The sequence below is a fragment of the Sciurus carolinensis genome, chromosome 6, assembly GCF_902686445.1.
Source record: "Sciurus carolinensis chromosome 6, mSciCar1.2, whole genome shotgun sequence".
Taxonomy (NCBI): Eukaryota; Metazoa; Chordata; class Mammalia; order Rodentia; family Sciuridae; genus Sciurus; species Sciurus carolinensis.
The window spans coordinates 116,968,392-117,112,570 of NC_062218.1; the positions used below are offsets into that span (position 1 = coordinate 116,968,392).

The window sequence follows — 144,179 nt, forward strand, 5'->3', positions numbered from 1 at the left end:
AAAAAGAGTTTTTAAGTCAGACATCATACTCAGGAAGCAGAAGCAAAAGCCTCTATTGCCACCTGCATGTTAACTGGCTGCATGAGTCAGTGATAAGACCTCCTCACCTCTCTTCCACATAAACCTTGCCTACAGCAGTACTCAAGGGAGGTCCAGAAAGCTGCCTTTAATCCTGCACCACTCTTTGCCCCACAGTCTAGAAAGGAAGCCAGTGAGCACGAAGTGCCCTGAACTCCAGGGCGGCTTTATATGCTCCAGGTTGGGCCTCAGCACTCCTGATCCAGAGAATGAGTGCTCACAGAACACTGCCTCTCTCCAGGCTTCCCTTCTCCCAGCGCCTCCTCATTATCCTTGAAGGAAGCTCTAATTAAGACTGATGAATCACTGCTCCCAAAAAGACCACCAGTACTAATCTCACTGAGAATTATAACTCTGTTCTTTAAACACAACCAGAAATTCAGGTTTCCCAGAGGATCATGGTCACTCTTATCCATAGACAGTTTTCTATTACCCAAACTTCTGTACATCCCTGCCCTCCAGCCATGTCATCACAGAGTTTAGTGCAAAAGGCAAATGTGAAGCCCCTTGTTCAAAAAGTAAGAATTTTGTGATGGGAACTTTCTAAGTGACTTCACAGTTATATGCTCTTGAAGACGGCTCCCCACCTCCAAACCATCTCCTTAGAGTGCCTCACCCTATCATCTGCAAAATCCCCTTATTATCAATTCTTTCTTTAAATTTTCCAGAGAATTCATCTTAATCTGACTAAAACTTAGCTGTTTCTTGAGGAACCCTGTAAGAACCCACCTAGCACAGTGCCAGGAGGAAGTAGGCATCCTCTTTATTCCTCCTTCCTTTCCCTTTTTAGAAAGTTCTCTTTCTTGTTCAAAAACACAGTTTCAAAGACACAGTCCTCCATAGGTCAGCACCACCCAGAATCCCGCTTTTTCACAATCATCTACATGTCTCTCCAATGCACCACTTAGGTGCTCAAAAATATGTGTTGGGAAAATTCATAACTGACTTGTACAATTACTTTTTAAAAAAACTGAGTAGAATACTAATTCTCCTTGCCTAACTGCATTGCATAGTTTAAGTGTTTTGCCTGAATCACTATATACTTTCTGCTTGCAGTATCTAGATATTTGCATTCTATGTGCTGAATACATTTGTTAGAAAATGGGCCAAACATGGCCTATTGTTAGCACCAAGTTGAAATATATATCCTAAATATTTATGATTATTCTTTTATAAAGTTGGCAGGGAAGGGAGAGATGAATAAGTCACCTCGGGAACAGATGCCTCTTTCATAGTTTTCTATCACAGTAAAAGAAAAACGGAAAGGAAAAACATTTTAGAAGAAAGAGCCCAGTGAATCTCAGCCTGGTAATGCTTGTGCCAGTGCCAGGAGGATTTCTGTGTTCATTGCTTCCAAATACTGCCCTCTGCTGGTTGGCTGGAGCTAGAGTGCTTATTAACAGAAAACCTGCTTATGAAAAGAAAAGGCATTGATGAAGATAGAGACGATGATAAGTGAGAGAATGGAAATCAGGAAAAGAAAAATATGGGAACAATAACAGGAAGGCAGATTTATACCCTTCCCAGCTTTTATGGCTGTGCACGTTTTTTTCCTTAGAGGTCATCTTGTCTGATACCCTCCCCAGCAGAAACAGTTAAATCATACGCCCTGTCCAATTTACATTAGTAGTTCCTGAAAGCCGGGCACTTTGAAGGAATGACGCTGATCTTTTCATTGTCAACACCTCCTTCCTTGCTTGCACATGAATCTTGCCCCCACCTTTCATCCTTGTCCCAGCTGTTCCTCTGATTTGCTGTCCCTCGCTGTTCTCCCAGATGGCCTCCACACACACACATGGCACACCTGCTCTTAGATAGTCAGAGCCTTCCCTGATTACACGAGCCTGGTAAGGGCTTCCTTTGCTCATTGCTGAAAGGTAGATGGAATTCGCTTGCCACCCGAGTCCAGGTTCGCCACATTGGTGATAGACGTTGGGAAGTAATAGTGTTTGGGGGGAGAAAAAAAGAAACAGTAACTTGAGCCAGAACAAGTAATTAAAACATTACCTTTGATAACTGCTTTTGAGTTGACCCCACAGACTAGAATGCTCAGGCCTCTGCACTTGTCCTCATCATGCTAAATGACACTGACCACCAGGTAGATTTCAGAGCTTCCCACCATGTTTCCCTGAACAGCACATCTAGAAAGTGTAATATTGACCCAGCATGTTGGTGTGAATCAGTGGGGTTGCTTATAGCCAGAGGTGACCACCCCAAGCCCTAGAAGACAGTCTGGAGGGCCAAAGGAATTAATGTGTTAGTGCACTAATCACAGGCACATTGGTTAGGAAATTGTGTTCTAGCAATTACAACAGAGGAAGGCAAAGTAACACGCCTTATCGAATTATCAGGAAATCCTGTGGACAAACCCCAGGGAGTAACAAAGAAAAACAGGCCAATTAGAGTGGAAACAAAACATACCCAACTCCACAGTCCTTGGAGTAGCCCACAGTCCCTGTGGGTTTCTTCCTGGGCTGTCCTCTAATGCCCCTGCTGCCTTTACCATTTTACCCCTTCAGAGCCAGCTGCAACTTCCCTCTTGTGAGTTTCCTGGCGATTTCAGCGCTCCTGTCTGTGTTGGCTGCATGGTTTAGAGCCTATGCGGCACTACTGTGCACAGTAGCACCCAGTCTTGGGTTATTCACTGATATTTATTTGAACAGAGTGACCTTACAGAGTTACCTACACCTTTGCTAGTTAAAAAAGTCAAGATCCTAATCCTTGTTAGAGGTGGTCAGGAATTCCAGTCCTCTGAAGACTCTGAAGATCACTGTGTATATTTAGGTAGTAGCTGTTGTTTGCCACCTGTTGCTTCTAGTGGCCACTCGGCAGTTTTCGTGAAGTTTCACCTCCTTTCTTGGTCTATTTGTCTTTTTGTAGACCTTAGCTCCCTTCTCATTTCTTACCTCATCTCCAGACCCCGCACAGTTAATAGGTCAGAATGAATAATAAAGCTTTATTGAAGGCTTGAAAGTAAAAATATACAGAAGTAGAAATATGTTGGAAAGGAACTTTTATGACTTGGTAATGGTGATCATTGCTTTTAAGTCCACCAGTCTTATCCCAGTATAAGGAATGCCTATTGGTTCTCACCTCAAACTGTCTTGCTGACATATTTTTATAATTCCCAGACCCATCTCACGTAGGTGGGAGCTCACCTTGACCTAGTGCTGAGTCCAAAATTTGTTTCTTTTTTTTTTTTTTCAAGCTCTAGCCAGAGGATGAAAAGTAGTTTAATCCATAATAATTACCCAGATTCAGAGGTCTGCCCCTGTAAAGTTGACTAGCCATAATCCTTCTGCAAAATATTCTCTCAACTTTTTGCCCCAATTACCCTTGTGAGACTAAATGCAAGACTAAACATTTCATATCAAAAATATCCTAATATTCTTTGATTAAAATCTTTAAATTTTTTTTTTTATTTTTACAGACTGCATTTTGATTCAATGTACACAAATGGGGTACATCATTTTGTTTCTATGGTTGTGCATGATGTAGATCCATACCATTCATGTAATCATACATGTACATAGGGTAATGATGTTCATCTCATTCCACCATTTTTCATATGCCCCCCCCATTTTCCTCTACATAGTCTAAAGTTTCTCCATTCTCCTTCATTCTCTCACCCCCATTATATATCATCATTCATTTATCAGGGAAAATATTCGGCCTTTGGTTGGAATTGGCTTATTTCACTTAGCATGATATTCTCTAATTCCATCCATTTATCTGCAAATGCCATATACTATTCTTTATGGTTGAATAATATTCCATTGTGTATATATACCACAGTTTTTTTATCCATTCATCTATTGAAGGGCATCTAGGTTGGTTCCACAATCCAGCTATCGTGAATTGAGTTGCTATAAACATTGAGGTGACTTCGTTACTGTAGTATGCTAATTTTAAGTCCTTTGGGTATAAAGTGAGGAGTGGTATAACTAGGTCAAAAGGTGGGTTCATTCCAAGATTTCTGAGGATTCTCCACACTGCTTTCCAGAGTGGCTGCACCAATTTGCAACTCTACCAGCAATGTAAAAGTGTGCCTTTTCCCCCACATCCACGCAAACAACCATTATTGTTTGTGTTCTTGATAACAGCCATTCTAATTGGAGTAAGATGGAATCTTAGAGTTGTTTTTATTTGCATTTATCTAATTACTAAAGATGTTGAACACTTTTTCATACATTTATTAATCACCTGTATATCTTCTTCTGTAAAGTGTCTAAAAGTCTTTCCTCTAAAAAAATGAATAATGCTGGTATTATGAATAATGCTGTGAAAATAGTCGTGAATTTTAAAAGTTTCACCTTTTTTCATCCTGATTTACCAATATCTTGCCCTCCTGGATTTGTGTCCTAATATTGTTGAATTTCTGCAAGAAGGAAAGCAGTCCCTCAACAAAAGCCAGGAGTAGATTTATGTTTGATTTACATGGCAGACACTATTTTTCCCTAAATCCCTATTCACCTCTTCTTCCTGCTGCCACTGTAAGAACCCAATTCCCAGGTTCTCTTGCACTTAGATATATCCATCTGGCTTAGATGTTGCCAACAAATGTTGAATGTAATGATGAGCATTTCTTGCAGGTCTGGGCAGTACAAACCTGACAAATGGGTAACAACTCATTTGTAATTCGGATTGGGCTGTAAGAGGATCCCCTGCCTTCCCAGGGTAACTTATGAGATCTGCATGTTGAGTGCTAAAAATGGTAGAGCTTCACTAGCTTAGGGCCCTGTATAATTCCATGAGGGAGATAACTCACTAAAACGATTACTTGCCCACAGCTCATTTTAGAACAAGAAATAAACTTCTATTTAAGTCATTATTCTGTTTGGGGTCTGTATGTCATAGCAACTAGCTTACCTAACACATGCTATAAATGGATACCCTATCAGTCAGAAATGCCCCTACTCAGATGTGAAGTTAGCAGATGCCTGGGTCTTGGGAAGAGGGACACTAACAGTTAAGAAGGTGCTCACTTCCCATGCTCTTTTGACTTCCATTCCAAAATTTATCTAAAATTCTACCACATGGATTTCATTAGTCTGAACAAAGACATAACTTTGAGAAATCTTCTTTAAAATAACTATATCACACCTGAAAAAGTTCATTCAGCCATTGTCTCCTGTGAACTGCTTAGCAAAGCTGAGTTTCTCAGATTTCTTTCCAAGGAAATTACTTGTGAAAAGTTAAGGGACACAGGCGGTAAAATGTAAAAGGGCAGATTGGAGAAGAAGAAGAAATATCTGGAGGATGGACCTTTTGAGATTTTGCTCCAACAGAAAAGAGTCTGGGCAGATGTGGGTAGGTGATGACAGCAGGGATAAAATTGAAGGTGGGGACAGAGGGCAGAAGTTTCAAAGAGAGGAGATGAAAGTACTAAAGACAAATTTACCAGTTGATAAGTTATCTAGCAACAACTCAGGGGCTTTTGTCCACCCTTTTCCTACACTTTAAGCAAGCTATTTTGATGGCACACCTTACTTTTTAGATCTGCACAGTTTCTCAGAAAAGACCTGAAAAAAATCACAACAGAACTTTGGAATGTTTAAAAACAAATATGCACCTTCAGGTGTTTTGGTTATTTTTTTTCGTTAGAAACACAGCCAGCACAGCTATTTTCTTTCTGTAGCACATGAAAAGAAGTGTGCTTTTCAGAAGTGACAGGTGGGCAGGGCAAGACCATGGGGCTATTGATGGTAAAATTCAGTTACCAAATAACTCAACTGCATTTGTCCTTTTATTAATTTTATAACAAGTACACACATAAAGCAGAATCAGTTTTATGGTTAAGAATATCAAAGGCAGTGTTTTCCTTAGCAAAACATTAAACATTGACATCCAGAATTTACATGTATTGCAAAATGATGATATATTCAATGGTATGACATATCCTGGATTCCGTTTTCATAGGGTATCTGCCCTCATAAGTGTTATCTAGTTGTCCTCTCACTAAAACAGTGGAGTGGGCCAGTGTCCCTTATGGATTTGAGAGCTCTACTTCTCAGATCAACAGATTTTATTGGTTCTACCCTGTGTCACATAACTGTGTTCTGTATTAGTTTCAGTTGTTGCCATTGCTGATTACTACAAACTTTGTTACTCAAACAGCAGAGATTTTCTTATACTTCTGTATGGTTAGAAGTTTGACCCTGGACTTACCTGATAAGAACATGATGTTGGCAAGACTGAGTTCATTTCTGGAGATTTGGGTCGGGGGTTCCATTTCCTTGCTTATTCATGTCGTTGGGAGAATTTAATTCTGTATGCTTGTGGGACTGAGACTCCAGTTTCTTTACTGGTGATCAGCTTAGCCCCACCAGGCATCTCTTGGTCCTTGTACATGGTTCCCTACATCTCAGAATCAGCAATGGGTTGTTAAATTCTTATGCTGCTATGTCTTTTACCCACCTTACTGCCTTCTTTCTCTTCTACTTTTAAGAACTCAAGTGATTACAGTGGTCCTACCAGGATAATCCAGGATTTTCTTTCAATTTCAAGGTCTATAATCTTAATCACATCTGCGAAGAACCTCTTGCCATAAAAGGGAATGTATTCATAAAAGTTTTGGAGTTTAGGTGTTTTAGTCAGCTTTTTTGCCACTGTGACCCAAAGACTTGACAGGAACAATTTTAGGGGAGGAAAAGTCTATTGGGTCTCATGGTTTCAGAGGTCTCAGTCCATAGATGGTTACCTTCATTGCTCTGGGCCCAATATGAGGTGGAAGGGCATAGAAGAGAAAAGCAGCTCAGGACATGTCATCAAGGAATTAGAGCTCTTGCTCAGAAGGACAAAATATATACCCCAAAGCCATGTCCCCAATGACCCACCTCCTTCAGTCATACCCTACTTGCCTACAGTTACCACCTGTTAATCCCTATATTAGTGGATTAATACATTGATGAGGTTAAGGCTCTCATAACCCAATCATTTCACCTTTGAACTTTCTTGCATTGTCTCACACCTGAGATTTTGGGGGATACCTCCATATCTAAACTATAACATTGGGCATCAACATATTTAGGGACCTTTTATTGCCTGACATTCTCAGCTAAGAGACATCCTAAACAGCTTGACCTATAAGACAATCAGTGGGAATCAATGATAATACCTAGCTCCACAATGCCCAGCCGGTTCTCACTTAATTACACATGCATTTAAGTTGATATTAAAGTTTATTTTCCATAAGTATAATTGAAAGGCATTGTCAGAGATTCTGTGGAATCTTGGGTTTCCAACTCCTCTCCCTGATATCCCTATTTCTTTTAACCCCAAAGAATAATAGTTCAAATTTAAACCATTCAAATTCAACCTTAGTGGGATGTCAAGAACTAAGTTTACCTGGATGTGGAGAGCATGAGACTTCATTATACTTTTCTCTTGGAGGGTATCTGTTTGAATATTTTTGTAATACAATTTTAAAGGAACTAAGGATAAAGGTGCACCATCATCCTACAATAACTTAATGCTTTTTCCTCATATGTATTCTCTCTACACAACCAAATTTGTCCTCTCCTGGAAACTTGACTGCTTTTCATTTGTGCTGTTCCTTCCAAGTGCAGAAAAACCTCGTTTTTCATCTCTCACCACAGAGAGCAGGCAGGGCCAGCAGGAACAAGCTTAGCCGTTTGTATGGGCCAGACAGTGAATCAGTATGAAAGCCACAAGTGATAAGGGAAGGTGGACCACTGCCAGAGGAGGGAAAGGACCTCTCAGGATTGGGGAAGGAAAGGGCTGAACTTCCTGCCCTGATGTGATATGGGAGTCAAGCCATGTGAATTGGTTTCAGTCAGGAGTGTAAAAAGAAACCCTGCAGATGTCCATAGGAGACAAGTTCAGAAAGACCAAGGCCAGTTTTCAGGTTTTCAGGGGATAGTCATCTTTGGATGCCTGCTTTCTACCTATTTCTTGCTCACAAATGGCTCTGATTGTCAATAGCAATCAGAGGAACTCAGACCAATATTCAATAAAGGAACTCAGACCAATATTCCCTAAACCAAATCAATTCAACAGGGAGCCATCCTTGAGAACCCATTTGTAAATACTTGTTAGAAAAAATACTATGATGGGCCTGATGAGCCCCCATCATGGTTCTGAAGGAGTTGTGCTTATACACAGTAGAAAATACCCACCCTTAGCCCTCTTACAAGGTTGTGCTTATTTAGTCCCCCTCTGGTAGGACATGCCCTGAAATTTTGATGTGAATTCAACATGCAAATGAGCATCAAGGAATTCTGGAATTCTTTCTGTGATCTCAACTAGAGAATAATTCAATTAAAATTTGTCCAGTGCTAGGTAACAGAGGGGGAATTGTATCATCGTTGATGCCTGTGATAACTACATCCCACACCAATAGTTGCCTGGGTTAGTGCAGAGTTCCAAGTACCTGCGTCTTATATCTGCTATTCATCATCTAGGAGAATATCTAAAGGAACTCTTTCAAGGTTCAAATTAATGGCTCATGGAGGTGCCAACCATTGTTAAACTATTTTCTTTTGAGAATTACAAAGACCTTCACAGATGTGAACTCACTGGGAGAGGGCATTTGTTAGAGAGCAGGTGAGCTCTTTCCTATTAATGGCAAGACTTTGATGACTTGTCTTGAAAGTGGACCAGAACTCTTGAATTGAGGTCACTGTAACTACACTTGCTCCAGATTAAATTCCATGGAACATTTGTAGCTTAGATGAGGTGGAGCCATTTGTGAAACCCCCAGTCAGCTGGCTCACTGTTCTTTGAGAATGTGTCGATTCCTGGAGTCTGTCCTTTTCAGTCACTTCACAAACTCAGACTTCAATCATATAAAGACACCGTTGTTTGAGTCATACCCATGAATCTCTTTAGGCTCTGAGTGGCAATTCAGTTCAAAGTTGAGGGCAGAACTTTTGCTTTATCTCCTCTGATATTTTATTTCTGAAATACCAGCAAAATGCAGAAGTATTTTTGAAACCCCTAACACAAATGCAATTCTAACTGATTTCATCTCAGTCTAAGATGAGCACAGATAAGCAGCAGAACTTTAAGCATCCTAAGATTTCCATTTGCCTTAGTTACTAGACAGTGGGCAAGAATTTTCACATTTGTCAGATCTTTTACTTTATTATGGCTAATCATATTAATGATGCTACCTGGCATAAACAGAGACAGATATGATTCTAGGTTCAGAAGTCGGACAGTCCAAAGTTTGTTCCCTATTCTATCCTATAACTTGAGAGCTCAGTGTGACCTTAAGTCTTTAGTCTCAGTGTCAGTTTTCTGATCTGTAAAAGAATGACGATAGCTACTTATAGGGCTGAAGTAAGGTATATGTAAGCTGATATATACAAAATGCTTAACACACTGCCCAACTTGTAAAATCCTAGATATATGTTAGATTCTGTCATCATTTTGGTTAAAAGAAACAAGTCATCAACTATGAGTAATTGCGTACCCTATCTTTTGCAAGATTCTTAATCGAGGGTATCTACAGAGTTTTTAAAGAGTTTGTCTCTTGCTTCCCTTGGAACAGGCAGGAAAAACAGAATAATTAGCACAATTATCCTAACCCAACCCTGTATAATAAGTAGATGTATGACCAAAACATTAGGTTGAATGAATTTGCCTGTATAATTTGGAGCTGACTGTGCTGTGTAAGGTCATGGATGCAAGGCTTGCAGGAACCCAGGGATCCAGAATGGCCCTGAAATTCAGCCATAAAATGAACAAAGATCTCAAGCAAGACGACTAGGAGTCCAGGCCATGCCTTGCTGCCTGGGGGAGCAGCATTTCCTGGACAGAGCACCTCCCCTGGCCCTGGCCCTCTCCCAGGACAGCCCTGCCTGGATGAATACACATTCAAGAGCTGTAAAATACAGAGAACTTTCACAACCCACTTACTGTGCATGGGCCTCGGGTGGGGAGGCACAAAATTTCCTGGCAGACTTTTAGACCTCAACAATGAAACACCTATAAACTCCTATGAGGGCATAAAGAACTCTTGCTAAACATCTTCTGTAGGAGGCAAGGGTTAGCTTCCACCCATTGTGATGAATTGTACTGCACCTTCTCCTGGCAATGAGGCTGGCACTTGCTAGGAAATCTCTGCAGCATTCCTTTGCCATTACAAGGAAATATGAGTTAGGTATGGTCCCTGTACTTTAAGTCCTCGGCACTTTTTAAAAAATATCGGTCCTGTTGAAGGATCTTATGGAAAAAAGAAACATCCCAACCAAAAACTCCATGTCAAAATGTCCCTGGATCAAAAAGCGCAGGGATAGGAAGAAATCCAGTTCTTGCTGGGAGTGAAGGCATTGCCTTGGGTTACCCTCAAAGCCTCTGTTGACTTAACAATAGTCCTAATTGTGAGGTTCAAAATCTTGTTCAGGAAAGTAGAATGCAGGAAAAATGGCAACAATCGGCTCAGAAATTTCCTTTAGATAAAAATTGCAGCTTGCAATTTAGATAAGGAGCAGCTTGCTTGTAATTCTGCCTGACAGAAGTGTGAAATGGTCCCCAGTGTCCCTAAGCACATGCAGCTGCTTGTTAAAACCAAAGCACTTGCCCCATCCCATAATGGTGGTCAAATATTCTCATACCAGCACTAAGCTGGTTCTTCCCGGCTTGACCAGCACTCAGTCATCTCCAGTTTCCCAGGTTCCCTCTTTTCACCTGCTTTCTCTCCTTCCCACTCTCTCCCAGTCTGGTTCAAAGGGATTAATTCCTGTAACACTCCATCGGAGAGAAAAGGGCTTTACTTGGCGGCTTTGGGTTTACAAGATCGCTGGTGAACAATCAGTCTGTCTGGCAGGAAGGTACGCCCACAAATATTGCAGGGAACCAACTGGCTCTGGGCACTTGTCCAAGCAGCTTCATTTAAAGCATCAAGATCATAGAAACCTTTGGCTGGAAAGTTAAAGAAAAAGAGAAAGAAAAAGAGAGAGAGAGAAAATAATAATAATAAAAAAGAAAGAAAAGGGAGGGAAACGGTAAAATGGATTAGTTTTCATTCTGGAGAAACATATTCTACTTTTTATGGAAAATATGTTCAGGAAATACCTGTTGACTGAGGTTTTTAAATAAGTCATATGACTTTTGCCAAAAATAAATAAATAAATAAAAAGTGCTGCTTGCTCTTTTCAAGGGTTGAGTGGAGTTAGCTATGAACCAGAGGCTTTTTACTCTTTGGATGTAAAAAGGGGAAGACAATGTTTTATGTGTTATGATATGCATTCTTCACTAATTATTAACATCTTTGCTTACATATTATTATCTTGCAAATATAACTTTTGGCTTTCTTTCAGCTGACTCTAAATATAAGCTTACAGCAGTAAAAGGACATGTATTTGTATTTTCCTCTTCTATAATCCTTTAGTGGAATGTTTTTGAAGGCCAAAACTGACAATTGAGAGTGAATTTAAGATGAATTATATCCTAAAAATTTATCATCTTTTCATGGCTGTAAACTTAGATTCTTTAAGTAATTAAAGTGAAGAATGCAAATAGAATACTTAATCTAATGAAATGAAGTGTTCTTAAGAAAACAAAATAGACAGTTGGAGAAATATAGAATCTTCATTGGCAGAGCACAGAGGAAAAAGGCATATGGCTTTATTTTGAGAAACAATGTGGGATTTAGCTTTAATAAGCCTTATTTAAATAGAGTGACTTTGGTACATTAAATTGACTATGTCTTAGAATTGCCCAGAATAGGCCCCCAAAATGTAGCCAGGCAGTCAAAAATGTATTACTTAGTTTTTATCACTGGCAAGGCACATATTACTTCATTAAAGCTAGGCAATTCTCATATGATTTCTATCTAGTGGTTCACACAAGCATAACAAACCTTAGATTCTTAACATGCCTGCTCCTAAAGTTCTTTTTTTTTTTTTTTGTTCCATGGGAATTTAAACCCCAGCACAACCTAGTATTTCTCCTTTGAATAAAGCAAATATCACTTTCTATGTGGAACATAAACGTGTATTTTGAGTGCTATGAAAACTCTATTGAGAAAAGAACAGCACTGACTTTCTCATTACTCATATGAGTTTTAATACAGACTAAAAAATTCCAGAGTAGTCATTCACTCTAACTTGAAGGTGATTCATCACATTTCTAAATGTTTTTGCATGGGACTTTGACTCTGGATCTGGAGCAAGGGTTATTTGAACTCTACGAAAAAGTCCATAGGAGGAGAATGGTAATGCACATTCTGTTTACCTAGGGATGAAGAGCACCTTCAGAGGTAAATAGTAGCATAAGACCAAGAGGAAAACTACAGGGAAGTAAAATTACAGTATCAATTTTTCTGTCATAATCAATAACAAGCTAGTATCCCACCAGGGCTTTCGAATCGTCATTCTTCTGACTTCCTTTTGGCCTTTGATAATTATGGTCAAGAGTAGAAAGTGGTAAAGATCAGAAGGGAGGGAAATAGATTTTTGACACTGAATGAGAATTGCCTCAAAGAGATTTTCAAGAAGGTAAACAATCTTGCTGTGGGCAAGTGTTCTAATTTTCATAGGTGGGTGTTTTCACCTTGAGCTCTTTTTCCCACCTGTCTGCAAGGACTGTGAATAGTTAAGTTCTAGCATCAGCTAGAACTTTATTATGACAATCTAGATTTCACTCTGTGGATTGTTATAAACTCTCCTTGATTCACATCATTAACAAGAGTGCTGTACTAACTGGCACTAAGATGACCTCCAAGGTACCTTTCAGCACTGCATATCTATAGTTACATGGGAGAATAAATGAACTGAAAGAAACTCCTCTTTAAACCAAAAATTTCCTTTAAAGAGAACAAAGAGTTCAACTGAGAAAATGACAATGGTAGAAATATGGTGAATCTGAGCTCACATGGCAAAAATATTCTCTGAACTATTCTAACACCCTAAATGTATGAGGCTCTGTGACAAAGTCACATGACAGTTTCAATTGGTTCCCACAGTGCTTCACAGAATCTTAATTGTATATATTTTAAAAATCTGGATATTTTGTATGAATGTCTACATTTCCAGTTTCTTTTGTATTACTGATAGATATGGCCACACTGGGCTAAATTTCTTAATGATAGCTCCAGCTGTGACTGGGCAGCTGCTATTTCCTTTAGAGAGAACTGATGCTCTCCAGCTCACCACAGTCCCCACCTTCCCTTTTCTCTCTTTCTTTTTTTGTTTCCCTACACATGGACCCATTAATTCAATTTGTAACCTGACTAGCAGACCCTGTAAGCACCCTAGCTCTGTAAATATAGAGACACATTGATATGTAAAAGCAAAACTCTGGATTCACCAAAGGTTTCTAAGCTTCGTGATTTTTAAGTGTCATGCTTGATAATATATTAAACTAACTCTTGGAAAAAATACAGTAAATTCCAGTGAGTCCCTCTCATGCAGTCTTGCCAGGACATAGTGTCTTTATGTCTCAGCATCTGAAGACAACCGTTTGCATGGGCATTCCAGAGCTGTTTTTCCTATTTGGCTGAAACCAAGGCAGTAAATGTTGCTGATTTTAGGTGTTTGAATGAGTAAGAAAAGAATACCTCTACTTATAAGTTTAGAGAGAGAAGCCTCCCTTCATTTACTCAAGTCATTCTAGGGACTTACCGGTAATGGTCCTGACTTCCGGTTTCTTTGGTTCTGGTCTCCTTAGTTCTTTAGGCAACAAGTTGTTCTCATTATGCCATTTTTTCAGGCATTGTGGCTCATGGATGCTAATAGATTTTGTTCCATATTCGCGGCCACAAATGTAACAAACAACTGTTCGTGGACACTTTATCATTGTTGGCTGCAAGTAATATAAAATATCTGTTAGATGAAGTTTATAGTTGAAAATTACATTTTAAAATACAGTATATTCAAATTAGCTGGAAAATCAATATGATTTTTGAAAATTTCTAGCAAGTGTGGTGAATTTAACTTTTTTGGTAATTAAGAAACCAAACTCTGTTCTGAGCAGATGTGGATTTGGAAGGAAATAAAGAAGAGACAACCAGAATTCTCCATACTGGAATTATATAAAATGTACTTCTTCATTTAGTGAATATTAGTTACCTTCTAACCATGACATCTGAGCCACAATCCTGGGAGAATACAAAGCCAAGCAAGAATTCTTCTTTCAGTAACATCAGGTTCTCGTATGCCCAGAGGCCTAAAAAATATAGTGCCATTACAGAGTTTAAAATGACACTGTTAGGTCTACCCCAATATCTCACCTTGACAATTTTCTAAGTGCCTGCGGTTCTCTGTCCTTTTCGATCTGGAACAAACTCCCACTGGCAAGACTATTAATCAATTATAGATGATAGTTTGTGGATAAATACCCATGTTCTTCACTAAGGTGAGTTCATACAGCTTTCCAGAAAGGAGTCCCAAGTGAGACTGTACCAGAGTTTCTCATTACATACTATATGGTTCCTTCTCTTTCATCTCTCTCCTCCTGTTCCTTTACTGGGGTATCCTGGATCATTTTCCAAGTGAACTTAAATCCTTTTCTTAGTTTTCTTGGTTTCGGGGGAACCAAGTCTAAGTGAGAGTTATAAAATGCAGTAAAGAATTTCTTGCTTCTGTTTTGTATATAAAAAGGCACAATAAACAATGATCCTACCTAAAATAATGAGAACAATTCATATAGCATACAGAATCATAAGTTTTAAGCCCACTGGAGACTCAAAGTTGTGATGTCAGGAAAAGAAATATAACATCAAGGTGGCAGACTTAAGTTCAAACATATCAGCAATTCAAATAAACATAAATGACCTAAAGAACACAATTAAAATACACAGATTGGCAGATTGGATAAATGAGCAAGACCCAACTCGATGCTGTTTACAAGAAATACATTTTATGAATATAAACATGCAAATAGAAAAAAAGAGATGTAAATAGGATACAAATACAAGAATGGAGAAAATATTCCATGTAAATACTAAGTGAAAGAAAGTTGGAGTGACTATGTTAGTAAGATATAGTTGAAGTTTAGAGGACAGAAAAATTTCCTCCAGTTGTGAATATCAGAGAAAGGTTCAAGAAGGTAACATTTGAAAAATGGATAGAATTTAAACCAAAAAAAAACTGAGAGGGATAAAGAAGGATATTAAAGACTGAGCAAACAGCATGCAGAGCCTCAGAGCCAGTAATCAGAAAGTGAGTATAAAGAATAACAAATAATTTGCTAGCCTGGTGATCAGTGCAGCGTTTGGAACTAGAAATAGACAGGTATAGAATAACTGTGCTGTGAACAACCATAAATGCCATACACAAGTCTGTATTTTATTTTGTAAATGATAGGAAGGTATTGAGCAGGAAATAAACTATAATTGTGTCTCAAGAAAGTTAGTTTGTCAACTCAGGGCTAGTAGGACAGCATAGTGTTGAGAGCCTGGGCATTCATGGCTCAAGGAGTAAGGAAATAACATGTCTAAGAAAATGTCAATGTTTTATCCTGATGATGAGGAAGATGCTGATGTCATTTTACAGAAAAGGAGACATCAGAAAAGGCAGGTTGGTAAAAGAGAAAAACATCGATTCTGTTCTGGACTGTGGAGTTTGATATCCTAGAAGAATTTAATGTGACTAAGTCCAGCCAAAACAGGAAATGTAGGCCTTCAATACAGGATTAATGGATTTTGGAACAATTCACACAGAAAAAGATGTTTAAAACAGGAAAATTCCAGAAAAAGATAGTATATAGACTGTATACAGAGAAAAATTCCTGGTAGAATATCTGTAAAAAGGATATTGAACAAAGTTTCAGGTAGAAAACAGACAGGTTCAAGTTTGCAGTTAAAGAAACAGGGCATGGAGAGAAAATATTGCTCAGAATTCTGGAAATACTTTCTGGTTTCCGGAAAGATGTTGTCATCCACTCTGTCAAATAGTACAAATAGTAATGGGTAGCTGAAAAAAGGATATTAGATTGTATGCCAGCATCCTTTGAGTTTGGATTCAACAGAGTGGTAAGGGTAAAAACTAAATTGTTAAGAGTTAAAAACTAAGTCAAGGAGAAAAGGAAGCACATTATGAGCAAGGATAAAAATGTCACAATTAAATCCATAATTTTGTACAATTAATATGCACTAATCATTATAATAATAGTTATTAAAAGCTTGCAGAAAGGAAACTTGAGTAGAATTGAAGAAATGTATTTTGTCGGTTATAGAATAAGGTGTCTTAGGCAGAGGGTGAGAGATTGCAAGTCCAAGATAAAATTGGATAATCTACAGAGAAAGATTCCAGAGAAGTCAGAGGGGGAGATGGAATCAAAGCATAACTGGAGAAGCTAACCTTCCAGGCAAAGGGAAGAGGAAATGGATAAGGTTACAGAAAGGTAGTTGAGGAAGAGAGTAACAGATGGAGATCACATAGATGAACATAATTTTCTGAAGTATGAGGCAAATCATCATCAAATAATGAAGAAATTCTGATTCTGGGTATAGTGAGAAATGAAGGGATTAGATATCTTTGGAATGCAATAGTGATTCAATTAGGGAAAAATACTTACCAATTAATGCAAAAGACCTGTAAGAGAGATGCAAAAAATTTCAGGGGAATTAAATGACCCCTTCCAGGTATGTGCTTTAGTAGGACCAGGAGGCATGAAAACAGAAACAAATTAAATTGATAGTATGGTCCCCTTTGGGGGAATAAAACATGGTAAAATGTGCATGTTTTAGAATCAGCCTGCTCTTAACTATGACTTTTGGGAATTACTCCTGAAATGGAGAAAGCACAGAGCAAGATCAAAATCAGAAGGAAACACAATTACTATTTTTGCCTACCATAAATAAAAACAGATTCTAAGTGAATAAAATACACAATTAATATAGACTAGACCAAGAAAAGTGAAAATTGGAGTCACCCCTAAATGATCCAAGTTTTTATAAAAGCATATTATTTGAGGTAGAATATCTTTATTCCATAGTAAATTATGCCAGTAAACCAATAAACTATTTACATTAATCAAAATTACTATATAGTTGTTTATCTCTTTTTTCTACGTATCAGGGTCTAACTTGTGAAAAGTCACTTTAAAAGTATTTGGGGAATTCAAGATCTAAACGAAAGTACAAAGTAAAAGCAATAATTTTCAAGGCAGCTTTAAGTTCCCTACTATTTTTTAGATGTTTATTTACTTGAAAGGTTAATTAAATGCAGGCTTTTAGTTGAAAAATGAAAAGTTATTCTTTCTACTTTGAGAATAGTGAATTTATTAAAATTCCATATGGAAAACATGAACCAAATCCAGTATTTAACCAAGCATATAAGCAAAACAAATGACATGGGTCATAAATGAAGACATTCGTGTCAATTTGTCAGAAGTTTTCTTTTGGAAGGGAAAGTTAGAAGAAAACAGGCAGACACAGAGGCCAGAAGACATGCACAAAACAATTGAAGGGGATGTGGAAGAAAATTAATACCATAAAGGGGTTGAGATATTCTGTATTATATTTTCCAAAGCTTGTCCTATGCTCGATATTTGTGGGTGAACTTCAGCTGAACCTACCACATATGGCATGTTATTGGGTTTTGAACATCTTACTTCTAAGCTATGCTCAGGGAAGTGCAAAACCCAGCTATAACTGAAAAGAAAACTGTATCCCCATGGGTCTCAACAGAGATAAGATAATCTACTTTATTTTTCATTATTTTACATTGTTAGCCAGAAAACTCCAGGGAAAGCTGAGCAATCTTGGGCATGTGCTTATTGCCACTACCCTAACTGCCGAGGTTTTGCTATTTAAGTTCTTTCTTCAGTGTTTTCAAAAAGAAATGGATATATGGGAGATGGGGAGGATGAACAGGAAGAAGAGACCCTGCCCTGGCAGAACTAGCAGCAAGTTCTCTCTTGGCTAACACAGCAGCAAGTCCTCTCTTGGCTAACGTGCACTCCAATAACTTCAGTGACCTGGCATCACAGAGTAAGGCTAGAGCAACCCTAGAGGGTTATGTGAGGACATGAAGCCCTTGTCCATGTGGAGTTTGCTGGGATCAGTTACCTTTAGGAGAGTGTAATCAAAGGAAGGCAGTGAGGAGTCAGCAAGTCTAAATTTTCTGCAGAGCAAAGGATTACATTAACAGTTTTCCTGTCAACATTTCAAATAATATTTGTAGCATTACTTGTTAATATCAGGGTGACTTTCTTTTTTAAAGAAATTAATCACTAAATCTACATAAGTGCTATTTCAGGTGTGAACCGTTCTGGTGGACAAGGAAATGCCCCTAGACACATGAAGTCTGTTAGGTTGCATCGCAATTTTGCTTATGTCCTTTTAGTTTCCTGGAAAAGTCGTTTCAGGCTGGATACAGACAGAGGCACAAGGAACATTTTAGGGGAAGCTTTCAGATGTGTGTAGTTCTTTTAACTTGAATCTACTAACTTTTCATATGTTTTCAATCATTTTGCTGACCACTATTGGAATTATCATATTATTTTGCACACAGCATCTTTTTCTTTTTGTTAATGTCTTTTCTGTCAGGAGCACTGCATGTTCAAGGTTTTAGGTCAAATCTGTGTAACACAAAAGAAAGTGAGCTTTTAATCAAAGCGAATGACTTACCTTCCATCCATTCATTTTTACTGTTTAAAATAAATAATTATTTCACCACTATGAACACAAGAGAAAAAGGATAAGGACCAAGAAAAGTGGGTGGATTTGGGGGGAAACTTTAAGAGAGGTATTGAGAGGAGAAAAATGAACACTGTTGTTCCAGAAAACCTAGACTAGGATGCCTATTTCAAATAGTTTCAAATATCTCCTGATGACCTCTCTGATAGATCAGACTAAAAGGAGACCATGATGAAAGGAAACAACTTAAAAGTTAAGAGAACTTATAGAAGTATGGATGACAATTAGTCAGAAGGAGAAACCGACACTAATATTATTGCATGAATCTTCATGAAAGAGGTATTGAAAACTAAAATGGAAGTCATTACTACTAATTTTACAGAAGATCAGAATTTGTTCTACAATAAATACTCAACTTCATAGCATGAAAGAATAGTTGTGTGATGTTATTTACAGGGTATTTAAGAGAACATGATTCAAGGATGTAGCTTTTAGAAGTTTCTTTTTTTTTTCCTATGAAATGAAAATGGTAAGTAATGTTTGTGGTGTAATAGATCCATTTGAAAGTTTGATAAATGTTATGGTCATCTCCTCAGAAAAAATGAACAAGTATACAGAATTGTGGATATGATTTCAGTTGATTGGTGGACTCTCAAAAACTCATCTGTCCACCCCAGAAAGTAAGCTACAGAGCCATTAGCCAGAGCCAAATTCTTTCTTCAAACTTAATTCTTTGCTTAAGGAGTTAACACCATTTAAATGCCTTAAAAATACTAAATTCGAGTATTCAATAATTTTTAGGGAGCTTACCTCTGACTTTAGGGTCAAGTACTTATTTGTCTAGAATAGTCCTTATTTTACCTATCATCTTGGCTAAGTCCTTCTTCCACTCTCTAAAGTGTTTCTGCTTATTCAACAAATTATATAGTAATCCTACCTCTGATTCCCTTAATCGTAGTATTCAAGGGATGAAACAACAATGAAAAAGCTCAAAAGAATAAAAGATATGACTAAAAGACTAGCAATTAATCAATTTCAGTGCAGAAGTAAGCGAAATAACTATGGAAATTCAAGTTAGAGAAAGGAATATAAAATGAATATACTTTGACAAATAATAATTTAATTATCCAAATTGGTAGGTGGAGAAGAGGTATAAAGAAGTTAATGACACTAAATTTCTCAACATTTCATGTTAGTCAATTAAAGCAATGTAAAATTAAAATATGGAATTAAGTTTTTGAAATTTTATAATAACCTTTGGTCATTTTCATAAGAATAATGAAATAATAAAGAATATCAACTTCAAAGTCAAAACTTAAGCAGGGATCAAGGAAGAAAATCAGTTCTAAAGGTAAAAGCAATTGCAGCCTCAATTGCTTTCTGAAAAGTCTTTAAGTAACTCTGAAGAGATATTGAAAGATTATTGAAAGACCTCCATAACAATCTTGATTGAAGGGGCCCTTCAGGCTGATAGGGTACTCTGAGATACCGAGAGATTGGTGCACCCAAAATGGGCACAGATGCTGGCCAAGTCACCCTTCACACCTTTCCCTATGTACCTTTTCATGTGGCTGTTCTTCTCCACCCTGACCATGCATCAATAATGGAGTAGAGATTTAGCAGAAGACACTAGGAGGAACAACTTTCTATGCCAGAGAACTGCACTAGGCAAGTTAAGGCACTGTGGTGTTGTGGGAAGTAGAGAGAGAACAATGAGAGAACTTAATGAAAAGTGTTCAGGCAGTGTGTTAAGACCGGCATGCAAGGATGCAGAATCACATACAGAAGCAATCAGATTAAGAAATGGGCTAGATGGGGCAACTTACAATTTTTATATACTAAAATATCTTGGTTGTCTCATGTTGGAAAATGAATAGTGATTCTGTCTGCATTAAAGTGGACAGCTGTCATAATAAAAATACTAAAGCAACTGGAAATACCCACGAATGAATCAACAACAAAAATATAGCTGGCCATCCAATGAATTACTACTCCGTACTAAAAAAAGAACAACTGCTACTTGCACTCATATGGGTGAAACTCAGAATCATCATTCTGGAAAAAAAAAAAAAAGATACAAAAAAGTTTAAAATTCAAGATAATTTTTAGTAGTCAAAAGTCAAATCAAGAATTTCCTGGGAGCTAAAAGTGGAAGGTGGGACAAAGTCCTATAGGGAATTTGGAGTGATAATAAAAATGTTTTATATCTTAATTAGTATATAAAACTACCAAAACTTTTGAATCACATATGTTTAAATGGATGCAGTTTATTGTTGTAAACGGTTTCTCAAGAAAGCTGACTAAAAGTCACCCATGCAGATAGAATTTAGTGATTTTTGTATTGCTATGCTCATGTAAATACACATTGTGGAGTAAAATTTCAAAATGAAATATTTTAGAGGCACTTTTGCCAGGAATTAGGGGACATATTAAATGATGTAGATTATAAACTCTCTGATTTGTCTCCCAAGTTGTTCTCCAGTTCAACAAAATAAATGCAACACCTCCATCACCAACAACAAACCCAAAACCTGAAAAAGTGAAAGACCTGGAGAAAATCAGACAATATTTTATTGAGTTTTTTTTCAATACATTATTTTTTTCTACCAGAGAAAGAGCACTAGTAGCAAATTCCATCCATATGAAGTTTTACAAAGAAAAGTCAAATTTTAGAGTGCCAGGACCTGGGTTCTGCAGACAGAGATGAAAACACAAAAGTAGGACTCTCACTCTGTGGCCACATGCATGGCATTTTCTCCATTGGAAACTAACTGACCAGTTTCTCATTGTCCAGTATAAGGAACTTCAAGACCCAGTAGTACATAAAAGTGAGTGCCTGTGTGTGTGTGTGTGTGTGTGTGTGCGCACACACACACATGTGTACATACATGCATGTAAGCATGCAAGAACTCATAAAGTCATTCACTACCTTAAGTTGATTTTAGGGATACTTTAAAGGATCCCCTTGCCTCAAACTACTCATCCCTTTACATCTTACTTGACTTTGTCCTTGTCCTCCCTCCATCTTATCATTATCTTCTTTAGGATTGATAGGCTCAAGACAAAAGACCAAGCTGAGAACTTTGGCTCTAGAAAGTCACAAGACCAATTACCCATCTGCTACCAGGAAATGGAGGAAGCCATTGGCATTCACACAGTGGAAGGCAATAGTTTGCTGGATTTATTTATTGTCATTGAAGCTATTGTCCTGTTCTTTTTGATGAGACCATTTTCATTGGGTGGTGCCAAAGGAATCATTATCAAAATGTGAAAGATCATTTTTATTATCTTATTATTTTAAGTATGTACATGAAATTCCTGGCTCCTTTCCTTAAGTAACATGCTTTGTATATTACTTGGGAATATTTTTTTGACATGATGAAATTAATGATTTTTTTTATTTTTTTGAGTTGGCACCACAATATCACTGTATCAAAACATTCACATTCTCCATGTCATTTGAGGTCATTCATTAACCTAAGAGTCAAAGAGAACTCAGAGGACCCAGAGGTGAAATTATCCTAAAGGGAAAACAGCCTTTGTTAGCCTGAACCACACTTTCAACAAATTAGAAAAAGGCATTCCTACCTTCAGACATTTTCCAACCATATGGTTTTAATCATTAATCTGTAATGATACAAGTTACAACTTGTGAAATTTAAGGAAAAAGAAAAAGGTGACCATGGAGAGATAGACATCACAATCCTTACCCTGTCTCACAACTGGGCCTAGAACTGCCCCTTGATAATGTGTATTTTGTGTCTGAGATGCAGCATGGCTAGTCTGTAATATCTGGCTTCAATCAGATATTTTTCAATTTCATAAATCCAATAAAACAATGGGATTCTAAATAGTGATAGTACTGTTACATTGTGAGAAGAAGTAAACCAGAGCCATCTGCTGAAAGGGCAGCTGAGACTGATTCAGATGAGACCTGAGCTAAATGGAATCGCATCTGGAGGAAAGGGCTGTCTTCTCAGTAGGTGATCCAGTTACATGCATGCCTTTGCTCAGGAATTATTTCTGATTACAGGCTATGTGCTGGGCACTGTGCAAGGTAGAGAAGGAGAACTGGCCCTAACAGTGGGAATGTTCATACCCAACTCACCACCTTTATTTGGGAAATATTTTTTTTAAGTTTTATCTCTGGGGAAATAGGTTGACAGAACTCAATTTGACATGTTCTACATGACATTAGTCCAAGAGTGAAGGGTGGGGGGATGGTGAGAAGGAGACCTGCTGAGTGGAGATAGCACTTCCCTGACTTCTCTTTCCACTGACATGTTTGAACTCAGGCAGATTAATTTTGAGAATTATTTTTCAGACAATGAAACTTCCAGAATGCTGAACTTTTTGTGACCCTTTAATTCTCAGATTTGGCTCCCAGGTGTCTGACACACAGGAATGACTTTCTGTTCTGTAGATTCATGCAGGTGATCCATATGCTGGTTGGCAGTGGGGGATGCCTGCGCTTAGGCATGAAGTGTGCATGTCCCTGCTCCCTGCACACACTGCAACACAACTATGCGGGTTCTGTCAGCATTGTGTCATCCGTAATGTTTCATTACCCTGTGGCTTTGCCTCCCCTTGACTTCATACTCGTTCTTAGATTTAAATTGATGTACCTACAGCCATTTCAGTGAACTGGTATGTTTCATTTGGCCAGCTCAATGTTCTTAAAAGTTTTACGTGTGAATATATCTGGGTGGGACCTATTGTCCAGGATGCTCCAGGCTCTAATTCTCCCTATTGTTCTCTATGCTGTCTGCCCTGCCCCTGGAAGTATTTGCACTTATGACTCTGAGCAGCTTATTTTCCCAATCCATCAACCTCCCTAGTAAAAAGTATTTGCTTGCATCTCATTTCTAAGAAATGGGATGTTGTTTTAATGTGTGTCTTAAAAGGGGTTGTTTATATGTCTAGTGGATCTTTGCTTTTACCTGGAATCTCCTATAGAGTTAGTGCTTTAATTCATAGAACTGAATCTCTGTGAAATTAAAAACAAAGCAAAATACTTGCCAGGTAGGAGGGAAGGTATTTTATAGCAAAAAATAGCTCAGTAACACATTAGAGATCAGCACACTGAAAATCACCTGCTTTCTTTGAATTTAAGCATGACTGCAATTACAACAGAGCTTGATGGAAGGTTTGAAGCCTATCCTTAGGCACAGGAGCTCCTACATTAAGGGATGAGATTGATTTCCAAGACCATATGTACACAGTAACCAGGGGTAATCCTCAAGTCATTTCTTTTTTGGATGATTTTTGCATTCCCCACTCCCAGCTGGATCCCAGGCTACCAAAAACAGGGCACATCTTGCCACGGTCTGAGGGAATTACGTGATTGTGCAGCTGTTTGACTGGGTGTCATTCCTTAACAAGTGTTTCTCTTTCTGCATGACGAAATTAAACATAAAGAATTTAGGTCTTAGCTGCTGTTTTAGATTTTCTACACTCCTGATCCCTTCCATTATGCCAAATAATTGAGATGTCTGTGGTAAGTGCATAGGGCACAGAAAGTCTGCATGGGAGAAATAAGAGGGAAAGTTCTTCCCCTTACCCTCTGAAAAATAAAAAAAAGATGTAAACCTTTTTTATAAATCCTTGTATGTATTGAAATCATCTGACCAAGTAGCACAAAAGTGGTTAACAATGACCCAGCATTTACTAAGAAACTGGTTCTGTACTGTACACTTTACATGCTTTATCTCATTTATTGTTGTAACAATCCTCTAGGCAAGGTAAGACTCAATACCCATATTTTACAAACTAGGAAACTGAGGCACAAGTGGTCTGTTTGTTCCAGACTATGAGCCTCTCTGACCCTGCCTTTCACTATACTACCACTGTAGAGGGGGCAGGAGGGAGCTAACAAATGACACATTGTCAGGCACCATCCCAGATCCTTTCCATACATTCTCTCATTTCAACCTGTAGCAGCAGGGAAATTGAGACCTGGGGAAGTTCAGTAACTTGCTCAAAGATATGTGAATTTTGGGTATCTATGGTCTAAATCCAAGTCTGACTGATGCCAGCTGCTTTGAGAAATTTGGACCTGGAGATCAGTGGTGGTGGAGTATCATGCCCTGCCTTATAGGTCCACTGAGTCAGCCTTTGAATGAAATTTGAGAGAAACCAGAAAAGCTTCTACTTCTGTTCTCTCAACTACCTAAATGTTTATTCCTTTGGGTTAAATATTGCTCTATCCCAGATTCTCTTTCAGAAAGCAAAATAGTCCTGAGAGGCATTTTCCTATGAAGATTCTCTAAACCTCCTTCTAACACTCTCAGTGGTGGGGAGGTGGCCGCGTGTCAGCGTTTGGGCTGGTACAGAAAACACTGAAAGGAAAGGGAGATCAGAATATGATGCCAGGCCACCAAAGGCTCATTTCTCACAGTCAGAATTTTGCCTACAATCATTTTAAAACGCAATTTCAACAACTTGCCTGAGACTTAAAGTGCACAATGAAATTTCCATTCTTTAAGGCATGTCTTACACATGCAGACAAAATATAAATAGCATTTAAATATATAGGAGTAACTGCATAGTTCAATCTCAAACCTCAACAATTGTAGAATTTGATTGTCTAGAAACCACCGGTATTTCACATTTACTTCTGGTGTTTTCAAACAATTCTACCCAAATGTCACATCTGGAAGGATCATTGTTTGAAATTAAATTGTTTTTGGAAATCACTGGAAACCACATAAAGGAATTTTCCAATCCAGTCTGTCTATTGGCCAACTTATAAGAGAGTCTGTTACTTGTGATTTAGAGTTTTATTTTTCTCCTTTTAACAATAAGACTTGCCTTTTTATTTGGAAATACTGTAAATATTAAAGTATCTTCATATATCTAGTTTTTAAAAAAGAACCATTGAAATGTTGAATATATGTTGGAGATTTTAGTTATTTGTTTATCCTGAGATACAAAGCTGAAAATTCAGGTCAAAGAACTAATTCCAATTTTGAGTCTATTTCCTGAAAGGAATATAGTTTCCTAGCTGAAGTTTTTTTCCTTCCTTTTTTTCACATTTAAGATAAAACTTTTCCCCCCTGATACCTTAGAGGACGTTGATTAAATTTTTTGATAAATTCTTGCCAAAGATTACTTTCCTTAAAGAAAATGGCTAGAGGATTTTATTGGTATTTGGTTCCTGTGTTCAGTAGTTGGGCAGTAGGTCTGACCCTCATGGTCAGTGACTTTTAGGTCACAGAATGAAATGAAGCAATAAGGGAACCATGGAGGAAAGAGAGGAAAACCCACACACTGAGATGGTCACTCCAGTTACAGATATTAAAGGAAATCATAGCCTCTTTCTGAAATTATAAGTGAAGTTATTTTCAACACCTGATTTAGTATACAGTTCACATGCTAATCTACCTCTACCTCAAAAGGGCAAAGACCAAGAAAGGGAGTTTTCCATGAAAAAAAGGCTATCACCTCGAATAGACCAGAAGTAATTCTAACTTAAACATATATATGTGTGTATGTGTGTGTGTGTGTGTGTGTGTGTGTGTGTGTGTGTGTGTTTTCCTATCAGGGCTGTTAGTGCTGGTACCTCTGTATCCTTGCTCCATACCCTCTGCCCGCTGCCTCCATTTTCTGAAGCTTTAACTTGGGACCAGTGATACTTCTATGTTTTCACCTTCTCTGCTTAAAGGTCACCTAGGATGTACTTGCTGCTTGGGGACCTTAAAGACGATTATGGTTTCAAAGCTGGTACCTGGAGCAGGAATGTTATAAATTTATTGAGTTCCTGGATTTATTAGGCCCCTCTGCAACTTGTAAAACATGTCTTTATATATAAGACCACCTGATAGAGGTAGATGTTTAAAAAAGTATAAAGGGTGTAAGGAGGAGACTCATTACACAACATCAAAGAAAGGCAAAGGAAAAAAATCCTAAGAAAAATTAACTTCTCTCTGCCTAATCACAAGCAGAACTAGTGCCTCATATTGAGCACCAACATTTCTGCTCTCAGGACAGTCACCTCCAATTCAATAAGGACTCCTTCCAGGTTAGATTGTACTGACTTTGCTGGAGTTCTAAGAATTTTGGGAAAGATTTTAGTTGCTACCATTAGAACCATGTATATCCACTTAACCATTACATAAAGATCTATTATGCATCTATTATTGAGGAATATGGATGTGCATTTTGAGCTGGAAGTAGGGAGAGGCGGGTGACAGGGAGAAACGGGTTTATGAAGACATATGAAATCATTTGAATTAGATCAATCATTTGAGATAGGATCGTGTTGTTGTTTTTTGTCAATTTTAGGCCTGGTATAAGATTTAGTTTTTAAATGTGATCCTGTCCTCTCACAGAAGTTACAATTGCCTTTTTTTTTCTTTCCAGAGAAATAGAAAGCCATATATGAAAGTCCCAATGCAAAGACCCTATTTTTGTTTAGGCTCTGGATTCTGAGAGAGGTGGGCAGTATCTATCATAGTCTCTGTTCCCACTGACAATTGATACAAATTGAGGCTGCATATAAAAATGATTATGTTAGGTCATAATTTGTTTAGGTATTATCTTTCCAATTTTTAAATGAGGAAACTATACACCCATTTCACTGTCGATGCTGCTGCTTTAAAATTTATAACACCCCCCAACCCCCTGCAACACACACACACTCCATACATGCAGATTCCCCTGGGTTGACTTTTAGAACCAACAGTGTGCCAGGGAACTGGTCCTTTACCTCAGTGTTGCACCTTTTACACCTGAGAGCCACGGGATCCTAGAAGGCTGCCCTGATATGTGGACATGGTTGACCCCAAGGAAAGATGAAGATGTGGCACATGGAGGTGGATATTAGTAGTCCAGCTACCAGCATCATCAAGGGGCAGTTTGTGAGGTCGAGGCTGGTTTTCATGACATCAGCAGAGCTGAGCAGGTGAACTAGGGCCACTGAAGGTTAAAGGGGTAAGCACGTTAATTGGGATCCCACCAAATGTTTTATCTCCCACTTCCAAAGAGTTCCAAGTCATTCTTGGGCTTAAAGATCACAGAGACAAATAGTTTTAGTTGTCATGTTCTTGATTTCAGAAACTCAGTTAAACAGGAGGCACAGAGAGAGAAAGAAACAAGAAGGCTCTGAAATTAGCTCTTTTTTCTTCCCCTTATACCTCTCTCTCATGTGCTAGGCTTGATCAGCTTGCTTGATATTCTAACGAGAAAATATAGGATATAAACTAGCACGTTGCAGCTCCTCCTCTTCTCACGGCATCTGACACGCTCGCCTTCATCTGCATTCAACACACTCCTGGAATAAGGAAGGGCCCTCCTCCCACGTGTCCATGAGCCTGCTTCCCCTCCAGGGTTTTCACTTTCTCTGCTCTCCTCTCCTGTTTATTCAATGTCCTTTCCACTGGATCTACACCCCGGTCATTCAAATATATCCTGAAAATCAGGATATCCATAGTTCGAAGCAAGCTGTCTGAACCAAACATCTCTATTTCTAACCTACCACTAGTTCTCTCCTAGTTTTTACAGCCATACTTCTCACAATGGGTCTTATCTTTATTCCCTATGCACTCTGCAGAGCCCACAACTACACTGGTGTGTTCTTTCCAAGGTCAGCAAATAAATACACTTTGCCAAATCAAATCAACACTTTTGGATCTCATTCTACTCAGCTCTCAACATTCACACTGTTTGTCATACCCTTATTACTGATATTTACCCTGGTCCCGGCTTCCCTAGCAGCATACTTTCTAGGCATTTGTCCTTTGTCTCCAGTTACTCATTCTCCAGCTATCTCAAGGTTTGTTGGGACTAATGACATGTTAACTAACTCAGGCTGACTCCTTACTCCCTGGCGAGTGAGCAAGATCAAGGCTCAAAGGAGGTTTCAATAGTTTAATGACAATAAACCGGACCACCGTCAGGGATTGGTTAACAACAGTTCTGCAAATGTGATCAGCTCGTGCTTGCCATATAGTCCAATGGAACTCTCGCCTGCATGAACCCCCCTGCCTTGCTGACCTTTAAGCTGATTGGTTCCCGCCTAGCCCCCACCCTACATAAAAGCTGTGTGATTTCCTCAATAAACGAGTTCCTGCTGTGACGGGTCTCCCTGACGCGTCTGATTGTCCTCCGTTGGGGAGTGTCCCCTTCCCTTGCCGCTGGTCGAGAAGGGCAAGGGGGCTTAAGACCCCGACAAGGGTTTATCCTGAGTCTGTTTTCTAATCCAGTACTCCTTCTGATTTCTTTAAATGTATGTTAATAATTCACAAATGCACATCCCAGCCCAGCACTCTCCTCTGAGTTCTAGACTCATATATCCAGTCTCACTTACTTAAATATCTCACAATCATTTTGAATTTGATGTATTCAGAATTAAACTATTGACTGATCCCCTAAACCTACCCTTCTTCAAGTGTCCCCCATCTTAGAAAATGGCACAACTAGTGCAGTTGATTGAGTCAGAAATCTGGGAATAAGGCTTGGCCCCTTTCCTTACCCCTCCTCATCCCAACTATCACCAGGATCTGCCCATTGTACCTCTCCCTGGCTCTCCTACCAAAAACTCAGGCCAAGCCATCATCAGCTCTCACCTGGGCTCTAAAATAGCCAAATGACTTGTGTCCTGCTCTGTGGAGAGTGACTGGAGGGAACAACGCTGCCCTACAGCCTGACCTTATGGGCCTGTCCCTTCCCTTATTAGGTGATGGCCACATGTGGACTTTTTAGTACTGTTATAAGATCTTGCTCACCTCAGGACCTTCACACATGCTAGCCTTAGCCTGAATGTCTCCCCTCACAGTCATTCCATTACCCCATATCTGCTCTTGGCGAATGCTATCCCACTCTTCTCAGCTGAAGTGTCTCCCTCCTTGAGGCTTTCTCTAGCACTGCCATACCACAGTTTGACATTGTATGTATGCATTTTCAAATTTCATATTATTTCCTTCCATATGACTATAAACCATGAGGTTAAGAACCGGGTCTACATTTTCATGACTATATATTTAGTACTTAGGCTGGTGCCTAATGATAAATACTGCTGATTGTCAGCCTTCTTCCTTCTTTGTCCTACCTAAGTTTGGCAGGGTAGTGATGACTTTCTCTACATCATTCCTCTTCCATAGTGACATGAAAAGATGTGATACTTTAGAATTAGACAGACCTGACTCTGACACCCACACTTGAACCCATTGTGTGATTTGGGGAAGCTGCTTAACCTCAGTCTTCCCACCTGGACACTAGGGAAAGTAATATCTATTTTACAACAATATTGTAAAGATTAAAATTAGATTATACACATAAAGGGCTGATCATACAAAGTTTGAATGATGGTGTCCCTGCCAAAATCCATGTGGAAACCAAGTCCCCAGTATGACAGTATTAAGAGGTGTGGCCTCTGGGTGGTGAGTCATGAGGGCTCCAGCCTCCTGGATGGCATTAACACACTTCCGGTAGGACTCAAAGTTGAAGGGAGCACTTTCTACCCTTCCATCCCTTCTGTCATGTGAGGACTCAGTGCTTTTCCCCACTTGAGAGGATACAGCAACAAAGCTCCGTCTTAGAAATGAAGAACAGCCCTCCCCAGAAAACAATCCTGCTTGGTGACTCGAACTTGACTTTCCAGCCTCTAGAACTGTAGAAATAAATTTTTGACTGGGCATGGTGGTGCATGCCTGCAATTCCAGACGCTTGGGAGACTGAGGCAAGAGGATTACAAGGTTAAAACCAGCCTCAGCAATTGAGTGAGGCCTTAAGCAACTAAGCAAGATTTTGTCTCAAAATAAAAAATAAAAAGGGCTGGGGATGTGACTTAGTAGTAGAACACCCCTGAATTCAATGCCTGGTACCAAAGAAAAAAAAGGAATAGAAAGAAAGAAATTTCTGTTCTGTATAAATTACTCCATCTCTGGTATTTTTTAAGTAAAAATTAGTTTCTTTCTTTCATTCTACCCCTGAACTCCAAATTCATCTTACCTAGCAGATACACATGCACACTCGAAATGTACATATGCAAGAATATCCAGGTCACCCTCTCAGTCTTTCTGATTGTGACCTACCCATTGAGAGTCCTGCCTTTAAGCAAAGACATACTTCACCAGGAAACAGCATTTACACCTTTAAGTCAAATATGTAACTGCAGTTCTAAATAAATGGAGTTCGTATTACGAGGGTACCTCCTCAAATATATCTGGAGAGAAAACAAAGAGGAGAAAGGCAGTAAGACATTTGATAGTGTAGAAGACATCACTTTAAAACACCAGATGGCAGCACCAGATGCTAGAGATGTGTCTGAGGAGCTTTTAGTTCAAACCTGAACATAGTGGGTGCCAAAAAGGAGCTTAAAACTATATTCAGAGAGACAATCATCTGTAGAAGTTAGTGTCCTTTTTTCAAAAAATGCCTATTTAGCAATATAGGACAGCTTTTTTTTTTCATGTATTACAAGTAAACTCCAACAAAATTACCCCAAACATCACCTAACTAATAAATAGATAATTGTGAAAAGGCCATTATGTTTATTTTACACTATTAATTTGTGTTCTCATTAGTCTGAAAGAACCTAAAGAGCTAAAGAATAAATTATCATCAGCTTCTGACATTTCATTTCATGAGTCATAAGAACAAGGACTAATCGTGTCTAAAGAAAAAAAATTTTAAAAAGTAATAAAATTGGATTTAAAATAAAGGGTCCGTTTATTCATTCATCTTAAAATAAGGACTTCTATCCTTATATTCCTCAGTATAACTTAGGAAATCATTTGATAAATAAACATCAACAAATCTCATTAAATAGGTGAAAGATTAAAATTTAAAATAACAACTTACAATTTTCTATATTTTACATCAAAATTTCATCTGACATTAACATCACATTTTCAATCTTGCTTAACTGGATATTGTTCATCCAGGTTTTTCCTCCTTTAGAGGAAAGAAATGTAGTTCAATGCTTTATCAAATAGTGGGGAGAGCAACAGCTTCAGGAGAGCCGCACCCTTTAAATACAAATCTACAACAGCATTCTATTTCTTTTCAATATTATTAGTGTCCTTCACAACTTTGCTGTAAGAGTAGAAAGAGTAAAGTTGGCCCGGTATTTCAGATAACAAGCAGTGGGACAGTTCAAATCAATACGTGGTTTTAGAGCAAAGAAAATGCCCTGAGGCCTGGGGTTGTGGCTCAGTGGCAGAGCGCTAGCCTAGCATGTGTGAGGCACTGGGTTCAATCCTCAGCACTACATATAAATAAACAAAATAAAGGTCCATCGTCAACTTAAAAAAAAATTAAAAAAGAAAATACCCTATGAGATCTTGGAGGAGAGCTTGTCTTATCAGCACTTATTTGTGTTCAGAATTGACACAAAGGATAATGGGAGCATCTGTGTCATAAGAGAACTGAGCCAAACTATGTTGGAGGAACATTCTGAGCAAAGGGCAATGCACTCTGCCAGCAAAACAGTCATTGTCACCCAACTGGAGTGAATCGTTTCCAAGTTGTACAATCATGATTCCAAAAACATTTCCCTCACCTGCGGTCCATTCAGGTTGAGCCTCTTGAAAACATCAGGTAAGACAGCTGATTCTAATCTGAAGCCTGATTAAGGATTCTAGAGGAAAATTGCTCTAATTGACAAGAGAAGAAATGAAGTAGACATCTGAATTGTACAAAGGAACGCATGAGATCCAGTCAGCCAAAATCTAATAATGTATAGTGTAGTGCTCTTCATGAAAAACAAGCGATTCGTAGCTATGTAGATGTTGAATGGTACAAAGGGGGGGGACAACTTCCACAGGGTCAAATCACAGTTGATAAAGAACACGACACTATGAAGGAAAGGGTTTGTGCTAAAAGCACTATGGAATGAGAAGTATCTTCTCCAGGAAAGTGATTCAGTTCATCACTTCAAAACAGCTATGCTTTTCAGAAGCCTAGGAGGGTCTTCCTTCTTTTCTTTTTTTAAAATTTATTTGGGATGGGACTCAGGGGCACTCAACATTGATCTATAACCCCAGCCCTTTTAATTTTTTTTATTTTCAGACAGGGTCTTACTAAATTGCCCAGGCTGGCATTTTAAACTTGTAATTCTCTTGCTTCAGCTTCCTGAGTCCCTGGGGTTACCATGATGCACCACCAGGCCTGGCTAAATTTCTTCCATTTTCATTAACCCAAGCTTCTTTTAAACCTGGCAACTAAGGGGACCCTAAGTTGGATGACTTTTCTATGCCTTTCACCAATACCTGTATGACCCCCTAATAGGCCAGCACACATCTGACAGTGATGGGTGCCAGTTTTCCACTGCCATGTGGATTTTAGGCCTGAGAACAGGATTGGATACATGTTGATGTGGCAATGTCTTCCAAATGGCCTCCCTCAATTCACCTAAAAGACAAGTCACCAAGAGGCTATCACTGACCTCTTTCTGACATTGTCCCCTCCAGACGACTGGGTGAGTCAGGAAGGTGTGTTTTTATGACACTGTGGGCCCAGCCAGCCTCTTTTAGCAGCGTGACTGAGAGAGTACATGTTGTGCTCAGCCTGTTGGCTCCAGTCTTGGAGCATAAAGTATGTGTTACAACAACAGGCACAAGAGTCCTGACCACACTCCTCCCTATCTCTAGATCTGTAATGAGAATATTTGAGGTAAATGCATACAATCAAGAAACATGGCTGCAAGTTAGAATGCTAAGGGAGTTTCTGATTTGCAGCCCTGAGATGCAGATCCTTTTACTCTGGTTCCAGATCCCACACATTTTGAAAGAGAACAGCCAGAAGATAGGGAAAGCTGATCATGTTTGTGAGACCAGCTTGAAGTCCATGCCACACGTAAGAGTTTGGGGTTTCATTATGCAAAGAAAATAGCCAGTACTCACAGGCCCCCTAATGTTCATTGGAAACTTACCCAGTATGTTAGTCTGATTCTTCCTTTAGAATCATTATCCTGGAATATCCTAAACCAGTAATTCCATAATCATTTCATTTTAAACATGAAACTTGAGAACAAGGACTAGATAGTTCCCAAAGTAATAATTTAAAAGTAAGAATGTTGGATTTAAAATAAAGGGTCATCTTCATCTGATCGGCCTAATCTTTTACAACAGTTTAAGTAATCTGCACTTCCCTAAAAGTCAATTTATAGGCTCATTTGCTGCCTGAAGACCATGCAACCTGCTGTGTACAAGAGGCTGTAGTTTGGAGGGTTCCAGAATACTGGGCATTCAAGTAGCAAGCCTTACCCTATCTTTCAGGTAGCCACTTTGATTAATATCCCTACCCAATCCTGGTTGATGTTGAGAACTCTGGTAAAAGCCCAAAAACTCTTCATGACACAAGTTGGGGACACCTGGAAGTCATACATCTTTAGTGATCCAAGTCAGGGGTCAGGACCCTGTGGTCAGTCCACACATAGGGGATTGAGTACCTCTCAGAGCCATGAACATACAACTAACTGCTTCAGCGTCTATAACTGGGGTTAATCCTCCATTTATTATAGTCATATAAGTGTTAAAAGAATGTTGTACTTGCAGAGTATGTGTATTTCTGCAAGTGCTTCAGTGTTTAATTATTGCTAAAGTCATTTGAGGTTTTTGACATAGATTCTATTTTAGTAAGATAAACTCAGCATAACCCAACATTGCCAAAAATGAATTCCTAAGGTAGATGACTAAAATAAACCAGCAATAAATATTGGCTGTTGGAATGGGAATTATATCTCTGTAATGTAGACACAGCATTAATGACTCATTTTCAAATAACAGTCTCTCCCAGGGATAATTGGTATGAGGGAGGGAAGAAAGAAGTCCGTTTCTTTTAGGCAGCAGAATTGAAGAGGAATACGAACCCATCAGGCAAGAATGTTCTTAGATCTACTTTGTCAAAAGAGATATTGCCCCTGGAGTCCACAGGGGATTGACATGGTCAGACTTCATTGAGACTGAATTAAGCCATCCTAGGGGCTGAGGTGACTGATTTGGGAAAAAGTTGGTTTTCATTCCCTTAGAACTGAATGTATCCCCAGATACACCTAATGCATCTTACATGGCATGAATTACCTTATCAGTCACACTGGGTGCTGCCATGTTCCTTTGCTGCTTGGAATTAGTGGATGCATTTAGGCCCTCTTTACTTCCTAAGGTCAAATTCTGAACTTGTGGCCCACTGGATTGAGCTTTGCAACTTCTCTGGTGTACCAGAAGGCGATCTGGGGCAAAGGTCCGGCTACAGGTTGGGCAGGGTACAAGTTGAGCTTGACTTGACTCCTCTTGGCTGGGCTGTCCAGTTGGAAGGGGCTGAGGCTTCTGTGGGAGTGGCCGGCGGAGCTCCTTCGGAAGTCGGTCGTTTTCTACTTTCCACTTTTCCAGGCATTTGGGTTCGTGAATAGGAAGGGACATGGTGCCAAATTCCCTACCACAAATGTAGCAGACAAGAGTCCTTGGTCGGGCTGGGATTCCACCAGAAGCTTTCTTGGGGCTGGGACGATCATCAGAATTGTTGGGGTTTGGTGCTCTGGGACCTTCACCCTTTGGCTTACAGCTTCTCTGGTGAACAAGGAGACGATCTGGCAGGAAGGTGCGGCCACAGGTCTCACAGGGCAGCAACTGAATCTGGGCACTCTGAAATGCTGCCTCATTTTCTGCCTTAAGGCTGTAGGACCCACTGCCACTGAGAGGCTGAGGTTTGGAGGGTTCTGGCCTCCTCAGATGCTTGGGCAACTTGCTATTTTCAATGTGCCACTTCTCCAAGCACTGGGGTTCATGAATGGCTAGTGATTGGGACCCAAATTCTCGGCCACAAATGTAGCAGACCCGGAATCCAGGCCTGCGGGATGGGATCACAGGGGGGCTCAGTTGGTTTTCGGACATTGTTCCCCTACTTGGCCGTTTCAATAGTATCACTGTTCCAGGTCTACTTTTCTGAGCTTTTGTCTTTATTTTTTCCTCAGGATTGACACACTCTGCTTCTGGCAAAAGGCTAGAATGGGAGTCACTCAATAGGATGCCTTGGTTGACTAGGAAGGTAGGTTCCTTCGAGTGATGGAAAGTTTGTTGCAATTTGTTGGAAATCCTTTTCTTCTTTCCTCTTTCCATTAACAAAGAAGGTTTTCTCTAGTGTTTGCTCTGATTTTCTGCCAGACTCACTCTGGGCTGTTGCTTAGCGTGAAGGCTAGAGTGAGGTTGGTTGTCCTGGCTTCCATGCTGTTGACAGTAGCTTAGGCCCAAAGACCATGACTCAGAGTTTCATTGCAGGGCAGAAGTCTGGAATGTTGAAAAGTCCCCATGAAACCTCAGGTGTCTCCAAGATCTGTGGAGGTAGGATGGGAGCATAAATAAAGAAGTTATTACACACACACATGTACACAGCCCTGAGATAAGTGATAAAGGGCAGTACTGTTTTTAATTACACTTGTATTCTCTTTGGCTAGCACTGTAATTAGCACACATATTTTATTCAATAAACATTATAATAAATATGAAAAATGTCTATTTATGAATTGTACTGTTACTATGTTGAAAGAAGTGTTCTGCCCAAGGAAATATTGATAAATGCTGTATATTGCAGATACAGGTGGCACACTAAGAAGCCAAGTTCAGGGTAAGCAGACCAAAGAAGAGAAAACTAAGAACTGTGAAAATTAGATTAATGAAATCAGCAGATAATGCAAAGTAACATACAAACTTCCTACCTCAGGGATTCTTGACTTTTTAATGGCAAGGATTCTTTTGATAGTTCTACAAAACCTACGGACTTATTGTTAAGTTTTTAAAAACAAAGAAAAAAATTTTAATATTGTAGATGAAATCAATGTTGTTGAAATTTGTCCAACAGTTTTAGTTGTGAGATGCATTTTAATTGAGATATAATAGTATTGCGGGCTTCTTGAGTATCCATGGACAAGCAGTGAGGAATCCTGGAGGTATGTCTGCACGTCTATGCTCAGATGTTTCTTGGTGCTCTCTCTTTAGGCATCATTCTTTATTTTCTTGTTTTGTATATGTATGTCTCCTGAATACTTTTTATAAAAAACATAGCCATTGTTTTTCCCCAAATGAACCAGAAGAAAGGACTGATAAGATGATGATAAGATCTCATTATGGGCAGAAGTCTAAAGAGTTTTTATCTTCGGGAAGTCATAAGTAAATTTTACAACAAGTTGACAATCTAGCCTAAGAAAGAAAATTTTCAGAAGTCTTAGAAACTTATTCATTTTCAGGATGACCTAGGTCAGGGTTAGAGACTCGCAAACATCCATTGAGATCACAGTGAGAACAGCACCTGATCTGAGGCAGGATACTATGCTTGACAGCAAAAACCCAAGGTCAGGCAGAGCAAGCACCCAGTGCTGGTAGTATGGAAATACAGGGTATCATGTTTAAAAGGAACAAAATAGAGCTGTGAGATCTGAGCTCAGTTCCTATATTTTGATGCCAAGAAAAGTCTGAATCTTTGCAGTTCAGAGTATCAAATCAGGTCTGGCACAGAGAAGGAAGTTATTCTTCATTTTGACAGATCCTAAGACAGTGATATTAACACATGTGGCAAAAGAATGTGTTGGCCCCAAACATAGTGGCCAGCATAGAAAATGAAATTCAGAGAAAATTATCACTTGATCAGTACCATCCAGAAGAGAAAGTAAATGCAGGGAATATGAAGAACAGGGTTAAAAGATTTCACTGGGTTTTTATCAGCATATTCGTTGGCTCTGATGTTTTAGGACTTCCTGTTTAGTTTCCCATTTTTCCTGATACCAGGAAGCTACAACACATAAGTACATAAGAAAACCGATTAGAAAAACTAGTGCAAACAACCTCCCTTCCTCTAAGCTATTTCCCCCTCCCTTCCCCCCCCCCCCGCTCTCTCTTCCCCTCTCTTATACACACACACACACACACACACACACACACACACACACAGAGCTGTCAATTCTGTTCCCCAAAGATTAGAATACTGAGAAAACCCCATAACTCACCCCAACACTCTTCCATTTCTCTCCTGATGAGGTAAGAGAGTAATATTTATGTGCCAGATGCTGCACTAATTTTTTATATACATAATTTCAGTTAATTCTCAAATCATGATGAGGCAGATATTATTATTTCGACTTCATAAACAAACTGTGACTCAGAAAAGACAAGTAACTCACCCAAGACAGTTTCTAAATGACAGAACTGGGAATCAATTCCAGTTCTCTTTGGCTTCAATATGCAGCTCTTTCCATTATTCATTCGGCCTAAATTTCACCAACAGAGCTTCTTCTCTTTAGTTTTGATCCCTGTTTTAATGTACTATTCATATGCCTCAAGGGAAGGTAACTAAGCTCTCACCAGTCTTTATGTTCCCCGTTAGGAGAAGAAAGAGTCTAAAGGGAAGAGCAGGGAGAGGGCCCAGATGGGAAAAGCAGAAGAGGGAGATCAGGGTTCTTGAAAACAAGATTTTTCCTGGAATAGCAGGGAGACTTGTTTTATTTTGCTATATATGTGGTTTTCTAGATGAACTTTTTTCATGAGTGAAGTGCAATACAGATCCTTTTCTTGGTCTTGCCAATGTCTTAAGAAAAAATCCACATAACCAGCCAGGGGTGGAGATGGGTGAGGGGGAGTGCAGAGGGTCAGAAATGACTGCTCACTCTGTTTTGACAAAGGACTCCGAGTGAGAGCCCACGCTGCCCACGGAAGCTGCGGGGTGTTCAGCTTGCAGCCACATCACCATTTTGATGAGGGTACACAAGCATTTGTGCACACAGATAAGTTCTCTGCCACAACATGATGACGCATCTTAACATCCATCCGAATCTTCATCTCGTTTTTCCTAACATCCCTTACCTCCTGAAATTTCTTTCTTATCATGATTTTATAAAGGTATCAAAGTATAAAAGATGAGGGTGCTGGAAAGGAGAAAATTTTGGGGAGCTGCGGTTTCTAGTGGAGAAATTTATGATGTTTCTGTCAGTGATTCTGCCAAGGCAATATACCATGGCAGAGCCTGGTCAGCTGTTCCACTCTATAAGTTAGTTCTAAAAGCAATAGTTCTGGAAAATACTAAATACATATACTTAAATCACTTAAGAAATTGGCCTGTCACCCAGACACATCATAAAGAAATGTTGCTAGTTTATAAAGAGAACCACTTTGCAAAGCCAGCCAGCTTCACCCCAAGCATCTGTGGAGAAATGTTCACTCAGCTGGCCTGAATTCTTCATTTTGACCATATTTGCACATTGGCCATCTAAAGAATGTCTTGGAAGGTTCACGTTTTATCAATATGATGCCATTTTTCCATTCCCTTTGGGGTTCATGGGAAGGGAGAGACAAATTCACAAACTTAAGTGTAATAACCGTGGAAATCCAAGATCTAGCTTGGCATTAGAGGTGTTTCTCTAAGAGAGGGAAAAGAATACAACCAAAAGTGATGAAACCTTTTAAAAAATAATTCAGTTCTTTAAAATATAACAAACTTAATTGGTACATAACACAACTCCTCCTGATTAATATTGAATATTAAGAGTTTAAATGGTTGAACATATAAATAAGGGAGAGTTGAGGCTGATGCTGACTCTGAATGAAATTCTAAAGTAAAGGAGATTTGTTTTTAATATCTTTCCTCCACCCCACTTAGCAACCTCCACTTTTCCCAGCCTAGTATCCTCATATTTCTCTCCAGTCTTTCTTATCTATGAGGTCTTGCCTTCAAAAAGGAGCTGATACAGATCCAAGATGGCGGACTAGAGGGAGGCTGCGTTCCTTGTTCTCCGTAACTCCGGTTTCAAGCAGAGTATATCTGTTTCTTGGTGAGTCAGTTTTTGCTGCTTATCGATCCCCTGCTGTTTACCCCACTTGTCTGCTGTAATCGCCTGCAGTCTGCCAGCATATCAACGCCTTTTTTGAGTGTAGATTGCTCACTGTCAGGCGTCTGTCATCCGCCATTTGCCTGCCTCTCGTCTGTCCATCGCCTGCCTTACACCTATCCATCACCCAACGCATGAGGTTCACCTCCTGATTGTCTGACAACTGTCAGCAAACTGATTGCTGACCGCCAGTGGAGTACCAGCTGCCTTCTGTTGCCTGGAAGTTCACTGTTGCAGTACCCGCAGGTTTGATTACACGTGGCTGCCGCCTTTTTGAGACAACAGCCAGGCCCCATAGGACCCCTGGCCGGACTGACTGAGCCCCATCTCCAGGATCCCTCAGCCCAACTGATCACTCCCTGCCTCTGGGGCCCTCATATCGACTGACTGCTCCCTGCTGCCAGGACCCCCAGACCAACTGACTGTGCCCTATCACCGGGACCCCAGACAGAATGATTGCACCCAGCCTCCAGGATTCCACAACCACGCCAAACACACCCGACCTCCAGGACCACTGCCTGACCAACCGCATCCCACCTCCAGTACCCCCTGCTGACCACGGCCATACCTTGAGCTGCAGCTCCCCATTTGCCAACACATTTTGAAGCCAGAGCGGCCATCTTGGATAATCCTGGAAGCCGTAGCTCTGATCTTTAGGTGGGGCAAATCCCATCCTGAGACGCCTGCTGGAGGCTTGAAGCTCATTGTCAGGTACGTCTCATGCATCAGGCTACTGAACACTGGGAGGTTTCATTACTATATGACTGTTTTACTATAGATTTTTTTTCTCCTTATTGAAAAAAATTAAGTTTTTATTTCTTTACTTTTCTTGCTCTCTTTTCTTTTTGTTTACCTGTTCCCTCAGAGTCTCTTTCTCCCTTTTTTGCATGCTAACATCCAATTTCTTTTGATTACACTCTCACCCTTTCTATTATCTAGATCTTCTGTATATTCTTTTCTTATCCCATTAACAGCCACATTCTACATCCCTCTGCATCCTCTCGGTCCTCCATTTGAAACTGTAGACCTTATTGCAAATCTGTTTGTTTTACTGAAGATAATATTTGAACTCATTCTGTTTATTATGATCATTTTGTTATTGTCCTCATAGGGGCTATTTGGTCTAGGATTGCATAGTGTCTGAATTAGGCACTGCTAATATTGATCTCCCCTTAAAGAAAGGGTTTTGGAAACCTGTAGGGCCACTATAAGCCTATAGGGAGAAATCTGCAACACCCCAGATCTGCACTGCTAGAGGGGAAGATACATGAACAACATGAAAAAACAAGGGAAGAAAATGACCCAAACAAATCTAGATTCTATATTAATAGAATCCAATGACAGTATGTCAGAAGAAATATCAGAAAAGGACTTCAGATGATACATGATTAAGATAATTCGTGAAGCAAAGGATGAGATAAGAGAGCAAATGCTGGCAATGAATGATAATACCAATAAACTGAAAGAGCAACTGCAGGAAGCAAAAGATCATTTCAACAAAGAGATAGAGATTCTCAAAAAAAAAAACCAAATGGAAATTCTCCAAATAAAGGAAACAATAAACCAAATAAAAAACTCAGTGGAAAGCATCACCAAAAGACTAGACCACTTGGAAGACAGAACCTCAGACAATGAAGATAAAATATTTAATCTTGAAAAAAAGTTGCCCAGAGAAGATGGTAAGAAATCATGAACAGAATCTCCAAGAACTATGGGACATCATGAAAAGATCAAATTTAAGAATTATTGGGATTGAGGAAGGCACAGAGAAACAAACCAAAGGAATGGACAACCTATTCAATGAAATAATAGCAGAAAATTTCCCAAAACTGAAGAATGAAATGGAAAATCAAATACAAGAGACTAACAGAACACCAAGTGCACGAAATCACAACAGGTCCACACCAAGGCACATTATAATGAAAATGCCTAACTTTCAAAATAAAGATAGGATTTTGAAGGCCCCGAGAGAAAAGCATCAGATTACATATAGGGGGAGACCAATACGGATAGCAGCTGACTTCTCAATCCAGACTCTAAAAGCTAGAAGGGCCTGGAACAACATATTTCAAGCTCTGAACATGGTTGCCAACCAAGAATCCTATACCCAGCAAAACTAACCTTCAGATTTGAAGATGAAATAAAATCCTTCCATTATAAATAAAAGTTAAAAGAATTTACAAATAGAAAGCCTGCGCTACAAAATGTTCTCAACAAAATATTCCATGAGGAGGAAATGAAAAAAAAAAATGTAGGTCAGCAAAGGGAGGAACTACCTTAGAGAAAAACCACTCAAAGGAAAAACAAAGCCAACTTAAAAACCAAAAATAAGCCAAATGACTGGGAATACAAATCGTATCTCAATAATAACTCTGAACGTTAATGGCCTAAATTCATCAATCAAAAGACATAGACTGGCAGAATGGATTAAAAAGAAAGACCCAACAATACGCTGCCTGCAAGAGACTCATCTCATAGAAAAAGACATCCACAGACTAAATGTGAAAAGATGGGAAAAAACCTACCATGCACACATACTCAATAAAAAAGCAGGGGTTTCCATCCTTATATTAGATAAAGTGAACTTCAAGCCAAAGTTAGTCAGAAGGGATAAAGAAGGACATTTCATACTGCTTAAGGGAACCATAAATCAGGAAGACATAAAGATAGTAAATATTTATGCCCCAAACAATGGTGCATCCCTGTACATCAAAAAAATCCTTCTCAATTTCAGGAATCAAATAGACCACAACACAATAATTCCAGGTGACTTTAACATACCGCTGTCATCACTAGATAGATCTTCCAAACAAAAATCAACCAAAGAAACCATAGAACTCAATAACACAATCAATAACCTAGACTTAATGGACATATATAGAATATTCCATCCATCAATGAGTGGATTCACTTTCTTCTCAGCAGCACATGGAACCTTCTCGAAAATAGACCATATGATATGCCACAAAGCAGCCCCTAGGAAATGCAAAAAAATAGAGATACTGCCTTGTGTTCTATCAGATCATAATGGACTGAGAGTAGAAATCAATGACAAAATAAAAAACAGAAATTACTCCAACACCTGGAGACTAAACAATATGCTATTGAATGAAACATGGATAACAGAAAACATCAGGGAGGAGATAAAAAAATTCTTAGAGGTCAATGAGAATGACGATACAACATATCAAAATCTCTGGGACACTATGAAAGTGGTACTAAGAGGAAAATTCATTACATGGAGCACAGTCCAGAAAAGAATGAAAAGTCAACAACTAAATGACCTAACATTACAGCTCAAAGACCTAGAAAAAGAACAGAATAACAGCAAAAGTAGTAAAAGATAGGAAATAATTAAAATCAGAGCTGAAATTAATGAAATTGAAACAAAAGAAACAATTCAAAAAATTGACAAAACAAAAAGTTAGTTCTTTGAGAAAGTAAACAAAATAGACAAACCCTTAGCCACACTAACAAAAAGAAGGAGAGAGAAAACTCAAATTACTAAAATTCATGATGAAAAAGGAAATATCACTATAGACACAACTGAGATACAGAACATAATGAGAAGCTACTTTGAAAATCTATATTCCAACAAAATGGAAACTACCAAAGACATTGACAAATTTCTAGAGACATATGCTCCTCCCAAACTGAACCAGGAGGACATACACAGTTTAAACAGATCAATATCAAGCAATGAAATAGAAGAAGCCATTAAAAATCTACCATCCAAGAAAAGCCCAGGACCAGATGGATTCTCAACCAAGTTCTACAAGACCTTCAAAGAAGAACTTTTTCCAATACTTCTCAAAGTATTCCAGGAAATAGAAAAGGAGGGTACTCTACCAAACTCATTCTATGAAGCTAATATCACCTTCATACCCAAACCAGGCAAAGACACATCAAGGAAAGAAAATTTTAGACCAACATCCTTGATGAATATAGATGCAAAGATCCTTAACAAAATATTGGCAAACCGTATCCAAAAACATATTAAGAAATTGTGCACCATGATCAAGTGGGGTTCATCCCTGGAATGCAAGGATGGTTTAACATTCGTAAATCAATAAACGTAATCCATCATGTCAATAGACTTAAGGATAAGAATTATATGGTTATTTCAATTGACACAGAAAAAGCGTTCAACAAAATACAACACCCCTTCATGCTCAAAACACTAGAAAAAATAGGGAGAGTAGGAACATACCTGAACATTGTAAAGACTATTTATGCTAAGCCCATGGCCAGCGTCATTCTTAATGGAGAAAAACTGAAACCATTCCCTTTAAAAATGGGAACAAGACAGGGGCATCCTCTTTCACCACTTCTATTCAACATTGTCCTCAAAACTCTAGCCAGAGCAATTAGGCAGATGAAAGAAATTAAAGGGATATGAATAGGAAAAGAGGAACTTAAGCTGTCACTATTTGCTGATGACATGATTCTATATTTAGAGGATCCAAAAAACTCCTCCAGAAAACTTCTAGACCTCATCAATGAATTCAGCAAAATAGCAGGCTATAAAATCAACACGCATAAATCTAAAGCATTTTTATATGCAAGCGACGAAACAGTTGAAAGGGAAATGAGGAAAACAACTCCATTTGCAATAGTCTCAAAAAAAAAATAAAATACTTGGGAATCAATCTAACCAAAGAGGTAAAAGATCTCTACAATAAAAACTATAAAACATTGAAGAAAGAAATTGAGGAAGACCTTAGAAGATGGAAAGATCTCCCGTGTTCTTGGATAGGCAGAATTAATATTGTCAAAATGGACATACTACCAAAAGTGCTATACAGATTCAATGCAATTCCAATTAAAATCCCAACGATGTACCTTACAGAAATAGAGCAAGCAATCATGAAATTCATCTGGAAGAATAAGAAACCCAGAATAGCTAAAGCAATCCTTAGCAGGAAGAATGAAACAAAATACCAGAATACCAGAATACCAGAACATCAACTATACTACAAAGCAATAGTAACAAAAACGGCATGGTATTGGCACCAAAATAGACAGGTAGATCAATGGTACAGAATAGAGGACACAGACACAAACCCAAATAAATACAATTTTATCATACTAGACAAAGGTGCCAAAAATATGCAATGGAGAAAAGATAGCCTGTTCAACAAATGGTGCTGGGAAAACTGGAAATCCATATGCAGCAGAATGAACTAAAACCCTATCTCTAACCCTGCACAAAAATCAACTCACAATGGATCAAGAACCTTGAAATCAGACCAGAGACCCTGCATCTTATAGAAGAAAAAGTAGGTCCATATCTTCAACTTTTTGGCTTAGGATCAGACTTCCTTAACAGGACTCCCATAGCACAAGAAATAAAAGCAAAATTCGATAACTGGGATAGATTCAAACTAAATAGCTTCCTCTCAGCAAAGGAAACTATTAGCAATGCAAAGAAAGAGCCTACAGAGTGGGAGAAAATCTTTGCCACTCATACTTCAGATAGAGCACTAATTTCCAGAATCTATAAAGAACTCAAAAAACTACACCAAGAATACAAATAACCCAATCAACAAATAGGCTAAAGATATGAACAGATGCTTCACAGAAGAAGATCTATAAGCAGTCAACAAACATATGAAAAAAATGTTCACCATCTTTAGTAATAAGAGAAATGCAAATCAAAACTACCCTAAGATTCCATGTCACCCCAATTAGAATGGCGATTATCAAGAATACAAGCAACAATAGGTGTTGGAGAGGATGTGGGGAAAAAGGTACACTCATACATTGCTGGTGGGGCTGCAAATTAGTGCAGCCACTCTGGAAAGCAGTGTGGACATTTCTTAGAAAACTTGGAATGGACCCACCATTTGACCCAGCTATCCCACTCCTCGGCCTATACCCAAAGGACTTAAAATCAGCATACTACAGAGATACAGCCACATCAATGTTCATAGCTGCTCAATTCACAATAGCCAGACTGTGGAACCAACCTAAATGCCCTTCAATTGATGAGTGGATAAAGAAATTGTGATATATATATATATATATATATATATATATATATATGTGTGTGTATATATATATACACACACACACACACACACAATGGAAAATTACTCAGGTGTAAAGAATAATAAAATTATGGCATTTGCAGGCAAATGGATGAAATTGGAGAATATCATGCTAAGTGAGATAAGCCAATCCCAAAAAACCAAAGGACGAATGATCTTGCTGATAAGCGGATCCCTCCTAGAGTCTGGCAGAAACAGCTAGTTTCTTACCAATAGCTTTTCTTCCCAGCTCCCTTAAATTAACACAGCTCTAATATTTAGCTGGGACATGTTACCCAGCTAAGAATCTGTAAGTTTCTTTGCAGCTAGTGGAAGAATCGGTGGGACTTATAAGAGTGAAAGCACAACCTACTCCTCTTCCTTCCCTTCACAGTGATGCTTAGAGAATAGATGTGACGGCTGAACCTCTTAACAGCCATCTTGGACCAGATTACATCCATGTATGCTTCGACAGGACAGAGTAGAGACCTGGGCAGACTTGGGTCCCTGATAAGTGCTAAAACCATCATATTGTCACAGGGGTGGGAGTTGGAGGGTGGGTGGGGTCCTAGAAGCCCCTCCAAAGAGGAAAAGGGAACCTCAACTTGGCCCAGGCAGGTTCTTTACTTTTTTTTCACCACGGCAAAGAATTTCAGGGCACATCAGATAGTAAAGCCATAAGAGATTTATTTAGAAAAAGAAAGTAGCTAGACAGGCTGGCACTCAAAGGAGGGAGTGCAGGTGCCCCAGAGTGAGATGTACTTTGGGGGTAACCAGGTCTTCCTTTAAAGGCAACTGTGAAGGTGGGCAAGGGAAAGTGTATGGGAACAACATTACCTTGGTAATGGTGGTCTCATCGTCCTTCAGGAACCTTAGGTTGACACTGTCTCCTCATCTAGAGGATGTTTGGAATGTGCCTATACTATCGGTTTCTCTCTCTCTTCCTCCTTTTTTTCTTCAGGTACTAGGGATTAAACCCAGGGGTGCTTAACCACTGAGCCACATCCCCTGCCCTTTTTATATTTTATTTAAAGACTGGGTCTCGCTGAGTTGCTTAGGGCCTTGCTAGTTGCTGAGGCTGGCTTTGAACTCACAATCCTCCTGCCTCAGCCTCCTGAGCTACTAGGATTACAGGTGTGTGCCACAGCACCCAGCTTACTATAGGTTTCTTAAAATACATCTCTGTTTGCCTTATCTAATCTGAAAATACACTGTGTTTGCTAACACTGTACTTAAACTTTAATTAAAGTGAAGTTGTTTTCATGAATGAGTGAATTTACAGTAACTCCAAGATTTGTAGATTTCTCAGAAATTTGAGAGTGACAGACCTGGAGCAAAAAAAAAAAAAAAAAAAAAAAAACAGATTCGGGGAGTAAATCTAATTGTGGGGCTTCTAGATTTTAGATTTATAGCTACTGTCTCTTTATCCTTCCATTTTTCTTTCTGCCTGTCTTTATTTCTTCCATCCTACCTTGATGTGAGTTGCAGCATACCTTTGCTGGACTTTATTCACACAAGAGAAATGTTTATTTGCATTTTGGCCACTTTTTTAGGGGTCACCGATTCATGTGAAATTTATCAGAGATTGAAATTAATCTTTATTTCAACAGTTGTTTTTGGATTTGCACAAAGTGAATTCTAACAGTGATATTTCAAATTTCAAGGTTTTTTTTTTTTGTTTTGTTTTTAATATCGTTGTACTGGATATTAAACCTAGAGGTACTCTACAAATGAACTACCTCACCAGCCCTTTTTCACTTTGTATGTTTTATTTTCAGGCAGGGTCTCACTAAGTTGCCCAGGCAGGCCTCAAACTTATGACTCTTTTTCACCAGCCTCGAGATGACAGGTGTGCACCACCATACCCAACCCAAATCATCTTTTTTTAATGCAATAATTTTTTAAGGGTGTATATGTTTGGGGGCAAAACTGACTTATTAAAACATATACATTTTCTTTAAAATCAGAACTAAAAGACTCAAAACTATAAATCTTATGCCAATGGATCTTAAGAAATTGATTTACAACACTTCCTAGAGTGTTTTTTTTTTTTTTTTTTTAGGAAAAAAAAGGACATTTTTCTGCAAGAAAATAAAAACGTATTTTTTCCTATGAACTTTTTAAAGAAACAGGAAGAACCATTGTGCCAGTTATTAACTTCCTGTGCTAACACTCCCAACCCTCTCGCCTATCTTCAGCTTTCTGATGCTGGCACTGAGATTCTGTACAGCCCACTTCAGCCTTGCCAGCTGGCTCCAGGGTATGCTCTGCCAATAACCTTACAAAGAAGAATGCAATGCTGGAGGAGGAAAAGGGGACTTACTCCTTTTTGAAGGCTTCCTGGCTGCTTGTGGTTGCTGTGCGCATCACCCCAGCTGCACTTCTTAAACCCGTAGCAGCCGTTCTTTCCTGTAGTAACAGCTGAATCCAGTTTACAGTTTTTTCAACACTTGTAAAACTGACTTGCTGACCCTCCCCCACCAGACACTAACACCAGCCAATCTGTGCTTCTCCTTGAAGATATGATTTTTCAGCCCATCAGTCACCTTTTCTAAGTTTTAATAATTCAAGCCTCTTTCCTTCTATCCTTCAGCCTAGGGATGGTAGCTGTCACTTCCCTTACAGTTTTTCTTTCTTTTTTTTTTTTTTAACTCTGTTGCCTCTTAGGTTACACCTCATTCTTAGTTAACAGCACTTTATATTAAATTCTGCTTAAATAACAGGCATGGTTTCTGTTTCCTGACTGACTTAACCACACTCAATATAAGTGATAAAAATGTGTGCTACTCAAACTGCATGTTGCTTTAATATTGCAAAAATGTGCACACAAAAAAATTCTTTTACAGCATTGGTGTTAGTTGGGTTTTCGTCACTGGGACCAAAATACCTGACAAGAACAACTTGGAGGAGGAAAATTTTATTTTGGCTCACAGTTTCAGAGATTTAGTCCATGGCTGGCCAGTTTCATCACTCTGGGCCTGAGGTGAAGCAGAACATCATGGCCAAAGGGTGTAGCCTGCTTGCCGTGCCCAAAACATCCAGGAAGCAGAGAGAGAGGGAAAGGGGTTGCAAGGAAGATGAACCCTTCTAGGACAGGTCCCCAGTGGCCCACTCCCCCTAGCCATACCCCATCTGCCTAAGTTACCAGCTAGTTAACCCATTCAAACTAGGATGAACTGATTAGATCATGGTTCTCATAAACTACTCATTTTACTTCCTAAGTTAATACAGAGCTGTGGGGGGAAACCTCATATCTAAACCATGGCAGCATCTTAGAAAATTATTCTTGCCTTTATGTTTAAAATTCATTTCAGTGTACAGGAATATATTTTTGTAATTTTTATACCATCATCATGTTTTAAGAGCTAGAAAATGTTGCTCTTCCACTTGCCAGTAACTGACCTAAATTATAAGGGGGAAATATGTCATTTAAGTAGAGTTATATTTGCCTCAATTTTAAATGACAATCTGCTGATCACCCAACCATAGGCCACTGCTGCCACAGAGGGAGTCAAAGTAAAGTGATTCTACCCATAGACCAAAGATGACCAGAGGTGAGGGGAAATGGTCCAGTTCTCTCTGGCTGGTTCTCCACACTCCTTTTTGGGTAGTAGCAGGGTCCCTGGCCCCTGCAGACCTCAGCAAGTCTGATATATGAGTGGATAAAAGGACACGTGGGAACAACAAGGAACAGTATATGAAAGGTTAAAAACTAGAAAAACGTTCAGAAAAGTCATTTAGCCTAAGTCATGGTAGTGAGGAAATATTGGCATTTCCAGATTGATTTTGAATAGCTAGTAAAATTTTCCTTCTCTTTGTCTCCTCTTCACTGTTAAGAATTTTAAACCAAGAAAAAGTTCTTTCACTTTCATTCACTCTAATTGTCAGGTATGGACATCATAATCTATGATGTTACAAAACCTATGGAGGCAAAAAAGTAGGTGACAGGCCCTCTTATACTTCTAACTAGAGCCTTCTGCAAGGTCGTTTTATGTTGTTAAGGCTCATAATATCACCCTGTGAAAGCTATTGTTAGATCAAGCCTGTACTTTTCACTCTATATTGAGTATCCAAATCACAGACTACCCAAAACTCACAAATGCCACACAGGTATGACCTTGTAATTGCAATACTGACATCTGGAGTGGTGAAGAACTGGTTATGGAACGATCAGTATAATCACATTAGAGGCCTATCATGCATTAAAAAGGTAGGCAAGTAGAAAAAGTTGGGGTGAAGGGAATCAGATTGTCGAGTAATAGTGAGTTAAGTAACAAATGAGCCTTCACAGGAATTTCACATACCATGATTTTTTCACATTTAGGGTAATTCTATCCCAAGTATTGATTGGTTCATAGGTCAAATAGGGCCTACAATATATTCTTTTTAGACTGCAAAGAGTTAAAAATGTTTGAATTAGTTGCCATTATTTTAAAATTGAGAGATGTTCACTTTTTCTCTTGAAAAAGGTGGAATATCTAGCTATACAGAGCCTGCATCCCATGTGGCCACATCCAACTTAAGCTGAAGCTGAGTAAAAGTTGTGCCTATCACTCAGACAGCCAGTCTTCACTCTTTCAAATTTTCTCACCAGTCTGCTGAACTAGTTTACATTTCATGTCCAATATTTCTCACTGATCTGCTTCTTTAATTTATAGTTCATGCTTCATCCTTGAGGCATTTGAGTTTTTGACCCTTGTTTGAAACTGCCCCTTTCCCACATTTTTCTTCTTAATTAAATATTTGAGAATCACTTCAAAGAACTGGAAATCCCAGTCCTTCAGAAATTGGGAATTCCCTTGAAGATATCCTATCTTTTCTGGAAGATGTTATTACTAAAACCACAATATATTTATTAGTAAAAATTTAGAAGGAAATCTTCCCAATGAAAGTAGGTTAAACCTGCAATGCATGGTTCAAAGAAGGAGGGAGAAATCCAAGAGAAAAGAAAGCAGCAGTGACCTAAGGACTGTTCCTAAGTTATGGGGAAGTCATGGGACATCTATATACCAAGGGACCATTGTTTAGAACATCCATAATCAAGACAATAGGGAAATAAAGATAATAGAGAAAAAAGGAAAACAGAAGCAAACAAAAAAAATGTATTTTGTGGATCATCTGAATGTTTTGAAGGCATTCCTGTAATTATTTAATTATCACTTGATATAATGAGAGCTACTCTTCTATTTAAGCCAATAGAAGAAGACCTTGATTTACCATTCAATGATGCTTCAGATGAGAAATGTTAGATATCTTTTCTTATTAGCTCAAAGAAAGAATCAGTCAATAAAAAGAATCATAAACAAGCTATTAATATAAACTATAATTAGATTTTCAAAATTTGGTATGGAATTATGCTTCCTTGTGCGGGTTATAAAATTGGGCGCACTTTTCTTCTGCCAAGCTAGTTAGTCGAGAAATACTTAAAAATTAGTTTGAATTGAAAATGTGTAAGAACAGCACAGCAATTCCTTCTCAATTTAGAATGAGATCTCCTAAATCTATCCAGAGCATAAGTTGATGTATTATGATTAAAAAAAAAATGGTAAAAATTAGGTATTCATGTTTTAGTGTTCAAAATAAAAAAAAAGAATCTCAAATAGATGCATGTGTTTACTAGCGCCATTATGTGACACGCGTGCACAGTGTTCCCACTCTCTTGATTTGCTGTCACTCAGTGCAACACTTTGGGCACTGACTTCCAAGCCACAGGGAAGTAACATCTGAAGTGCAGTCACTGGACTAGTGTGTCCAGGTGGAAACAAACACAATGAAGAATACAGCTGCCCTTGAAGGAGCTGCTTGGCCAGGACAGACTGGCATGGGAAGGATGGACCTGACTGTATCCTGAAGGAACCTTTTTAACCACATCCCTCACTTACCCTGCAACAAACACAAGGTTGTGCCTTAGCTCCATCCACCTCTAGGAGATCAGTGCCTCCCGGAGCCTGGCTAAGTCTTAAATTAATCATTATTATCATTCATTATATATATGAATACCCTCTGTTAATAATGATCTCTTCACTCAAACCTATCTGAGGAAAGCCTGGACAGGAAGTTACGAACAGAGCAGGGCCCAGAAAGCAGGCTGGACTTCTGCTGTGTGTATGAGGGTGCCTTTGTGTTCATATGCTCATCATGACTCCCCCGATTGTGACTCCTGGGGCCTGGTAGTTGATATACGCCCACGAGCAGCGGGATGCTGTTTCTCAACATGGACTTTTGTTGCTATTCTTCCTGCATCTCCCCTCCTCCTATGTAAATAAGTCACCAGAAAAACTATCGTCATTCTATTTGGCATCACTGAGTCTTGTAAACAAGGCACTCATTCACAGGCCATATGGTTAGTGCTCATTGCTGACTCAGAATCTACTACATCTTTTCCTGTCTCAGGAGAGCTTACACAGGATATCCCTGCTGGAGAAAACCACTAGAATGAGTCTCCTGGTGTCTAGGAGGAACTTGTTCATTCTCTGTGTCCTGGGAGCCCAGGCAAAATATGAACTGCGGTGACAACTCTTTATTTGCAAACCCCCATAGCTTATGGTTTAAATTTTTTGTGGTTTAAATTTTGCTGAAAGCCTCCCTCCTGTGCATGTCCAATTACTATGAAATAGCGTGGAAGTCAGTGAGAGTATCAACTGACTTGTTCTATTCTCCTGTAATTAAAAAAAAAATCTGCATGCATACTTTAAGTCACACATAAAATTGGAAAAGTTAGCATATTTGATTGGTAGAATTCAACTACAAATCGACTCTAGATGCTGATTTCTCCCATCTTGTGTTTTCAACAGGACCTTTTTCTACCTTTTGTGTTCTGTGTCACCTTTTATGTTTCCACTGTCTATCTCCACTGTACAACTAGGACGACCCAACATAATAAGGACAAGACACCATCAAGAAGAGATAAAGACTGAAGCCTCCCATGGTTGACCCTACTGCTAATTTGCTCTGGATTTTCCATTTGGCAGGAGGGATAAAGGCAATACTAACCAATTTACCATTTTAAGTATGTGGCTTATATTTTCACTCCACTATATGCTAGAGAAAGCAAAATATTATATATTAGAGGTGATGGGCTCAGTCTGATCACAGGAGACCTCAAATGTGAAGAGCCTCTCCCAAGTTCCTGAGAAAGAAGCAACAGCAAAAGACATATGAAGCACGAAGGAGACCTGAGTAGTTTTTGCTGAGTTTAAAGATATAGGAAGAGGGCTACCAGCCAAGAAATGTGGTTTCCTCTAGAATCTGAGAAGAGTCAGAAAACAGATTCTCCCCTAGGGCCTTTGAAAGAAGCTCCGCCTTGCTGACGCCTCAATTTTTGACCAGTGACAGCCATGTTGATTCATGGAATTGTTAACTAGTGAATTCATGCTATTTCAAGTCACTAATTTTATGGTGATTTACTAAACTAGTAATAGAAAACTGAATTATCTCAAGAGAAAAAAGTCAGTTGTGTGAATGCAGCCTCTGTAAAAAGGTTGTTCAGTCAAATTTGTCCACACGGTACCCTAGAAAAATAGCTAGGAGACAATAACCCCGGTCCAAGTGCCCATAGAAAACACCACCATGGGGGTCCCCATCTCCTGGCCCTTTCTTAGATGTACTATTTAGTCCTCTTGAAGGAGAATTAAAACACAATTCATGTTAACAAAAGCACAAGTACACAACATATGTCACTCTCTATCCCTGACAGAACCCTCTAGACTGCATTCTCTGCATTGAGGCCAGTATGCCTTTCCTGGTTCACACTTGAAGCTTGTCCTTCTTTTTCCTTTGGACTGTTTGTTTTGTAACTCCATATTTATATCAGAGAGAATCTTGACTGTTTTCTTCAGAAATTTGACTTAAATACACCCTGTGTCTGGCCAACTGACTTCATTTATTTTTCAACTGTGTTCTCAAGACAACCAGCCTTCTCTAACAATTGAAGGTGGATGTTTAAACATTTTGGGTGGAGAGAGTCACTCACTTTTGGTTTTGATTCTCAGCTGAAAACAATGTCCATTTCATAGCGTCATTTACTATAAGGAGTTCTGGCATAAGGTGGATCCGCCAACTTGTTGTGTCATTTATAATCCAACTAAGTATTGTCCCACTTGTTCATGGGCATTTATTTATATTCAAACATGAACAAATCAAAGGTGAAATATAGAATGTATTGTACAAAGAGTATAAGAACATTGAGATGTTGCCTATGGTGTTCATAAAGAAGCACATTTTATAATTCAATTTATAATTGAATCTGATTTGGAATTTCTCCACAGGTAAAAGGGGGGTCACACAGGGAGAATTATTGTCATTAACATGATGTAGCTGCCCTAATTGTAGGACATCCCTTATTGTTTTCTTGTGTGTGTGTGTGTGTTTCCTCATGAAGAAAGACATAAAGAAATTCAGCCTCAGAGTTTGTTGCTTAAATCCTTGGTGAATGGCTGGCCTGTGTTTGTCATTATGTCCCCAGATCTGAACTGTACTATTGTGGTTTGGTGCTGAGCCAAGTCTTCCTCTGTGTGCACTGGTGGAATTGACTGTTTGGATCTACTTGCAAAAGTTTACACTTTCCTAGGGGCATTTCATCTTGATTCATTTTATCACAGCACAACATACTTTAAAATGGATCTTGCATCCAGAGATTAAGAATTAATGTTAATTTTTAAGGTCTGATAGTGACATAATTGCATTTCATTGCAATTTTTGAGATAATTGTAGATTCATATGAAGTTGAAAGAAATAATATACATAATATACAGATCCTTTATATACTTGCCTACTCCCCCCCAGTAATATTATGCAAAACTCTAGTGTAATATCTCAACCAGTATATTGACATTAGTATAATCTATAGATCAAAGTCAGAATACCAAGTTTTACTTGTGTTTGTGTATGTGTGTGTATTACAGGCTGTAAAATTTTACCACTTGCATATTAACCACCACCATAGTCAGAGTACTGAACAGTTCCAACCCCATAAGAATTCCCTGTGTTATCTTCTTATAACCACACTCACCTTCCTTCCACTACCTCCTGTAAGTCCCCATCCCTCCCTCCTGGACACCACTAATCTGTTGTCCATTTCTAAAATTTTATCATTTCAAAATGTTATATAAATAGAATTATACAGTATGTAACCTTTTTGAATTAGTTTTTTTTTGTTGTTTTTGTTTTGTTTTGTTTTGTTTTTGTTTTTGTTTTTTTTTTTTAGTTTTTACTTAGCATAATTCCCTGGAGATTCATCCAAATTGTTCAAGTTGTATCCATAATGCACTACTTTTAATGGCTGAATAATATTCATTGGTATATATGTATCATAATTTATTTTACGTGTTGAAGTGAATTTTGGATGATTAATTTGTTTGTTGTATACCTAGAGTTACTATGAACGTTCATATGCCAAAAAAAAAAAAAAAATCATTGAGGTAGTTTTTGAAAGATAAATAGCAATTAAATAGGGAAGGAAGAAGGGAAGACATTTCTAACCAATAGAGTAGCACACACAAAGATATGGAAACCTAAAGCATGACATGTTTGAAAAGTTGTGGGACCTGGCTTGTGGCAGGAAGGATAGGTGTGTGTGTGGTATGTGCGCGATACTGTCGACGAGGAGCTTGAGTGAAAATGTATACATATGAGAAGACGGGGATGGGTGTACATGTGGATGAGTATGTAGATAGATACAAATTAATGGGCAGGACTAGATAGGATTCTATGTAAGTGTGTGAACAGAGAGATGTAAATGTGTGGAGGGACGTGTGGATGGGTGTGTATATTAATAGGTAGGAGGGAATGGGAGTGCTGATGTGGAGGTACAGAGGGATGGGTGTGAATTGTGGATGTGATATGTGAGTGACTGTGAGCAGCGCATACATATGTTGGCCAATGAGTGTGAATGGGTAAGTAGTATAGGTATGCAGGTGGGCGGGTGATACGGACAGAAATGTTTGTAAGTGGATGTGCATAAGTGTGTGCATGGCAGGGGGGATAAGTCATGAGGTGGGTAAAATGAGAGAGGAAATAGTGGTGAATAATTTAAGTACTGGGGAGGTCTATTGAAAATAAATAACTAAGTCTTATAACTGATCGCAAGGATTTTGATTTTCCTCTGGGAAATGGGGAAACTTTATAGATTTTCATATAACATATGCCACATAAGGTTGAAAAAAGGATCATGGAATGTGAAATCTGGAACTTTAACATTTATCATATAAGGACCAGGCAAACTAATGATGCATTGCAGAGTTTCCTTTAAATGCAAACTTTTAGTAGGAAATAGATTGCTCTGATTTATGAAACTATAACTTGTGTCTTACCTCTTAAGACTAATCATACTACACAAATCCAAACTTATCTGATCCCTCCAATACTAAAATCTGTTTAATGTCAGTTCGAACAGCTAACTCCACGTTACATCCTATGTTACCAGTGGGCTGATATATGTCTAAGTATTTTTGTTAAAAATCTTGACCAAGGGCTGTGAGTATAGCTCAGTGACAGAGTGATTGCCTAGCATGCTCAAGGCCCTGCTTTCAATCCCCAGTACTGCAAAAAATAAATATAAAAATCTTGACAAATATCGCTGGAATGTTCTGCTATATAATTTTGCTACATTTGTGTAGGACTTAAATAAAAATTAAATGCTTTATTTTCAGCAGCAGCTTCCATTTGAGTGCCAAAATAATTTTCTATTCCTTTCTGTGCAACATGGGTTCTGTTTACTCAGATTTTAATTTTGACTAAGCTATCACATTTGTGGCAAAAGAAAAAAAGTTGCCTAAAGTCAAGCAAATTTTGAAATGCATAGGTAACTTCTAATTTGCTCACTAAAAACTGAAAAAGTAGTTTACAATAAAGACTCGAGTAAGAACTTTGTTAATTTCCCCCACATCGATCTTGTGGGGTTGTGGTTGTTGTTTGCTTGCTTTGTTTTCATTTTTGGTTTACCCCTCATACAAACTCAGACCTCAGTTCAAGCCTTAACTCCAAAATACCTATTAGGTGTGGAATCTTGAGTGAGATATTTAAACTCTCTGTTCCTAGTTACTTAATATGTTTAGTGGGATCTAACACTCACCTTAGACAGTTGTTATGAAGATTAAAAGTAAAATAAAAAATTCAGCAAATCAGTGGGTATTAAACCTGATGTGATAATTATATGGCTTTTAAAATTTGTCTTCTTCCATGTATTTTCATAAAAAATGCAGCTGGTCAGAAGATATAATTAGTAACTTATTATAGCTCTTCAAAAATTATTCTTCCTCTTATTCAAATGTTCTGAGGATTTCCATAGTTTTCAATCTCTAGATAACTCAAACCACATTTTGTTTAGATTTAATTAAAGGACATTTCAAGTGTAGCCTGAAAGACATACTAGAAATTTATGAGAAATAGGAGCATATTTTTAAACTGATCAAATTGATATGAAATATTTGAATCACGTGGCTTGCCATTCTCATTGCCCCTGCTAAGGACACTTGTACCACCTTCTGGTGAGGTGACCCTAGGTGACTGCGTTCCATAGCATGTTAGTAAACGCCCCATCCCCAGTGGGAGATGATTGGGAAAGAGCTGGACGCTGGATAAAAGGCTGGCTCACAGAGCAAGACCATGAACAGGCCTCTATCTAAATCCCACCTAAAATGGGGAGCAGGGCAGGTATCTAGTTTTGCTCATATTTCTGAAGTAATTCAAGCAAGAGATTTTACTGAGCATAGGGCTGAAAACCCAAAGAGGCTAGTTCCTGATTATTAACATTCTGCTCAGTAGAAATAAAAACAACCTGGCTGAGAGCGTCTTTGACTTACCCCCTAGCATTGTGAAACGTTTATGAGAAATGACTTTTTAATTATTTTGGTGTCTGGACCAGAGAACAGAGTCTACTCAACTATTTGGCTAGGAATCCCCCTAGAACAGGTAGTCCCTGTGCTTCCTTGGGCCTGGTTGTTAGATTCCCCTGTGTTTCTTTGCACATGTATCCTTATAATAAATGCCCCACTGTCTGAGAACACTTGAGTGAGGTAAGAAGGACTTGCCTGGAACTGGATTTGTGGAATAATTCATTTTATCCAGAATACTGCCTTTGATAGTGAAGCCCAGAACCAATATATGGGGACATAAGTTCTTTGTTTTATTTTGGGATACCAGGGATATTTTTTTGGGATTCTGGGGATATTTTGGGATACTGGGGATATTTTGGGTACTTGACCACTGAGCCACACCCCCAGTTTATTTTGTATTTTATTTAGGGACAGGGTCTCACAGAATTGCTTAGCACCTCACTTTTGCTGAGGCTGGCTTTGAACTGGCAATCCTCCTGCTTCAGCCTCCGGAGCTGCTGGGATTACAGGTGTGCACCACCACACCTGACTAGGAACATAAACTTTTGAGTTCCCATCCCCATCACTACTTTATTCATTAGAGATATTTCCCAAAATCCCAACCCATCCACTCTTAGTAATCTAATTATTATAGTATGTTAATTTGGTTCCATATCTGTGATGATTGCATGCCTCTGCAAATAAAGAAATAGAGGCCTGTCTTCTTCATCAGTGAGAAGTCTGCAGGCAGCCAGAAGCTCTACAATGCCAATACTACAGTGATGGTCTGGGCCTTTCCCTCAGTCTGCACATATTGCATTACAACGTTATTTAAATGATGTAATCCTACTCTCTTCATACAAAGCAGATGGACCAATCCTAGGATTTTCAGTCCTATGGTCTAGCATAGTGGTGCACCTATGAGTTTTCTGTCACATCTTGTGATTAATCCAGTTCTGAGTTGAACTTTTCAGAGATTTCCATCAGCCAAGTTTCTTAGGAACATCAATGTGAGACCTCCTGAACTTCCTCTTTAATTCTCTTGTACCTTCCCTGACCACTCATGCCCTGAAGTCACATCTACAGGGGTACCCTGCTAAATGACAAACACGGCAGAAAATTCTTGAGCTGCCCGAAAAGGGTTTTCTTTCTCTATCTTGAGAACTAACTCCAGGATTTCCCATTCCAAAGTGCAGATGAAATACACTTAATCAAGTCCTCATTTACTTTCACTGGACTTTGACATTTCTCAATGTTTTTCTTTTGTCAATCACTGTTCTTTCCTCTAGTTGTCTAGTTTAGCTTGCTTTTAAAAGTTGCAAGCTGGTTTTAATTTACTTGTTTACATCATCATGTTCCCAGTTTCCTAACTTTTCAAATATCAGGAGTTTATAATCCCATGATTATAAACTATCTATCTCAAGACATTATGGACTCAATATTTGAAAATGCATGCAGGACCTGTCCTATAAATATTGTGCGGAAGAATGGCTCCTCATCTTGTCATTTCAAATTAATTGTAAAGTTCCAGTTATAAAAAATAGTACAATAAATCCAGTTATTAAAGATTATTAAATTGTAAGTGAACCACAATGAAGCTATTTTATTTAGGCAAGGAATGGACAGTATCCATTTAAGTAATTTTAGTGCAAACAGCGTTCTTTTTTTTCTTATCACCATGCTTTTCCTGGGAGCTTTGCTGAAAACTTTATTTGGGAACTGCTTATCACCCCCAAATTCCCCAATAGTTAAGATAATTTAATTCCACTTGATGGGGTGTTTTAAATAGGAAATAGCTTAACTGAAGAGAAAAGCATGACTTTCATTTTTGCTTTTTGAATGTCATTTGTTTCAAATATAAGATGGTTCACTTGAAAATAAACAGAGAAGGAATCCAAGATTTAGCTTGCTTTAATATTGCATAATCATTCAGTATTTTGAGGGAAAATGCTATGAACTGATGTAAGTCATTTAAATATTAACTTTTTATTATGTATTTATTATTTTAAATGAATTATCATATAGTCTTTCACAAAACATGCATGTTTCCATCCTTTAATGAAATGTATACTTGACTATTAATAAACTGGAGTTTTATTAGTTATATTTATTATAGTTATAGTTAGTTGTATAGTTATATTTAATGTAATTAAATAGTTTACATGGTTCATATAGTTTAATATAATAGTTAACATAGCTTAATATACTTACTAATAGTTTATTATAAAATATGACATAAATTTATTATATTTATTATTATCTCATTGAATGCTCTTTTAATTTCTCACACACATGCATACACACCCACATACACACACATCTGTACCTTCCTCTCATATTTCTTCTAGGCAAAGGGTATGTATTGATGATCATCATCATCTTCATTTAGCAATTAATCCTTACCAGGATGCTCATCTGTCTAACTTCATTGGTAGTGATATGCTAGATTGTAACTAGGTCAGATAGTACTAAACCAACCTTTTGACCATCTTCTACCTTGGGAGAAGTCACACTGGTAATGGGGTTGATCTTGGAAGGTGTTTTCTGTCCCTCTAACTCTCCAACTAGATGCTCAGCCTGCAGTGGGCTTGCATAGAAAATACAGGGTCAGGAAAAGGAAAGAGGGGAAGGTAAAAGGTGCTACTACATTCTAAAACAAGTTATCATGCTTCTATTCCCTATGTGATTGCCTGCTAATGATTTGACAGGAAAGAGGATATCTTATCCTACTGTAGTCACCTTATTTTACTTTCCTTCTGTGCCCTTTCTCATTTCTTGTTTTCTCTGCTTTTTGAATCTAATTCATCTCCTTTCCAAGATTCTTTCACTCCTGTCTCCACTCAGCCCATTTGATATTGGATAACCTTTCATCATACTGCGTGAACGCATACAGAAACATTTCCATTTTCGGCATTGAAGGGACCACTTGTTCTTTTGGGATGTTTGATTGCGCTTATACATCTACTGCCAGGCAGGTGTGCTTTACCATGAATGTGCTGTGTCAGCCATGATAGGTAAATAACCTCTCTGCCTTTGACCCCTGTAAATCCATCTTTTGCAGAGCAGTCACTAACTCCGTAAATTGCAATTAAAACCAAAACCTCCTCTGACTAAATGCTTCAGGGTCATCCCACTACTGTCTAAATAATATCCAAACTCTGGACCATGAAGAGCCTCTGTAATCTGATACCCCCCATATCTGCTTTGGTCTCCTTTCACTCACCTTTTTCTTCACTGTGCTTCATTCATTTCACCTCTCATTTCCTCAGACAAGTCAAACTCTTTCTCCCTCTGGGATAGGCTGTGGGAGGGACTGGAAAGTGGCTTTGCATATGGTTTTCACTCACTAACCACATGTTTTTGTTTTGTTTATTTGTCTGCATGTGTAGTATTTGTCTTCTTTACTTGGATATTAACTCCAAGACATTAGCAGTTTGCTTGCTCTCTACATAGTTTTATCTTTAGCACCTAACCAATAGAATGTTGTAGGTGCTACCAAAATACATTGAACATTGAATGAAATTAACTTAATTTTATATTAAAATTTTCAACAAAAATCAAGCTCGTTATTTAAATAAAGGAATAAAATAAATATTAAACAACCATTGAAAAGTTAAGTTTCATGGTATTTTCTCAAGTCTTAGGAATATTTGAACATTAAAATCTTGTTCATGTCTCTTCTTAATATCAACTAAAGGAATTGGTAATATAATTACAGTATAGCTTTAGATGCATAATAAAAGATAAATGAGAATATAGCCAAGAACTATGCATTGGATGAGGCAGCATTACTTTGGTAAAGATGTTCAGCTAGTATAAAACAATCAGAATAGATGACTGGAGTTCCCATAGAGAATGAAGTCAGACAGGCATTCTTCAGGTGGTTGTGTGACTAGATACTCACATGCACCAGCGGTGCTCCATAATTAGGTAGAAAGCAAAGGAGAATCAAAGGCTTTGGCTTCCTGAGATGAGTTTATCCATACATTATCTCTCTTGACCATATGCATTCTGAGTGCTGATGATTTTCAAAGTTTTAATTCTCTTTGGAAACCATTTCTCTTCTGGAGACCCCCCCAAACCCCCACCCCAAAATAAACAACAACACTAGGTACTCTGAAGGAGAAGAGGCCTCTAAATATTAATGTGTGATTTTTGTAAGATATTTCATCAGAATTTCTTGAACATTAGAATAAGAACTGACAAACTATGGACCATAAACCAAAACTGGCCAGCTGTCTCCCTATTTGTGTAAGTAAGTGAAGTATTATTGGAGCACAGTCGTGCTTACTCATTTATACATTTGTCTTTGGTTGCTTTTGCCCTTCAATAACAGAGCGTATGGCCTATGAGGCCTGAATTATTTATTATTTTTACTAGAAGTATAAATTTATACATATATGTATACTTGTAAATTTCCCATCCTTGCATTAGAACATACAAATGAAGCTTCGCTTCAACAGTGAAATGTCTAATTATTAATCAACGTGAATTTTAAAACAACACTCAATGTAACCAGAACCCTACCAAGTTTTTCTTGCACACAACTTCATCAGGTTTCTCTTAATCTTTTCTCAAATAAATGCTCAGTTGCAGTGGCACTCTGCACACTGGATCCTCTATTTGTTGTTTTTTGTCACTTTTAATCCATTAATAACCAGCCTCCTTTACATTCTCCTCCTCTGCTGTTCCCCACATGGTATATTCCTATTGCTGTTTGGAAAACGAATCTCTGTGTTTTTGTCTTTTTTTTTTTTTTTTTTAATAGCTGAGATCTTTATTTCAATTCGTATGTATATTAAAGAGCTGCTGTGAATCAGTAGCGACCAGTCTGTTTGAAGCCCTTTTCTAACCTCACTTTAAAAATTGTTCTGTATAGAAATTTGCTTTCACTTCAGTACTTCTCATTGAAAAGAAAGAAAGAAAGAAAAAAAGACTATGTTTGCATTCCCTTTGAAACGAAGCATCCTGAGTAATTTGTCCATGCTGGTGCCTAGCCTGGGTGGATGAGGTTGGTTGCATTAGCCTGAATGACTCTGTTCAGGTGGTAGAGAGACCATGATTTCACACCATTTATCACCATCCAAGGTTCTGACCTCAATTATTCAGTATACTCAGCGCATCTTAGCAAGGAAGGCTTTCTACTCCACTGGTTCCTGAAGATGCTAAATGAGGCTAAATTCTATATATGTTACTGACTGGGGTCTTCCCTCTCCCCTGTTCCCATTGGGGTCCAAATCTAATGCCAAGCAGAACCCAGGGATGCAGGCTTCCTCACTAGCCTTGTCCTACTAGTGAGCTTATTTCCATGTGGTCTGCGCTGCATTTGGTTTTGTTTCTAATTTCATGTTCCTTTGAGGTACAGTCAGAGGGAAAATAATGCCAAATCCTATGCATCCAAAACCAAACCAAACACTACAGTCCACAGACAAAATCCTGGTACCCACACTCCCACCCCCACCCATGTGAAATCTGGGAAACTGAACGTGGCTCTAAGAGTTCATGTTTTTAAGACTCCACAGGAATCATCACTGGTCCCTCGGGAAGAGAAGGTGTACACATTCTTCACCATTTACAACTCAATTCTAGAATTTTATATATTCCTCAAAAGGTTTTATTTACCAGAGAATTTAGGAAAATAATTTGGACATATTACATATTCATTTAAATTATGTAGACCCAGAGGAGAATCATAGTTAAGGTTTATAAACAAATTTATCTTAGAAACAATATATAAAATTCAAATTCTAAAATAAGGTGGAATTAGACTTGGTGGCACACATCTGTAATTCCAGAGACTCAGGAGGCTGAGTCAAGAGAATTGCAGACTGAAGGCCAGCCTCAGCAACTTAGCAAGGCTCTAAGCAACTTAGTGATACTCTGTCTCAAAAATCGAAAAATAAAATAAAAGAATTGGGGATGCAGCTCATTGGTAAAGCATCCTTGTGTTCAGACCACAGTATAAAAGTGAATATATTAATTAACTAATTAAATAAGGTGGAAAATGCAGTTGATCAGAATGATAATTCACATTCTCATGATCAAAAGAAATGAATATTTTATATCAATGATAGCAAAACTGGGAAGAGGTGAGAAATATTTTTCCTTAGGAAACATTCAAGTGTTCATTTCTCTCAGGTGATAGGAATATATGAAAATATTTAATCTGATACTTTTTAAAACTAGGTTTAGATTTTTCTCTGTAACTATAAGAAATATATTGTTAAAAAGGCAATAGGGTGGATATAATAAGTAATGTTTGCTTGCAGAAATTTTGAACCAAGAAATATTCTGCTCCTCTTTTTCCCTGTCTAGAGCAATGTCTGGATTCCAGTAGGTACTCAATGAATTACTGAATAAACAAATACATGAAAGTCAAGTTCAAGACATTTTGCCTAAATGGATTTGAAAAATACATATTTTTACTGGGATTATGATTCTTGAATAAATTTATAAATATATTTTTGACTTTTGCTTAATATAGAATCACTTAAAATCAGGTTACTGCCTGGGGAAATATTTGGGTAACATGCAAGGAAAATGCTCAACCTGATTCAAATTTTTGTGTATGGTTTCACTGGCAAGTAGTCATGAAAGGACTCAACTTCTTCATTTGTTTTGAAAACTTGCTTTCACTACCTACAAGCCAAGATATGTTAGCTTATTAAAATTAATGATGCCAATAGGATAGACAAAGAAACTCATGGAACAGAATAGAGAGTCTGGAAATATACGGTCAATGCAAATAGGCAGTCAATTCATTTTTTGACAAAGATGCAAAGGCAGTTCAATGGAGAAAGGGAAATCTTTGTAACAAATAACAGTGAAACAACTGAATACGTTTGAGGAGAAAATTAATGTCAACTCCCTAGGTTCATCATACAAAAACAGAGCTACATACAAAAGCTTAAACTATAGTGTCTAGAAGAAAGCATAAAAGAATTTTATTATCTTGATTTTTACAAAGATTATTTTAGACAAAACACAAAACCACTAAATATAAAATAAAATATAATAAAATATACTTCTTCTACATTAGAAACTTCTGCTCTTTAAAAATCATGATTAAGAAAATTGAAGTGCAAGCCACAGATTGAAAGTTTTTAAACTATATATCTAAAAAGGAATATATATATTATATATTTTAAGGTATATAAAATATAACAATCAAAATTTTTAAAATAAGCAAAAACTTTGAATAGATTATTGATAACAAAAAATGTATAGCTCTGGTAGAGTACTTGCTAACATGAATAAGGCCCTGGGTTCAATCCCAGTACCTTCTAAAAGAAAAAAAATGTATAGTCTATAAGCGTATGAAATAATACTCAACATTACTGTTAGTCATCAGAAAAATGTAAACAAAAACTGCAGAGATATTACTAGCTATACACATTAGAAAAACTAAAGTTAAAAAGAGTGTAATTGTTAATGAGAGCATGGAAAAACTGGAACTCACACATTTCTGGTGGGAATGTGAAATGTTACAGCCACTCTGAAGAACAAAGGTTTATGCCAACTTTACTCATAATGGAGAAATGTTAGAAACAACATAAATATACATCAACAGGTAAATGGATTTTTTAAAATGTGGCATAGTCATACATAAAATGTTGCTCCACACTAAAAAATAAACAAACAAAAACATGGGTCCTCCCAGATATATCATGCTGAAAATGTCAGACATGAAAGTGTATATACTGAACAATTCCCTTTATATTAAACTGTAGAACAGGCAAAGAGAATCTGTAAAGACAGAAAGTAGGTCGTTTATTACTTGATGAGTAGGTATGCAGGTGGAGAACCGAATGCCAGTCCATGAACATGCTCTTATTATAGACATGTTTCATAACTAAATAGAGCTATTCATTTGTCAAACTCATCAAATTTTATACTTCAGATGTGAATTGTAAATCAATAAAGATGACATGCATAGGAGACAAGGCATTTAAAATGGCAAAAGCTATACATATACATATACATATATATTATAACAGAACATTATTCTATGTGTGTATGTGTGTGTGTGTGTGTGTGTGTGTGTGTGCTTTACAATATTTTATCCAGTCATCTATTGATAAACACTTAGTTGGGTTTCTTATCTTGTCTATTGAATAATGCTTCAAGGAACATGGGCGTGCAAATATCTCTGTAACATACTGATTTCACTGCCTTTGGATGTATACCAGAAGAGGGATTGGTGAATCACATGGTAGTTTTAATTTCCTGAAAAACTCCATATTGTTTTCCATAATAGATGTTCTAATTTACATTCCCACCAACTGGTGTGCAAGGGTTCCCTTTCCTCCTCATTCTTGTTGACACTTGTCTTTTGTCCTTTTGATAATTGCCATTTTAACGGTTATAAGACTGATATCTCATTGTGCTTCTGATTTGCGTTTCTTGACGATTAGTGATGTTGAGCATATTTTAGATACCTGTTGGTCATTTAAGTAAAATGGTGGTAACCAGGGGCTGGGGATAAAGGCAAATTATTGGTCAAAGAGTACATACTTGCAGCTACAAGGTAAATAATTACTGAAGACCTAATGTGTAACATAGTGGCTATAGTTAATAATAATGTGTTATATATTTGAAACATGTTAAGATAGTGGATCACAAGTGTTGTCATCACGCACACACTGCCAAAGAAAGAAAAGAAAAAGGAAAAAAAGGTAACTCTATGAGGTGATGGATTCCTTAATCAGCTTGATTGTGGTAATCAATTCACAATGCATAAATAAAACCAAACGTTTCACTGTATTTTCTAAATATATGCAATTTTTGTCAATAAAAGTGCAATAAAGCTGGAATATTTTTAAATTAAATTGATGGTGAAAAAAAAAGCAGACTAGTGCAAGAATGTTTATAGCAGTTAAGTTAAAAGAGGGCCACACTGGAAATAAACCAAATACAAAGCAGCAGAATAAACAAATGTGAAAAGATCATATAATGCAATTATACTCACCTGTAAAAAGAATTGAGCCATGGAACAAACTTAAAAACATTCTTTGTAGTCAGAGATATATATTGTATGATTCTATTCACTCTATTCACATAAAGTTCATAAATGGTCAAATTGTTCTTTGATGACAGGAAACAGAATGGTAGAGGGAAGATGACCAGAAAGAATATGAGGAAAATGTCAGGGTAACAGAAATGTCCTATGCCTTATTGAGGTGATGGTTACATGGTTGTATACATGTATTAAAGTCCTTGCTTTTCAGGAACTTGAATTTAAGAATTCAAGTTTCATTATATTTTATTTCATGTAGATTCCATTGCAATTAATTTAAAAAATCAGCAACTCAATTGAGTAACAATAGCCTTTATCATGCCTTTTGTTCCATTGATATTCTAACTAATAAACACATAACACTGAATGAATGTTAAAAATATATTTACATTTCCTTGAAAGAAAATTGTTTAAGATATCATCCCTTGAAATGGAATGTGATTATCTTTATCCATTAGGATATTTAATTCATCATTGCCAGTATTATCTAAAGAAGTAAAATGATATTATTTTGTTTATGAGTATTTAAGGACTAATTATCTTTCTTTGGTTTCCTTTCCTATACTTAGGAAACATTTATTGCATACTGATGGCAAGGAAGGGGAAGAGACCAAAAATATCTAAAATAAGCAGTTACTAAGTGAGAGGAAAAGTTTGAGATTTAGGAGCTACTAGACAAGATTAAAAACACCTTTCGAGAGGCTTACCTTGTAATATTTGTTCTTTTTCTTTCTATTTTGACTTTTATAATAGTTGGCCAAACCCCACTGAGGACTCAGGGAGAGGGCTGGTAGAAACAGAAGCAGAAAAGCTGGGAGCTCCAAAGTTCACATCCCCTCTAGTGGGACTTCGCATTAGTATGTGAGGCTGTTGGGTAACAGGAACCCCAGCCTTTGTCGCCTGGATGTATCCTGGCAACCTGTCAACAAAAGGGACAGGGCTATGTTCTCTAGCAACCAATCGGGAAAATCCAAAACAAGGGGCAAAGGAATCAGAAACAGATGGGGAAATAGGTATGGACCTCAGTTTTCTTTGAAGTTGACTCTGGAAACTTTGGCAATGGACAGAGCATCCAGAGGCAGATGAGTTTAAGTCACAAGGTTCTTCTTGGTGTAGAAATAGGGCAAAAATACAACATTTTTTAAGAAATGGGGGGGGGGAAGCATTGACTGATTATATTATTGATCTTCTTTTCTAGGGACTTTAAAAATTATTTTCTATGTAAAAGAGCTTAGTCTCTTCTAGAACAGGATCAAGGATATTCTGTAAGGCTCTGGAAGGGTGTTGTTCTATGCTTTGGTCTAAAATTCAAGGAACTAACAGACATTGAAGCTACACTTAGTTTATTTATTTAACATGGCCCAAGGTACAAAAACATTTTTGAAAACTAAGGTCAGTATTTAAAAACATTTGAAATAATCATTTTTTAAAAATTCATGTTAAAAATACTCTGAGATACCAAGATAATTTTGGTACAATCCCACACTGAAATGCCCTGAAAGCATTAATGCTCAGGAAATAAAACAGTTTATTGATCTGGGAAAATGTTCTTGATATATAGCAATAGAGAAGCTACAAAACATAATAAATAAAATCATCTCATTAAACTCCAGGTGTGTTCAAGCATGTATGTGCATGTGTGCATGTTCATACACATGTTTAACTCAAAGGACATACACAAAATATTAACAGTGGTTACCTAGGTGTCACAAGAATAAAGAATATAACAAATTATTATATATATATTTTTTTATAGTTAGGAGTTAGGGGATAAAACCCTTAATCTCTAATATTCCAAAACTCTGTCCTTTGCTCCCTAGAGAACTGAATTATGGGATGTAGGTAATTCACAGGACCGTTAATTTTGTTGAAGTGATTTCAAGGCCACAGAGTCTGAAGATCCCACTGGATGATGAAGTTTCACATCCTAAGTTGTTATAATGCTATAAAAATGAATAGAAATACACTCTATAGAGATTTAAACATAAATCAATTATACTATCACTTAAAGTATTTCTATTTGAATTTCTTTTCTGAAAACATTCATAAAATATCACATAGATGATAATGTGTGCCTAAAATGACATAACAGCTTCTGTGATTTTAGTGACTAAATATTGACATGGGGAGAAGAACACTTGACTTTACATTTAGCATCTTACTAATATGTGGGTCCCTGGTTAACATATTTCTCACATTACACAAATTGCAAGCTTGATGGTTCTATTAAGAACTCAGTGAGACATTTCTCTAAAGAAATTGCTCAATAAATAAACACCATTCCAAATGCACACACAGTAAGTCAGTTCAATGGTAGACCATTTGAACCAGAGGGCAGAAGGACAGGAAATGCTGGCCTAGCCCATGAGGAGAATCCCAGAAAACATCCCGAGAGGAGGTATCTCCACGCTAAAATAGGGCAGAGAGTTCTTTATCCAGACTGGAGCAACTATTCTCAAAAGGCCCAAGAATAACAGCCTGCAGCAGTTGTTCTCTGGGTAGCTAATGGTACATTCATGGCCTGTCTTCTCTTGGTATGGTTACCAAGTTGCCAGCTGCTTTTTTGCAGTCGTCAGAGCTACTTTTGAAACTGGATGGAAGGGAGACTTTGTTTTCTCCCAAATTCTGGACTCACTTGAAATTCATGAGTTTGTAGTTTCGGCCTAAATTGAACTTCCTGGTATTCAGATTTATTGCATCTTGGCAAAACGGAGCTTCCTAGGTTCTCTCCCTTCCCCCATTCTCTTTCTTTCGCTTTGGTCTTTTAAAAGGACCAAAGCTTTCAAACTGCTTCTATTTGTTGGGGCGGGGGGGCGGGGAGCAAGCGTGCGCAGAAGGCATCTTGGACATCAGATAGCTCTTACAACACACAACCTTTTGATTATTTAAGTGTAAATGAAGCAGAAACATATGGATTCTATTTCTCATAAATCACATACAGTCCTAAAAAATCAAGGGGAAATGTGCTTTGCAAGATGTGTTCTGTTTGATTGAACCAAAACATCTGAAGAATACTTGGAGGCTGATGGATCCAAAATATTTACCCATCCTTATTTATAACACTGGGGTGGGGGAGCCCTTGATTTATGGCGACAACTAAACTGCTCACATCTGTTGAGTGGGCAACCACCAACCCAAATGCACTTCAAGATAGCCATGTTCCTTCTTCTGTCCTGGCTCCAAACATTGAAGTTCAGATCAAAGACGGTGAAACTTTTACTTAAACAGAGCTGGTCTGGTTTGCTGTAGCTTAAGTTTTCTCACCTAAAAGACTTGCAAGTTATCTCAAATGATGTGATACCCAATCATGAATGTGTCAGTGTGGACCGATGCCAGCATCTACAATAATCCAGATCTGACCCCTTGTGGCAGCAGTTCTGCCGCAAGGAATTCTGGCTTATTTTCCCTTCATAAAACCGCAGCTGTTGTGCCCACACAAGCCCCTGACTTTTTTCATTAAATGAATAAATCATGGTGATTCTGACTTTTTCATTAAATGAATAAATCACGGTGATTTTTATGGAACAGGAGAAAGACTTTTCCTTGCTTGCATTTCTCACCATCCTCACGTCTCTTCATTGATGCAAACCTGAATCTTACTCCACAGCTACTGACAATTCTTTTGAGTTTATTTAACCTTAGCAGGAGCTAAATTTTTGAGGCAGCAGTAAGAACCCAAACAGGATGTTTGTGATGTCTGGCAAATAAATCCACCCGTACCTTGTTCTCTTCTGTCCATTATTACTGTTTACCTCAGTCCTTATCACCTAACTCAGAAACTGAGTACCAGTCACTCCACATCTATTATTTCAAATTCTTTAACAAATTTACAAAGTTAAGTTTTAGTATCCTCATTTGATAGATGAGGGAACTGGGGGCTGGGGCACTAAGGGATTTGCTCCTGATTGCAAGATTAATTCAAAGCAAATCTCAGATGGAATGTGTCTTTCTGGTACCTAATGGTTTTCCTTCCATGGTCTCCTGAAAGTTCGTGCTGCCAGATTGCCATTCAGAAATGTCTGGCCTCAAAAGAAAGGATTATTTTCTAAAACTATTTCTTGTCACAAGCACAATTTGCATAAAATAATTTTTACATACTACATTGAATTAGAAAAGGTCTAAATTTAAAACATTGCAAAAATGTCCTATTATAGATTAGAAAGAGAGAGAATATACCTCAAATAGAAACCTTTAAAGGTTTTAAAAAATGATTATATTTGATGCATCAGACTCCTTCCCAATAGATCCTAAGGGCTCAAGGACTCTGCCCTAAGGCAGTGTTTCTCAATCTTGTTTGTGATTATTGATCTCCATCTTTGCCAAAACCTTTTAGGTTTTTGTTTTGCTCTGTTTTGTTTTCCTAATCTTCCTGCCCCTATCATGTAATTTTAATACCACAGATAATTCTTATCTGTTCTTAAGTACTATGCCCCTTTAGTGGGTTATAGGTCATGTCATACCACCCCATAGAAAATGCATGCCAAGGGACATAAATCAGAAGAATTGACAAAGATGGCCTCAGATGATCTCATATTCTGGCGATGTATAGAAAAAGTGAACAAGAGGCCACAGAAACCATGGTAACCCTTCCCAAGTTATTCCAAAAAAATGCAGCAAATTCTTCCTTAACTGTATTTAAAAGGAAAATATACTTGTTTTAAAATGGAAAATAGATGTATTATATATTCTATGCATTTGAGCAGTTTTATCATAGAGATAAAACTCTTGGAAATTCTATAGTACTCTTGAAGTCAAATTATACTTCAAAAATAGCATCTGGTCCAGCCAGCTATCTTCAGGAAGAAAGAGATTATTGATTTGACTTTAAAATTGATGAGAAAGTTAAGTGGACGTGTTAAGCTATTTGTTTACATGGCACAGATTTAAATTCAGACTCCAGGAAAAAAAACTGTCAAAGGACTTCCTTCCTTTTACCTTTTGCATAATTAAAATATTACCAGATCAGATAGAAGGAGTTCTTTCTTTTGATCTCCCTTCTTGTGGACAGGGGATATTTCTTCAGTGGTCCACTAATACAAAAATATTTTGAATATACTGTGTTTTATTTTTTATTTTTGGGTACTAGGGATTGAACTCAGAGACACTCGACCACTGAGCCACATCCTCAGCCCTATTTTGTATTTTATTTAGAGAAAGGGTCTCAGTGAGTTGCTTAACACCTCACTTTTGCTGAGTCTGGTTTTGAATTTGCAATCCACCTGCCTCAGCGTCCTGAGCTGCTGGGGATTACAGGTGTGTGCCCCTGCACCCGACAATTCCAATTTCAAAGATGTGCGATTCTAGGTTTTAAACATTTGCTGTGCGTCTAGAAAACTCATGACAATTCTGGCACAGTTCTGCACCTTTTTTCCCAACACTTCTGCATTAGGACTGAACATAACACTTGACTATAGTATATGCCCAGTTAATATTTGTCCACTGAATTGAATATCATCTTTTTTTGTTAAAAGAGATAATGGTGACCAGTTGGTGGAAGATGACCAAAGTTATAGAATGTTAAGGCTAAATTAGCACTTAATGTTTTCTACATAATGTAATATAAACATTTTGAAATAATATTGCCTCTCTTTTTAGAGATTTGGCATATGTCTAAAGCTTTAGGGCATGCAAACAATAAGTGTTTAATAAATACTTAGTGACTAGTTTATTACCCAAAGAATTCTAAAGCTGGTTTAAATTAGAGTGTTCATGGCTGATAACAGTCTAATATTTTGCATTTTCACGTGCATTTTATGAAGGCATTTCAATTTCTTAATTGAAGACAGTATGTTATTGTAGTTTATCTTGTGCTGGGCTAGCTCATATGCAGGGTAAGGGCATGGAGTCAAGACCTAGAATCTGGGAGTTGGGTGGAAGCAGGTTTGTGGCGAGCAGACTGCAAACTCATATATTGTGGGAACAGCTATACATATTATAGGTTTCTTGCCCAATCACAATGCGCCACGGGGGATTAGACCACCAGGTTCCTATACGGGTTCCCTTAGTAACACTGAGTCAACTTGAGGCAGTTGTTTACTTTCTAAGGTGGTTGAAGTGGACCGCTCCTCCTTGCAAGTTTTCCTTACCTACTTGAGATGTTCACTGCTGCCAGCCAAGAACTAGGATTTCTCCCAACATGTTATCAGGGAATTCCTTTGTATGCTTCTATTTTCTAACACCCTGAGAGAAAGGGATGTTTCTCCTCTCTGGTGACTTGCTTTCCCAGTTAGCCTCTCCTCTCCAACACTTTTAAATTCTCTGTTCCACTGGTTTCTTCCTCTTAACCTTCAAACAGACTGAGGTGTCCTCTCTCTTTAAAAACTAATTGCATTTGCTATCACTCACACTGCCTTCTTTTTTATTAAATATTTTTAGTTGTCAATGAATCTTTTATTTTATTCATTTATTTATATGTGATGCTGAGGATTGAACCCAGGGCCTCACACATGCCAGGCAAGTGCTCCACCACTGAGCCACAACTCCAGCTCTCACACTGCCTTCTTGAGGAAGGGTCTAAGCCACTGGCTCTTTCCCGCTCATATTTCCTTTCATTGTTAACCACCACCCTCCCCCATCATCTAGTTAGTATCCCCTTCTCTCACTGAACTATCTCCTTAGAATATCACCAGTGACCTCCCAGTCACTTTATCCAAGAGTTCTTCCTAGTTTTCAACACACAATAACTTTGATTTATTTAATACTGTTGTCCTCCACCCACTAGAAATGCCCTCCTCCATTAACCACCCCATTTATTTTGAGGGGGTGGAGCTAAAATTCCTCAGATTGAATTCAAGACCTGATAACTATGAATATGATCCATCCAAGAGGTAAGGTGTCCAAAACATAAGTCACAGTCATCACAATCACAGTTCCTGATGTGGAGACTGCTTGTTACCACCTCGGGTGATTTGGGAGAGTTCCAGCTGGTTAGTAAGGAGCACTGTACTTTGAGGCCTAGAGAAAAAGAAAAGAAGTTTTTATCATTTTATGCCAGTCTTGTTCCAGGCAATATGCTATTGGGATCTCCCTGTGGGATGGAATTTTCCTGATTTCATGAAGATCTTTGCTGAGATAGAAAGTAGGTTAGAGTAATAACTTGTGAATGTTTTACAAAAAGATGGTCCAGCTCAGTAAGAGAAAACTTGCAGAAAATCGCCTTGAACTCTGAAAGCCTTAAGCTGACTTGTGTGGAGACTGGCACCATGTCCCCCTGGCCTTTGCCAACAGTCTAATGAGGCCCAATTGAGGGCACATGGGAAAAGATGAGGATGCCAGGAAAAGACAATATTGTCCAGACACCCACCCTTGTCTGACTCTGTATGAGTCAAAAATGAAACTTTATAGGAAACTCATCCTCCGGGTCTATTGTTCTCAACTTGTGGTGATTCCTCTGCCTCAAGGGACATCTGCTGATGACAGAGACATTTTTGATTATCACACATGGGGAAAGGGGCAGTGCTTCTTGTGGGTGGAAGCCAAGGACACTGGTAAACATCTTAAAAAGCACAAATCATTCCAGTAAGAAAAGGTTTATCTGGTTCAAGATGCCAATAGTACCAGAGCTGAGCCTTGTGGTCTGGACTGTGTGAAATGGCTATGAGTGGGAATGCTTTCTTTCTAGAATAAGATGAAAGAACAAGCTCTTTCCAAACTCATGGCACATAACTAAAGGGATCCACAGCAAATGAAGCAGCAGGCACAGAGAGTGTGACTGACTCTTATGTAGTTTACTCGTATTTCTGCAGCCAATCCAGGAGGACACCTCTAAATATGAACAAAGGGCCTGCCTGGCTCACCTTAGGGGTCCATGCTCACTTCAACATCACCACATCACCTGCCTCAAGCAAGTGAGCTGCAGACATTCAATAAAAGTAAAATCACTTTTGCAATACGAAAGTCAACCAGAGAAAGTACAAGGACAGAACCGAGGCCAAGTCCTCCCCACAACAGCTGTAATGGAATTAGAGTGGGCAGGAATGAAGTTAGGCGATGTCTGATGTGTGAGCAATGCAGACTGTGAGGTGTGAGGTCACAACCAAGTTACAGGAAAATGGGAAGACAAGGTCAGCTGGGCCAGTCAAGAGCAGTTGCACATAGTCAGGAAGCTCCTTGATAAAGCAAAGTCTGACAGAGGCTCTTGTGTGGGGGTGATCTCAGTTAGAAAAACTTCAGCAGCTTCTGTCTTGCATATACCCTATTTGTTATATCCTCCAGGCCCTGAATACTCAGCTCTCCTGTCTTCCACAGCTTCTACCCCAAGAAATGTTTTTCTTTCCCTTGTACTCCTCTAAATGACACTTTGCAGAACAGCTACTGAATAAACACCATTAAAATTTTAACTTCCCAGTTATTAAGATAATTCATGCTTCACATTGTTACCATTAATAATATATTCATGAATAATATATTATTACACCAGGCACCATGGTGCATGACTGTAATCCCAGCGGCTTGGGAGGCTGAGACAGGAGGATCGCTAGTTCAAAGCCAGCCTCAGCAAAGGCGAGGTGGTAGGCAACTCAGTGAGACCCTGTCTATAAATAAAATACAAAATAGGCCTGGGGATGTGACTCAGTGGTCCAGTGGTCCTGAATTCAATCCCTGGTACTTCCCCAATTGATGATGATGATGATGATAATAATAATAATAATAATAATAATAATAAATCATTTCTCCAAAATCAGACCCAAAATAAAAATTATTTCTGCAATTACAGAGTCACTCCTTTTAGAAATATTAGCTCTGTTTACAGTCTAAACTCTATCCCACCTTATCTTAGAAAAGAGGCAACTGAAGTCCAAAGGGAGAAAATTATCCACCCAGTTGAAAGTCAATGAGAATGTTTTTTCTCATTGTCTTCTGTTATGATTTTCCATTTTCTTCTCTCTCTCCCTCTACACACACACACACACACACACACACACAATTTAAAAATGAGTTCTCTGTTCTTCCCTACTTACTAGGTTCCCATTCTAGAATCCTACTCCGGCAGCAACTATTCTTACCAGTCCCTTGTGTGTCTTTCCAGAAAATCTATGCATTTTCGGATGCACACCTATGTGTGAATATCACGTACTGACCTTCAGGCTGGTGCCCTTCTCATCCCTCTTTGTGGTCACCATAGTTTCTATTGCTCAAGATGAGACTTAACAAAACAGATGACACATTTGTGCTGTTGAAGGAAAACTCAGTGACTCAGATAGACACAAATTGTTCCATGCACCTTTCATCCTCATTACCAGGTATCTTTGCCAAGGTCAAGTGGTAACATTCTGATTTATCACCAAACCTAATGGATATAACTCACATTTGACAAGAATGTGAAATTCAAATACCAAAAAGAAATAAAATATGTTTACTTAAGGTCTCTAGTTTCTTAATCAAGCTTGTTTTTTGCTTTGTTAAGAATATTATTTTTCTTTTAGTTCAACAAACACAATCTGTCTGAAAAACTAAAAACAGGATTCCTCCCAAGTCACCAGTTAATCGTCAGATCTTTAAATTTAAGATCAAGTTTCACCAAATTTCTGAAATCTCTGTTTAGTGTCTCAGAAAAAGGGGCCAAGGAGCCTCATTGTTTTCACTGGCCAGATTAGGCTGAACACAATCCAGGTTTCAGGTATGAAATACAAATTTGGCTCATTGTAACTTTGCCATTTACAAAAACCAGTATTTGAATAAATCAGGAATACATTTCTCTTGGCTCTTATAGAACCCTTTAAATAGTGACTCCAGCCCTCCTACGGTTTTTGTCCGGGTTGCCTGAAAGTGGACAATTTTCACAAGTTTGCTTTGGCACCCATGGCATGAATTTTTATTGAAAGTCACAGTTGTTTTAGTGGGCGCCACAGTCTGCCAGCAGATCTCTGTAGGGCCCTCCCAGCCAATTCAATGAGAACTATGTGCACCCAAAACATGCCAAGCGATGTAAGGAGTGACTGTCTCCTAATATTTTACTGTGTTGCATATGACCACTGCATCTCCACCTTCAACTTAGGACACAGTATTGAGTGTGTCTGCAGCATTCCTGAAGTCAAGCAGCTATTTCTGTGTTGAAACAGCTTCTCTGATTTTTCCCTGCAAATATGTCAGTTTCTTCTGGGGGTGCATCCATTTGGTATTGGGTGCATCCTATCATATAGGTAAGGCAGCAATGAGATAGGCTTATTGGAAACATATATTTTCAAGGATGAAACAAAATAAGGCTTGAGTTGAGAAAAGGTGAGAACGTAACCTAAGATTGATTCTTAAAATGCCCTTGAATAACTAGTGGGACTGATCATTCATTAGGAGGCTCCTAAATAAAAGTGCAGATGTGCTTACAACACCACACATAAATCATCACGTAATCACTTGGAAGTCAAAACAATATTAGCTTATATTGGAGCTTACAAGATCTTTGTCCCAAGTTTAAGTGCCCTACATTTTTCCTTTATTTTACTGCTTTTTTTTTTCTATATGCCATTTTACCATTGTATTTTATTACTTTCTATGATTGGAAAGCTTGTCACAATTTCACTTCATGAAACACTTAAGACTTAGTTTATTAATGGTTCAACCTTAAAACAGTGTAATTCTTATTTTAAAAATTAGTATAAAATCCTCTAAGCCAGTTATATGGTACTTTTAAACAACCTTCTTAGTAAATTTTTTAAATAAGACCGGAAAACCAATGCACAGCACAGGAAAATAATGTACACGAGAATATATTTTATTAGCCATTCTAGTGAAAAAAATGTTTCATACCAACAAGAACTAAAAAGAAACCTGTTATTTTACAATCTTCACCTTCCCTTCAGTTATACTGGCTTTAATGTTTTTCCTTTGAATTCCCCTGGGTCAGACGGTGCTCTTAAACCTCAAGATTATAAAAACAAGAAACCTTTCCAAAATCACATGGGTAAAGTCTCAACCTGCTGTTAAAAATACTACTCATGAAGCCAGGGCTTCATTCTCTGGGCAGCTTTCATAGGCTGCATGAACTCAGAGAGTCACAGTGGGCAACACTAACTTCAGGGAGCATGGTGTTTGGTACGGAAAAATACCATAGCAGACTCTGGGAATTACCCACCCAACAGCCATTGTCTACCTCATTTGCCCTTTCCTGTTTCCACTAGAAAAGCTAAGAAAGAAAATTACTTTGCCATCTTCCATCCACCTGGGGTATAGCCTTGCCACCAAGTTGTGGCTAAAAATACGTAGGAAAATATCTATTAGAGCAGGGTTTTTCAAACGTTATGTGCATAAGAGTCACCAGAAATCTTGTTAAAATGCTGAAGAATGTGAATCAGTAATCAGGGTAGTGCCTGGGACACTGCATTTTAATAAGTTTTCAGGTGATAGGTGATGCTGTAATCTCAGGATCACCATTTGAGTAGCAAAGTGTTCAAGAACTCTTGGCAATAGTTTCCCACCTTGATCTGGACAGAAGCATGCAAAGAGAAAGCAGTTTCTTGTCCTCCCCTCCAGCCTCCATCTTCTGAATAGGATGGAAGAAGGATATAAGAGTGGGGCTGTGTCAGCATTTTGTCCCCAAGAGGGCTAGAAAGCAGTGTGCTGAGAGTAGCAGAGTAAAAGAATAGAAAACATTTAGGTCTTTGACGATGTCAATATGTCATTAAAGTTGTAGTCGTGGGACTTCCCACTTTTAGAATTCTTGTTTTAGTGAAATAATAAATATCATTACAGTTTATTATTCTAGTCGCCATTTGTCATATTTTCTATTACATACTACAGAAGAGTTCATATCTATAACACAAACTAAGCTGATCCATTCAAAACTAGGCTTGTAATCAATCACCCAGAGGCAAAGACCATCTTACAGTCATCACCTGCAAAGAATCACCAAGCCTAGGGAATGGCAATTCTATCACTAAAGGTCTTTTAGAAGAAAAGCACATTCAATCATGTGCTGCTGGAAAAAAAAATATTCTTAGGATTGTGGTACTCTGTTAACCTCTAAAACAAACTTGGGGAAAAGAATGGAGACAAAAGAGTTTGAAGTGTTTCTTCCATGTTCTTATTCTAATTATTCTGAGTAACAAGTAATTTCCCATGGTAGAACTCAGAAAGTGATGCAAGTTGTTGAAATTTGTTGGCATCCAAAGGTATCTTTTGACGTTTAATATTGAAGGTACAGGCTGCAGATTACAGTAAATTAACTAATGTGTATTGTTCTTGAACAATGCATTTTAATTTATTTGCTTTATGTCAAATATATTTTACCCCCAAAGGATGTTTATCTTTCTAGTTCTGCCCAAATCTTTGGTAGTTTTCTTTCTTCTATCTCTATTTTCTCATTTTCTTTTAGCTAGGTTACAACCTTGTTGACTGTGAAAAACAAAAAATGGTAGTTTAGATTAGATAAGAATCTATTTATTCCTCAATAGTATGAGTGTAAACAGTCCAAGGCAGATGTGAAGCTTCATGGTGTCAGGTACTTTTTCCTTATTGTTCCGACACCACATGGCTTTCATATAGTGATTAATGCTGGCTGTTTAAGTTTTCACCATCCAGAAGAGGAAAAGAAGAAATAAAATGAATGCGTTCTTATGGGGAGTAATGTGACTCTTTAGGGACCATATGCCCAGGTAGAACTCAAGTTTTATTACTAAAGAAATGAAGAACATATTGGTGGGACACAGTCTCTGACACATTCATTAGCTGGTTCAAAGGGGTTGTTGCTATCCTTACACAATATCGATTAAGACAAACAAACAAAAAATCCAATTATTGTCCTTTAGAAACAACTGCAAGTGTTTAGCTTCCATTGCGATATGATTTCTTTCCTATCCTATGCTATTTTTGCTAATTTCATAAAGAAATTCTGCAGTGAATTATAATTAAAATTCAATTCTTTTTCCTCTGTTTCACTCTAGTTCAATTCTATTTAGTTTGGTAACTGCTTAGATTCTGATCCACAAAAGTCTGGTCAGTATAATAATAAATAAATTAGCACTTTTCCAAAGTGTTTCTAGGGGAATATTCAGCTTGGCCTACCTGCTGATCACCCTAAGTTACTTACAAATCTGAAGAAATTTTATTGAGTCCAAGTTTCTGCATGTAAAAGAGCCTGAGGAGACTTGTACAAGAGCAATAATCTGAAGGAAAGAATAAATCTTTTAGATGCATTGGTTTATTTTGAGTACTGAGGGACAGAATGGAGCTCATGATGACTCTGAGCGTGGCCCCATTTCATTCTGTCTGTCACGTTGAACTAGCAATTATGACATCTTATTTGAGCTCAGAGACAAAATAAAATAAAATAAATAAAAAAGACTGTAAGGAAAGAAAATGAATTAAAACAAAAATGAGACTTTTGAGGTTATACACCACTGCTATATTGGTGCTAAAAACTTCCATGGCAACATGAAGGGAAATTTGCATTAACTGTGAAACTGTGATAGTAGGACTTTTGAGTTTGGTATCACTGCCCCTGGCATATGACATTGCCATTTTGGCTCAGTTATATCAAGTATAGTGGCATGGATACCACTGGCATATGTTACTAAAAGGGCTAATGCTTTGTTCATTACCATTGCCATAGTGATTTGGAGCAAAAGAGGAGATTGCAGACGGTATAATACAGTCAAAAGATTTGACTGTAAAACATGGCATGAGTTTCCTGGGAACTTTCAGGACTATTTTGGAAGAATTTGCAGGTTATTGGCTTTTCTACAAAACATATGGAGCACAGCCAAAGAAATACTTATTTAGAATTGCCATTTTTCCCTCTTGCTATGATTTTTATGAGAATTTCTTCTTTATTTAGTAGTCCTAATGATTCTATACTTTCCATTGGTTATTGAATGGGTATCATTTAGAATAAGCCTATTTGATCCCATGTTCCTCTGGCTAATGCTTCCTACTTTTCTTTTCATTGTCCCAAATAAGCCATAACTTTAAGGAACGTGAGGAATGACAACAATGACCGCATGCCCAGAAGGAGGAGAATCATAATAATTCCAAAGAGCCAAATAACTGCCACAGTGTTTAGTGAATTGCAAATGCCACATGTTAGTGAAACTGGAGTTTGATATGAGACTAGATTCCTCACTTCACCAATTTCCTTCTGGGTTCTTGTCTCACAAATTGAAAGAATAAAATCCACAAACAGTAACAGAAGGAAAGAATAAATGAAGTAGGATTAATTTGGGTGAGAAGAGAGAGAACTCACGTCATGCGGGAGGGGACCTGATAGCAGAAAAACCCATTTTGGTGTGCTAGCTTACGGATTTATATGCTTTGGGGTATGAGCAGTGATCAAAATCTATGTTAAATAGGCACTGAAAACAAATCAGGGACATTGGCTGTGTCCTTTAGCCTGAGTCTTAATTCTTCCTGTAACTCCCATCTGGATTCACTCCACCTTCCATTTTCCTGCCTCTCTGTGACAAAGGAGTTGTCTGGAATATTCCCAGGTCTTTACCTATGAAAAAGGCCTTGACAGTGCCATAGTATTTCTACCAGTTAGCCTCCTCGTGTGGTCTCTACCTTTGACTAAGATCTCAATTGGGACCCATTGCCTGACCATTATATATTCTTATTCAATAGTACTGGAAATATTAGTTATGAGTGTTGCTGGAATCAAATAGGAGTTAAATTATTCCATCTAATTATATTGCCAACAACTACAGTGATCTCTATCTTCCCCCACCTAGTACACCTCTTTGTGACCTCCTCAGATACAAGGCATGCCTACTAGTGCATGACCTAGTAGCCAAGAAGTATAGAGAGCCTTAATTCTGCGGCCTATGTTACATTAAGAAATGGACTGTGTAACAAAAATATTTCACATTCCATGTTTAAAAGAAGCACGTTTCAAAATTATTTTCCATTTTCCTCTAGAGTGACTATCGTGGATAGGACTGGGATTAGGAAAAATTGTGAATAGATTGTTATTTGAAGCCATTCATTGACTTTGGGGGTTATACTCTCTAACTCAGTTTTCCAACTCTTCCATGGGCCTAATACCCATATCCAAGTTTTCACTTTCCAAGAAAAAAATCCCTATTAGGAACTATTTACATTCTAAAATTTTTAGCCCAAACTTAACTCCACTGTGAGCCATTCTCCAAGGATACAGTTCTTTGTGAATGAATATGAAGAAATAACTTATACATTGTTCATGGACTAAAGGAACTGAATATATAATATTTTCACCCATAAATTCACAAATTAACAAGGGCTTTCCATATTCTAAGCCAAGGAAGAAACAATAGGTATTTAAGACTTCATGAAAAGAATTATGGAGATATCTTTGGATGGAGCTTCCCTTGGGTGTCTTTTTCAAATCATTCCATATGCCTTGAAATGATAGTTATAAACATAAATAATGTATCTTTATTACTCTTCTTCTACTATTAAAATATCCTAAGTTATACCATCTGATGTTGGGAGGATGCAATTTAACTGACCCTCCAATACATTGACTTGTGTTGGAATGCTATGACTTTGGTGGGAAAGGAAACTTGGATTGTCAACTCAATCAATAAATCAAGGACTGTGAATTCAATATGATTACTGATGAATGTTAAACAAAATGCCAAGGAAACATTCCAGTGTTTCTACTCACAATCTCCTCTCCAGGCATTCTGCCGTCTTTTAGTTCCTCATATACATATCCACTCTCTAGCTGTCACACACCATGGCTCTTTCTGAAATACATGCATCCCCCTTTCCCTACCCTACCCTAGAGTTCTGTGACAAGTTCCTCATTCTTTAGGCTTTAATGAGACATTACTTTCTTCAAAAAGTCATTCAAGGCTCTGTGGATAAGAGGTTCATCCCCTCTATGTTTTCACATAGGAACTCCACTTCACCTGTCAACATACTGGTCAACCTGAAGACTGATCTGTGACACCTACAGTAAAGAAAGGTTCATTGAGACAGAGATGGTGGTGCCCCATTCAGTGCTGTGGTCTTCATGTTTATTTTCCCCATTCATATGCGGAAATGCTAACACCCAAGGTGTTAGGAGACAGAAGGTGTGGTCTTTTGGGAAGGCAGAGTCCTCATAAATGTGACCCGTGCCCTTATAAAATAAACCAAAAAGAGTTTGTTCCTTCAACCACATGAGGACAACAGGGAGAATACAGCAATTTGGAAGAGGGTTCTCACAAGGACCCAGTCATAAGGGCACCCTGATCTTGGACTTCCCAGTTTGTAGAACTGTGAATAATAAATTTCTGTGGTTTAAAGTTACCCAGTCTATGGCATTTTGTTACAGTAACCTGAACAAACTAACATTCTTGGTCATTATTGCCTAATTAGTATGTCAGGCAACAAACAGTACCTGACACAGTGCTCAAAAGGATGTAAGAATAGATTCATTAATATATTTAACATTATAGAAACTGGTCTTATCCAATACTTATTGATTATACTATTGCTGGATGTTAGGGTTCCAAAATTTAACTATTATAGAAAAGCAATGATAAATAGTTATAAAAAGATATACTCTATTAAATAAAGACCTAGGTTGGTAAATAAGTTTTCTAGAAATAGCTGAAGAATCTTACAATTGGGTAAAGCAAATTACATAAGAAACTATAAGCACAAAGATGTTCCTAGGAGTCTTGTTTATCAAATTTGAATATTAGGTATATCCCAAATGTTCATCAATAAAATGTTTAAGTTAATTATAGTGTAATGCCTGGACAGAAAAAACTGTAACCAATAAAATAAAGGTTACCGAAAAGGAGACTGTTATGGTTTTTGAGTTGTCCCCCAAAAGCTCACGTTGTGAGACAATGCAAGAAAGTTTAGAGGTGAAATGATTGGGTTGTGAGAGTCTTAACCTACTCAGAGCATTAATTCCCTGATAGGGATTAACCAGGTGGTAACTATAGACAGGTAGGGCATGGCTGGAGGAGGCGGGTCATTGGGGGCATGCCTTTGAGGTATATATTTTGTCCTTGTTGAACAGAGCTGTCTTTCTGCTTCCTGGTGCCAGGTTTTGAGCCACTTAACTCCAACACACCCTTCCACCACAATGGTCTACCCCACCTGGGACCCCAAAGATTGGAGTCGACCATCTCTGGACCAGGACTCTGAAACTGTGAATTCCAAATCAAGTTTTCCTCTTCCAATCGTTCTTGTCAGGTCTTTTGGTCACAGCAGTGACAAAAACTGAATAAAACAGAGACTGTGTCACAACATAGAAAAACCTTAAAGTAAAAAGCCGGTTACAAACCAAGACACTTGTTGTGTGGACATTGTTATCATAACTATGTGAAACAGGCACACAAAAAGAAATTCTGGTTGTGGGAAAGCAGTGGATGGCTGTTTTTTTAATCTTAGTCCCAATTTTTGTTCCTATTGTTATATTACTTTCTAAATCAAATATGTAAGAAAGATACCTGTTACTTTAAAACTAATATTTACTATGAATGACAAAATGAAAGCTTGCCCAACCACTATAAGTGAAAGCTTAAAAGATAAGATTGCAAGAACAGAAACAGTGTTGACTAGATCAAAGAGATTTTTACTTAGTGTGATGAAATAACAGGAAATAAATTGCTAGTCCAATTTCAAATGTTTCTTCTGCAGAACTCTCTTTGCCTAACAGGATGCAGACTGCTACAGTGATTCACAAGGAGGGAGGAGGGCACACCTGGAAGGTGGCAATGCTGAGCACAACAGGAAAGGCATGTGCAATTCTGCTCTGATCTTTGTAAATAAAAGTGCTAAGTTTTGATGTAAAACACCTAAATGACTATGTGCCCAAACACAGAAGAAATGCAAATAACTAACTAGGGGAGGGAGTGTCTCAGAAAGGAAATATCAGTGTCAGGCCATGGCTCAAAGAAAACAGTCTTTTGGTCAGAGGAAATGTCCACAGCAACTATTAAATGCATACACAATCTCAAAAATAAAACCCATCTGTTTAAGATTAACATTTGTAATAAACATTCTGAAGAAGGGAATGTAGAACGCAAATGTATATTGTAAAACAAAATCTGCACTCTTAGAATAAGCAAAATTTCCTGAGAGAATGGTAGTACTCTAGAGCTTATTCTATATACCAAAAGAAATAGTAATGAGATGTGTGATACCACAATAGCCCAGATGTATTCAGTTTGAGAGAAAATGCCATTAAGCAGAAAATCAAGCCTACAATCCCAAGCTGTAAAATGTGAAACTTCCTCAAATATGACTGACAAAAGGAAAATTATGCTGGAGTGCATCCTAAAACTTAGTAATAGAAATTGTGTATTTTAAAATCACAATTTAGACTAAATTTCTTGACCACATTGAAAACTCATTTGTCAAATACCTCAGTGCAGAATCAAGATCTACCGATTTACATTTGGACACTTGCATTTCACAAATGCATAAAGCATACATTTACAAGAATGTATTTAAGAACATAAGGCTGAGGTAATAGAAAACTAACAGCTAAATTGAGTTGGATTTTTTTTTGGCTAAGATTTGTGCCTCTGGACACAGACCATATTGGACATGACCAGTAGAAAGGAAAAAACCTGCTCCTGTTGAGGAAAGAAATACGATATTTAGTATGTGAAATGAAGAGAAATTCAATGTAAGTAAGAACTGAAGATCCTAAGTGACCAGGAAAAGACACCCACCTCGCTGGCTCCAGTTCCCCTAAATAGCCACAAGGAGGAAATCCCAGAAAGATGTTTCAAGCAACTTTTATTTAAACTACTAAGGTAACTAAACTACTAAACTACAAAGGTAACCCCCATTGATTCTAGAATTACTTCAGTTCTTCAACTGACATGGGTTTCACATACATGCCCAAATGATAAATTACCATTCCTTTGTCTTTCTTGAGAGACAACATTTTCTTAGGCATTAAGAAGGTAAGGTAAAGAACCCAAATGCATTCTCCTGTATTTATCCAGTCAGAAAAGACTTAAACTTAAGAGACCTACAGTTAATTTTTATTAAAGGGAAATTTCTTGATTGCCAATGAAAGAACGGTGGTGAAGCTACTTCTTAGCTTTATTTGTTCTCTGCCTGCTCTTTGCTGCCCTTTCAGAAATGTTTGCAATATAAAAGGCCTTCTTGCAGAGTCTACATTTTGAGATAGATGTTCCAGCTCAAAGCTTATGTCTCAATATTTCTGAGTTGTTGATACCAGAAAGGCCTCTAAGCTTCTTGGGTGACTGACTGCTCCTTTGTTTTTCAAAGACCAATAACATCTACCATATTAAACAGGAATTTGGTGTTTATTTGTGGATTTTTTTTAAAAAAGACTTTTGGTCAGCCCTGCAAATAATAAAGACTTCCAAAATTAAAGGAATACCAAAATAACTATGGCATTTCCTCAGTTGTGCATAATGATTTCTTCAGAGCAGATTCACTGCATAAACACTGAACATTTTCTTTCCCTCCAGTAACATCTGTGAACAAGTTTACCACTTGGGAAAATGAGGGACTAATAACTACGTCCAGACATGGGTGGGCACAGGTGCTTCAAGTGTTCCACAAACATATCCCAGTTCCAACAAGCAAGCTATTTCTGACTGATCCCTGGAGACTTCCAGTCCCACTGTGTGTCTGGCCTGGGAGAAGGGACCCCACTGGCAGGGGAGTCAGCATAATTGTTGAAAGGGACTGACTTTACTGGCAGAGCACATTCCCTGAACATATTGACTCTCTAAACACAGAACATCAGCCCACGATTTATTAAAAGCAATCGTGTATTTCCTATGTCTAGCCAAACATTTGGGGCAGGTTATACAACTCTCCCAGACCAAACTTGAGCCCTACCCATTGAAGAAAAGCTTTTTCCCCACTAGCCCAAATTTGAACCTATGATATCCCATGGCAGCTATTTTTTGGAATGTTCATTGGACTATTAATTATGCACTGCTTTATGAAATGTACCACTCCCACTTGTAATCAGTTTTGGAGTTTGCAAATGCTTGTCCTGTGTCTGTTGAGTTGATCATATATTGTTTGTTTTATAAATGCATTTTTTGTTTTACCCCCTTCTTTGGTTTTAAATTAAGTATTTTTTATGCTTACAATTTAAGTCTCCTTGTCATTTATTAGTTGTACTTTTTGTTTTGTGGTTTCTTTCAGGTTTATAGTATACACATTTTACTTGATCACAGTCCATCATCAAGTGATATTTTATCATTATTTGTATAGTTTAATAATCTTGCAATAGTATACTTCATTTCTCTGCTCTGGCTTTTTATTATTGTTTTCATACATTTTTCTCAAATATATGTTACAAACTTCATAATACGTTGTTATCATTTCGTTTAACTTTTCACTATCTTTTAAATATATTTTTAAAATAATTTTTTAAATTGTACGTATTTCACTGGTATATTTGCATGTTTTTTGATGCTCTTCTTTTTATATATCCTTTTTTTTCTCTTTCTGAAGGATTTAATTTAACATTTTATACAGTTCAGATCTGCAGGTGATTCAGATTTTTATGTTATAGGAAGTCTTTTTTATTTTGAGGGAGACAGGGACTCACTAAGTTACGTAGGGCCTCACTAAATTGCTGAGGCTGGGTTTGAACTTATGATCCTTCTGCCTCAGCTTCCTGAGCTGCTGAAATTAGACATGTGCTACTGTACCTTCTTTTTTGGAAAACTATTTTGTGTGTGGAATTCTAAATTGACAATTTTTTCTACTGTTTTTTGTTCTACTATTTTCTCATTTGACTCGCATGTTTGAGAAATCAGATGTAAATTTTACACCTGTTCCTTTATAATGTTCTCCAACCCACTCCCAGCTTTTCTGTTTTTTTAATCACAAGTTTTGCATAACTTAATTATGATGAATCATTGTGTAATATTCTTCATGTTTCTTGTGGTTGGGAATAATACATTTCTTACCTTCAAAAATGTATCATCATCACCAAATCTGGAATATTTCCAGCCATTGTTTCTTTGATTTTGTTTTTTTTTGTTTTCTTTTTTACAGACTGCATTTTGATTCATTGTACACAAATGGGGTACATCATTTCATTTCTATGGTTGTGCAAAATGTAGATTCATACCATTCATGAAATCGTTCATGTACATAGGGTAATGATGTCTGTCTCATTCCACCATTTTTCATACCCCTCCTCCCTCTCATTTCCCTCTATGTAATCTAAAGTTTCTCCATTGTTTCCTTAAATACTTTTTTCTTCCCTCTTTTTTCCTTCAGGGATTCCAGTTTTGTGTGTGTGTGTGTGTGTGTGTGTGTGTGTATGTGAAAATGCACGTCTCTCGTTTTCTCATATTAATCATCCTCTCAATGTTCACAGTTCGATTCTCATACACTCAGGTCAGGTCCTTTGCTAACCTATTTCTTTAGGTTTCCCCCCTTATTTAATATGTTAAAGCTATTGATTTACAATCTTAAGAAATTAAGTTTGGATGTCCCTTGGGCATAAGGGTATAGCTGAGAACTATTCAGTCCATAACCATGAACCTAAAAGTGAAAATGACCTTTGAGGAGCAAAGAGTGCAATTTGTGAATAACCCTAAGCTGAGAGATGAGGCACCATGGTTTGCGGTATACTGAATACATAATACTGTTTCTTGAACTTGACAAATAAAAGCACTTAAATGGAATTTGCCCTCTTCAACACTCTACAACTGGTAACTAAATTATTTTGAGAAGGCTTCACATTCAATTGATATTCCTGCCAAAGGAGTCAGCTGAAATGAGAACAATATTTACTTCAGAGATCTGCTACTGATGTCACCTCAGAAGACGGATGGGTACCTTCACTCTCACCAGAACCACAGGTCTTACATGTTCTCAAATCCCTACTGCTGCCAGATAAAAGGGAAAGGCTTTTAGAAATTTCATATATTTACATTTCCACGTGAGTTTTCTTTTCTTCTCATTATTTAAATATTCATTGTACAGTCATATATTTGAGTCACATACTCAAATCCTAACTTATTATAAAACCTTCCTGCCTCTTACATTAAACAGCATCTTTAAACAGTAAATATACAGTGTCATGGGCTATAGAGTTGTGGCAGAATTCAAAACCATAAAGCAATGAACAGGAAACACAGAGAAGTAAAATTACTCTTAAAAGGCATAGCTATTAACTTAAGGCACCAGCTACATGAAAGTTCCTCATCACCTTGTTGGCTTCACAGGGCATCTGCAGTTGGAATGCGGGCTCAAAGTGCTTCTGTCAATTTCTCTTCAGAGAAGACCCCATTGAATGGCTGTCCTATTACTTGAGGAATCACCCATCTGTGGCGCTGTTTTCTTTATGTCAGTTCTTTAGTGGGCCACAGAGACTAAGAGAGGATATTAAGGCTACTTTGGTGTTTGACCTGTGGGAGAGATATATGGATCAGGATAAGGAGAACCTAGGGTCATGTTCCCCTGATTTCCTAGCCTTGAACAAGAGGGATTATGTGGGTGGTATCTCTTTTAGAATTTACCAGCTGTACCAAATATTGAGTAGACCCTACCTTTTCATGTTTTTGTTACACATTTTTTCAGTACCTTTTAACTTGCCTGGGAACCCAGTTTTCCAGGGACCTTTTATTGCTATTCCTTGGATCACATAACTTTGGGCAGGTGGACAGTCAGATAGAAATAACAGACCTGAAGGCAGTAGTGGATAGTATTTCACTTGGGAGGAAGATATCTAAGGGTAATTTTAGTACTTGATTTGTTTTCCCTCACAGTAATTTGGTTTTCTCCTTTCTTCTATTGCCCTTTAGCAATTAAAGATAGATCCAGAGTTTTATTGTCCTAGCAAAAAAAAGCAGTGTATAAATACCCCTTAGATCAAAAATGTCTTTGCTCAGATTTGAGTCTTAAAGCAGACTTTGTTTGAATCTTTTGTGAAATAATAGCATTGAAGTACAGACCTTATTGAAGTAGAATTTTTAAAAATAAATTCTAAACCTTCCTTTATAGATTAAGAATAAAATATAAGAATTAGAACATAAGTAATAATTACAAGACTCAATAAAGAAAGGAAGATATGGTTTAAGAGAAGAATCCATCCAACAGAAATAAAGATTTACCAGTTGCTATCGATCAGAGCCAGGGGGATGTAAGAGGTGGACAAGAGGTCATATGCTAGCCTCCTATCTCCTCTCCAGAGGTCAAAGTTCTGTGGTGAGAAGAGGGTGGCGATGAAACAGGGACTCAAGAGCACTGGAGCTGGTAGACTATGTCTATAGAACCAGTCAAGGAGCCCACACCCCTTTGCAAAGCCCAGTATGGTAGTGGAGTAATAGGGCTCCTTGGAGTGAAAAAGCAGTCATTTTGGGGGGAACTTGAGCTGTCACACAATCCTGCACCTGCCAAGAGGTGAGGAGAAAGCAGGCAAAGGTTCTAGGGCTTCTCAGGTGGACACTGAGGCAAAGGACTGGCAGACCAAGGAGGATTGTGGTACAGAGACCACTGCACCTAAGGGCAGTGGTGAAATCCATAATCAGTGATCTGTGAATTCCAACACATACTATAGTACCAGCCCAGGCAAGACCAGCCCAAACTCAATGGACACCAGCACAACTCCCAGAAAGAGAGGGATCAAGACCAGAGTTGACATAAGGAAGAGACTGCCTTCCCCAAATGCTATAAAGATGCTTTGGCTTCCCTTTATATCCAGATGACAGTTTGGGCAGAAAGAAAGGGCATATATATACTGAAAGTGAAAATTAGCTCTGATAAGAAATGCAAACTTTGAGAAAATAAGTTCTCTCTAATTGGCAAGTGCAATTATTTTTTCTGCTCTCAGCAGGAATAGTGTTTAAAATGAGATCAGTTTTAGGGAGTAAAGAAGTTGCATTTTATTGCAGATTTGAATTGATGCCTACTTTTAAACCCCTCCCCGAATGCACTACACATTCCAGTGTGTTAGCAGTCATCTCTTAGGCAGACCTCTATAGGGAGAGCCTGATCCCTCAGGATCATACAAATGCCTCTGATGTCCCCGAGCCACAGCTAGAGCACCATGGCTACTCCCCTCTCAGAGCAAATCATCTGCTGCCTTGTGTAGAACAAGAGTCTATGGGAATAAGTAATTGCAGATAATAATGCTTTCTTGGTTCGTTTCACCCAGAAAAGGCAAGAGAATTAGATCCTTGCTCTGACTCTTCTTCAGATATGGACAGCATAAATGAAAAGGAGATAGGAAGGTTTATACAGGTCTCTTATTCCATTCCATTAGTCTTATAAACAGTTCTATGTAGAATATTTATTAAAATAATAAATAATATTTGAAGTTTACCTTCTAGTTGGTTTGAAATAATCACCTACAGTAGAAATCTTGATGTAATATGGATTAATAGTTAGCCATTAATCAAAATATCAGTTATAAAAATTATACATACTTTGCACTTTTTTTGGTACCAGGGATTGAACCCAGAGGTGCTCTACTACTAAGCCACATCCTCAGCCCTTTTTCTTTTTCATTTTGAGACAGGGTCTTGCTAAATTGCTTAAGACCTTGTTACGTTGCTGTGGCTGATTTTGAACTTGCAATCCTCCTGCCTCAGCCTCCTGAGCTGCTGGAATTATAGGTGTGCATCACCAGGCCCAGCTGCACTTTTTATTTCAACTATTATTCACCATGGTAGCGATGAATATACATTTATTCATTAATCTTTTGATGATCTTTGAATGCAACATTAATAGGTCAAATGATGCAATACATGCTGGTTTAAAAAACTATGTCATCATATATTATTTATAATTTCTAATGCTATTTCTTTAGGGTGGATTGAAATCTTAAAGAGGCTTGTAAAGTAATTCGAATGTAGAAACTTTCTAGAGAAAGATGGTTCTCCCTCCCCCAGTGTTTTTATACTAATGGTTGAATATAATTCAACTTGGTTGGTGTTTAAAAACTTCTGCCAAATTTTCTAAAAAGTTTCAGTTTTCATAGAAACAGTAAATTTTTCAACTTCTATTTCATTGATTTATATAATATTTACTTATATATTTAAAGTTTACAAATACAATTGAGATAAACTAGTTTGGTAACAAACACAACTGACCATTGTACTGGTCACGTATACCTCAACTTTAGGAGCCTGGCAGAGAAAAGCTGCCAACCGAACATTCAGCAAGCTGTGGGCACCAAGGTGCTGGAATGGAAAATACGTCAACAACAAGTTGACAAAGTGGCCACCAGTTAATAGTTTCTTACAAAACCATTTCCAGCAAATTCATATTGTATAAAAAAGCATTTTTTAACAATTTACCAGCAACACCCTTTGATGACAAATTCACCTCCATATTCATGTACTTACTTTGTAGTTTTCAATTTAGGCTCTCCTTACACAAACCTCTTATGTTGGTTATTGTATTTACATTATTTACTACCTGGTTTTCTAGCTTTAAGATACTGAGTAAGTTCTGGGTTTTTTTTTGTTTGTTTGTTTGTTTGTTTGTTTGTTTGTTTTGTGCTGGGGATTGAACCCAGGGCTTTGTGCATGCTAGGCAAGCACTCTACCAACTGAGCTCCATCCCCAGCCCTAAGTTCTATTTCTTTAGCAGAGATATTAAGAACTCTAAGCCAGGCTTTCTAGTTAGTTCCATCCTGATTTTCTGGGACTATTTCTTATGTTCCTGCCATTGGTTTGTTTTACCTTCTTATCTATTCCCTGGATCAGTTCTCTACCACCTTTTGAATTTGAGAAGTTTTTCAAGATTTTAACAATTGGGTAAGCAGAAGTTTTGTGATGGATAATTTTATGTGTCAACTTAACTGGGCTGTGGGTGCCCAGATGTTTGGTTCAACATTATTTCTGGGTGTGTTTGTGAGAGTGTTTCCAGATAAGATTAGTATTTAGATCAGACTGAGTAAAGTAGATTGCCCTTCACTGTGTGGGTAGGCCTCATCTAATCTATTAGAGGTCTGAATGGAACAAAAAGTTAGAATAAGGGAGAACTCACTCTTTCCATCTGCTTCTGAGTTGGGACATCAATCTTTTCCTGTATTCAGACCAGCACTTACACTGTTGGTTCTCCTGGTTCTTAGGCCTTTGAACTAAAACATACCCATAACTCTCCTGGGTCTTCAATTTTCATAGGACAGATTGTGAGATTTCTCAGCCTCCATAATCACATGAGCTAATAAATCTGTTCATCTTTGTCTCTCTCTTCTATTGGTTCTGTGTCTCTGTAGATCATGACACTACAAGCACCTGTCATTCAAATTGGAGGCTGCCTAATGTAAAAATAGGCCATCCAAAGTCTCTACTATGCTAAATTTTAATCTTTTAGTTGCCTGTCTGGCATGGAGAGATCCAGGTGACCTAGGCAGTGGGAACATAGTTGGGAGGTTTATAACAGCAGCTATTTATCCATAAACATCTTCATATTTTAGCAAACACAGCTATACCTGTATGTACTGATTGAACTAAGTCAACAAACTACGGAATTTTCTCACAATTTACCTTTTGAGAGTACACAAACGCACACACACATCTTCTCAAAAACTTCTCTCTCACTGCCAAATCACATCAGGAATTGTAAAAAACAAATCAATATGACTATTTTAGTATAGAAAAATAATTCTGTTTAGACTTTCCATCACTAATAGTCAAGTACTAACAATTCCACTATGAAAGTGGTGATAACTGGAAAATATTCTTACTTATGATGGAAAACTTTACTTCACTTGAAATATTTTTATGTTTCCATTAATAGCTTGGATACAGTTAAATCAATTAATTCTAAATTCAGTGATGCTAATTCAAAGCTAGAGAAGGGAGCTTTGAAATACCTCTGCATAAACACTCTCACAAACATTCTTTGTTTGTGAGAGTGTTTCCAGATAAGATTAGTATTTAGATTAGACTGAGTAAAGTAGATTGCTGAACCTAAAGCTGACTTTACCAAAGACAGAATGCATTTTTAGTGTGAAATGCCATTTCAGGTCATATTTCTATTTGACTGAAAATATTAAATTCATACAAGTCATCTGTTTTTTCTATGAAATTTTCTTTTTTTCATCAAAAAACTGTTTATTACTCAAGTATTTATAGATTAATCAATATGGAATCATGGATTTGTTTCCAAAGAATCTGGTGAAAGATTAGAAGAGTAGGAATATTAGGGAACAGACAGATGAGGATGGTGGTAACACAAGGTTAAGAGATCAATTCTATAAAATGGACTCACTATGCTGAACCCAACATGCTTTTTTTCCCCAAGAAGCATTTACCTGCAGCCCTGGCTGTGCTCAGTGGACAATGCATGTCACATTCCTCAGCAAACTACCTGTTTACTGCAGGAGAAAAGTAGACCTAAGATAATGTCTATGGGAGGAAACCAGGAGACCTTTGTCACCAGATTTGTTCCTCCTAAGCATAAAATCTGTAAGAATGTTTAATTAAGAATCCAATTAGAACTGGTCAGGATGGTCAAGGTGACCTCAAGTTGCCATGGCAGGGGGTACCTGAAAGTCTGATATCATCTTGCTGTCAGTCAAGAGTAAAGAGGCGGACTTGGGTGGAATCTCTGGACACTTCTCTGGGATTCCCATTAAAACTGGAGTGTAGAAGAAGCACATTGTCCCTCTCTTCTCTAAGAGGACCTAGTATCTCCCTTGAGGGTGTCCCATTTCCCTTTTCCTTTTCCTTCAATAAACTCATTCCTCATATTTTTTATTGGAAAATAAAAGATCTTTGGAACAGAGTATGTACAATGAAAATAAAATCAATCGTAAAATAATGAGCCTTTTTCATAAGGCCTACCAGCCATTACTTATAACTTACTCATGGCAGTCATCTTTATGAGAACTGGAGAAATTTCTTTAGACTCAGCATTACAATTAAAAAAAAATTATTTTCTTGTTTAGAGGATCAATGCAGGATAGTATTTCTCATTAAAATATAGGTGAATTTTTCTTTCTGACAAGAAACATGCTATTTATAAGAACAACACACTTTTATATTCTGAATATTTAAAAATTTATTTCTAAAACACCTTAGCATCAAAGTGGGACAGATCAATAAGATAAATCAATTCACTTTTGAAGTTGGCCTAGTATCTCACATATAAAGAAGGTTAAAAAAAATGTAGAATAATACAATGAAAAAATACAACTTAGTGGGATGCTATGACCCAGTCTGAGTTTTGATTTTGCCGTACTTATAAACTAATAAATTAGTCTGTTAGTGTTTCACTGGCAGAGGAGAGACTCCCAAAGACATTGACACAGGTCTTTATTGATCACGGCACAGTAGACAGCATGAGAACAGGCATATTTACTCCCTTCCCGCAGTCCCAGTAGCATGATGCAATATGCTTATATGGATCTGATATACACATGGATTTGCATCACAGCTACAAAACCTGGGAAATCCACTGATTTTTTTAAATAGTGAGCAAGCCTGTTTTTGTTTGGGAGCACACATTTACCTTATCTCTGGGAGAGACTGAAAGTTCAAGTGTATCCATACTGGGCTAGAGGACATCTACAGTCACTCCCAACTCTGAAGTGCCATGCCCTGTGATCTGCAAGTGTGTTTTCCTGGTGAAGCCATTTGGTATTAAAGTCCCTAATTCAATCATAGGTTTTCAACAGATTTATTAAGATTCAGTTTTTCAGTAACATAATAGTAATGAACATCTTGTTCTGGGCTCTCCGTTCTATCTGATACCAAAAACCTTAGGTAAAAATGAGTTAAATGCAATGATTTCATAGATATTTCAGGGTGCTTCCTTCTCTGAAGTGTGATGTGCCTGGGGCTTACACAGTGAGGATGGGGAGGAAGATACTCACTCCCAAGTCTGCTGAAGTTTGAGGATGCCTTCCTGTTCCACACGTCACTTCTGTCAAGTACAGATAAGCTGTACGAAGGGCTCAGGCTCCTAGCATTGGTAGTGAAATCATGAGGAAAAAAGGAAGATCCCATTAACAAAATATTACCCCTACTACATAGGGTTAACCAGACATCCGTGATGTTTGGGGTAAGGTAGGCAAATAAGAGCCCAACTCTTATGAAGTTAAGCACCACTTAATTTTGTGTTTGTTCCTTCCTATCTGAAACCTAATATAGAGTATATGTACATATGTGTACAGTAACACATATGTTTCATGGTAAAGCAGAAATTAGAATGAGTTACTAAACATTACTCACAATGACCAGAAGAGGGCACCTAGCACAAATGAATGAGATAATTCAACCAACAACAGGTTTTATTTAAAGAATTCTCTTGATTCTGCTATCAGTACTTTACAAACCAATCTATTCTATGTGTCCACTGAAAATTCATTTTGATATAAGAATAACTGAAATTACACATTTTTCTTGGTGAAAATTCCCTGTGATAGAATATCACAGGTGGCTTAGATACCAATTTTTATATATAGGATGCAGGGGCCAGTTTACATGAATATGAATTTCCCTCTGAAATTACAGAGGGAAGAATTTATTTTTGAAGACAATTTTATAAATTTTTTAAGTTTTTTCCTGCTTATAGGGAAAGATTTCTGATTTGTTCTTTCCTTCATTTCTTACACACGACTGTGGTTTGGTTTAGCTTGTAAACCATGCTCAGAGAATTTGTCTTTGAACACTCCAAAATAGGGGGAAGAATATTATAGTATCATAAAACAAAATGGAACACTGTATTTCCCAGAAAAAAAAAAGAAACTCAAATTCTATGTATTTCCTTTTAGGCGTAGCACAGACATAAACAACAATAAATTGGCCAACCATATTCTTCAGGCATATAATTTTCTTTCTTCCTAAAGTGGACACTCCCTGGGAAAATACAAATAACTTCTAATTTCAAAGCCCTTCAACACAAAAAGAAAGTAGGCCACTTTGACCAGAGCACAAAATAATCTTTTCCAAGAGGACTTGAATGAGTGCCTCATTATTCAAGGGAAAAATACATACCGAGAGTTTTTACTACTTTATTTTGTTTCATTTTCAAATATTTTTTTATAGCCATGGAAAAAAAAAACATATTGATGAATTGATTTTTCCAAAACAAAATCATCATGTCTTTTAATTTTAGCCTCAAAGTGGCTCCCCATCTTCAGTATTTTAGAAATAATAAAACCGTGGCCAAGGATAGTTCTTAAGGGACTTACTTGGAGGATATCCTATGTTTCATCTTCAAAGGTAATATTTCTACTCACTAGGCACTGCTTTACGATGATGTCATCTACGAATTCCAATCTTCTTGTGAAGAAATCCCTCTAATCCAAATAGGTTATGGTTTAATTCACATTATAGCAACTGGAATTAACTTCAGTCCAGGAGCTTAAGTACTTCCCATTCAACAGAAATACATTTTGCTCTTGGCTGACAATTCACTTTCAATGTCATTAATATCATACCCTATACGATTAGTAAGTGACTGTGCCATTATCCTCTTAACTGTCATCCAATAGAGTTTTATTATTCCCATTATATAGAAGAAAAGACTAAGGGAACTCAGAGAAGTTAAGAAACTTATTCCCAAGTACAGAGCAATTAGTGGCAAAATCAGAATTGGCACTCGCTACCCTGCCTCCTGGACCGCATCTTGTCATTGCATAAGTTCTTTTCCCAGGCTAAAGCACAAATGCCATTTGATTTTAATAATCACAATAACTGTTTTCCTACTTTTTTATTTTTCAATTTGGAGCAGAAAGGGATCGCAAATAAAATTAATTTTTTAGTAAGAATCCAGAAAGTACTATGAATTCTTATTTATTATAAAAGATACAACTGGATTACAAAAATAACTACAAACTACAACATATATTTTCTAAAGATCTTGTTATTAATAAAACAGTAGGGTATTTTTTTCTGTTTACTTAAATATATCATTTTAAGCCCAAGTAAAAATCGTGTTCTTAAATACAACACCTAGTGATCTAATAATTAACTTCTTGAAACAGCAATATATAGTCACCTGTAATGAAATACAAATTTCAGGAGTTTAAGTAAATTCTCTCTAAAAATCTGCCAGGGTCCAACACAATTTTTTTAAATGACTTTCATGTACTTTATCAAGTTCAAACAAAGTGACACAATATACTTGAGAGCTTATTTTTAAAAGATTAGGTACTTAAAATCTCAGAAACACATACAATTCTTTTGAAAAGTTGCCAACTTCCCAAAAGCTGTTAGTGTCAAAACAACAGGCAAAGTTTTCCATGTGGTCATGGGCTGCTTGAGCCATTTCTTAGCAGAAGTGTTCAGGACCAGCTGAACCTGTTGGAAATTATCCAGAGGATGAACGGATAGAAGACAGAGTTTGTGGGGCTCCAAGCCATCTCAGACTAGTTCCCCATATCTGGCTCTTTCCCTCTCTCCATTTTGTAAAAAAGAATCCTCAGCCTCATCTTGTGTCTGAAGGAGTCTGTGTAGGGGCTGCTGTGTGGTTAGAGTACTACGGTGCCCAGACAGATGCTGAACTCAGGTGTGTCCTACCGGACTTTGCAGTTCCCTGTGAATCTGGTTGACTCCTTGTCTTCTAGCTGGGAACTTGTCCAAGTGCTGCTTTGCTAGTGGGAAGGTGGGATATTGCATTTTTTTCTGATTAGTCCCTCCGCTTATTCTCTTCAAAGGAGCTATGCCGCCATTGCCTTCAGAGAGGGAATCTGCCATATCTTGTCCCACCGCCTCCTACTCTAGCACTTCCTCTACATGGGGGTTGCCCCAGGAGTGGGAGCAAGAGAGATCGGGCAGGATATCCCACATCGTCCACAAGAGGAAGCTCCCTGGACCTCTCATCCTCTTTGCTACAGCCTACTCAGTTCTGAGACCTATGACCTCTGAGACCTCTAGCCTTCACCCTTCCTGTCAGGCAGCATGATAGAATCATATTGACCCCTATTTCTACACTTACTGGTTGTGCTCTGTTGGAAATCACTTTACCTCTCAGAGGTTGAGTTTCCTCATTTATAAAATAAGAATAAGTGCTGGTCATGTAGCTCGGGGGTTAGAGCATTTAACAAGTATGTACAAGGCCCAGGGTTGAAAAAAAATGGCACTGGCTAGCATCCTGGTGAAGGTCCCTGGCTGTTACACAAGGGCAGAGAAGAAGAAAGGGAAATTACTGCATGCTGAAGGGGCCAAGAGAGTGGGGTGGTCTCTAGATGCAACAACCTGCTATTAACAGGCAGCATTAATCCATTCACGAGGGTGGTGTACCCATGACCAATACCTTCCACCAAGCCCCACCTTTTAAAGTTTCCCCTAGCTCCACAATTCAACACTGGGGACCAAACTCCTAGCACTTGAACCTTTGGGAGGAAACTCTGTCAGATCATACCAAATATTATTGTTAATATGATTAAGTAGGGCAAAAATGCCAATCTACATGACCTTATAGAGAGGTAGCATTATTGCAGATATGAGTAGTCCCCATACCCCATCAGACTGAGCAGCATGAGACTTGCTAAAAATGTCTCTTGGTGATCTTTATGTCTCTGCATGATGTGCAGATATCATTGTCTCTTACGTATAATTTGTAATGAAAAGCAAAGCAAATTCTGCCTGTGAAGGAGCAGCTCAAAAGGCACTGTAAAATTATTGGACCCTGAGAGGCATTTGGCACATAGAACTGGTAAGAATCTTCTCAAGAAGGCAACATCGCATAGTCATTAAAATTGAGGGATTTGTCATCTGGAAAGTAAAATAAAGTGGGATCACAATTTCTTTACACTAAAAAGAATGCCATGCTTTTAAATACAGCAATGGAATACATAAACATATTGAGAAGAAATTATGGAAGAATATTTTGTATTTTTAGAATAGGAAAGACTTTCTTAAGCCTGTCAGAAAAGTCAAAGATCATTTTTTAAAAATTAAAAATAAAGTCACTTACACAAAGTTAAGTAAAATTTAATTTATGCCTAGAATCAAATAGCAATATTTCAACACACAGGACAATAAAAAAAACTTTTTTCATTCATACAGGATTAGTTATCACAAATCAAACTTAATGGACTAACAGTACAGAAGACAAAGGATATGAACACTCAGCAATAGAAATACAAGTTTCTTTTACACTTAAGAAAAGATGAAATACCCATAATAAAATCCCATTTATCAAGTCCATAAAGATCAAAACATGTGGCAACAGCCTGAATTCAGGAGGATTTAGAAAATAGGTGCTTTCATATACTGTTGATGTGAGTACAAGCTGAAATAATCCTCTTGGAAGGCAATTTGGCAGTGACTAGCAAATTTAAAATGTGCATATTCTTTTATTAAAAATTCTATTTCTAGGAATTTATCCTGCTTTTATGACTATGAGCTCAAAGTTATATAAGCACAGATATTCATTGAAGCATTGCTTATAATAGCTAAAGATTGGAAAGAATTTAAGGCTAGTTCCACAAAGCTCCATACAGATAATGAATACTGAAGGAATTAGCAGAATTAAAAAGACCACTCCCCTTGTACTAACATGTAATGTTTGCCAAGAAAGTAGATAGATATAGGGGAAAAGCCATAGAATACAATGTTACAGAACTATCTTTTTGTGTTTTTATTATAAAAATTTTCAAGGTTAACTGGTATCTGGGGCTGATGGGTTAAAGGGAAATATTTTTCACTATATCCCTTTACCTTTTGAATTATATCCCATATGCATAATTTACTTACTCTTTTTTAAAGAATAATGGTGTTGCAATCAAATAGTTCTCTATGAAGCCCCATTTCTATGACTCTAGACATAATATTTAGGCTTTCATATTTATTTTTAAACATAATTTTTTATTTTAAATTTATATATACTTGTAACCAAATCTTGCATGTGTGTGTGTGTGTGTGTGTATGTTACCAGGGATTGAACCTAAGGAGGCTTAACCACTGAGCCACATCCCCAGCCCATTTTATTTTTTATTTTAAGATAGGATCTCACTAAATTGCTTAGGGCCTCACTAAGTTGCTGAGGTTGACTTTTGAACTTGTGATCCTCCTGTAAAAAGGCAAATCTTAAACAATAGTACTGGTTTGCTTGTGGTAGATTTGTAGGCATTATGATGGTATATGGGATACTTAAGCTAATGGTTTCCTAAATGATATGACAGTTGTTTTTGCCACCCACTATTCCTTTCCCTTCTTCTGGCAATCATATTCACATCATCCTAATTCTCAGTGTACTGGGCATTGACATGGAACCAAGAACTGACTGATCAGTTTTCATCCTCTGGTCATAGGGTAGAGTAAGACTTTTGCATGATTATCCTCAACATATCACCAACAGCATTACTCCCATCTTTTCCTGCCCAGACTCGTATATTGGCCACTGGTTAAAATATTTCATCTCTTTTGGAGACCTTATTTCAAAGTTGTCTTCTAGCATCATAAATACCATCTTCAGTGAGCTCTTTTATCCTTCTAGGAGGTCAGCTGCTTCCATGTAATGAACTACATGGTGAGATCTGTAAGGCATCAGTACATTTCTTTGCTTCTTTTTGCAAAATTTTTAGTGTTTTGAAGTTAAAAGCATTTTTTTCCAGGTGTTACTTTGCAATTGAGTCTCTCTGATATCTGGGATCAGTTTCTACTTATGAGTTTGGGAAATAATGTGGGTAGGATGGAATATAATACAAATTAGCATCACAGATAAGGTAATTCCATCAGCAAAAGTCATTATAAGTTTTTAAAGCAAAGAAAGAGCAGTCTCATCACATGGGTTGGAAGGGGGCTACATTTGCTGGCATGGGAAGGTCAGCAGGTTTAGCTTTGAGACAATCAAATCTTTCCAAACCCTCCCAAGGATCACTTCTCTAATTCTAAGAGTCTTATTCTTTCCCAAGCAATGAATTTTCATATAATAAACCTGGCAAGTCTGAATTCAACCTATGTTGTAATTCAATAAGCCACAGAATCAGGCTCTGTGATTGATTTTTGGCCACATTCAACCAGCAGCCACAAAAAAAGATTCTTTTAAGGCTAAATTTTTCTTAGTTTCCTAGCCACATTAAGCAGATAATTTAAAGTTGTGACTTACTAATTTGCTTTTAAAATATCTCCAGTGCAGTGTGTAGCATCCAGTTTATCCTTATTCATCATGTCACACTGCACCAAGGCCCTTGTCACTCAGTCTATATTTTCTATAGGCACTTCATTCTGAGTAAAGACAGGTAATAATTAAACTGTTTTTCCAACAGCTGTCAAACATTACTACTATCCCCATTATTTAATGGGAAATAGATCCTTACTTTTTTCACACCTAAGTAGGTCAAAGACTAAGCTACTACCACAAACAGTGTTATCAACCTGGATTCAGTTACGGAAAACAGAAAATACTTTATTTTAAGCAGAAAATAATTTAAATTAATAATTTAAATAGGTCCTTACAAAATCAATTGAGAATTGGAATGCAACCTGACTTCCAGAAATAATTGGTGAAAGATTCTGTAAAGTTGGTTTACCAAGAGAGCTGCTAACTCAGCCCACAGGTAAGTTGAGAGTCTAGAAATTGTGTCTGGAACTGTTGTTCCTATAACATGTACTTTAACAGCAATCCAGGGACCTGGAAGATGCTTCCAAGAGGCCCTGAACCATTCTATACCTCCTAGGATCTATTCTGCACCCCAGATTTACAAAGCTATTGAATGGACCCTGAGACCTCTTCTGAAGCTGAAATTGCAATTCTTTCACAGTTATGTTTGTCACCAAAATCAGCAGGAATTGAAGGAAAACTTCAATTGCAAATTTTGTGCATACCATTTGATTACAGAACCTAATTCTTGAATCCTAGCTTCAGGGGAGTCTGAGAGGCATAGATTTAACTTCTTCACCTCTGCAGTTTGGAAGGCAACAAACGGGACATCTCCTCCCAAAAGTTTCAAAGCAAAATCCTAACAAGCTTGAAATAAATAACCTCACTTCTTTCTTGGATTCATCATAAATATAATTTTGGATGTGTCATATTTAAAAATGTTATTAGGCTAAATTTTGAGTATAAAATCAGCTTAAGTTGATTTTAGCTATTATAGGTGCAGCAGAAACATATTATCTCCTTCAGTAGGTTGTTTTCTGTGTTTGCCTCTTTAAAAATGTACTTATCTTTTTTATTTATGTTGAATGACAAAGATAGAAAATTATATCCTGATTAGGTATCGTGATTTATCAAAATAATGAATATTAAAGTGTCTTAGTACATTAGTGTCTTAGTACATGCAAGGGCGAAACAGAGCAGTTGAGAGTGCTGACATACTTGCAAGTTCCTCTACAGTCACTGGCCAATCTGCAAATGGATCAACATACACTACCTGCAAATGTCAGAAGAGATCTGCAACCACATTTGATGGTTAGTGATGGTCTAATCAAAGAGGAAGAAAAAAATGTACTTTTAAATTATTTACATTGATAGTTTGAATTTAAAAAGCAAAAATGAATTAAACACACATGTATTCAATGGATTGAAATAAAACAGGAGGAAAAACTAAAGCTATTCAATTACTTTTGGAAGCTAGTAAATATGCAGTAGTTAAACTTACTTAAACGATTTCTTCTTTAAGTTTTCTCCGCATTAGGTCATGTCCTAACTAAATTTTGGAGATGAACCAACCCATTCATTAATGTATTATTTTAAAAAATAACTTTTGGACTTAGAATATCCTATTTGCAATTTTTTGCATGTATCTACATTCTACAAATTGTATTCTACAATGTGTTTTTCTACATATTTGTTCCGCACATTCCTACCTTGGATACAAGGACATTCAACTTCAACTCAAATTCATTGAGAGAGGAATGCTGACGTTCAAATCTGGGCATGGTGACTCAGAACTGCGCCTGCTGTGTTGCTTGTTTGAACCATGATCCTGTAGCCCTCTGGTCCCTAAATCTGCCTAGTTTTCACAGCTTTGTGGTTGTTTCCAGCATATGTGGGTTCTTAAATAACTTACACTCCCCCTTAACATGACTTGAGTGTGGTCTTCATATTTGTATATTCAAAAGAATGTAATTTAATAAATGATTTACTACTATGGTATAAAACAACAAAAGCAATAAGAGTAGGCAAAAAAGAGAAAAGCATTTGGTTAGGAGAAAAGGAAAACAGACATCAAAGGTTAATGAATTTCAATGCTTAGTTTGAACAAAACACCCTGTGGTTTTCTTGGATCTGCTGAGTGAATGTATTGATAAACCTCTTCTTCTAGCATATGGGCATGAACTGTCCCACCAACTTTCCAACAGACTGGTGTCTCCACCCAGATACTCATTCCACAGTTATAGTTATTGAGTCAAATGCCTTGGCCATTCTTAGAAAATTCCACAAGTAACAATTACTGTACTTGGCTGAAGGCCTGGCAATACTCAGCTAGGACTTTATTTTTTATTGATTTAGAAAATAAATTTCTAAGATACTTTCAGATTTATATGTACTTAGGAAGGTGTATTTTCAAAACACAAAGATAAAGAAAGAGCTAAAAGAAGCAATTTAAGCTAGCATAACCATATTCCAAATCAATATAATACATAACTATAATCTAAATAGAACTGAATCCTTGCCCCCAAATGGCCTATTTTCAAATAGTAAATAAAAGCATTTGGAATTTTTACTAAGTTTCTTGGAGGGAAAGAAGCCTGAAAACAAAACAGTGTATTGTTAATATAAGCCATATGACTTAATGTTCTTTTTTTTTTTTTGCATAGTTTTCTTATTTCTCATCTCTTTATAATACTCAACTTTGTCATTTAAAATGTTCCTTTCACTGCTACCCTTTCTCTCACATTTTCTTGCTTCCAGAGATATTCTTTTGCTAAGACCAGACCTGTACCAATAGCTATAGCTGTCTGTCATGACTTTCCCTGCTGTGTGCAACCTTCTGCCAAAATTACTCTCTTAGGCTTTGACTGTTTTTCTCATAAATTATCTCATTATCTAAATTCTGCATAGAAAATGAGATCCAGCCAGTAAAGACTCTTCTTTTTGGGAAGAACAAATAAAGAGGTGAGAGAATCTATGGATGTCCACAGACTAACATTATTTTCCTCCATTACCCTTTCCCACTTTTTGGAGAGGAGAATGCCATGTTTATCTGACTCACCCTACTGTTCTTCACATTCTAACTTTTCTTCTTTTTCAACTGGGTTAGGCACGGTTCCCATCAGGTACTTGGGAAGTGCATTATGCCTGCATCTAATTTTTTTTCCGGAAAATCAGGAAGGCACTACTGTTGGCATTAGATTTTTAATCCCTACCTGCCCAGAGACTTTATTTCCATAACAAGGATGGAGGTAGAATTCTTTCTACTAAATAGGCAATTGACCACGGGGAGCTTGTGCACAAACACAGCCTGAGGCAGGCTAGGACATGCCAAGCCACTAAAGTTTTGGGGAATCTGATGTGGCCCAGAAATGTTTTCTTTCAATCTTGGGTACCATAAAATGTAGGGAATAAGCAGCTAAAAACATCAAATCACACCAGAGATAAATCTGGGGACAGGGTTCCTAATGTACGTCGCTGGCAGGACAAGGGGCTCCTCAAGGGAAGAAATCTCATGTCAGAGTCTCCCCCTCCAAGAGCCTGAGCTGGCTTTGCCTCACCACTTATTACCCTAGTTTGTTCCAGATCTGTTCATGTGTAGTCCACCTCAGCCATGGTTAGCCAAAAATTCAGGAAGCACTATGATGAAGTGGGAGTCTGCTTTTAAAAAAAAAAAAAAGTATTTTCAAGTCTGAGACTTTAATAACTCCTTACGCTCAATCCTTCCCTCAGGAACTTGATCCATGCAATTCTGAGCCTGAATCACTGAATCATACTCTGTTGCCCCCTAGAGGATGACTCATTTAGTTCTCTGTAGGATACAAAACCAGAGCTTTTACCAACTCACAGGAACTTGACATATGAATTCCAGCAACTCTCTATCTTGCCATACTCTCATCCTAGAAAATTGAGGAAGTCCACTATGGAAGGAAAGTATTTTGTGGCTTTGATTCCACTAGACCTAGAGGGAACATTTTTTCTGTCTGCAAGGAGGTCTACTAAAGCAGTTTTATGTCATTCACTAACCACACCTAAAATTCCACTTCTTGGGTTCCTGGTCAGGCACCTCCCATGAATTTCTCAAATTCCTAGTAGCAAGTAGTTTGAATCAATAAATACAAAAACGGTTTGATTTCAAATCTCCCAGTGAAAACAATGTTCTGAGGGCATGGAGTTTTGGGAAGGGGAATAGATACATTAAACTTATAAGAACATGTCTATTATGGGTTTCTTTCCTCCCAGGAAAGAAATTGAGAAAGTTTTCAGAATATTGGAAATTTTGCGAATAGATAAAAAACCAAGCTCATAACAACCCTGCTGAATTTTTTTTATATTTCTTTAATAGATAGACACACACATGCTACACAAATGTAGGCCTACATAGAGCACCCTGTCTTCAAATTGAGGTTTGCTTCAGTGTATCTCCACAACATTTCACTGACCTTTGACATCATTCCAAAAACCATTACAGCTTGTAAATGGGACAATTTCCTTTTTAAAAACTATTCTGATAATAATCTGGTAGGCATGGGATAAATATTTAGTTCTAGAGATTATTATACTTCTGGTTCAAAAATCTCAAAGTGTAGTCCCTAACATGTAGACACAAATGTAACTTGAGCTCTACACCAAACCTGCAGTATGTCAACTTAATAAACAATAGTTGATTGTCTTAAGAGTAATTTAATAATTAAAAACTACTGTCTCCAAGAAAAATGTCAAACTAGAGAGCATATATACTTAAGACATAACCAGTCTTCTTTAAAAATCTCTTTAGGCACAACACTTAATATCAATTTCTAGCCAATGTGAAATAAACATTACGTACTTAGTACATTCCTTTATTCTCTCATAAAATATTGTGGCCTAACCTCTAAGATATAAGGTTGGGGTACCATAATGAAAAAAGATGTTTATATATAGTGTAATATATGGTAATAGTATTTTATTTAATGGTCCTGAAGTATCATTAGGATATATTGTTTACTTCCCTAATCAACTTGATAATATCCATTACCAATAAGGAAATGAGTGTATCAATTTTGCTTTTACGAATCGCTTGTTTATATAATTAATTTGTGATCAATAAAATGGCAGCTTTCTGTTTTTCAAGTCTTTGTTCCTACAGCTAGTTGTTGGAGGAATTTTTCTCTTTTTTGAAAGCTTTCCTGGGTATACCTAAGAAAAAAATGTTTATTTGTGTGCATAAGTGTCAACATAAATAGAGTCTGCTATAGTAATTTGTGGATTTCCTCTGTGGTTTGTTCAAAAGGTCGTTAAATGATCACTTAGCACTTCACATATGAAAATATCACCATTTGGCTTGCAGCTGGTGCTGCGCTTGGCTGGGCTCTGTAATCTCCCAGAACAAGTCACAGAATTTTTAAGAGCCCTATCTTAATGCTCATGCATTGAGTTCTGCCTCACAAACATTGAAATGTAGTGTTAGATCATCACAAGTGTTTCATCACAGATCACTACACAGTCATTGTCCATATACCTACACACCATTCTTTTTTAAAATTTTTGTTCTTTTTAGTTATACATGAGAGTAGAAAGTATTTTGACATATTCTATATACCTGGAGTACAACTTCCCATTCTTGTACCACACATCATTCTTAATACAGTTTGCCCAATAACCAGAATCCTAGGAAGATGTGAAAAACAAGTTAATGAACTACTGAATTTACAAGTGAAATTTAAATGGTGTACCCTTAAATCTGTTTACTATAGAACTTTGTTTACAATTAAGTTACCTTAACCCCTTTAAAATTAAGGAACAGGTAGATTTTTGGTACAAGTAAATATGAAGTCCTGACTACAGTCAGATTGGTGTGGTCAAGCACTGGGCAAGATTCCCCATTCACTTTGGCCAAGACCCTGTCATTTTAATAAGATTTAGGTTTCAATTGCTTTACCTCAAGACCTCTTTGGAGTAGAAACCCACTCTGCTATTCTGGTTAAATTATTCCCATTTCTCTCCCAAGTGATTTAGTACTTAAATTCCCATGCTGAGACAGTTGAAGCAACTTTTCATTTGGCACTCGTATCCCAAGAGTGTAATACGGGTTTGTTGAAACCATGCTGAGCTGGGTCAAAGATTTTTATGATTAGTACTTATTAACGTGTATTAAGAACAGATATCATACTTGACCCATACACAATTCATAAAGGAAGTCATAATTCCTACAGATGGAAATAAACAACTTGGATGAATATACTATTGATGAAGTTTATATCCTTATGGAAAGTATTGAATATATAATTCCAGATGAATTGAGCTTTCTGAAGCAGTGCAGTATGTTATATACATATTGAAAGAGAAAGAGCTGGCCTTGTCTTAGGGTTAAGGGAAAGTCTCCAGGAAGAAATGACATTTAAACTGCAACTTGAAGAATCAAAGTTGGCTGGCAAAAGAGTAGAGGAAACAGTGGTTTATGCAAAGGAAATGGCAAAATAACGGCCCTGATGGGGGAGATGACATGACAGTTTGATCTGGAAACTGTAATGAGTTATGGCAGTGCAAAGGAGCTGAGATTCTGTGGAGGTAGGGTGGCAGTGTATTGAATTTGCAAAAGTAGGCAAGAGCAGGACTTGTTAGACTAGACTATAGTATGGATTTTTAAATTTGATTCTAAGGACAGTGGAATTCTCCTAAATTGTCATGGTGACATGAAAAGTATGGTCAAATTTGTGTTTGCAAAAAGATCACCTTGGCTATAGCGTGGAATATCTGAGTGGTGGACATAAGTGAATCTAGAGAGACTGGTTAAGAGGCTATGGCCTAAGAGGGAGGTGGTTGGTGACTTGAGAAGTGTTTTGAGTTGAAGATGAGAAAGAATAGAAATATAAAGGAGATATAATGGGCCATATTTAGAGATTCATTAGAGGTTGGAATAAAGTACCAAGTGACCTAAAGGATAATTCTGTAACAGTCATCTGGGGTAATGGCTATTAAGAGAACAATAAAGGAAAATTTTTGATGCAGAAAAAGGATCAGTTGGGACATTTTATATGATATAGTAAGAGCTTTGGAATACACACTCACACACACACACACACACACACACATATATATATAATTTATTTAAAAATTATAAATATGTCATTTATATTATAAATATAAAATATCACTTATTTAAAATTATTTCTCTTTTATCTATGAATAGTAAAAAATACTTTCATCTCTTAAAACACTGTTTCTGCCTCCTCCTATGAACCTCAGTTTTGATTCTATACAGGATAAAATTATTTAAAAATTAAATTAAAAATTTTATACTTTCTTCTTACCTTTTGAATTTTTTTAAAATATATTTTTTAGTTTTCAATGAACTTTTATTTTACTTATTAATATGTGGTGCTGAGAATCGAAACCAGTGCCTCACACATGCTAGGCAAGTGCTCTACCACTGAGCTACAGCCCCACCTTTTGAATTTTTTTATGAGTCTATGGTTTATGGAGAAGTATTAATCCTTTATATTAAACAGCAAATAAATATTTTGGGATGGGAGATATCTAGTTATTTTTAATAATGTTATATGAGGGAAATTATTCATGTTCTATTCAATAATTTTTTTGTGACCAAAGTAATTTTCCCAAATAAATTGATCTATTCACAGATACACTAAAATATGTTTTTATATATTTCTAAGACAAACATATAGCTGAATGCAGTTGTATGTTGGGTCTGGATGATAATAGCAAAATAACTCTTCAGATAATACACAGGATTGGGAATAATAGTATATGTATTATTTTAAGGCCCTAAATTTGGGGATGGTTTACTATATAGCAAAAGTTAACTGGCATGGCATTTTTTTAACCAACTTTCTAAAAATTATAGCATCATTTCTTTCATTTCCTGATCTTTTTCTTCTCTTATTTATACCCACTAGTTCTCTTTTGCAGTCTTTTATTATTCCCTTCCTTAAATCTTAAAAAGAAAAGTTATCAAGTCAGTATGTAATATAAATTGCATTCCCATAACCTAGCTACACAGAAAATTTTAACATTCTCATTTATGACAACTTTTAAACACATAAAATGCTTAGGAATAATTTCAACAAGATATGCAAGTTTTCTATACTGAACACTAGAAAACATGGCTGAGAGAAGTTAAAGAAGATCTGTATAAGTGGAGTGATATACTATGTTCATGGATGGGAAACATCTTGTTAAAATGTAAAAATTCCAAATTGATCTATAGATTTCATTAAGCTTCAGTTAGAATTCCAGCATATTTTTTTAAAAATAGAAATTGATAGCCTATTTCTAAAAGGTATGTGGGAATATAAAGAACCTAAAACAGTAAGAATATTTTGGGAAAATATACAAAGTTGAAGAACTGGCACTACTTAATTTCAAGATTTATTGTAGAGCAACAATAATCAAGACCATGTTGGCATTGGTATAAGAAAAGATAAATATATCAGTAAAACAGAATAGAAAGTCTGGAAATGAACTTGTACCTATAAGGTAAATTGATTTTTGACAAAGGTGCAAATGGGCACTATTTTAGTCAGCTTTTTCACTGCTGGGCCTAAAAGACTTGACCAGAACAATTTTAGATGAGGAAAAATATATTTGGGTGCTCACAGTTTTAGAGATCTCAGTCCACAGACAGCAGGCTTCATTCCTTGGGACTTGAGATGAGGCAAAATATCATGTTGGAAGTGTGTGGTGAAGGAAAGTAGCCCACATGATGATCAGACAGCAGAGTCAGATACTCCACTTGCCAGATACAAATATATATCCCAAAGGCATGCCCCCAATGACCCACCTCTTCCAGCCATACTCTACTCATCTGCAGTTTCCACTTGGTTAATCCCATTGTAGGATTAATTCATTGATTGGGTTATGCTCCCAATCATTTCTTCTCTAAACCCTCTCTAATCCTTCTTGCATTGTCTCCTACATGAACTTTTGGGGGACATCTCACATCCAAACTGTAACAGGCACCTTAGAGAAAGAATAATGTTTTTAAAAAATAATTCTAGATTAACTGGATACTCATGCAGGAAAATAGAAACCACAATTCCTATCTCTTGTCATACACAAAAGTATTTTGAAAAGAGCCGCATGCCTAAACATAGAGCTAAAAATTAGAAAGCTCCTAGAAGAAAACATGGAAGACAATCTTTGTGACATTGAGCTAGAGTAAAATTTCATAGGATACAAAAATGCCCTATCTATAAAAGAAACTATAATGATAAACTGGATTTTCTCAAAATTATAAACTTCTGTTCTTTAAAACTATCATTATGAAAATGAAATTGCAAGCCCACAAACTTGGCAATAATATTTATAATGTATAAGACTCATATAAGTCTTTTATTCAAGGATGTATAAAATGTGCTAAAAACACACAAAAAAATTGGCCAAAAATTTGAATGGATAATTTAAAGATATGTAGCACACAAAAAATAGCATATGAAAAAAAGCTCAAAGTTCCTAATCATTAAGGAAATACAAATTAAAGTGACAATGAGATATCACTTTGGATACATTGGATAAAATTTTAAAGACAGAAATACCAAGATTGACAAGGAGTGCAAATTAACTCCATGTGGTGGTGTGAATGTAAAATAAGACGATTTATAAAAAGAGTTGAAAGTTTCTTATATAATTAAATGTCTATCTGAAGATGTAGCAATTCTACCACTAAGTGTCTACCAATAAGAAATGAAAACATACATATATGTAGATAATAATTTGTAGATGAAAGCTCATAGCAGCATTTTCCATAATAGTGCCAATCCAGGAAAAACAACAATAAAAATGACCAAATTAATTGTGTTATGTTCAAGAAAAACAAATGAACCACTGATTGAACAATATAGGGATGAGTCTGACAGGCATTGTCCTGAGCAAAAGAACAGACAAACAAGGGAATAAGCTGTATAATTTCCACATATCTTAAGTTCAAGAATAGATAACAATGAATCAAGTAAAAACAGAACTGTGGTTACCTGGGGTAGGGATGAAATGAGTTCAAGGGACTTTGTAAAATTATGTAGACTAATTCCAATTAGTCTACATCTTGACTGTGGTGCTGGTTACAATGAAATATATTTGTTAGAATTCATTAAACTGTACACTGGAAAGTTGTGATTGTTATTTCATATAAATTACATCTCAATAATGTTGATTTGTTTATTTTTTATTTTTTAGTTGTAGATGGACACAATATATTCATTTGTATATTTATTTATTTATTTATTTATTTATTCATTTAATGTGGTGCTGAGGATCAAACGCAGTGCCTCCAAGAGGAAGCGCTTTTCTCTATAATTGTCTATATACAAATAAATCTTGTCTACTTTCAAATTCTAATGTTTAAGTACCAAGCACCGACAGTAACAACGTTTACCATCTATTCAGTGCCTAAGATAAGATAGATTTCTGCTATACACTTATAGACATTTCATCCTCATAACAACCCTGCAAGATAGGTCTTAATATCTTTTCTTTGAATGGAGAAAACCAATTCTCAAAATATTTATTTGTCCAAGAACTCACTGTTATAAATAGTAGAGAGAACAATAATACAAGGACTGTCTCCATCATCCTGTTTTTCTCTATCACTGTCCCAGCTAACCTGTAGGTCACATTTATCCCAAAACCATTGGCCCATAGGCACTAGGTTAATAGCCATTGTTACTCATTTAACTGGCCCAGCCACTGTCTTACTGACATGTAACTTTTAGTGAGTCACTCAGTTCATTTCTACCAACAATTTTTTAAAAAAAAGAAAGAAAATAAAAACAATTACCTATGTTCTTTCTACTTCAAATGGCAAGAGTTTAATCTGGCAGTTTGTAACAACACAGACCTTAGTTCAAGATCCAGCTCTGGCAATTTTTTTGTGGTGGGAGTACTAGGGATTGAACACAAGACTTTGGGCATAATAGATAAGTGCTCTACTACTTAGGTACAAACCAGTCCTTTTTATCTTATTTTGAGACAGGCTCTTCCTAAGTTACACAGCCTGCCCTTGAACTTCCGATTCTCCTGCCTCAACCTCTCAAGCAGCTGAGATTATAGAGAGGTATCACCACACCCAGATTTCTGTCAACTTTTAACTTAGTATTTTGCTTAACAATTCTAAGCTTCATAAAATGAAAGTATTAAAAACCACTTCACAGAGTTGTCATGAGGATAAAATGAGGTAATGCATTCAAGTACTTTGCATAGTGCCAGGAGCACAGTAAATGACAAGAAATAAAAATGATTGCTATTAATGGAAGGACAGCTTTGTTCTACAAGTAAGCATGATTAAATTTCTTATTTTTCTTTTTATTGCTTATTTTCTTATTATTTCCTTTCTCTACCAGAGATCCATCTAGCAAGTTTGAAAAAGCCCTGTGCATTCAACTCAATATTCAGGCATCAGCAATCCCTTAGTTACAGATCATTCTAAGGCTGCATGAAGTCATTTAAGTTTTAAATTAATATTCATTTAATATTTTCATTTAATCAATGTGTTTAATACTTTCCAATATGTCATGTGTAATAGGCTTTGCATTGATTATTTGCAAAAAGGTATAGAAACCGTTGAGAATAAAGTATATGTCCCTGACAGACGGGCCTATCTTTTTACCACAAATAGCCTAGAATAGTGATCCAACTGTCCAGTGCCATTATGTGACTTATAGAAAACAGAGTTGACACAGATTTTAAGAAACAGTGCTTTAGTTCATCTGCTTCTCTGTACCTTCTGAAAGAGATGACTATGACCTATGAAATAATTGGAATGCAAGCAAATACATAGATGCCAGAGAAACCCATGTTTGCTACAGTCTAGTTACAATACTAGTTATATCCAACAAGGCCTCCTTTAAAAGTCTCTCATAGGGCTGGTGTGTGGCTCATTGGTAGAGCACATGTTTAGCATGCACAAGATCCTGCTTCAATCCCCAGAATGAAAGGAAGAAGGAAAGTAGAAAGGCAGGCAGGCAGGCAGGCAGAGAAAGCAAGAAAAGAAAAAAGACTCATATCTTTAAGAGCCATTATATAAAAATCTTTTATTCTTTACCTTAGGTGCTATGTAATCAAGAAGGAAGATGGCAAAATGAGTAGCATTGTAATCATAACAGATTACACACACAATTAAGCACAATTAGGAAACAGGTTCAGATGTTCTGAGAGTTATCATTTTATAGGAGAAAGTGAGAGAAATATTGAACTCCACTTAATTCCCCACTTAATTCCACTTAAGCTGTTAGTCTTTTGTCATCTTGTTCCTCCTGGGCCTGGAGAAAAGGTAATATACATCAGATGACATTCAAGAAGAGGGATGACTCTCTAGTGGTGAGACTGCAATCCCTGCATGTGACCAGCAGGTGAAGGAGATGCCCAAGATAAGCATACCTGCTCTCTTAACATATCTCCCACCAGCTCAGAGGATCATGCCTTGCTTATATTAAATTAAATAACTTTTACAGCACTGGGTCAGTGAAATTGAATGCATGAAGAGCTGAAGAGCAGCAAATAAGCTAAGATGTGGACTTGGTATTTGTTTTAGTCAGCTTAGCATTGCAAAAGTCCTGATATGAAAAACTTAGAAAAGGAAAAGTTTATTTTGGCTCATGTTTTCAAAGGTTCAATACTTGGTTGACAGATTCCATAGCTCTGGACCTGAGGTCAGGCAGAACATCATGATGGAAGGGAACAGAAAGAAGCACCTCAGGTCATGGCAACCAGGAAGCAGAGACAGAGCTCTGCTCACCAGAGACAAAATATAAATCCCAAAGGTGTACTCTTAGTGATCTACTTCCTCTATCACACCCTATCTACCTACCACCTGATTAACTAATATCAGTGGATTAATCTACTAATTAGGTTATAGCTCTCATAATCTAATCATTTCACCTCTGAGCATTCTCAGATTGTCTCACACATGAGTTTTTGGTGGACACCCCATATTTAAACCATAATAGCTGTACACATTCTCTTATTGATTAGTAACTGAAATGATTCTAGTATGCCACACAGCATGAAGAAGAGCAGCCCTTTAATCACTGGACTTTCCATCAGGCCCAATAAAATTACTTGGGCTTCATGTATAGGCAGTTTTGCCAACAGGCTGGCCCCTTATTTTTATATTTTGGTTATATTTTTTATATTTTGGTTATATTTTTATATAACCAAATTACTCTGATATACTGCATTTCAAAGACCCATTCTCTTGTTTAGTATCATGTCTTCTCATTTTTCCATTTTGTTGAAGTGATTAACATTCTTTATTTCATCACATATGAATATGCATTAAAGACATCAGAATGAAATACTTTTTCATTCTTCGGAGTCAAATTCCATTTTTCTATTCCTTGGGTGGCTCAGGAGAATTGGGTAATCCAAGCAGATATATTTAAAATTCATTATTTCTGAAATTCTTCTACCCACTTTGTTTACAGATATTCTTTTTCAGTTGAGGCTTGACACACATAGACAAGTGTGTACCAACTGTATACTTTTTATATTTGAGTGAATAACTGGAAGTGGTATGTGGCAGAAGGCAAGGATGAGGAGGAGGAAGGAATACAAACATGCCACTGACTTTGAATATTGCTTCTCTTCCATTCCACTCAAGTGAAAAACAATGGCTGGTTCTTTATTCCTGTTCCTCTCCTGAAGTATTTTAAGAGTGTGCACAATGTCTTTATAAATTCTCAACCAATTCCCATGTATAAGATGCTTTACCTGCCTCTTTCTCAATCGTTTTTACCTTAAACATCTCTAACTTTCCACTTCCTTTATTTTATTCATTGTGGTGTTTTAAACTACATGGTGCCACCAAAGCACATACGATTTTTCTTCTTTACTGAGAAACCAGATTTGTATGAGCTTTCTGAGGCCCAAACAAAAGGAGTTATGCTTGAACCCTAGTCTTTTGACTACGGCATTACTATTCTGGCTTTGATAATTTAGAGGCCCTGCTTTACAGTTTGGGCTTTCTGCCTAATTCTACTTTTTATATATATATGAACTATTCCACAAATATAAATTCATGTTGCAAATTCTGGGAACACAACATTCTGATGACTTTTATTTCTTGGTTAGTAGGTCAGATGTTGCAGTTAAGCATTCATATTGATGAACTAGAACCTCAAAAAAGGGAATCAGAATCATTCCATCTCTCTTTTGTTGGTACACACTGCAAAATTGTCCACAAAATGAATATACTACAGTGAATATCTCCTTTATGTATATCTATACTGCACTAATTTAAAAAGCTATAAATAAAGAGAAGAAACACCCGTAAAATAGAAAAAAGTAACAGGGAAAGAGAGCAGGGGGAAGGAAAGAGAAAGCAATGGGGATTGAATTGGAGCAAATTGTACTTCATGATTGTATAATTATGTCAAAATGAACTCCAATATTATGTATAACTATACTGTACCAATAAAAAATAATTTAAAAAATTTTATAATGTTGAAAAAGAACAAGTGTCATGGCCAAAAGCAGAATCAACTGTTTGATTCTGCTAAAATGCTAAAGGTATCTTTTATATATCTACAAATTGTCATCATCATTATTATTACTAGTATTATTATTTTTACTTATTTCAGTGTTGAGTGTAAAGGTTTCTCTAATTTTGTAAATAATAGTTTTGCCATTGAACAGAAAGCATGATGTGGCTAGATTGTTTCCCTCAGGGCTTGCAGACACTTTCTATTGTCCCCAATGTGGTGGCCACATGTTTGTTTTTCAGCTGGCTGAGTGGTAAGCCAGAGAGAGTTTGGAGGAAATGAAAGGGAAGGAAAATGAACTAAGCTTTTCATTAGAGTATGTGACAATGGGTTTTTGTGTCATCTCCCCTAAGATGTGTGGGTACGTGTGCATGTTTTTAAAAGAAAACGAGTAGTGAACACCACTACTGTTCTAATCAATTATTTACATTCTGATAAGAATCTTTTAAGACTTTTGAAGCAAATTTGAAAAAAAAATCAACCTCATTCAGTTATCAATTTTTAGTGCTCATGTATGAAAATCATCACTAAGGTATACCATACTTCTGGGCATAAATGTGTCCAAATAAATGCTTGTTACTAAAATAAATGTATGTAGAATTTCACTGATGGGAAATGTGTAAAAAAATGAAAATTGTAGCATGCAGGTCAAATCACACACACACACACAAAATACACCTGACATTTTAAAGTCCAACTAAAGGAGTTGTTTGATTAAATATTAATTATCAAAATGAAACATTACAGTGACTGAGTTGAAAATAATGCAAATAACTGGGATATTCACAAAAATCAAGGATTTTTAAACTAGTAAAAATACATTGGAAAAAATTTTAAGTTAATCTTTGAATTTTACAAAATAACTAAGAAACAGAGCTAGGAAATCAGCCATACAAAATAGAAAACTTTTTTTTTTTTTTTTAACTGAGAATACCAGGATTGGGAACAAAGTATTTTATCAGAGATCCAATGTAAGCTTTCTACCCTCCCAACAGGGACTGTATATATATTTTTTGTTGGTGATGATGGTGGTGGGTTTGTTTGTTTGTTTGTTTTCCATACCAGGGATTGAGCCCAGGGGCACTTATCCACTGAGCCACATCCCCAGTTGTTTTTCTTTTTTATTTTGAAACAGGTCTCACTAAGTTGTTTAGGGTCTCATTAAGTTACTAAGACTAGTTTTGAACTTGTGATCCTCCTGCCTCAGCCTCCCAAGTCACTGGGATTGTAGGTATATGCCAGTGCCTGGCCAGGAACTGCCTCTGTCTGCCACTCTAACGATATGACTTAAATAGCAGAGGTCTTCCGCTAGGAGTCTGTGGTCAAGTAATACCAGCTTCAGGCTTTTCTTCTGGAGAATAAGTTGTTCATGGGCATATTCAGAGCCTTTTTCAGCTGAGAGGTAATTACACTCTATCCCTTCCTGCTTCTCCTATAATTTCATCTGTCTGTCTAAATTGTATACACCTGTTTCTTCTTCTTTTTTTTTTTTTTTTTAGGCCATCTTCCTTAGTGGGTTTGGAGAAAGTGAATAATTTTAAGCACTGTAGCAAGTCTCTAAAATGACAGCTAGGGACGTCACTTACTATTATTCAGAAAGAATTCACTGTTGACTTGACATCAGAGGATTTGCATTTGAATTTTTATCTTCATCATACAAGCAATAGATTTGCCAATCGATTGGCAAGCTTCCATCTAATATCCCCCTGTAACCAAGGATGATGTGTGGTCATGGGCAAAGCAAATATAATTTGACTCAAAAAGAGCCAAACCATCATCCCAGATTCAGAATTGTGTGATTTGATTAGCTGAAAGAACCACCACAACCCCCTCAGTGTCAGTCAGAGTTCTTAAGTGGCAAACAACAGAAATTGACTCTGACTATGTTAAGCCACAAAGAAAAACTGAAGAACTAGGTCTTGGAATGTACTGCCCAGATACAGTTCAGGGCGATTTGCATTCAAGTCCTAACTTATACTTTCTTTTGTAATGGTAAGAGCAATAATTTTGACCATGTATCTTTTTACTTGAGATTTAAATTCTAGGTTTGATTAGCCAAACGGATCTCTGAACCACTGCTTGAAGTGGGGAAATAATCAGACAGTCCCACCATGCCATGGGGAAAGGGAAGATTCCCAAAGAATATACAGTTGTTCTTAACAGAAAGAAAAGGAAAATGGAGGTTAAGAGATCCAATCAGCAGATGTCCACCACACCCTCAAAATATGGTGATTTATTATGGAAAGACAGAGACCAACAGAAGAGACAGGTGAATATCCAAATATATCTAGACAGCCCAACCATGAAATCAATAAAAGGGTCATTAAAATCTGGTTGTGAGTAGTAGCATTTTTTCTTTGAAACGATTCCAGCACTGCCCAGCTCTGGATGGTACGTGAATAACTGGTCTATGAAGCATCTCTTTCCAGTCAGCATAGTTTAATCTGCCCTCCAGTTCTCCTTATGGCCACTCCCACTCCCTTTTTACCAAACTTTGAACTTCAGGGTTGTTTCTTTTACAATCTCTTTGTTTGGGTTGGAAAAGAAATCAAACACCATAGTATACATTACTGACTTTCAATATTTAACAGTCATGATTTAAATTCCTTAAATCCAAAGTCTAATTAGATGTAGGAAAGAAAAAGAAAAAAGTCAGATAAAATGCTTATTTGAGGATGCCTTCTGTGTGCTCTCCTAGGCAGACTTGCTCCCTGGTCTGTGGTGGAAATGAAAGATGATCTTTATTTCACTCAGGGTACCAGGCCGGCATTTTCAAAAGGAGAGGTTTATTCAGCGCTTCAGCATTAGCAAGCTTTGTTCTCTGTAAAATTTCACTTTTTGTTATTAAAATATTCACTGTAGGAAACAGATTTGTAACCCATTTCTCATATTACCTACACTCAGAAAAACAAAATTTGATATCCTGGGGTTTATTTGCTGAGGGCGCTGCCCATAAATCGAGTGAGTGTGCATTGGGAAATTTGTCTGGTTAACTCCTTTATGGATGAGCATTAGTCACAACCCCCGCCCCCCAACGCACACTTTCGCCCCCAGCACCTCCCCACCTCCTGACTTCCCGCCTCTCCAGGGCTGGTGACCTAATAGCATTTTTCTTCATGCATATTTTGGCGTCGTCCCATGGCCTGGCTGCCTTCGTCTGTCTGAGTCTTTTGAAATTCCTGCATGTTCGCCCCAGATTAAGCCGAGTGTGTCTCAGGATGTGTGTTCCGTTTTGTTCTTTCCCCTTAACGCTCCCTGTGCAACGTGTCTGGGGGGAGGAGGACAGGACAGGGAAAAGAGGGAGGGGCAGAGACGAAGAGCTGTCCGCCTTGCACGTTTCCAATCGCATTACGTGAACAAATAGCGGAGGGGCAGCAGGGCCAGAACGGCTTGTGTAACTTTGCAAACGTGCCAGAAAGTTTAAAATCTCTCCTCCTTCCTTCACTCCAGACACTGCCCGCTCGCCGGGACCGCCGCGCCGCTCCCCGTCGCTTTCCAGAAGGACTGGGAAAGGGGAAAGCCTGGTGCCACGTCCAAGCAGCTGCCCTGCCTGGGAGAAGGGTCTGCAGCCCACCGTTGGCACTACTTTGTGGGTACTGAGATAACGGCGCTCTGCTCGCCTCCCTGTTTAAAGATTTCTGCCTCCTTTACGTGATTTGAGTCCCATTTTAATTTTTTCCGAGCCAGGACCTTTCGTGAGGGGAGACAATCCGGTAAAGATGCGCTTCGCCTGGACCATGCTCCTACTGGGGCCGCTGCAGCTCTGCCCCCTCCTGCGCTGCGCCCCGCAGGCCCCCGGCCAGCAGCAGCCGCCGCGCGAGCCACCGGCGGCTCCAGGAGCCTGGCGCCAGAGGATCCAATGGGAGAACAACGGGCAGGTGTTTAGCTTGCTGAGTCTGGGCTCACAGTACCAGCCCCAGCGCCGCCGGGGACCCAGCGCCGCCGCCGCTGGAACAGACAGTGCCGGAGCACCGCAGCAGCGCACGCCGATCCTGCTGCTCCGCGACAATCGCACTGCCGCAGCACGGGCGCGGATGGCCAGCCCGTCAGGGGTCGCCACGGGTCGCCCCAGGCCCGCCGCCCGCCACTGGTTTCAAGCAGGCTACTCGTCATCTGGGACCCGCGAAGCTGGCGCCTCGCGCGCAGGTAACGAGACGGAGCCAGAACAGCTCCCGGAGCTCAGTAACCTGCGGCCGCCCAGCCTCGTGGACCGCATGGTGGGCGACGACCCGTACAACAACCCCTACAAGTACTCTGATGACAACCCCTATTACAACTACTACGATACGTATGAGAGGCCCCGGCCTGGGAGCAGGTATCGACCTGGATACGGCACCGGCTATTTCCAATACGGTAAGCACTCCCAATCCCCAGGGCAGCAAGAATGCACCAGGTCCCCAACTATGTGGCTCCTCGACGTGGCTGCCTGGGCGCGGCGGGCCCTGGTCCCTGCTGATCCGACCCCTCCCCCCAAGCCTGCAGAGCCAGCTCTGGAATCTGGTGCAAACCGCACGCCTGGCTCCTTCAATTTCTTTTTCACTTTGCTTCTCAGCCGGGGGAGGGGATGGAGGGGGGTGTCCCAAGTTCTTTGGCTTCCCCCAGCCCTGCCCCGCAGTCCTGATGGGTATGGATGACAAGAAAGGGATCCGAAGGGACCAGGCGCCGGTTGGTCTCACTGCTGCGCTTGTTGCCTGCTGCCATTTAGGTCTCCCGGACCTGGTGCCCGACCCTTACTACATCCAGGCTTCCACGTACGTGCAGAAGATGTCTATGTACAACCTGAGATGCGCTGCGGAAGAAAACTGTCTGGCCAGGTACCGGCTGGGATCTCGGTGGCCCAGCCCACACCCCTCCTCCCTTAGTGGCTGGTTCTCATTTACTTCTGTTCAGCGCAGACCAGAGCTAGGAAGTGGGACCAGGGCTGGGAAGAGATAAAGTGATACGTGACCTTCTGGGTATGTTGACCTGCATGGAGAGTTAAAAAATTTTAAAGTTTCTATGGATTTACCTCAGTTTGTGGTGGACCTAATCCTTATCCTGGAGACTGGTAGTCTTCTATTTTTTTCCCATGATTCTTAAACTTTGGAGCCAATAACTTTTTATAAACCAACTGTACAGAAATGAAGAAAAAATACTGGAACAGGAGGGCTTGTTAGTATTCCCTTAAAAGATTGGAGGTAAAATTGTCATTGCGGCGCCCTCATTGGTAAACCCAAAGTTTTCCCTTTTTGTTTCAGGTCATGGTTAACTGAGTTGTTTTGATATTACTTCAGCCAGAATAAGACCATGAGCAGCTTTGTTTTGCCTTTAGTCCTAAAATAAAATAGCTATTAGGACATAGGTTCTCCGAGTTTGCAGCTGGAAACCAGCAGAGGGCGCAAAAGATGTTTTGATGGGTTCCATAAATATGTAAACATGTAAAATAAGGTCAGGACTAGTATTGGAACATACACTCACATGAAATATGTCAGTCAGAGCACAGTGCTGATTACGTGTGCATTTCTTCCACATTGTTCCTTTGCAGTTGTCCGGCTAAGGGAATAGAAGATATTCAACCTCATTTTCATTCCTAAATCTTATGTCACTCACACCATTATCTTCCTCATGATATTGCAGTAGTTCCCTTGTTTTGAAGATGTGAAGTTGCAAAATTATTTAACTAAATTATGTGTGTTCTTTAGAGTCATTTTTCTCTTTATATCTTAGTTATCTTTTTAAAAGGAAATATTTTGTTAAATTCAAAGTTCTTGATAAGTAGCTGTTGATCACTTTTTATTTGGGATAATTTCCACTTCAGTTGTTCCCATTCATATGTTCAAACTTGAATTCATTTAAGATACAAAGTTGCACATAGATTTTTAGTGCAAATTTTATTATGTTTTTACTTTTAAAATCTGAATTTTCACTGTTGTCATTCATTCACTCAGTCATGAAATCTTCATTGAGTTCTGAGTACTCCACTCCAAAACTGTTCTAGGAGCTTGGAATTCAGGAATAAACAAAATTAACTGAACCCTCTAACCTCTTGGAACTGATAGGGTCCTTGAGGAAGGGAGGGTGTCACTCATAGAGGATGGAGTTTCTATTTGTAGTTTTGTTTTTAGTTAAAAGTCCATGAATATAATAATGTGTCTTTTTTTCTCAAAATCACAGTTCAGCCTACAGAGCAAGAGATTATGATCACAGAGTGCTGCTAAGATTTCCCCAAAGAGTAAAAAACCAAGGAACATCTGATTTCTTACCAAGTCGTCCAAGATATTCCTGGGAATGGCACAGCTGTCACCAGTAAGTGAATAGGCTTCCTGACTTCTGATTTGCTTTTTCATTTCTCAGGTGTTTATTGATGTGAAAATACAAGTCTTATGTCCTATCCAAAGAGAGAAATTTGTTAAGATTTGCATTTATATTTTTTTCTAATAATTTGACATATCAAATAAGTCTTTTTTTATGATAATCCATCAGCCACTGACATCATTATCTTTTGAACTGAAACTTCAAGCACAGCTTTTCAAGGCTTGAGAAGACATAGCAATTGACTTCAATAACATTTACTCCAGTACACGCGTGATTTCTAAAAATGTTGATTACAGTTCAAATCATCTACAGTTAGTATTAAATAAAATTTACTAAAGGCCACACATTGTTATTAAAAGGATTCAGAGACCATCCTCAAAGAAAGATGTAGATGACGTACCAAAATAGCTGAAACTTCTTTCATCTTTGAAAATAACTGGATCAATCCCAGATTGAATGCCTGATCCATAATAAATTTAAGTATTTTCACATAAGGTAATGCAATCATTGGCTTTGGTGACTTACCAGGTGTTTTTAACTGCCAGGAAATCCTAATGTTTGGCCTTAAACTTGCTGAAATTCAATCCATTTCTCAGTGTCTTTTCCTCATGTGAGGATATGAATAGCTCAACGCCTTCTAGCTAATGAAATGAGAAAAGTAGATATGAGCCTTCTAATTTGCAGATAAAATAGAAATATTTCATTCCTAAGTAAAACCTTATGCAGTTTAAATAACAGTGGTAGATAAAATATGCCATTATTTCCCCATTGCATTTTAATAATGATTTTAAATATGTGAGAAATCTATTTTTAAAAATCTCACAAAACCTCTCCAGAGTCATGTGCTGCTTCTTTTTTGGAATGAAGCATAAACAGTGGCAGCCAAGAGAAATATATTAGAGAAAAAAATTGAAAAATGGCTATATTTATTTAAGGGCAGATAATTGTCCCTTTATATTTAATACTCAAAACAGGGTGTAAGGAAAAGTAAAATACTGAAACTAAGTCTGTTATCCTAGTAGCAAAGTTAAAAGCTAATAATTTTGATAGATTTCTGTCAGGGGCAAGTGGAGGAATCTAGCATGAATCTCTCTTAAAGAAGATAAACTTGACCCCATTTTTTATGTGAATCCAAATTTGTGAGACAACAAATTACTGTCCTCTTTGCTTTCTCTGTATGCAACTGACCACTGTCTCTTTGTTGTGTGGGACACTAGACATTACCACAGCATGGACGAATTCAGCCACTATGATCTGCTTGATGCCAACACACAGAGGAGAGTGGCTGAAGGTCACAAAGCAAGTTTCTGTCTTGAGGACACATCCTGTGACTATGGCTACCACAGACGCTTTGCATGTACTGCACACACACAGGTAAGCTGGCACCCTGAAATCAGAACCCATAGGTTTTAGAGGCAAAACAAAGAAGCATACCATTTTCTTTCCTCCCACCTTCTTTTATAAATGACTTCATTCTAAAGTCATTTTGTCAAGATAAAAAATAATAAGAGAAAAGGTAAGTGATGGCTTGATGCAAATTACTTTTAAAGTGTTTCCAGCTTGGCATGTGGTCCCTACCCATTGTCACAGGAGGTCAATATGTATCCATGATAATATGTTCCACAATGAGAAGCAGAAGTTTACTTTCTGCAAATGTCTGAATGGTTCATAGCATCTGCACCAATTCTGTGTCCTTTAATTGATTATAAACAACTCTGCTCCCTGCAAAGTCATTCTTTTTTCTACCTATTATGCTCGAAATAGAATAGTGATTGAGGTTAGCAAAAGGAAAGGAAATAAGTTTCTTAGAAAGTACTTTAAACACTCTCTTTTAATAATGCAAATAAGAACAGGAGGACACATTTCTTTCTCCATACACATATATTTAAACCTACAGTATAATTGATGTCAGATGTCCTTTGGATGAATTTTTAAAAATAGTGCTGAACTAAGCAGTTTGTATGTCTTATAATTGGAAAATATGTGTCAGTTAAAAGCCATGCCAGTATTTCCATATGAAACCCTAATTTGTAAAAGGACATTATAATTTTACTCCAGCCCAAATCTTGGCAATGCACATAATCCAGGACACAAAGGGATCAGCAGCTGGCAACTTGGGAAGCAAATTTCAGGTCTGTGGCAGGAAACTTTCTGGTGACCTAAATGGTACCATTACTTCTTTCTTTGAATTTAGACCATCATAGCAATTGGAGGGGAAGAAGGTTAAATTAGACATATGTGTGTATATGGCAGGGTGGGGTGGGTAGTACTTATTCTTTAAGTAAAAGGAGATGTCACCTACCCACATATTCTACATGTGTTTATATAGAGATTTCATTTTCATTCATTTATCAAGTCCCGTGGCACCTGGTGTGCAGGGGACCTGGAGTTTATTCTCCCTGTTTAGAAAAATAAGCAGTCTGGATAGTTCACTCTGAGCTGAAGTATTTGAATCTGGGATTGTAGGTATTTATAACATTTCTAGAGCTTCCATTCCTTGGAGTGACCCACTTCTTTTTATTTGGTGGCTTTCTTGTTAATCATCCTCTGTATATGTACTATTCAACCATTATGCACTAGCTCTAGCATTATGAGTGATTTAGGTATTTGTTTTTTTCATTAGATCAGTGTCTCTTGCCCATGAACTTCATTTAAAGGAAAATACATTCTCATAAACTTCAAGCGTTGGCTTAGATTAGTTTTATTGTAATCCTCCTTAAATGTATTCAAGAATAAAACTATGTATAGCTTCTATATATTTATACTCTTGCTAATTCCTGTGTTCTTAGACCACAAGTCTACATAGTAAATATTTACAAAACTAAAAATAGTCACACTAATCTCATTACCCTAATGTAGTAAACAGTTATGTTTGGCTAAAACCAAATAACTAATTTAGATAGCCTGGGCTAAGATTTCATATTAAATCTATTTTACTTATTTTGGCTGAGTACTTGAAATGCCTATTTGCTTAATGGTCTTATCTCCAATTTTGTTTGCCAATTCAAAAAACCAGAACTCATACTAAAATTCTGCTACCTAAGTAATCCTAGAGTGTCAATTTCAGCATTTGTATATGTTTGTCTATTTATTTATTATTTTTGAGATGTGGTCTCACTATGTTGCTCAGGCCGGTCTGGAACTACTGGGCTCATGTGATCCTCCCACCTCAGCTTCTGAGTAGCTGGGATTACAGGTATACACAACCACACATGTGGCTAATTCCATTGTTTTCAAAGCAATTTTGTTCATTTAAAAGAGTATTGTTTAAATTTGTCTTCAATAGCTATCTAATCCAATGAATCCTTTAAAATGTCATGAATGTAGTAGCAACAGCAGCAGCAGCAGCAGCTAACACTTACGATGTACCAGAATCGGAATTTTGTACTGAATCAGACCAAAAAAAAAAAAAGTTCTTCATTATGCATTTACTACTCAACACACTCTTAGGATTCCAGGCAATAACTGTGGAACATGGTTTTCCCTGCTGCAGTTCAGGTACTTTTGAGTTTGACCTGTCTATAGTGTCACATGCTACACGACAGTACATTTCTCATCACACTCTCATAAACCTCCAGCTGCAGCCAAACCAGTTAGTGAAGCACCCTAAGGTGGTTTTGCTATCTGTTTGTGGTTACCAAAGTGATTTTAAGCATCAAAGCAATTTTGGTACTGAAATTAAATAGCAGTATTGAGTTAATATGATTGTAGCATATATTTTTAATTTACTTTAGGTTACTATAAAATAAAAATACAAGAATTAAAATCTCTTGTAAAGACCTAATAGAGGAGCTGAGAATATAGCTCAGTTTGTAGAGTGCTTGCCTGTCAGGCACAAGACCCTGTATTCAATCCCCAGCACCAAAAAATCAAAAGAAATAATAGAAATAATATACCCACGGATTCCAATTTTTGATATTTTTCTCCTCCTGGCCCATCCAATACACTTATTTATTTTTGACATGAATATCTTAGCAAGTGGAATGTGTGGCATTTGCCAGTGTAGGTGTATGCTCATTCATTCAACAAATATTTCAGTGATTATATGAAATATGGTATAGGGCAGTAGTTAAGAACAGGTACTCTGGATCCTGTTTACTTAAACAAGCTCAGTCATTTGCTACTTATAACATAGAGATAATAATAGCAGCTTCTTCATGTAGTTATCAGAATTGAATTTACATATGTACTGTGTTTAAAATAGTTTATGGCACATAATAATAATAATGTTAGCTAATCAAAGGTGCAACATTGACTCTACCCTTAGGGAGCTTATAACCTCTAGTTAGATATATTCTTACATAGTATGATTGTAATCCAGAGAAGAAATGGATAACAATATAAAAACTACCCATAACAAAAATATGGGCACTCAAAATACAAGAAGGTAATTTCTAAAGAGGGGAAAATGGGAGAGGGTTTCGCTAGTAAGACATTTGAGTTAATTGCCAAGTGACATTTATTCCTGATCTGGTAATATTCCAGAATTTTGGTGGAGGTCTATTTTATCACCTAAGATTGTATTTATCACTAGTGACTTGTGACAGTCTTAAGAAACCAGGTATTCCTACTTATTTTAGTACTGTATCTTTTTTGGCCAGAAGTGGTGTAAAGCTGGGTAATATATACTTCTCAAGGAAGATGAAATATAAACATAGTTTTGTATCACACACTTGTAAATACTAACAAAATTTAATTTGCAAATAATAGCATATTCTTTAGCACAATCTGACCATTTACCTTCATTTTGTTTTGTTTGTTTTAGGGGTTGAGTCCTGGCTGCTATGATACCTACGCTGCAGACATTGACTGCCAGTGGATTGACATCACAGATGTACAACCTGGAAACTACATTCTAAAGGTAGAGGCCTTGGCAAATACGTAATTCTTAATTGAAATTAATAGGCAACATTCTGTGGATTCAAATGATAAAAATCAGGTTTTTGGAGGTAGTTATACATCCTTTAAGACAAATTTCTAAGTAATCTAGACATATGAAAAATATTCTTATTTGAAAGAATTTCATGGGATGTTATACCATTTCCTTCTATAATGTCTTTGGAGTTTAACCACTTGCTTATCTTAAACTCCCTTCCCAGCTTGCATTAGCTAAATATCCTTTGCTAATGATTCCCTCATAGTAGCCCTACAGAAATAGAGGGGAAATAATGAGTACATAATGATGATGAAATCTTTAGCACAGAGGCTGTTTGTGTTGCCTAGGTCAGTGTCAACCCCAGCTACCTGGTGCCTGAATCCGACTATACCAACAACGTTGTGCGCTGTGACATTCGCTACACAGGACATCACGCTTATGCCTCAGGCTGTACAATTTCACCGTAAGTCCTATTTGTCTAGTTAAGTAATTTTCTTTACAAATTTTTAGTTTTTTTTGCCAGGCATTATACAAAAACATATGCCTGTTTCAACTACTGTAGCTTCCTTGTAAAGAAACCAAAGATCAAAATTGTTACATAGAGTCTGTGCTATCACATATATAGGATCAGTTCTACCTAGCATCATATATATCTAAAAAAGGGAGGAGATACTATGGTTTTAATAATCTAAAGCTTAGTTTTAAAAATAAGACATACACACAGAACACAGTTTTTACCCAGAAAGTTTGTGTGGTCCGGTATGTTAAATTATTCAAAATGCAGTGCATGTGAGATCGAAGGAGCCCCAGCAATTGAGTTTTCTACCTCTTCTCTATACTCCGTGAAGGAGCTCTGAAGAAAGTCCTAGAGTTCTTCAAAGTGCACTTTGAAAATCACTATCTTTAGGTATACAAATGAAGAGATCAGATCCCTGGTCTGTAGAAATCTAGATTTCACATATTTATTTCTAGAACTACAAGTACTAGGTATCCCCTTAGTACTTGCAAAAGGAGAGGGTGGTTAGTTTCCTTCACAGTTTTCCTGGTGCTGAAACACTTCTTTGAATGAAGTCTTAGAAGGAATCCCATCTATAAATGTTAACTAGAAGGTATTTTGATGAAAATAATGAAACCGCTGGACAGGATTGTCTCCTGGCCCATCTGTCCTGTCCTACTCTATCATACTGCCCATTCCACTGAAGTGAGCCTATTCCACTGTTGCTGGGTAATAGATCACAACTGTATATGCCCCCTTACTTATACCTTCCAAGACCAGTAGGGTGGTACTGAACATGCATCTGCTTAGCTTTGATGTTGGAGTGGCACTGGTGTTTTTGAGTCATGCAGAAATGTATAGCACAGCCAGATTTCATATGGAAGCTGGGTTCATTGCCACACACGAACCTGTAATTTGGTGGCTTTCCCAGGCCTAACCTAAGTCTGTTTATGCCAATTTTGCCCTACACCTGGGCTTCAGGCCAGGAAGAAAGTGGAACCTAAATCAGTCCATGCTCCATCCACAGAGCCATGTACTATGGTTTGGGGTTACATACACCCTGGAGGGGCTGCTTTTCTTTATTTACATAAAGAAGCAGAGCCTGAGCTTTACAAGTATCACCAACCACATCATTAGAGATAGATCAGGACCATGACAGCCAAAGGATGGTACTGAAAAATAATCAAATATATTCTTCTGAATACTCTGGTTCTATGGCCTATCATGTATAGAGTTTGTTATAGAATAATCCAAATCCTCACAGTATCAGTGTAATGTAATCTCAAATGATTTAAGGTGAAATTGGTAGATTAGTTAATTCCTCTTAATTTTTATCATTCTTTAAGTTATTCACTCATTCTTCATTTACTTGTTCTTTCACTATTGCACTGTGTGTATTTATTATACTCCTAAAAGCAGATATTACAGAGTAAAGCAAAGATAAATATAATTCCAAGACCCCGTACTGTTTCCCTGTAGACATATCACAGGAATTCCAATACATTGCTTATGAATCTCTTTGTTAATGTTTGTCTTCTGCTCCACTCCATGAAGGCTGGGATCTAACTGCCTTTCCAGCACTGTACCTGTTGCCTGGGACATGCCTGCCACCTTTTAGTCTCCCACTCAATACATAATGAACAGATGAAACCCTGTCTCTCAAGGACTTTATAATTAAATAGAGCAAGTGAGAGAAATACACACCAAAATGTATTAGAGATGCAATACAAAAAAGTCCCATGAAGGTAAATTAACATGCATCAAGACAGGAAGGACTTCTGCCACAATAAGTTTGGTGACTTATATGACTACTGACCTTCTAGTAGGCACAGGTCCCAAGAGGTGACTCTTAGTAAATAGGATATATCTTTGCTTTAAATCAGTAGAATCCATCAAGTTTAGTATTTCCAGACATCTGAAACAAATGAAAACTGCTATATTGCTCTAGCGATATTATGATTCTCTGAGAGGGATTCCTCCTGTGGCCACCTGTGTAGTTATTTTTAATTCACCAATGATCTCTGACTACAACTAAACTGCAAGAGAAAGTAGTTGAGGTGGAATTTTAATGAGTAATATTGATCCGAGGAAAATATGAAGAATTGAAATAACCTGTAGTTAATGATTCATAGTAAAATATAAGCTCATACTTGGAAGTGAGGAAAATGCAGCATTGACTTGAGAAAAATCCCTCCTCTTCAGAATAATATTGCCTTTTCAATTTTGACTTTCATCTCAGGCCTTCTTTGCTAGAGATCAGAGTTCAAAGGAAGAAGGGATTTCTTTGGGCTGAGATTCAGAAGTGGCTTTAGGTCTGCATTTGAATTGGGCCTTAAAGGCTGAAGACTGCACTCAGGGGAGATAAGGAAGAGCATTTTGGGAGGAGTCAGTGTTATAGGCAGCTACATGGCAGTAGGAAAATGAAGGGCTTATTTACAAAAGCAAGTCTTCCTGTTTGGCTAAGCATAAGTTTCATGGAGTTAAGAGTTGGGTAAAAACGATAGAAACATCATTTGGAACCAGATCAAAGGGAACATTGAAAACAAACTAAGAAGTTTGAACTTTATTCTGGGGAATTTTTGAACTTTTTGAGCAAAAGGTAGAATTTGCCTGAAGCCATGCGGTTAGTCTGGTGGCTGTGTGTGTGTGATTCCCAGGCTGGCACTATTGTGCTATTTTTAAAAAATTTAATTACATGTCACTGTCAGTTCACTGGTTGTTATTCATGCCAAGCACATACTTGAGGGCATTCTGTTTGATGTAAAAAATAGTCAATAAGTGAGTATGTGCCATTAAGGGAGCCAGCCCCACCTCGTTTTCTCATTAAAAACAAAAATGTATGAACCAGGTGACTCTGAGACACCTTTTGGTTCTAAGATACTGTGATTAAGTTCTCTTCTCACGAGACGTACTGTTTGGAAAGCAATAGTTTATGACTTGGATTTAAGTGCATTTTTACTTCTTTAAATGGTGATGTATGATAACCATTTCAATAAAAGAATAGTTGATCGACTGTCCTTGGCCAGTCTCTGCCTGTTAATGCATCATTCTGCATCCAAAGTCATGCTGGATAAGGACTAATGCAAGATGGTGAGAGGCCATGACTACTTCTTGGTAAAGTGCCACTCTCGTTCCATGGAATTAACTTGCCTGGTCAGGTGTGGGTTTCATAAGTTCTGTTTCACTTTTGATTGTTTTAGGGGTTGTTTAGACATCTGACTGTAGGCATCAGTCATACGTTCTCTGCTCTTGACATAGATGCTTTCATCAAATAATTGTTAAAATAATGTATTAATGATAATTTCACAAAATAATTATTGCTTAGGTGGAGGGAAATTGCTACACAGATTTTTTAAGGTTGACTTAACATTTATTTATTGTACTTATTCATAATATTATACCCAGTTAATAACTTCTCCTATTTTGTTTTCTTAATCTAGGTATTAGAAAGCAAACTCAACTCCCAATGGATAAATCAGTGCCTGGTGTTCTGAAGTGTGAAAAAATAGATTAGCTTCAGTAGGGTCTACATAGTTTGAAAAGGAGAACAGAAAACAAAAAAAGGAATTTTTGTTTGGACTATTTTACAACAAAGTAAATAACTGGATTTTGAACATTTAAGTCAGCATTATTTAGAAAGTTTTAAAATACTTCTTCACATTACTTGTGAATTAACACAATGTTTCAATTCCATAGTTGCACAATTGGCTCTTTCAAAGAAATCCACATTTCTTATGTTTCTTTTGAAATTCTGATACAAAAGGGAAAGTAATATTTTAAAGAATGAGCCAAAATTGCTTTGAACTGATTATCTTCTAAAGTGCTGGAACTTGAGTGAAACATAATGGTTAATAGTCTTGTATGTGTCTTAGTATTGTTTTATTTGAAATTATGATCCTACTGTTTAAACAGATATGGACACATTTGGTGCTGACGAAGGAACAAACACATTACCATTGGTGTCAAGAAATACTATTATATAGCAGAAGAATGGCAATATATGTATCCAGATAGTTACATCCCTATATAAAAATTATGTTTACATTTTTTAAATTAGTAGAAAACTTTCTTTCTGTCAAGTGCACAATTTCATTCTGACTTGAGTCGACTTTTGTTTTGGAATGAACTAGGTAAATGAGCTGCCCAATTCCTGTCTGTTATTTGTTGATGCTCCCCTCCACTCTTAGTTTTTCTATGGGCAGAGACAAGTTAAGTGGCATTCTTAAAATTACCATTCTGAGGACTGATCTATATAGGACACCTGCACAATAGGAAAGTCATTCTGATGATAGCTAGGATACACCCAGACATAATATACATTTAAGCATATTGAAGTGTAAGCCAAATTAAAATTTCCTCGCTGATAAGAAAATCATACAGTCTCAAAAACCACACTGTCTCTCAAATATAAAAGAAGAATGATGAAAAACATGTTAGGAATTTCAACTTTTCTGCATGTCTTAAATGTTCAGCTATTAAAAAAAGCAATGCTAAATTTTTTTTTAATTATCCAGAACAGATGATACAGTATTGTGCAAGATGGGAAAATCATCCTGGGTTATTCAGGAATTGGTCATACGTGTTTTTTGTGTGTCTTAAAGATAGTCCTGATCAACAAGGCACATAGCATTACATAGTTGAGGTAAGGGAAAAGAAAGTGCTTTCTGTAAACCAAGGAATGCTCCATAATGAGACAGCTGTGATTTTTATTTTAAACTGTGAAACTCTGTGCAACAACAAATTTTGGAAAATCTGTCTTTTTCTTAAATTCGAAAGGTGCAGGAAGAAATCAAGTTAGACTTTTAAGTTAATGGTGCTTTAGCAGAAGTTTTCCTATATTAACCAGTATTAAAATCTCAAGTAAGGTTTTTCCAGTACCAGAACATGTTAGGTAGAATTTTAAAAGTGAGTTGGCATCCTGTCTTCTATGTCACAGAGTTGTAAAGTCAACACCAATTACTAATAATCATTCTGCACTCACTGGGTACACAGCATGGTAAAAGAGGCAAGAGGTGGACAGTCATCAAGGGACTGATATAACGGTATGCATGGTCCTTGTCTGTCAGAGCATACACTTACCAAAAAGCAAATACAGACAGAATTTTCATTCAGCTAGTATCTGAGCTATGAGATAGGTTCTTTGATGTACCTCTTTTCCTTAAAATGCTTTTTAGTCTTAAGATGGTAGAATGATCCTTTCCAATTGTAATCTTTTCCAATAGAGGTATTTTAACATACTTGCTTAAAAAAAAAAAAAAAAAACTACTGTCAGTATTAATACTGAGCCAGACTGGCATCTATAGATTTAACATCTATTGTTTCTTTAAGATTGTCACCCCTGTATTAAAAATTAAACACTATCATGACCTTTGGATATATAAGAGAAATCACATTTACAATTATTTCAATGAGACCCTTTATCCGTTTCTCCATCCTTCACCATTTGAGGGCCTAATAAGCCAGACACTCATATGTACATAAAAAATACTGTCCCTAACCTCCATAAATACCAAAAATGCCATTATCCATTAAGTTCACTTTATTCCATTTTTTTTTGACAACTTAAAGTACATGTCTATAACATTTCAATTTTAGGCACTATTATTTTTCATGACCATATTTTTTAATAAATAAGTTAACAGTTAATGAGTACATGCATTTAAATATTTCTAATAATTAAAATGTATTTTGGATTCCTGAAATGGCTACCTTTTAAATGTAGCATGTACTCTTTGGTTGATTCTGAAAAAAAAAATTTTTTTTAATTAGGAAGCTAAAGATTCTTGCTTATTCCTTATGTGAACATTCCTCCCCTTTCCATCACCCCTCAACACTTATATATAAATCATAAGTTTTGATTCAACACACAATATTTTTGAACCTCAAGGGGTCTTTTCTCTGAAACACCATCAATACTCACAGATAATAATTAACTGGTGAAGACTATCAATTTAAAAAATAAAGAACAATCTATTCTTACTATACTCTAAATTTTTTACAAAGAGGAAGTAGAAGTGATACAAAGAATGTTGAGTACTAAGAAGAGAATAGATTTTACACAAATAAAGCCTGAGAAAAATGAAAAGTAATTTAGTGAGTCTACTATCTGACATATACTATTAGTGTCCTCATAATTATTCAGACCACATCTGTCTTAAAGATGTCTTGGCCTTTGAGGCTAAGAGTCAGTCTCCCAACAGTGCCATAACATATGAATATTCAACTTGCCTATTTCTAGAAAATCTTTATATTTTTATATTATAATTTTATTTACAATTTCTATCTATTTACTAGGCATTATTTGCAATAACATTTACCTTGCTTTTTGAAATCTCATAGGACAATCACATTTATAAACATTCCCAATATTTAGATATTAGAGGAAATGCAGTTCACTAAAATTTTCCTGGGACTTGAGGATTAATCTTTCAGAGACAACATGAAAATATTTATTTCCTGGTCAGGATATATTTCCTTCTAAAAATAACTTCTTTTGATACTAACAGAATATTGATAAAAGTACCCCTTTCCTATACTTTTTATTTTTTGAATTCATATTCACAATCAATACATGAAACCAGCAACTTAGGTTTCATTCCCAGCCACCCAAAATACTGGGACCATTTTTGAAAACAGCATTTCATTTATTCTTCAAGCTAAAATGGTGCTGACTTATTTCAACTTGAATGTAAAATGCTTTTAAGTCTTAGCTCATGGGTTATAAACAATTAATATAGAACTGCTTGCTGCAAACTAAGTGACATGTCATTTGGTATTATAATGTTTTTAATGAAATTTAGTTTTTCCAAAATTTTTCAGGAATTCTATCTGTAAAACTTTTGTACCTTTTTGAAGAGCTTTTATTTTAAATGCCCAGACACTGGCTTTATATTCTCCTTTGCATTCTCATATTCTTTTATTATACGCCTATACTATAATTGCAATATTCTATAAAATGCCTTGAATAAATGATTTCAAGTGTCTGTGGTGTCATTTGTTGTTACATATAAATAAAAAAATCTGAATTTCATTTTTGGTTAAAAGGTTAAAGCCATGTATGTGGTTGGTGGTATGCTTAGCTGCTTCTTGAATTAATAAATTATCTAATAATGTTACATGCCTTGAAGCTAGTCTAGGATGAACAAAAATCTAGCTGATGTTTTAAAATAGATTCTATTGTACATGAATCATATATGAATAGGTCCTAATGTTTGTCACCATTACCAGCTACTTTTAAGGACACAGAGTGGGCATTGCAAAAACGATCATACTCTACTTTGATAAGGAATGTATATAAATATGCAAATATTCACGTAAGGGACTCACAACTCTAGCTACAAATAATTTATGTAAAGAGAAACATTGCTATCATAGTAATCTTTAAATCTGCACCAGAAGCTGGTAACCTGAGAGGGCAAATATGTCCCAAGCTGTGAGAACAGTTTATAAAATGAATCCACAAAAACAATAAAACAATTCACCCTTACTCTTGCAAGTAAAACAGATGTAGACTTGTGGCTGGCAATTTGCAGATCTGACTTGTAGAACATTAGTGATGTTTGAAACCACTAAGTTCCTTTGTCCCTCTCCTCCTCAAGGCAGAGCAGGATTTTAGTTTTGTTACTAATGCATGATGGTTTCCTGGATCTCATCAGTATTCAGTGTTTTAAGCACTGTTCATTATTAGCTTATGAACCAGAGGAAGAGATGGGCAGATCTTTCCTTTTTGACAAAAACTTGTCTGCCTTTGTGTTACTTATTTATCTATGTTTCCAATCCCTACCACATATATTATTAGAGCGTTAACATATAAATTGAATAAATCACTTTCATTATAGTAATTTGAAGTTTAACTTTAAACAAAGCCCTTGAAACATACTCTTTTTTAAATTTGCATAAGAAAAATCATACTTAATAAGACTAGGAAAATATTAACTTCCTAAAGCACTTACAGTTGTCTCTCACTAACTCTGGGGCGTTGGGTTCAGGAACCTCAATAATACCAAAATCAAAAGATGCCTGAATCCCTTAAATAAAATGACATTGTATTTGCTTACAACTTATTCCCTTTATCTCATGTACTTTAAATCGTCTCCAAGTAACTTACATAGACATACCTTGTTTGTACCTCACTTTATCACAGTTTTTAGATATTGCATTTTTTTTTCTACAAATTGAAAGTTTATGGCAACCCTGCATCAAGCAAATCTATCACTGCTATATTTTTCAATAGTCTGTGTTAATTTCATGTCTATGAGTCACATTCTTGTAAATTTCACTGCATTTTGAACTAAAATTTTAAAGTATTATATCTGTTTTAATGATCTGTAATTAGTGATCTTTGATATACCATTGCCTTGGGGTGCCATGAACCATACCCATAACAAAGTTAAGTACAGGAAGTGTTATCTCTATAGTGGGAATTTCCAATACATATTGGCATATTAAAGATTCTGCAAAGTCCGGCTGTAAAGAAACCACTTTGTCTTTGTTACTCAGTGTTACTCAAATTTGTTTTAAGTCTTTGGTTTGATTTGATTTTAAGAGTACTTATCCTGTTAAACTTTTTATTTTTTTATTTTTTTTTTCTGGTTTGGAAAACTCTGGGATATGCCATATTGAGTAATTTCCAATTCATAGAAATAACATCATTTGCAAACTACTTGAAACAAATATATGATAGTGGCAGCATTTGAGTTGTAGGACACAAAGTTACCTAAACTTTCCAATTTGATGACTGACTTGCTTCCTAAAAACTACATGGTCAAAAATAAGACCCATTTAATGGAAAGTCTTCCATCTTTAAGCCATTGTCTATCTTAGGAGATAGATCTTTCCTATTGGTCAAATGACTTGAATGCTTTTAAGTCTACCTTATTAAAATCTCTTCTATTTCAAATCTTAGTTCTTTATAACTCTTGGGTTGAACCAATCATGTTCCTTGTAGCCCAATTATTTTGTATATTCAAAAATTTTTATGTCATATATAAAAGCATAATTTATGTTTCAGTAAGTTTGGTGCTACCCACAGGAGGCAGGGAGAAATAGTTTCAGAATGAGTAATTTAGAAGGGCATAGGCATGTATATCCACAGTTTTACTTTCTGTGGTTTCAGTTCCCATAGTCCGCCATGGTTGCAAAATATGGTTGAGAAAAACAGTTGTTTTAAATTGTGTACCATTCTAAGAAGTGAAATGGAATCTCATGTATTCCTGAGCCTTCCTGTCAGGATATGCATCATTCATTTGTCCTGCATCACACTGTATGTGGTACCTGCTCATTAATCACTGAGAACCATCACAGTTATAAGTTCAACTGACATGATATCACAGAGTATTTGTTCAGGTAACCCTTATTTGAAAAATGTCCTTGAAATACAAGAGTAGTAATGTTGGTAATTTGAATATGCCAAAGATAAGCCATAAAATGCCTCCTTTAAGTGAAAAGGTGTAAGTAACACTTCTATTACAACATATTGTAATTGTCCCATATAATTGTCCCATTTTATTATTAGTCATTGTGGCTAAATATCTTACTGTGCCTAACTTATAAATCAAACCTTATTTCATAGGTATGTATGTTCAGGAAATAGACAACATACTATAGCATTTTGTATTATCCAAGATGTTAGGCAGCCACTGGGGTTCTTGGAATGTATCCCTGCTGATAAGGAGGACTATTGTGTTTATAACTTATTGCCGATAATTCGTTTGCTGTTTAACTATGGAAAGTAGAGAAAAAAATAGAGCCACAAACCAAAAAGATAACCATTACTACAATAATCAGGCATATACCTGTGTCTCTGTTAGAAATACAGTATTGCTGATTTTTATTTTTTTATACACAAAGACAAACACCCATGCCATAACTGTATATAATAGAGACCAAAGACAAGTTTTATGATAGAGTCTTAAAATATATAGTTCCTTTTTAAAAATGAAATAATGTCAGGTCTTTACCATGCACATTTTTTCCTGAGCTAATGCATAAATTTTGAGTGACACTGGTGATTCAGCTATGCTAGAGAAGTCATAAAGTGCTTCTTTCAAGTGAAAAAGTAAAAGCAACACTTCTATTACAGCATATTGTTATAATTGTCCTATTTTATCATTAGTTGCCATTGTTAAATCTTTTACTGTGACTATAAATTAAACTTTTTCATAGGTATGTATCATGTAGAGAGAAAAAAACATAGTATGCATAGGGTTTATTATTATCCAGGATTTCGGGAATCCACTGCAGGTTTTGGAATGTATCCCCTGCAGATAGGAGTCAATATTACCAGTAAGTCTTTACAAACTAGTGAGTTAAACCGTTGCCATTGTGTTTTTAGAGGGAGGACATTAGGAAAAAAAAAAAAGTCTTTTAAAACAAATCTATAGTCAGGTTGCTCTTGGGACTGTGATTCATGAATAAAAACCAGTTGAGATTACTTGACTTTCACTTTAGGACTCTGGTTTCTGTTGACAGGGATATATGTTAAACTTGTTTAGTCAAAAGAGAAATTGTGGTGCTGGGCATTGAATTCAGGGGAACTCTACCACAGCCACACCCAGTCTTGCTAAGTTACCAAGGTTGACCTCTAACTTGCAATCCTCCTTCCTCAGACTCCTGGGTACCTAGAATTATAGGTGTGCACCACCAAACCCAGCACCAAAAGAGGAATTTGTAAACTCGTGCAAGGAAAGGGTGAAGGTGGAGTTTTTTGGAGGACCGATGGAATAAGCAAATGGAACACCAAGAGCTTTTTCTGTCTTTTCTTTGTGAATCTGTGCATCTACTCCATTTTCTTGGTTTCATTTCTCCACGAGGATTGAATCCTTATTGCCTAAACACCTAGGTACACATCTACATAACTTGTTGACCAGAAGGAAAATGGCCTTAGTACTTAGGTCATTTGAAAAGTCTGGGGGAAGGCGTTTCCTAGGCTCAGTCTGTATTATGTGCAAATCTTTGACCTCGTCCTTGTGAATTCTGACTGGTCTGAAAGGAGTTAAGAGATTTTGTAGCCTCTGAAGTGAAGTGAAGGAGGAAGGGGTCAAGTAAGAGAAGAGCTGCTGCCATCCAAATCACAAGAGGGTAAGGGAAGGGTGGGGAAAAGGGAAATGATTCCCCAGAAAGGGGGTTAGTTATTAGGGATACTGTCAATGAGAAGTTTACCGGGGGCCAGCAATTTACTTAATTTGTGTTCTGCAAAAAAGTTGAAAAAAAAAAAAACATCTATATAATCCAATTCTAAATGTTTACTTCCAAACTGCTCATCACCTAATTTCTATTGAAACCCCCCACTGTTCTCAGTATCTAAGTTCCGATTTTTCCTCCAGAAAGAAGTCATAACACCTTCCTCTCCTTTTCCATATCATTTCCTTCCCGTGTTGGCCGGTCTAATAGCCTGCTCCCTCCCACTCCATGTTCTGTTTCATAAAGTCTTGGTAGGGCATCTCAGGAAGGAAGCCCATCCTTACGAGGGAAAGATCCCAGTTCCTTCTTATCCGACAAGTCACAATGGACTGATCCTATAAAAGAGGATCAATCCAAAGAAAAAAGGAAAGGTCTTTGACTTTCAGTGAGAAACTTCCTCTGAAAAAGGATCCATTAGGGTACATTGCTCTAATTCTATTAGTTATAATATGATCTCTTTTTTTTTTTCTTCCTGAAGTACTGGAGATGGAACCCAGGACCAGTCAAGCACTGTACCACAGAGCTACATCCTGGAACTATATTTTATTTTGAGAGGGGGGTCTTACTAAGTTGCCAAGGATCCAAACTTTGGATCCTCCTGCCTCAACCTCACAAGTATCTTAGACTACAGACATGCACCATTTCACCCAGTTAGTTACCGTATGGTCTTAACATATTCACAGATGCTGTAGAATGAATACAGTTATTATTAGGATAAGGGGAAAGGGAAAATTCCAGGGAAAAGCAAGCAAAATAACAATGGTCTGGAGGAACTGCAGGGGTTGTGGGACTCGCAGTTGAGAGTAGTCATCAGCTGTGCCTATCCCTCTTCCAATGTTTTCTTACAGCCCTCTCACTACTCCTTTTAATTTGGGTGCAGGAAATTTTACATGTGGTGGTGCTAGGGTGAGTGGCACAAGGTGTGATAATGCATCCTGAATCCAGAATGCACGCAAAGATACCAGTATTTGGATTAAATTTGCCTTGCAGATCACAGACCTGAGGGGATGAAGGCAGAAGGATGGGAAGGAAAACACACACATGGTGTGGCCTCTTCCCTAAACTAGGCAACCTGCTCTCTGGAAAATGATCAATCTAGCCAAGATATTCTCCAAGGTCCAGACTGACCAGAGACGTCTTTTAGTCCACAGGGAGTTATTTTGCTGTTTGAGGTAACTTCTCAGGAGCTAGGACTCCACAGCCTTATTACTTCCTGTCCCTCACCATTTTCTCAGCGGAATAGTTTTAAGTAATAGAGACACAGGGGAAAACAAAACAAAACAAAATTCTCCTTTATTTCTCCTCAGGTAGAGTTTCACAATTTAGCTACAGGGAGTCCTCAGGGATTCATTCTTTTTCAGTGCCCTGGTAACAAGTGGTCAGAGGGAATGTTTTAGCCTCAGGCACTCCTTCTATCTTAGTTTTCTAGAAAAACCTAAGAGTTGAATTTGCCCCACAAGAATATTTTGGATCTTCACTCAAAATCTATACTTACCTCCTGGCTTCACTGACATCTTTTCAGATGGTTGGCATCAATAATCCTTATTTCCCTGGGTAAGTGGCTACCTAAGTGCTTCATGGTCAATTTACTGAATCACATACCACCACTTTGAGGCTAAGCTAAAAATATTAAGTCAAATGCTCCTACAATATGAGAGGCCCAATTTCTGCAAATGCAGTCTTAAATAAGACAACAATGGCTGTTTCTGAGAGGAAGTATATTAGCTCTCATGAGAAAGAGTCCTTACTATATTCTAGGCAGGATTATGCATCATCTCATTGTTTTCTCACACTGCGAAGGAGGAGTTCTTTTTCTTCATTTTACAGATGAGTGAGAGGCTTTGAGGACCTAAGTCACTGCCAGAGTTACAATGGTTCCAAATCAAAAACAAGAAAAATACCTTAGAATTGATATAAATTCATAAATTAATTGGGCAAAAGATACAAAAAAAATTCCTATGCTAGTAATAATCAGGAGCTAAAATTTCCAAAAGTCTCTATTTATAATATACCTAGGAATAATCTTGACATAGGGATCATAGGAAGAAAATGTAAATATTTGTTGAATAAGTACAGAAACATGCTAATTATTCTATAGGAAGATTGAGTATTGTATTTAAACACTTAACTAAATAACATTGCCTTTTAATGCTATCAAGGATATCAGAGATTAGTATTTTTAAAAAGTATTTAAATATATAAGTTTATGCCTTTTTTCATGAAAGTAATTTGACCGTAAATATATATAAGCTTAAGGTAGGTGGTACATGCCTGTAATCCCAGGCTGAGGCAGGAGGATTACAAGTTTGAGGTCAGTTTTAGCAATTTAGTGAGGTCCTAAGCAAATTAGTGAGACCCTGTCTTAAAAGAGAAAATAAGAAAAGGTCTGGAGATGTAATTCAGTTGTTAAGAATTCTTGGTTAATTCCTGGTACCCCAAAACAACAACAACAACAGCAATTTTTTTTAAAAAGCTTAAATAATTCTATTTGGGCAATTATTAAATTTTGAGGAACCTATCTTGAAATTATCAAATGCACAGATAAAGCTTTATGAAGCATTATTAAAGCACTTTAAGCATCAGAAATATCCACATAAAGGTTAATATTTGATACTACTATAAGAATTATGTGGCATCACTTAAGATTGTGTTTCAAATTTTGTGTTACAAAATGCTCTGTTCTAATATAGACAGTGATTAATTGTAAGTGTTTATGCATGTTTATGTTGGATGCATTTGCCGCAAAAAAGAGGCTGAGAGAGTGCAACAAAAGTTTAGTAGTGTTTACTCTGAAGCCTTGAAAAATAAAAGATTCCATTTCTCCTTCCTATTCTTTTCTGCACATTCTGAATTTTCTCCAGTGATAGCCTACATTGTTCTCTAACAGAAGCTTTCAAACATATAGAAAATCAGAACCATCTGATGACTTACCATGTACACATCAACCAGCACAGGCATTCACCAGCACATAGTCAATATTGTTTCTTTTATTCCTTTATCTACTATTTCTCAAACCCCTTCCTCATTCTATCATTTCAAAGCACATTTAGGACAAGTATAATTTTATCTAAATTCATTAGTGGGTATCTAAAAGGTTAGATTCAGATGAATGGATAAAGAAAATGTGGTATATATATACAATGGAATATTACTCAGCCATAAAGAACGATAAAATTATGGCATTTGCAGGCAAATGGATGAAACTGGAGAATATCATGCTAAGTGAGATAAGCCAATCTCAAAAAACCAAAGGAAGAATGATATCGCTAATAAGTGGATGATGACACATAATGGGGGGTGGGAAGGGTTAGTGTTGGGGTTGGAGTTGGGTTTAGGGAGGGGGGCAGGAATGGAGGAAGGAAGGACTGTATAGATGGAGGGGAAGGGTGGGAGGGGAGGGGGGGAAGGGAAAAAATGGCAGAATGAATCAAACAACATTACTCTATGTAGATTTATGATTACACAAATGGTATGCCTTTACGCCATGTACAGACAGAGAAACAACATGTATCCCATTTGTTTACAATTTTATAATAAAAAAAAAATAAAATAAAAAAAAAAAAGGTTAGATTCATTCCAAAAAACCAACATATTATCTCACTTAAAACATTAGCATTTCCTTAATATTACCAAATGTCTAGCTTATACTTCTTTATTATTTTATTTGTTCTTTTTAGTTATACATGACAGTAGAGCACATTTTCTAGCTTGTATTTAAATTTCACCCATTTTCTCAGTAACTTTTTTCAAGTTTTTTTTTTTTTTTCTGTGTGGGTGTGAATCAGGATTAAACGAGGTTCACACATTGAATTTGGCTATTATGTGCTTTAAGTCTCTAAAATACATACATTTAACTTTTATAAGTTTTTCTTGTTATTAATGTATGAGAAAAAATAGGTATTTTGCCCTGCATAATTCTCCACATTGTGGATTTTGCTGATGGTATACTGTGGTGTCATTTAATACATCCCTCTGTTCTTGTATTTACTATTAAAAAACCCATCATATCTACAGGCTCAACCAGACATAAGTTAGTTTGATTTGGGGGATCAAGAAGACTTGATTTGTGTCCTTCATAATTTATATTGTCCTTCATAACTGTATAATACATGGATGCCCATCATGTATCCAGTTGTCTATCTTTTTAGGGAAGGGAGGGGAGATGGGAAAAGGAAAGACAGTAGAAAGAATCAGACATAACTTTCCTATGTTCATGTATGAGTACACCTCCAGTGAAACTCCACATCATGAACAAACACAAGAATGGGATCCTAATTAGAATAATCTATACTCCATGCATGCATAATATATCAAAATACACTCTACTGTCATGTATACCTAAAAAGAACAAATAAGAAAATGATGATCAATGGGACCATTGCTGTCAGTCTAATCCATCCATGACAAAATTCCAAATCAAATATTCTTCACCTACTCATTTTAAGTCATTAATGATCACTGCTACATTCATTACCAAAGTAAGTGATTTTTTAAAGTACCAAGTGAATTACATAATAGTAATGTTTGTTATTTCATTTTGATGGAACTATTTCTTTCCTTCATTAATGCACTTCATTCATTAAACAAAATAATGTTTAACCTGATAACAAACCTTTTTTTTTTTTTCTTTTAGAATTTGAGACAGTTTTGAAACCTCATCAAAGATATTTAAGGTGCTGTGCTCTTTCACAAGAAGAGCTGCAATGTTGTTTTTGGAGCTGTTTTTGTCATGTGCATGAGTCTTTCCCCCCATTACGGTCAAGTGTAATTTTAACCTTAAACAAATGATCTGTTGATTTGAAATATCATGGGAAAATTTTGACCTAGAACATTTTCAAAGAGTTTAGTTACTGGAAAGACAAGAAAGCTAAGGACACTTGGCAAGGTGGTTGTAATACATGCTTTGCATAGCTTTCTTCTTCTTCAAATTTTTTGATTTTAAATTTGGTTTCTCAATTTCCTATAAACTAAATTCCAAGTATTGTCAATGACATTCAAGGTCTTCATTTATCTGTCCCTGATTGCCTGCTTCACTGCTTTCATATCCTGTCACTTACCTTGCATTCTTTACTCCAGTCAAACTAGACAGCCACTTTCTTTAGATCTATTGACTCCCTAGGAGAAAAGTAGTTGTCTCTTATGCACAGAGAGACTTTACTTCTCTATTTATAAAGGTGCTTGTTTCTTTTATAGATTCACTTATATACATTTTTTTTTCTTATTACACTTACAGTGGAAAGCTGCTTTTATTTGGCTAATACCTTGCCTTCCTATTTTTTAAAAGAAATTCATAACCCAATTTCCTTTAGGGAAAATATGTCCTCTCCCACAGAATTGTTAATCATAGTGTCCAATGCTAACCATTAGGTAGCTCTAGGCCCAAGCTAGATAAACTGAATGAGAAGCCTTCTAAAATTTTAATCATACCCAAAGTCATAAAAATTTGATAATGGTTAGAAATGATTAATTGGCAGCCAGATGAGTTTCTCAAGAATTAGTAACTAATATCTCCTGAGTGCTTGCCGAAGAACCCTTTGTACCGTATATAGGATCCTGGTTGCAAATGTGGCAGGGCTAGTTAGTAGTGCTTATTTTGTTGTTTTCTGGGTATCTTCTGTCCTTTCTTCTTTCTCACTTACTCTTGGTTATTTTTCCACCCCAGGTCAGAGTCATTCAAGAATA

General features: G+C 37.2%; 2 protein-coding genes across 7 annotated transcripts; one reads left to right on the forward strand and one right to left on the reverse strand.

Annotated features, from left to right (window-relative positions):
* Window positions 1-5,825: 5,825 nt before the first annotated feature.
* Window positions 5,826-67,137, reverse strand: LOC124987320 (zinc finger protein 474). Of its 3 annotated transcripts, XM_047556500.1 has the most exons (5): window positions 67,006-67,070; window positions 47,793-47,890; window positions 34,651-35,899; window positions 13,668-13,848; window positions 5,826-10,965 (listed from the first exon to the last, which is right to left on the reverse strand). In XM_047556500.1, the coding sequence occupies exons 3-5, from the start codon at window positions 35,683-35,685 to the stop codon at window positions 10,814-10,816; spliced, it is 1,368 nt and encodes a 455-aa protein (XP_047412456.1). In that variant the 5' UTR covers window positions 35,686-35,899; window positions 47,793-47,890; window positions 67,006-67,070; the 3' UTR covers window positions 5,826-10,813. The 3 variants fall into 3 exon arrangements, with proteins under 3 accessions (XP_047412456.1, XP_047412454.1, XP_047412457.1); XM_047556498.1 differs by lacking the exon at window positions 47,793-47,890 and having other exon boundaries at window positions 67,006-67,137; XM_047556501.1 differs by lacking the exons at window positions 34,651-35,899; window positions 47,793-47,890; window positions 67,006-67,070 and adding an exon at window positions 14,115-14,289.
* Window positions 67,138-118,973: 51,836 nt separating this feature from the next.
* On the forward strand, window positions 118,974-134,299 carry Lox (lysyl oxidase). 4 transcript variants are annotated; one of them, XM_047556777.1, is made up of 8 exons: window positions 118,974-119,243; window positions 119,338-120,003; window positions 120,356-120,464; window positions 121,804-121,935; window positions 123,162-123,318; window positions 126,710-126,805; window positions 127,168-127,283; window positions 130,757-134,299. In XM_047556777.1, the coding sequence occupies exons 2-8, from the start codon at window positions 119,370-119,372 to the stop codon at window positions 130,761-130,763; spliced, it is 1,251 nt and encodes a 416-aa protein (XP_047412733.1). In that variant the 5' UTR covers window positions 118,974-119,243; window positions 119,338-119,369; the 3' UTR covers window positions 130,764-134,299. The 4 variants fall into 4 exon arrangements, with proteins under 4 accessions (XP_047412733.1, XP_047412735.1, XP_047412732.1 ...); XM_047556779.1 differs by having other exon boundaries at window positions 118,974-119,239; XM_047556776.1 differs by having other exon boundaries at window positions 118,974-120,003.
* The last annotated feature ends 9,880 nt before the right edge of the window (window positions 134,300-144,179 follow it).

Excerpts from the sequence above, each read along its gene's own strand:
- Lox (XM_047556776.1), top strand. The coding sequence starts at position 119,370 with ATGCGCTTCGCCTGGACCATGCTCCTACTGGGGCCGCTGCAGCTCTGC. Across the intron at positions 120,004-120,355 it reads CACCGGCTATTTCCAATACG|GTCTCCCGGACCTGGTGCCC; the intron begins GTAAGCACTCCC and ends GCTGCCATTTAG. Across the intron at positions 120,465-121,803 it reads GAAGAAAACTGTCTGGCCAG|TTCAGCCTACAGAGCAAGAG; the intron begins GTACCGGCTGGG and ends TCAAAATCACAG.
- LOC124987320 (XM_047556498.1), bottom strand. The coding sequence starts at position 35,685 with ATGGAAAGAGGAAAGAAGAAAAGGATTTCCAACAAATTGCAACAAACT. Across the intron at positions 13,849-34,650 it reads CACCCAGTGTGACTGATAAG|CCAACAATGATAAAGTGTCC; the intron begins GTAATTCATGCC and ends TATTACTTGCAG. Across the intron at positions 10,966-13,667 it reads GGAAGTCAGGACCATTACCG|CCAAAGGTTTCTATGATCTT; the intron begins GTAAGTCCCTAG and ends TTAACTTTCCAG.